This window comes from Nipponia nippon, unplaced genomic scaffold (genome assembly GCF_047370975.1).
Source record: "Nipponia nippon isolate SJK-2023a ecotype South Korea unplaced genomic scaffold, ASM4737097v1 scaffold_7, whole genome shotgun sequence".
NCBI lineage: Eukaryota > Metazoa > Chordata > Aves > Pelecaniformes > Threskiornithidae > Nipponia > Nipponia nippon.
Genome location: NW_028262391.1, coordinates 5525317 through 5669495, shown reverse-complemented (window position 1 = coordinate 5669495; position 144179 = coordinate 5525317). Strand labels below are relative to the sequence as shown.

Sequence of the window (144179 nt, the reverse complement as noted above, 5' to 3'; positions counted from 1 at the left end):
TTTAGAAGAGTTTGCCATTATACAGAGAAGGCTCTGCCTGTGAAGTACCACCAGATACCAGAAATACCTGGACTGGTACATTCGGTTTAGACTGCCCTATTTCCTACAGCTACACAGCATACACCCAACTTTCAGTGAGTATGTGCTACAATTAAGTCAGTCCTTTTGCCCAACCCCCAGGACAAGCCAGATACACAATGTTTTTGGAACCACATCTAGTGACTTTCTAAAGCACCACCAGAAGAGTTACGCAACAGCCCCGTCTAGCAAGCAAGCACCGCGCTGGGAACCACAAGACTGCTGCCTTGGCCAGCTCAGCGGCTGAACTTGTGCATTACTTTCATTAAGCTGGTGCTCTTTCCACTGCCACCCTTTGCTCTGCAGCACCGGGAACTCTCTGCATATGGATTTGCTGCTCGCATCTGCTGATATATATGATGTGTTTTATTATAGAGCTAGTAAATGAAATTGGATGTGTCAGAGCTGGCCCCCTCTGTAGAAGTCAGTTTGGTCAGTAAGTTAGAAAGAGGTTAGTGTGCATTCAGGTTAAAAATTAACAGCGTGGTATACTGGCCGGTTCTTTGTGAAGCTGGTATTTTCACCTGGAGCATATATGCCAAGGTCCAAGACTAAAGTCTCCTTAGCTCATGTGGTGGTTTGCAACATGACCAAATGTTCGAGAACATTACAAACCTGCTTAATGTTATTGCCTTTTAACGCACCAACATTTGAATAGACACTGCCGGTGTAGAAATGAGCAGGTTATGATCTTTACCAACATAGCTCACATTTCAAAATCTTGATCTTGCAGTGACAAATGTATTAACCAGTTGATGACACATCTCTAACTGATGAGTACTTCAGCTAAATGTCCTGCTTTGGTTTTCAAGAGTCTCATACTACAGAGGGCATGGCATGTTATAGGGACTGCTAGAAAGCTGCACTAAAGGGCAGCAAAAACCATTGAGGTCAGATCCTTGCATAGCTTCTGATACAGCCTCTCTCATTTAGCTGACTGGAAATAATGGAGCAAGAAAAGCAGGATTTCTGCCATATGTTGCACAGTTCTTGAAGCAAGGATTATATGTCATGGTTTATGTGTATATCAAGGGTTTTAGACGAGCAATGAAATCAAACTCCATTTTCCCAACAGCACTATGGCTTCAACATCTTTCTTAGCAAGGCAGTGGAAAACAATATGCTATTGTTTTGACATTTTGTATTTGGGTAAAACTGTGAGAGAAGCCAATACCTTGAAAGGCTAAAGGAGAAGGATGATCTTTCCTACACCTTTACGGTTCCACTTGTGCTCCCGGTTAAAAGCCTTGTCTCACTTGCATCCAGTGCCACAGTGCTAAAACTCAGCATCCCCATGACAACCAGTAAATGGTTTGATTTTCTGCCCACTGTCAGTCAGCAAGAAGATAACAGTAGATCCTGTGTTTGAGCTAATTACCTAGGGGAAAGCAGAAACTGTGATGAAATATAGTCTTGCTATATACGTCTTCATTACAATAATCTCATACATATGTGCTCTGAACTTACACAACACTAAAATCTGAAATGCAAATCACAGAGCAGTTGGCATCGATTTTTATTTCTTTCCCCCCTTTTCAATTCATTAAAAAGATTTCTGATCCCACGCTATTAGAGCTCCTGGGAAGACAGCTGAACCACTCCTTCAGGTGAAGCAGGGCATCAGCACAAATACAGCCACACGCCACTTACAGTCTGGGACACACGTCTAACAGAAGCTGTTTGGTGGTTAGGTGGATCTTCCTTATTTCTCTTGGATGACCAGCACCTTGAGTAATGAATCACCAGCCCCTGGAAAATGAAATTCAAGGAGACTGAGAAGACAGCAGCTGCATTTAGAATTCATCGGTAAGATCAGATTTACAAGTTAGGAGAAAGTTCATTTAAAATCCACCGTGATTGTTTCTTTTCTGTGCTTTGGTCAGTGGACACGAACTTGCTCAAAGACGACAAACTCCTACTATCGTTCGCTGTAAACTTACATCAGAGTCATGTCTGATCACCTTACTTCAGTCCAAAGTCAAGAAGTCATCTTGCAATGCATCAGAAAGGGCCATTTCTAATTGTACTATCACAGTTATAGCCCTATTTTCGTAAAATAAAACTGTGTCAGGCACTTGATACTTAATAAGCATCATAACGATTCTTCTACATGTCAGCTCATGACTGAGCCACTGCTTGTGTAAGATGCTTCATGCTTGCTCAGTGTTATTTTCATCTCACAAGTAAAACACACGGCATCGTCCATTGCAAAAGTAACTCAGGAATTTTTCCTGGAAGTAAATCCATAATACCTTCCAAATTCTTGTCACAAAAGTTTCTCACTATTTCTCTGAACTTTTAAAAGACAAGACCCTGTACTTCTTCATAATGCAATCCAAACCTAAAAAGAGATCCTGGTTCTCGCAGCCAGTGCGTACAACTAAGCTGGAGAAACCTTATACCATAAACTAATCGTAACGCTTAAGGCCATAAATATAATACTAATCTATTCTAGCAACAACTGGTCAAAACTATCAGAAATATTTTCTTGTATATTTGTAAAAAAAATTTCCTCGAAGCGAGGCAGCGTGAAGCTACCCTTTGGAAGGTCTTATTTAATTACTTAAACCTATTTGAGAAGCAATATACTTCATACTTACCACATTACAAAGACTGCTTCTGCCCTTAAAAACATCTCAAGCAGTGCAAATAAACTCTGATTATAAGCAAATTTCCTTTTAACATGAAATTTGGTATTTTCTTACACATTTTAAGTTCTCTGCCTATTATTGAAGGATACTGAGAGGGTAGAGGTTGCTCAGAAAGGAAGAGGAAGAGGAAAAAAGAAGAGAGATTCTCTCATATATTAAGAAAATATGCACTTTCTCAAAAATATGCTGGAAAAGTTAAAGGGGAAAAAACAGATCATGGGAGCTACCATGACTCACCACAAATCACTAATTTCAAAAGGTTTTATACATACATGCATATATATATACGTAATGCTTTATGAGCAACTAGCAGAATCAAGAGCATTGAACAGTACAATCACACAAACATGAAAGGACAAAAATGTAACAACAAAAAAAAAATTTAAAAAAAATTCCAAGGCCACTACAGTGAGAAGCAACTTGCCAGAGTTAACAGGATAACAGGAATAAGAGGAAAACCAGGGGAAAATGTTGGTTCATTAGAGAGAGAGTAAGACTTTAGCAATACCAAGAAGGCCGAAGTGTTCAATGCATTATTTAATTAGTCTTATTAAAGATGTCAAGGAGGTGGTTACCACCAATGGCAGAAGGGTAAGAGCTCTCCCTGGAATAGGTCAGATCATAATTGGACAAGACGGATGTTTTCAGAGTCTGAGCAGTGAACCTGAAAAATCTCAACAATTCTCATTGAGGAATCATGGAAAAAAGCACAAGAGCAGGAAACTGGAAAAGGCAATTGTTTTCCCTGTCTGCTAGAAGAGGGAGAAAAGAGGTGAGAAAAGAAAAGCATGACAGCATTACTTCCATCCCAGAATAAAAATAATCAGGAATAATATAATCATATTAGTGGTAAGCAGCCAAGGGTAAGACGAGCAGAGCTGTGGCCATCACTCACTCATCAAGAACAAAGCATATCTCATTTCCTTGCACAGCAACATAACAGAAAGCAGCAGTTAATTTCGTGTGTCTTCATTTTAGGTAGGCATTCTCCTAATTAGTTGTCCAGATGAAACTATTATAGGAGAGAAGCAAAGCAGGTGGATAGTCGTCGTGATTTACTACTGAAGTGGGAGGGCGTGCTACGTCACGGTGTGTCAGCAGGTGGGCAGGAGGTCTGACGCCCTTCGGCAACTGCATTTACCGTCTGGATGATGGAAAGGATCTGGTGACGCAGATCTGGGAGGTACTACCTGCCAGTGGAGACAGAATTAGAAATCACAATAATTTTAGCTGTTATTCTTTTACAAAACCCAGAAGTTAAGGATATATTTACGTATCTGCAGGACTTGTGAGGCGTTAGAACTGGTAAGGCTTCCCCTGCAATTCCAGTCCAGTGCTGGAGAGAGGTCCAGAAAAGCTACAGATCAAGGAGAGCAACAGGGCATAGCTACGTGATTATTTTAGCATAGAGGGAGCTGAGGAAAGATGAGATCACAATCTCCAGCTACCTGAAGGCTGTTGCACTGTGAGAAGGGAATAATCTGTTGTCCGTGACGATGGCAGGACAGGCAAGCATCAGGGACCTCAAACTGCAGGAAGAAAAATCTAGTTAGACGTTAGAAAAAGCTTTTTAAAAGTTGGTGGTTTTGTTTTTTCCCCAGGAGAACGTAGGTCTAGAATTAATTATTTGAGGAATTAATGAAGACTCCATCACCAGAAGTTTTTAATATATTAGGACAACTTTTAATGGCACAGGGCTGCCCTCTGAGACCCCACTTCTCTGTGCCCAGCGTCCGGCAGGCAGAGGCTTATGATCAACTCATCCAAGGTAATTTAGACAAGGAGTGTGAGAGAGGAGTTCATATCTAGTGATAAAGAAATGGGGAAAAAAAATTAAAAAGATAAATTAAAAGAACTGACATCCAGAAATGTAAGCTCTGTTGCTGACTATGTCACGATTGTCAGATAAAAGACACAACAGACCCAGAAACCGTGGTTGTACCCCAATACGAGAGAAAGTCAGAAAGGTGGGGAAATTGGTTTAGGACTGGACAGTTATGGTTACAGCTCCAGACAACTTCTAGAAACTAAAGTTTCATTATTGCTCTTGCGAGATTTGATTACCAAAGCAGTCAAATTCAGGATTTACTTGACCTAACAAGCATTTCATAGCAAAGCCAGCAGACCGGTTACTTCTGTGAAGGCTCACCTATTCAAGCGTACCCATGGCCAGCGTGGGAGCAGTTCAGGACATGATCACTTGGGATGGCGAAGGTAGCATTGAATTTAGCATGAATTCTACGCCTCGCTTCCTAGCTTTTGCAAAGACCAGCTTTCTGGAGGAGAGGCTATAAGAGGTTTTTTCCCCCCTTTTAAACAGTTTCAAATAGGTATTTTTATTAATACACTATTGGTAATTGCAAACAATTTTCAGCGTACAGCTGCATAGTTAAATCTTGCCTTTTAAACCAGGCAGCGAGTATCCTAAGTGAATAACTCAGTTTTCGCAATACATGCCGGTGGAAACTGAGCACGTTGCCCAGCTTTGGCCGACCCTCTGCACGTGGTGGCACTGTTCCAGTGTGATAAGAAATGAACTTTTAGATAATACAATTCTGTATCTATCAACGGGTGATATTGAACACGCCAAACTCAATAGATGTACTTACTGGAAGACAGATGCTGCTCATTTCAAGAAAATCAGCCTCTAAAATTGAATGAGTAGAAGACTAAATAGCAGAGCGGAAAATAAACCACAAGGCAGGGGATACCAAAGGCCTATACACCAGTAAGTGAAGATGTACATTTACAGCCCAGAAAATGCAAGTTTCACAGGTACCTGCCCTAGATGGACTTATCATCTTCATATCCAAGCCCAGCTCCAGATACTAAAAAGCAAAACTAGCTTTAGTAACAAAAACCACAAGCCACAGGGCAAGAAATTAGGTTTAAATCTAGACATTAACTACTCTAAATATCCGAGGGAAATAAATCTGTAATCTAGATCACATCCATTTATAGATGCGAGACAGATTTGCCCTGTGGAAGAGGCTGATTCATCTAAATAGACTACCAGACTTGTATTTTAAGCTTTTCTGAGATGATTCTGTTCTCCTTCACATGGTTATTACTTTATTACAAGCTTTCTTGAAGAAATGTTTAATTTCAGAAAAATGAACTAAAAATGCAACATTTCTTGTCAAATCTATGATGCTCATTGCAGCCAGAACTAGCTGTTGTATTTAAGCATCTATTCCCAAATCACCACACAGCAACATCTTGTTTCTCTCAGTCTCTCCAGCACTTATGTGAAATGCTCTATGCAGAAATAAGAGAGAGATTGATAACTGGTACACAGCAAGAAAAAGTATTTCTAACAACCAGTAACCACCATTTTTTCCCAACTTCAAATAGGGAATATTTCAAATTTTAAATTTAGGCTTAATTTCACAAGGAAATACTCTTGATAGAAAGCCCAGACTATTCGAGCAGTAGGTGTTCCCATTTGGCAAGGGCAAGATGTTTTCCATGAGCTTTGTATACAGCGATATTTTAGAATCCTGAAGTAAAAAGTACCCTTTCTCCCATTCAACAGATATCAACTTCTCCATTACTCCTGTTTCAAGCCTGACAAATATGTAGTAAGAGGGCTGAAGATGTGTATAGTCTGAAGAGATTGAGATGAAGAACCATCAGTCAGCCCAGCACTGACGCGGGTCGCCGAGGCAAGGGCTGCCCAGCGCCGCCGCATCGGGATAGCCTTCTCGGCAGCGTTTTGTGTCACAAATTACTGTCTGTGTTTGGGTATTTAACTTTTCAGTGGTACATCAGAACAAATTGATCACCCAAATTCAGGCATACATCTAACTTTTGAATACCGCTACCAAAAAAGTCTTTATAGATGTTTTTGTCCCCAAAATAAAAGCATCCAGCGATGCCGCTGTCTTAAGGGAATTAGTCATCCTTTCCTTTTGAGTCTGTTTGTGGCTCACAGAGCCTTCAATTTCAACAACTAAACTGAAAGCATACCTACCTTGAAAACAGTGTCCCTCTTGCTAAGTAACACTTTATTAATAACAAAATTAATTTTATACTTAATATTCTAAATCCCTTTGAAATCTTAAACAGAAAACATAGAGGAATTGGTCCATTGCCCAGGGATCTTCTGCTACTGCTGCAGTAAATGCATACGTATTTTTAGAGCATTAGAGCAATGAGGGAAGAACCCTCAGTCAGTTATAAATGGGAGAGTATTTGCACTGGCAAAATACAACAGTCATAGCTGAAAACCAGGCAGGATACCAGTGCTAAAGACTCTGCTTTTTCTGTAACTTCTTCAGCCGTTGTACGGCGTTAGCCTTACCTACCATAGCTGAAAATCATTCCCTTCAGTAGCCCACTTACCTCAACATCAAGACCAAGTCCTGTATCTCCTTATCTGCTCAAACACTGGCTTAGTTCATATACGTGTTCCTATAAGGTCTCGCAGAAGGTTGCTGTTACCTCTGGCTCTAAGCCTGCACCACTTTTTCTGTTACGGCATGATGCGCCTGTACTGAGCTAGAGACAAACAACTTTCCACTTACATGCTGGCAAGGGACATTTTGGTTCAGCTTCCCAAGAGAGGACAAAACTCTCAAATACCAATCTTGCCTTTAGAGCCTGGTCCAAATCCAAAGTACACTTGAAGATGATAGATTTCAAGTGCACCAGAAGCTATTTGGGAAAGACAATTCAGCCTACAATTTACCAGCATAAGCTCCAATGATTTTAAAAGCTGTTTTAGCACTGAGCGATGGCTGACAAAAGAATTGTAAAGGGATAATTGCTAACCATCCAGGCTCCTATGAAAAGATTGCATTAGTGCCCCCATTAATGAAACAGCAAAGTAATTTCTTGTAAACAGGGTTTAAAATAATCTTAACTTCTCTTAAAGCTTTAGGAGACACGTTGAAGAAACACTTGTTTCTTTAACCTGAAAACACTTTGTCCAGAGGGAGAGGATTCCGAGTTGTGCTTTCAGACAGGTGGCCACAGAGAGACGGCTTTCACAGCAAACTCCGTCACTGGCTGCTTTGCTTTGCTTTTCTTTTTTAATCAGATTGTAGCACTGCTGCCACGCTATAAACATTCATTTGCACCAAAGAAAGCGATGAAAAAAGTCACGATACCCCGTATCAGAACACAATATGCTCTAAGGTTTGCATCTCAAGCAGTAGATAAAAGATGCTGTTTGGGCTGAGCTCTAGAAAATGTGATCAGAGGCGTTCCCCTGTATAGCAACCATGGCTCTTCATTGAGATGCAGGTAGTGCTTCGATACCAAAGACTGCAGTGCATCATTAAAGTACTATGAAGACAAACAACACTCACGCTGCATACCAAGTGGTATTACGTTTAACTGAATCATTTTAGTATGAATACATCCAGGTCTGCCACTGTGAGCCACTTGTGTAAAACGTGCCGGCAGAAATGGATCTGCACTAATTATATTTCATGCATATTTCAGAATTCACCTCAGGGATACGGAAAGGTGGCAATAAAGAGGAATTTTATAACCAAGTTCATTTGCAATTGGCAGCCACATGAAGCCTAGCTTTCCTCAGAGATAACCCTAGAACGTCTCAGATTAGGAGTTTTATTTCTATTATGGTTGTTTTGCTGAAGCACAGGACACATGAAGATTTTGTATCTCTCTGAAACACCGAACCTTTATCAGAAAATAAACTGCTTTCAAATATGAAAGGCTGGAGGACTTCGGCTAGTGGGCCGGTGCCACTACAATCCCGGAGAAGCAGACTATCCCTATTCCTCTCCAGGGAGCGTCACAGAACCTCACAGTTAGGCTCCATCAGTATGAGAGCATTTCCTATCCAAAGTAAAGGGTTGTTTCTTTTCATCTCTCTGAACTTTCCGAAATCTCTTCCAAGGACACACTTTCAAGCTTTTTCTCAGGGAAATGCAGAAAGGTCGATTTGGCTTTTTCCTTTACCTGCTTCAAGACTGAATTGCACAGGACACAACTCACAGCTTTCCCGTTGCCTCTGACCCTTCAACTACTCTCCTGCTCCATTTCCCCTATCATCAGTTCATTATTAAATGAGATAAAGGGGCATCTCTGAGCTTCATTAAAATAGAGAGAAGAATGGGATTTCAGATCTCTGGGAACAAGCCAGCAATCTTCTGGATGCGCAGCTGATGCTGAATGCCCCAGATCCTCAACACCTGTGAACATAATAGAGAAATCACCAATTATCTCCAGTTTTTGCTTCCGAATGGGATTCGGAAATGAATAGCTCACACTGCAGTAGGTCTGCCTTGCTTATTATTTTCTTATTTACCACTTAACACATTTTGGTTTTCTTTATGAAGAGTTGTCAACCACCATTTTCTATTAATATTTGTTTTGTATCAATAGCCAGGGCCCCGTTGTACTATTATTCATTGCGTGAATACACAATATAGTCCAGTGATATCCCGTTCCTACTCCAGCACGTTAAATTTTGTGGCTTTCACGTTCCTTTACAGAAGATTTTAGATTTGTTCGGAGCTGCGGAGAGGTTTGTGACTTGCGACACACGCGGTTGTGAGGTAGGGCAGTGGGGACACCTGGAAGAAAAAACCCAGTGCACAGGCACCTGCAACTGCAAGGGAATCGGCTCGAAGATCCCCGTTAGACCTTCCAGTCATCTATTCTTAAGACACAGTCTTTGTCTAGACAGGCTTATGTACTGCATGTTCAAAGGAGGGAGGAAAAAAAGCAAACAGGTGATTTATCCAAGGTCACAAAGTAGATAATAGGGCACAGTTTGCCATCAGTCCTGTTTCTGATCTGAATACAATGTCTCAGCTAATGAATCACGCTCATTTTCTTTTTCACAGTCCCTGCCTGTCTCATTTGATGTGTCTGCATTGAAACGTATTTGTTTTATAATCAGGCAAATGAGAGGAAGCAAAGCCATGACGTCTCACATCTCTTGCTCTCGCACACAGAAAGAAATGAGAGTTATCAGAGAAGAGTTGAAACATCAGCATTGGCAGACCTATATTTTGCAAGGGTCTCCAAAGACCTGGAAATATTATACGTGAGCTCTGCAGCCAATAAGGCCAGTTAGGAAGCGCTACGGTAAAAATCTCCTGTGGAATCGTGCAGGGGCTGATGCAAGAGGCTAGCGGCTTAGACAGAAATATCATGGTCTGTTGTGCACATAAATGAATAGGCAATTTCTAAACCAATATTTACTTGGTGTGTTGTAAAGGGCTTTTAATAAGTCTATGGCAGTAACTGCTACAGATCATAGGAAATTGCCCATTCTGCAGGGACGATGGGGGGTCCGTTCTTTGTAGCATTCCTGAAAACGTACAGCTGCAAGATGTCAATAATAAACACAGACAAGTCATCGGTATGCAGGCTCCTTCAAAGAGGGTTCGCCATGCATTTGCCCTGGATCCCTGTCTGCAAGAGGCCATCCAGACGAGGCAGAGATTTTACTTAATGAACTATCCCATTTCTCAAAAAAATGAGTGGATGACATGCTTGATATATTATCTTAAAATCTAAAGATTTATCATAGTGGTAATCATACTTAAGGGTTTTTCTTTTAATTCCATCTTCAACTCCCTGAAATTTCACCAAACTTATTTTCCAAACTGCATCTTCTCTTGCAAGCTGATTTGTCTTTTGAAATCACAGCCACCATTTAATGGATTCAATAATTCACTCTGATGGGCAATATGCATACAGGTAAAAGAAATATTGGTACAATCCACAATCATAGCCACCCTAATAAATCATGGTAAATTAGTAGAGAATCAATTTTAAAAATTTTAGCGTAACAATTCAGATGAGTTGAAAGTAGAAAGCAAGAGGATAAACTCCTTGGGCAATACTGAAACACATAGCTGTAAATGAGACTCTCTCTCCACACCAGCATGAGTCTATTAATAACACTGGTTGCACTTGAAATAAAGGCATTTAATGAAGAACTATATGCAACTATGAAAAAAAAAAAATCAATAAATTGATCCATACAGAACTAGGCACATAATTAAGCAAGATATTAAACTTCACCTGCAGGCTGATACCCAGGCCATCAACAAAGCTCTCCACATTATGATGAACTGCATGTGGCCTGAATAAGTCCCAGAGATGCTGGATCCTGCAAGGTCCCAAGCCCTTATGCTTCAATTCAAGACTGCTCACATGCTTAAGTGTGTTTCTGGAGACCTGCCAGGGTTCTGAGCATATATTAGATGTCTCTAGAGAGAGCAAGGACATCTACCTGACAACGTGCTGGATAACGTACGTTTAATCCTGTGAGCTATTCAGTGGCCTCAGCCCTTACGGGCTCAAAGTTGTAGATCCTCTGCCAAGAGGATCAATGGATGGACCAAGAAAGGACTCCACTGTGGTGAAACGCACTGCACTGTTAGGTAGGATATATAGCTTACGTAGTTGGGATCCATACAGAAAGAGTGAATGACTGTGAACCACTACTTCTAAACCATTGCCATTTCTTCCTAAACACAGTTCTGAAGCGATTTCTCATAAATGACCTCAATTTTGTCCATGCTGCTAGGCTACTTATTCTTCACTCAGCAAAGCAAAACTGGTATCCAGTATTTACAATATACACTAATTATTTTTCCACAAATACACAGTTACTCTGCAGTATGATGACAGAATCAAAGTGCATAACTACCTGAGAAATCCCCATGTTGTTTTTTCTAGTTAAAACCCAAATGCATTTTTAATTTTTGCTCTGCAGTCCGTAGGGAAAGACAAATGAGGAGGTTTAAAAGCCTGAGTGTTGCTCGAGGACTCGAATCTGCAAGGTTGTAAGTGGCATTTATGAGAAGTTGTGTTTCACAAGCTCGGTAATTTGCAGTTTGTTACAAAGACATAAACTCGTTTCTGACTAAATTGTATTGTAAGTCATGCTCCTCAGAGAACATCTGACTAAAAGGTGATGTTAAAGTAATTTCCATAACATCAAACTATGCGACAAATTAAAAACTTCATAGAGGAGAAAACTGGGGAAAAGGAGCAGGCTGAGATGGAACAGATTTCTTTATGGTAGTGCTCAAAAGGGGAAAACTCAGCTATTGCTCTGCAAACTGCAATGCTGAATCTGTTTTTAAAATCACAGCATTTGATTTTCAGCTGTCTGACAGTGACTGACTTCGTTCTTAGAAATCATTTTTCAGCAGCATCCAGATACTCAGCAAACATTCTCCAAGGAGCAGGCTCCTGGCAGGTACACAGCAGCATGGCCTCTGTGGTTTGGGAGTTTCATTGCACAGGGACCTGGCCCCCGAAGTTATCTTATAATAAGCAAAGGAAAACCAATCCTGACATCCTAAGCAAAGGATTGAATCCGCTTGTAAGCCGGCAATCATAACTGCTCACTGCAATAATGTGACATTCTGAGGGGAAAGATCATTTGATCATGAAAAAAAAAAAATTTGCAGCCTTCCTCTTAAGAAGAACTAGCTGATCTTTCAAACAAGGAAACTAGAGCAGTGAAGAAAATAACTTGTACCTGCCAAAGAAAGGCCTAACTTGAGGAGGGGGAAAAAAAGAAAAGGTTCTGTCAACCTTGAAATTTCAAATGAGGACACATATCAAGGTAGTTGCACCAACTGCAGCATGGAGATCCCATCTTATTAACAATCCCTGTCTGGCAGGTCTTTGTGTTTTCGTATCACTGCTGTGGCTATTTTCCTTAATGAGACAGAAGGGGGTTTTCTTATGAGAGACTGAAAGACCAAAATGTGTACAGCTTGGGTATGTGACAAATAAGGGGGGTGACGAAGTGTGAGAGTCATTGAAGGCAGCCAACGTAAATAGAAAAAACTGTTTAGTGTAGTACAATGATTATAAATGTGAGGAATGGTTTGCAGCTAGGATGAGAGTAATTTATCCTGAATATTAGAAAAAGCTCTAACAGTGAGACTGAACTCATGTTCTGGGCTGTCAAGGGAATGGACTAAATGACATGAGAGGGTTTTTTCCTCCTGTAATTTCCATCATCTTATGATTCAGTGACATATTTCCTTCCTACCTTTGCATTTCATTCAGGTCATGCATAGGTACAGTGCTAGAACAAACCTCCTCAGCCAGTGGGTGGAAACCTGTGATCCTCCAAGCAATATGTTAGAAAGTCTTTCCAGAAATTTAATAATCTCTCACTCGAATGCAATAATGCCAAGTGGATATTTTCTTGTTGTGTGATAGTTTGTATTTTCTTCTTACAGTTCCCACTGGACAGCTGTACTAAAACTAGCTGCCCTAATGATAATTGCATACCTAAATCATTCAAGGCCAGTTTATATATGTTCTTGTGCCAGTACTGCCCTTTCACCTGACTAAATTTTTTCCACCCCATTTATTACCCTAAAATATATATGAATGCCATCACCACCTCAGCCTAGAAAGGCTTACCAAAAAACTCTAGGTTTACAAAAAAACAAACTCTGTCTGCAACAGATTATGATGAGAAGTATGAGGAGTCTGCCTTCTCATTTACTCAATGAAATAGTTTTCATTTTAAGCTGAATTAAAAATTATAGAATTTTTATCAAAATATAATTATGACATTATGTTTAAAGTGCTAATGAGTGTCTAAACATTAGTATCTCCAAATGTTAGAATGACTTCATGCTGACCATAAGCTTTATATCAAAGCTCGTACGTAGCAGTGCTCCTGTACAAGCACTCCAGCACAGTCTGTACCAAGAAAAGTTCTTGCTGGAATTTGGGTTACAGAAGCAAACCTGTTTACTTGCAAAAACAACAGCTATAGAAGAGCCACCACAAAGAAAAAATAATGCATTCAATAACTTACATATCCCTCTAACAAAACAGATTATGCAGAAACTTCCATGAATCGGTTACTGGTTATTGTTGCTACCAACTGGTAGTAGCATGTCCGATTGCTACAGGCATCTGCCCTAATCTCTTCTCAGTTGACCCCTTTCATCCTGGAAGCTCTAAAAGGGCAAGAAAATAACCACGGTATGTCTTCTGTTGCTCACAAATCTATAGTTGTATTTACCAAGGAGCCAAACAAGCTTTATTCGGAGCTGTATCCATGCCACCAGTTCTTAAAGGTCCCAAAATATCTTGATCCTTATCATCTTTAAAATAACCCATCTGTAGTTTTTAATTATCAGCACCAAACACATTCAAATAATCATTCTTGTCAGCCTTGTCTTTAAATAGAGAGCGCTAAAGTTGACACAAAAGCATTCAGACGCAGAAGACCAGTCCTGATCTCACCATAAATACTGAAAGGCTGTGCCAACATGCAATAATGATGCAGTAAGATCACTATTTGAAAAAGAATAAGAAGCACAGAAATATTTTGAACTTTAGACAGAATTGATAGTTCTGGAGACTTCCCTGACATTCAGGGAAGAGTGTATTCCACTGTAAGGGATGAAGCATATATGCGACCACTTGTTATAATCTACAACCATGACAAGAGTGAATTTCATACATTCCGTTTAGCTCACAAAAAGGTAATCCCAATACTTTTCAGTTCCCTGGGGAATATACGGTGGTATTGCCTTCTCTGTGGGCCAGCCACTCAGCTGAAAATCCAAAAGGTGTAAATGAATTCCAGTTCTAATGAGGGTTTGTTTCTTTTTCTGAGCTTTGGACATCTGCGACCACAAGCTTATTTCAGATGATCTATTGAATAGCTGTCGGATGGTAACGATTTTTGGTTGCTGGGCTCAAACTGATCTGGTGAAATTGGCTGGAAGGTTCTGTATCTTATTAGTAATCTCCTAAGCAATTACCCTACAGCACACATTTTACCTCGATTTCTTCAGTTGTCCTTTACTAGCAAGAAGTATGTACTTACTTTGAGCAGAGGGTAAGGGGAAGGGAGTGGAGAATGAAGTTAGGAATACAATCCCATCTCTTCATGACAAATTCCTGTCCATAACAGTCAATGCTGACTCTTTCATTTTTATGTTAAATAAAAATATGAGAAATAAATTGAAATTCAGCTTCATAATACTCGTGTAGAAAAATCACAACTAATTCTTGTATCAATTCTATTAATATTCTTATTGCTATTTCTGCTAGTCTGTATTTTACATTATCATGATAGACTAGACTGCAAATGATATATTTGAAGAATAGCTTATTTCACTCATGAGAATGAGGAACTCAGCTTTATGAAATGTAAATATACCCTGATTTTCTAAGGTGCTAAGCAATCCACACTAAATGCTTTGCCAGCGGGACAGTAAGAAGGCAGAAAAACTCACATTGTGTCTTGATGGCTGAAACCTGAAGTCAAAAGAAAACAAAATCATTTTTCTCATCATGATGTATAAAAAGTCTTGAAGCCAAATCATGAGTTTTCTTCTACTAGAAATATTTTAATTCAGACTTTAAAAAAAAAATCAATGCCTAAAAATTAAATTTCTAAATGTAACTTTTTTAAAAAGGGTAAAACTTTCTTTTGCAAGTGTTGAGCTAAGTAATCTTGATTTTTTTTTTTTTAATATTCCCCCCATATACACACTTTTATTTTCTAGTTAAGTACAAACTTTGATCCATTTTTACAGCTAGTTTCAATCAGTCCAAAGTGGCACTTTTTATTCCAAAAGGATTTTGTGGCCAAAGAGGCTCACTTAGCTTTACACAAGAATGGAGCTTCAGTACATCCATTCAATGTATCACCACACACGCCAGGTCACAACCCCCTCCCAGGCAAGCTACAATTTATAAGACCTTTATAAAATGATAAAGGGAATTGCCATTGCCTTACACCCCTGTAGTACCTCATATACACATACGCAATGAGTTTACACTATCCAGGTGCTTCAGCGTTTATGCCAATAGAACCACCAGCACTATCTCTAGCTGGCTGCAGCCAAATTATTCACTTAGGAAGTAAAAAAAACCCAAACATCCCCCCTACCACACACATGCACACCAAAAATAAATAAAACAGAAACTACAGTATTCGAGGAAGGGGAGAAGTGAATTCCTGGCCCGAACCAGTAACCAGCAAGAGCATGGGATGGGTACAGCGCAAATATTTGTGTGGAAAGCAGTCACTCAATAGCTTTTAACCCTCTTCCCTTAGGTATAGATAAGCCTCGGGTATTTATAGACTTTATCCAATTTCCTGTCCCCAGACTCTCCCGCTCAGTTATACAATGTCTTCCAAGAACTCAGATTCCACTTAAGGCCATTTAGGTTCTTTTTCCTTAGAAGGTGTTCAGAAGAACACACAACTTCTTCCTCAAATAAGGAGGAAACCCCACTTTTAGTAGCTAACACAACTGTAAGCATCATACAGTCATACTAATTCAATCGTACGATCATATCAGCTTCTAGATGAAACAATTCTCTTTTGATCTATCCCAAACATTTAAGTAGAGATTCATAATCTCTCTTCTGACCTTGATTAGATTTTGAACAAGCCAAACCCTTAATCTCTCTTCACAAAAAGCTTCATCAATTCCCTTGATCTTCTTAACTGCACTCCCCTGGTTCCGTTTCCATTCAAGGCAATCTTTCTGAACAGAGGTAGCCAGAACCATACATGCACTTTTTCAAGTCATCTTACCACTGTCCATTATAATTATAAAATACTTCCCTGACTCTAAAAGTGTTGGGGATGCTTCACCTACTCTATTTCAGGAGAATAAGCATGGGATGCTTTCTCATGGCTCTCACACTGGTAACCACAATCGTTCTTCAATCAAGATATACCCCTATGCTCTGCATGTAACCAATCTGCCTAGACGCACTGAGACATGAAAAAAAGTCTGCCTCTTTTCCAGCATGGGACTCTCAAAATGGCATCTTCAGGTCTACCGCTGGTCAGGCTGCCGAGAAGCATTACTCTGTAGTCAAGAGAAAAAAATAGTAATTGTTAGTTACTACATGCATACTACATCAAGAAAGTATTAGGGCAATGATTTCCCAAGATATGCACCACAGTTTCATTTTTTGTTTTCAATAGACACAGTATTTAAGCCTTGATTAGGCAAAACCGAACAACTTGGCATATTGTAAGCACATATTTAACCACAAAGACAGTATGTGCCAAAACATCTTCAGAGCTGAGTCCGTAAGTCTAACCTACAAGGGTGCTTAATGTAAAAAACATTTTCTTGTATCCCTTCTGACACCACCATCTTCCTCTCACTTTCCTCCTTCTCCATTCCATACTACTTTGGTCAACTTGCCTCAATTACAAAATGAAATTTTAAAATGAAATTTTTAAAGGAATTTGTACAGCAGAATTGCTGCCATCTCCTGCGAATAGCCTCTGAAGCAAAAGGTTAGATGTATTGTTTTAACACAGCCCATTTGCCCTGCTCTCCACTGTTTTCACCCTGGTATCAGCATGTGTAACCTAATCCTAGCCAAGGATTAGGAAAAGGTAGAGTGTATGAGCACACTACGGCTTGAAGTCAAAGGTCAGTCTGTTCCCCCCCCCGAACCTTACATCAAGGGATTTTTAAATTATCATTATTATTTTTATTAAATGTGATACTGCAAGTTAGATTACTTTTGCATGATTTTTCTGTGACATTCTGTCCTAACAGTCTTTATCACTGAAGTTTTTCCCCTTACAGAGGCAGGTTGGTCTATAAAAACATGACATAATTCAATGGTTTGGACAAAAGAAACCTGGTTTCTACTTACATTATGCCAGTGATCTTTGGCAGAACTCTTTCCTTTCCTATTCTGTGAGTCATACTGTTTTGAACTCCAAGCTCTTTCACCCCTAATTTATCTTGTATCTCTGCACAAAATGAAGCATAACAAGACCCCACTCTGTATTCAGTATTACAATACAATAAATAATGCTGTATTGCTGGAATAAGTTTGAAATAGAGATCACCTAGGAATAATTTTTCATAAAGATTAAGAACTCCTACTGTATTGTTAAAATAGAAAAGATGTCTAAACAGGATGCCTAAAGAAGACATTTTGTTGAAAAAATGAAAAAAGATGAAGCTCAGAAATTCTATCTATCACATAAATAAAACCTATTTAAACATATAGGGAGAGTGGGTAAGACCCTCTTTTCAGTTCCCATTCCTCTCTCTGGCAAAAGGGAGCTAGCATATTACACAGCAGCCGCAGAAGCCTTGCATCTGGGATAAAGCAGACATCTCGGCCAGCATTGTCTTGGAGGAAGATGTGTGTTAGGGTACTTACTGATGCCGCCTCTTGAAGCCGGGAGAGGGAAGGCACGCGGGCAGTAGCAACAGGTGGCTGCAAGATGTCCAAATCACGTCACAGCCCACAGAGCGGCACAGAGCTGCAGGGAACCGTAGATCAGTTCCACCTGGCACCTCCGCAGGTTCTGCAGTGAGGGATGAGCAATTTAAGATACCTTAGCATTCTCCCACTCTGGGAAGAAAACATGCAGTAGACATTTTAATGAGATAGTAAAGATTTTCCTCTTCCACACAACCATTTTCTACAAATTATGACTATTCTCCCCCAGTATTTGCTTCTCTGATTTTCTTCTGGCAATATAATCCATGCAGAAAATTATCTGAGCTCTTTAGCTGAAAGATACTGACTTATTTATTCTACCTCAATTTAAAATATTTAGAGGATACCATCTAGCTTTTGAATGTTCCCGTACTGTAAGTGATTTGCCTTTGCTCACATTAAAATGTTTCTCATTCTAAAAACTATGCAGCACTCTAAAATGTGACAGACTCATTGGCTTGCAAATCTTTCCTTTATGCTTGGGAAATTTTATTATTATTACAGTAATGTAGCTGAGATCAGGGCCGCATTGTCTGTACTCCTTAAATAATGAACAGGGAACTGAGGCAGGGAGAAATTAAGCACGTTGATCGAGGTCAGACAAAGGTTAGGATCACTGGAACTACAGCCACCGTTTGAGACAAGGCCACTCTTGTTCTCTGCCAGTCTTTGTGCTGCGGTGTCAAAACTGCGCTGAAACTAGAGACAAAACAACTGATCCACCACTTTTAAGAAAAAGGGACCACTTATGCCAGCCATACAGCAGAAATATGAGAAAAATGAGACTAATGCATGCACGAGTCTAGTATAAACTAGATAGGCATGGTCCCACATCCCTGTTCTCCCAGGCTCTGTCCCAGCTATTACTTTATCATGCCAGACCAGGTATGAATTCAGGCTGCCCACTAGGTCAAACAGATGCTGGCTGGCAATTCACAGCAGACACTTCCAGTTGTGTCACGTGCAACATCATAAGATCTGACTTTGTTCATTTAAAATGGGAAATAAATCCTGCCACAGATTTGCTGGCAGTGTCAAGAAAAAAAAGGTTTGATTTTGTCATTGAGAAGAATGGGGACTAGTTATTCAGGTTTATTTTTATTTTTGAAGGGCCACGCTGATGGCAATTCTGACTTGGATATTGAATACCGTAGCACAAAGGAGGGAATTTTCACAATAAGCAAACTGGCCCTCTAACAACAGCGGTCCATGGAAAAAGAAAACTGAATCCTCTCTGCACCTGCAAATGATACTGGATGTGATTTTCCTTTTCGAGTTACCTATTGAGTGAAGTTCTACACATTGGGAAAAAAACTGATATACTTTGGATACATAGTTACATAGTGTTTGCAGAACAAAGATATAGCTTTATTAACTACAGGCATACCAACGCTATGTTTAAGCTAGGAAGCAATCGTTGTGAGGCTGTGAAGCAGCAACAGCAGGAGTTACAGTCATGCTAAAGCCAGTGCAGATTTCCCTACGCACCAACACTTTCCTACAGAAACAGGCTTCCAACTCTGCCGCGTCTGGAAATCTTTTAACACTGACAAAAGCAGCTCTCAGGAATAATGTTCCAGTGTCACACTTTTTTTTTTTTTTTTAAGGAAAATTTCAATCCTTATTTTAATACTTAATTATGGAATTTCAAACATTGTCTTTCTAGTTTTCAAGTTCCATTCCCAATAGCATGAATTCTTAAGACAGAGAATTTTAGGCGTATCATCTGTGAGAGATGTAGATTGTGTGTTGGATTTCTGAACTTTAATAGCTCAGGGATGAAATTCATACAAAATTCTCTCTTTGGTCTCTATTGCTAATTCAGCAACAAAAAATATGAGATATGCAGCAGCTTTTACAGCTCCTTTGCTTCATGGGAAGGAGAGATCATTTCAGCAAAGCAGAGAGAGTCTTGCTTGCAGACATCCTAAATTTAACCACCCAAAACGTGTACAATACTCGCACATTAAACTATGCTAATACAGTATAGCCTACAATGTGTACACTGCATACCACGTATGTGTATGCTCTACCAACATTACAGTAAAAAGCAATTAGAAGACAAGCAATGCCACCCCAACAACCAGTATGCGTATACAGTATATGTAACCAAAAAATTTTATCCAGCTTCTACTGTGATGAATAGCCACATGTTCATGAATTTAGATGGAAACACCTTTAGACATTATCTAAAGGTATAACTAACTTGAAGTCATAATCCCCTGAACTCCCCCCCAGAAATCCCCACAAGACTAGCACTCACCACTTTGGCTAATTTTCAGAGGTCAGGAAAACAAATGTAAAGGCCAAGTTTTTCATTCATTTTTACCACATTGTTCTCCTCCAAATAGCTTTTCGGAAATATAGAAGTGATGAGAAGTTTTGCCTGCAAGGCATATAAGTAGCAGAAGGGACAGGTTTTGAATTAGCTTTTAAGAAGTCAGAAAACCCACAAAACTGCCAACTCCTAAAATTTAGTTCCAGGTACTTGATTCAGAGAGACCAACTATCTAGAGATGAACAGAAGCAACAGCTGGACCATTCCCCTAGTAAAATCCATTTATTTTAGGCATTTTTGATGATGAACTTTTCCACTTGTTCCTAAAGTTAGGCTCAAAGGACAGTGACTAATGGCTTGGAGAAGAACTGAAATTGGAGCTTGCCGTCTGAACACACAAAATGAAGCCCAATGACTGCTGCTATGAAAATAAATGGCAGTGTGTAAGTGTACCTTGTACAAATGAACTCCATCCATTTTAAGAAGCCTCAAAGGCTACAGGAGCAGAAGAGTCTGGAAACAAATAAAAAGTCTGTGCTGAAAGTTATGCCCCCAAGCTCAGGCTGTTGCCTTGCACAGAACCAAGTGGGCCTCCCAAGTGGGCTCTCTACTCTACCTGCCCTCAACCCTAGACCCAGAGACCACAGGTGCTTGCTCCAAACCCAAGAGCTACCCTGAGAGACACATTTGTGGCCTGCAGAAAGAATGATTTTGTACCAAAGTTATTGAATAAGCAGTCAGGAAGGTTTGCACCCGATTCTTCTTACATTTTAGAATTGCAATATATGTAATGTGGAGGAAGATGTGGTAGCTACTCATTGACTGTTTCAAGAATTGGGTAAACCAAGCAACATCAGCTCAGGCTGGGGAGGGGGCCGTTGGTTTCCTCCTCCAGCGAAGGCAGCATGAGAACACCGAGCAAGTCCCACGGGGCTCAGCGTCCTTGCAGATGAAGCACTGGTACAAGGTTACACATCACACTTGACACCTCAGTAAATGAGAATTGGCCAAATGGCATGTTTGATCTCTAATTATTCTAGCGTGTCAGCCTTGCTGTTTAATTTGTGTCTAGCAGACATGATTACAACAGGTTTTTTTGCACCTCAGCTGTATTTTTCTTATGCATTACTCTGCTAATGCAAGTTGCTTCCGTATATTGGCAGAGAATTACAGAGGCATTATTGCATGTTCATGAGAAAAAGCTCCAAATAGAAAGAGGTCAACAGGTTGAACTTCACTTACTTCGGCATCATCAGCGGTTGTTATTGCTTGTATTTCATGATATAAAGGTCTCCTCTTATGCTGGAAGGAAAAAAACAAACCCATACTTAGCTTTTGTGTCTTGGTAATGCGGACATTTGTTTTCTCTTTGAAAAGAACTTCTCAGTTCTCATTCAGGTATTTCTGATAGGAAATACCGACTTGCACAAGGTTTTACTGTTAAATGTTTGTGTTTTTGATATTTAAAACCATGTAAAAAACATGAGTAAAACAGCTCCAATTATATTTTCCTTTGCCCCTTAAACTTCATAATTCTTGTCAAATAGACACAGATAGGATTTTCCCCCCCACTATCTGCAGCCACCGAGGCTCTTTGTGAGGCTTCAGAGGAACCTGCGTTAAATTTGACTTTGACAAGACTCTGATCAGCAGCACAGTTCCCTAAATCCTAGCGTTAGGATAACTGATCACAATTTGTCTACAGCTGTAGTGTCGCACGCATAGGAATTGTACTTAGGTACAGCTATTGCAGAGACTGTCTAGATTCAGAGGAAGCTTACAACTAGGATCGAGTTTTGCTTCCTAACCTTCGTAGGCAATATTTATTATCCTTACTGCATTACATCCCTGATAGGAATTTCTGATCTCCCATTCCAAACCACTTAAGAAAATTCTGTTTGTCACTCATTAAGCAGATGTAGAAAATCGCACAAAATTATTAATACCACATGGCTATGCAAACATGTGAAAAATGGTTAGCACATTTTCCTTGCTAAGCAAGGCAAAATCCTTCCAATTAACATTTAAATTAGAAAATTCACTTACCATGAAAGTGTCCTGCATTTTCTTAAAGGTTATAACTCAGTCTGCTTTCAAATTCCACTACAGCATTTTTCACTGTGGCTCTATCGGAGATTAGATACCCAGCAGCAAAAAGGGAGTTTAAGTAAATTATACCTGTAGCTCATACTTGATTCTCTTTATTTTAAGATTTCAGGCACTCCGGCTCTATTTTACCCATCACTTGTCCTCGGAGACTAACGCAGCTTTGGGGAAAACAGCAGTTACCTACTGTGAAAAGACTAATAGTCACAATTATGAAATAATAAAATGTCAAAGACATGCCTAATTTAGATATAAGGTTTAAACTTTTTAGTTTAGTGAAATACTACAAAATATTCTCTGAAATTGTTATATCCATCAGGTACAATGACCCCTTTGACTACAATACCAAATGCAAATTCACAACCGTTTATACAGCAGATGTGAGTGTGCATTAGAAATCAGCAACTGAAAACCTATTTTGCTTACCTTGTCACCAATAATGTGTTACTTAGTGCTGTAATTCCATTGCCTCCTTCAATACACTTAGTAAGTAGGAACACTTTTGTCTCTAAGGTAAAAAGAGCTTACCATCCACAACAACGCTCAGTCTTTTGCTTCCCTTCCCCTTGGTGCTCCCAAGTGCACAGTCCCTGACAGCCCCTACAAAAACAACTGAACTCCATGGCCTTTTTTGGTTACTTGTTAAAAAAGGAAGCACCTATGAATCTTTAGTAGCAAGAAACAAATTCCAAAGCAACAGCAATAGCAAAGTCTAACCGAAGACAAACTTTTAACTAATCTTTACCCAACAATGCACATTTTCTGGAACAGTAGACTCCTAAATTGCAACTTCTCACTGCATATGCTGCCAGGTAAAGTCTTACTCATCTTAACACAGTTTGACCTGTGATAAGAAGCACTGCATCGTGGCAGAAAAGGGAAAGATTAAATCCTTTATGCTATAATTATATACTCTGTTAGCGTCCAGGTATCGTTATCACAGTCCAAGCTTTTTATGATGAGCGCAATGCAGGCACAAACAATTCTCACACCTCAAATGTTGCCAAGCTGCACTCCTCATCCTTACAATGGCCATTAAAAAAGCCACGTACTTGCACAGATCTTGCAAAAATAGTTGTGAGGATGATATGCAATATATGCTAAATTAGAGAAAAGAGAATCACACACGATCCCCTAGGAATCAGTCCTGGTGTAAATGCCTAATGAAGAACTTTTCTCCCCCACACTACACGAGTCCTTGGCATGACAGCGTGCTGCCGACAGACCCCGCGGCATCGTGTGCTGCTTCCCGAGCTGTTCCAGCAGCCACATCTGAGCGACGGCCAAGGGGGAAAAGGCACAAATTAAGAAGTTATGGAGAAGATGCTTACGCCATCCAGCAAGACAACTGCTATGCGTTGTACCTAGTCAGAAGCATTTTGCATCATCTCAGAAATCAAGCACCATGTCTACAAAATCACAACCAAGCTGTGAGGCAGGAAAGAGGGACAGAGAAGCTAAGGGACATCGCCTCCGCGGAAATCTCTAGATGAGCCAAACCCTCCTCCTCCACCTTGGAGACACCATCTCCAATGAATTTTGTTGCAAAATTCAAGTTTGTGTTACAAGCACAAGCTGAAAATTGTTATCTTGGCCTCAAAGGAGCAAATTTAGCATTGCCGATACCTGTACTCTTTTTAGAGAGGACCAAAAACTTGGGACTGTGCGTCTTTAAAAAGTGAAGCCCAAGATGGTATACAGTTCATCCCAAGACTAGGTGAAGAGGGGAAAAAGAGAACAATGGGTTGGGGACAAGGTTAGTGAATTCTTCATCATAAACTAAATTTATGCAGCATATTAAACTTCGGTATTTGAAGGTGGTTTTTTTCTTTCAGACTGTTCTAAAATGACATCTAACAAGAGGAATGAGGACAAAGAAGCTGGCTTTAAAATAGAACTTGACAGATTCATGACCAATGTTATATAGTACTTTTTAACTTCTGCAACAGGAAGCCAAACTAGATGATCCAGGAGCATCTTTTCAGTCCTACTTTTTAGCACTAAGGCTGCTGCTAGGAAGCGGTTCTGTTCCTGAAGCACGTTTCCTACTGGTCTCTTGAAAGCAACATCTGCCCAGAAGAGTACGAAGAAAACCAAAACAGTGGGGTGAAAAATGACAAAGTGAACAAAGGCACTGAATCATTATGCAAAGCCAGAAGAGTTCCTGCAGCTCACAGGTAGAAACTGTGACTGAGCATGCCAAAGCAATATTCTCAAGCACAACAGCCAGTGCCTACTCCAAAGGTAAGTGATAATCATTGCTGCGCCAAGTGTGGTTGTTAGTATCTCACACGTAACTTACATTTATTTTATCTCCCCCTCAAAATGGAATAATCTAAAACTTAGATTTGTGGCAAGCTTGTCTAGATAACCTTCTTTTCATTCCCCAGCCAATTCAGAGAAGCATACACAGTCTTTTTGTAAAATAAAGAGATCGGATAACACCTGCAGAATAAACTAAGGCATGTCTTCCCTTGACACACAGTGAAGGATCCGAGAAGAACATTAAGAAGGAACACTTCAGTTGCAATCTAGATAAGATTATATGAAAAGATAACGCTTAATCAAGACTGATACTATCTCATCTTACTGTCTGGATAAATAGATGTTCCGACACCAGAACAGCATGAAATTTCATACTTACCACTTTATGTCAACTCAAGATAAAGCTTATATTGAGGTGGGCATCTGGCACATCTTAACAGTCTTTTAAACAAAACTTTTTATCAGTATTAAAGCAAGAAGCTTCTAACCAGAAATAAGTCAATCTAAGCTTTTCTTCATTTCTTTATAGGCTGAGAAAGATCAAAGCAAGTGATTAAGACATTTCTTTGCTTCATTAACAAATATACAAAGTTTTATTTTCTTTATTAGATTGGTTTTCTGTATGTTAACATTATCATATTCATTATAACCCACATTCACAGCAGAAATTTTCTAATAGCATTTCACAACACTAACTGCTGTATTAGAAATCCTTAAGAAAAAAAACTTATCTTTAGCTACTCAGGTAACTTGAATAATAAAGTGCAAAACCACAATAAAATTTGACAGACATATGCCCCAGCGCATACTCAGTGGGAAATAAAGTTTGTAAGACCACTAGATATGGATTCACTGCACACAATAGAAGAGCGTGACCCGAAGACATCAGTTTTCAAGTTTTCCCATTACCAGACATTGATTACAATGAATAATTTTCCATTACTTTTAAGGGTAACAAAAAGAAATCACAATAAGGTTACAAATAAAACAAAACATATTGGCCAGACTACCTGAAGCTTAGCCCTATACTTGGTACCTTTTACCCAATAAAGGCTTTAGGAAGAACTGATGAACAGGAACAGTTCATTTCTTGATAGCCTCTTTGATTTTAACTTCGATGAATCAATTAGCAGGGTATAACACAGCATCTCGCTTGGGACCCAAGTGATAATTTTTTTTTAATTACACCTGCAGACATAAACATGAGGTAAACATTCAATTAATAAGGATTGCCAACACTAGCCTCTGTCCCTCTCAAGTCAAGAAGAGAGAAAAATCTCAGGATTTTATTGGAATTAAGTCCAATTCACAAAGTATAACACAAGCTTTCATGTCTCTCCTTACAGTCACCGGTGCAGTCTCCCCAGTACGAAACACTCTTTTCAAGACAAATGAAGTATCAGAAACTCTGGGTGCCTTTCCCTTTCTTCTACCTAACTAATTTTCATTAAGTCCTTTAGTGCTACGACGTAAGTTAACACCATCTGCAAGAAAGACTACTCAATCTTTATACTTACAGAATTCAAAATTAAATATTACTCCAAATGAGTCGGGCTGCCTCCCTTGTAACTGCTAACGTTGCTTCTCTTCTACCACTTTCCAAGAAATGATAGTTTAGCACGCCAAGCTTTAATAAATAACAAAAAGTTTTAACTATAAATTGTACATGCATCCTTTTGTCATGTTACTAAGCTCGATTTGCTAGTAAACACACCACACCACTGTCAAAACAAAACAGCCTGAACAGCAAGCTTTAAGGACCATGTCCCATTTATAGCTTTATGTAACCAGGAAATTCACAACGTACATTCCCAAGAACTCGTTTTTACATAATACTCTCCTTCACATTGTTGTATTTCACTACAGTCAGTGCTTTCATCAAGGAAACATTTCCATGCACAGATATACGGCAGAACATCCAGAGCTATTTTGGAGGGCTGCAGATATCATTTTCTCCTTTTAGATCATTTCAGCAGATAACCAAATTCAAAGACCCAGCTGCTGAACTCTGGATAAGGCACTTGCCCCAGATGAGCAATACGGCACCAGGCCAGTGTGCAAGAAAAGTCTGGCTGTACCTTTTCTTCATCGTTTATACCTAAACAAGGAATAGTTTTGTAGCAATTGCGCTCTTTCAGTCTGAAGTGATCTTTCTGCAACAGCCTGTGCAGCTTCATAAACTGCTTCGTGTTCTTTCCTAAACTTACTAGTTATGGCCATGTAAATATTTTGAAGACTTTCAGAAGTTTATTCTGTAACAATTCTATTTCAAAATAAACTCAAGGTGCACTTCAAAGGGGCATGCAAGATATTCATTAGAACTTGTGAAATATTACCACGAAATCACAATGATAAAATCTGAATCTGTCCATCAGCAGTTCTTAACCATCTACATAGACAAGTCTGGTTTCCAATCGAGGTCTCACATGATTTCAGTCCCTGAAAAAAAAGTTGCCTTATGGCATGCATAGTATAGACATCACTAGTGCTACCTGGAAGAGTTCTATCTTCTCTCCTCCTCCCTCCCAAAAGGGTACCAATATAAAACCCAGTTATCTTAATATTTTAACTTCACCTTTTGCTGCATAGTCGGCTGCATATATTTAAAGTAATTCTCCACTCAAAACCTCAGAATAGTCTAGGAGTAAAAACCTGTTAACTCACCAGCAACAGAACATTAAGAAAGAAGTGGGATTCAGTTTCTATCAAAAACAAAAGCACACCTCGCTTCTGGGGTTCTTTATTATCTTCCCAAAGACATTTAAATAGAATTATTCTAGTATTATGGTCTAGTATTAGGTCACAGCCAAAAATTTCAGCTTTAAGAAAAAACCCTAATTTTATACTGATTTGAACTGCCAGTAGCTTAAAGCACCCAAATAATTTTAATTTTTCTATTTAATGAATGTTCTGTAGTTCTAGAAAGATGAGTTATGCATTGTTGTTCACATACAAAAAGACAGTCTAACAGATGTAAACTATTTATTGAATATTTGCCACCAATATTGTTAAATACATATTCTTGCAGTTTTCGCTTTCAAGTTAAAATGTCAGAAACAGAACACCAAATATTTACAATTCTTATAAGGAATGTTACATAATGACACATTAAGGCGTAAATTCTTTTGGCTTATAATTCTGAAAAGAATGATAATAGCAAAAAGTGATGCAAAATCTTCATTGTGAGATTATGATTAAGCTACAATGTTTTACAAAAATATGGTGTAAGATGGCAATAATCCCATTCGAAATCCTGCATTAGGCCCCTCAAGAGGGGCTGATAATTTATACAGTCAAAACTTTAAAATTTACATATAAAGGTACCCTATCCACCATTGAAAAGTACAACTCTCAACATATACAGTTTTCAGGCCACAGTTTTGAAGGTCTGGAGTATCAAGTTGGTTTGATGAATTAGTCGGTTGGCACTTATGAACACATTTATTGCCCTGTTAAAAGAGAAAGATATTGCTTCAGGCATTTTTAGAACCATGTCATTCAATAAATACAGCGTTAAGTTTGGGCAACTAAATATATTGGCATCTAGGCTCTGCAAATTGGAAGCGTATTGATGTTTTACCATATTGTGATCTACCTGAAGCTTACCGCTGGCAAACAGATAAACTTATTTGCATAGCTAATCCTAGACAGACTGTTTATTGGCAGGAACTTGAGACTTCGGCTCTCAATCATCACTGACATCTCAATCATTTAGTTCTGGGGTTTTAGCTATACTGAGGAAAAGAGTGGAACAGATGATCATTAAATGCCTCTTCTTTTCAGAGTTGAATATTTCATCCCCTAGTAATTTCAGAATTTGCAACTCTTTCCTCAAGAAATACTAAGCATGTACGCATGTGGAAGCGACACAGTATTTTAGTTACCTTTTTGTTAAGAAAGAGGTGTGGGGTCACTGAGTTTTTCAGCTCCGTAATGACACCTGTTAGCATGACTTTCATTTAGTGCTGTTCCTTTCTGGTAAGAGCAGGGTATCTTATTCAACATGCAGTTCAGATTTAAATTACTTCAGATTCCACAAGGATATGAAATACAAGCCTTACCTAGGACTTCTTGCAATACTGATAATACCCAACACACTTAGAGCTTATGCCCATAATACACAGCACAGCATTCACTTCACGTAAGGCTAAACAAAGCTGGTCTCTTTCAGTATGGTTGGGGTAGGGTACATGCACAGCACATCCAACCCTTTCCCCATTTGTTCAAACATTTTTCTTATCAGCTGAGACTGTTTAGATCTAGTTCATGTGAAGACTTATCTATACATCTGTTCAATAATCATAAAGCTATATTTCTCATGTCTATATTTCTCATATTGGTATCATAACCAAATTTAGGCCCAATTTCAAAAGGAGCAGGGAAAAAAAAAAGAATGCTTTGATAGGAGCAAGGTAGCATGCACAGCTGGTCTCAAAATTTGTCTCTCCTTTAGTAATGCACCATCCCCTGGGTGCTCTTAGTCTTTGCCAAGCTCAACAAGACCATACATGAAAGTTAGTTCTCATCTTTAAAACAGTAGCACACAGAACACTTTGGCACTGTCAAAATCTGAGGGGGATACACTCGCCATCCAAAAGAGTCACTACAGTGAAATATACAAGAATAGTGGCTTCAAAAGCCAAGGTGAAGACCTAAAAAAAGCCTCAGTTTGAAGGCTAAAATGTTCAAATATAAAAAAATTAATCAGCTGAGTAATTCCAAATACTGTGAAGGACTATAAGGAGCTATAAAGAAAGGACAATAAAAATGTAAATCAAAGAAAACACTGCATAGATCTTTAGTGTTTGCAAATGATATTTCAAATACGTAGATTACTTTTTCCAATAAAGCATTCATAATTTTTTTTGTCACTGAAAAAAAAACACACAAGGCCATGAAATTTAATTTCACATATTCAAATTTAAAGCTAATACTGCCCATGGGTGTTGTATGGTGCCACATTTAACAGGCTTCCCTTTCCTGAAAGGCATTACAAAAGGAATAACAGTATTTTAAAGCAGCCATGATGGTCTGAGGACACAGGTGAGAAAAAAAAAAAGAATCCTGAAGAAGGTAGCTTATGCCCAAAAGCTTATTTTCCCCTGTTAGTCAACAAGACCTTTCATTACGTAAAATATTAGTACAAAGACATACTTACTTTCCATCTTTAAAATAGGTTTTCAGAGTATCACTGAAACTTTTGGAGTATTTTACAAACTCTTTCTTTTGGTGCTCAAGTGCCTAAGAAACAAAAACACCAGGAGCAGAGTCTTAGTTCACATATTGTTGGGTACAGTCAGAATCTTGATGTTAAACTGAGAAGAAAATTGGCTAACATTACATAGGTACAGGAATTTTGATTTTTTTTTTTAGACGACGTGCAGAGAAATCGCCCTCTTCCTATAAAACTGCTAAGACCTACCACACAACAATATTGTTGTTAAAGTATTATGTCATTCACCAGTTAAGCTCTCCTATTCATCCTTTAATCAAAATGATATGCTTCCTCTTATATTATTAAAAAAATATTATATAAAAAGAGTTATTGCACGTACCCGCCGATTCTGGTATTGGTATTTCTTGAAGACATTATTTACTGTGTCAAGAAGTTCCTTTATTGCACTTGCGATGTCCCTATTTGCAAATAAAAGATAGTTGTAATAACCTCAAGCTATCCTGTTTAAATGTGGGAATTTAATCTGCTTCTAGTAGTCAAATACTTCTTAAAACAGTCTCTACAGAATAACTGTCAGACAGGATGCAGAAAGACCAAATGCAAAGAGCTAGACCAGTGACACGGGAATTCAAACTAGGAATCAGCAAGTTAAGTTCAATCTAGTAACATGGGGCTGTCATTAAAAATCCTCAACCCTGCTCATTTATAAGCACGGATCAGGCTCCTTTTCAATGGGAACAGTGTTGCTAGCATCCCCTACAACATTTGAACATTCAGATTTAAATAAAAAGTTTGACCCCTCAATCTTAAAAAAAAAAGAAACATAACACAGTACTTACTTGATTGTCTGAAGAAACCTCACTCTGTCATTGATCTCATCAGGAATCTTACTAAGAATCTGTTTAAGTGCTCGTGCCTTTTCATTAAGATCTTGGAATTCCGGTTCTGGTCTTTCAATCATATACTCTAATAAGAAGAACATGTTCAAAAATACCATTAGTTTTTCCTCAGGTCTCTAGTGACAGCTAAAAACACTACTTCACAAAAAGCAGCAGTATTGCCATGTTACATTTGATGGTGAACATCACAAAAATAGCCATGACCAGAAAACTGCAGTGACTACACTCTGCATCAATAGAAACACAGTGCAACGATAATCTTTATTATTGCAAGTTGAAAAAAGAGCCCATCTTACTTTATTTAAGCAAGACACTGAAGACACTACACTAATCAAATGCAGTATTAAAATAACTTAAAGCCTACTGTATGCTCCCCTTCTCTGACAGTATAACTACTGCTTTTAATCTGAAGCAGAGAAAAGGAGGGTATTATACTCCATATATGCTTTTTTCTGCTTGTTAGCATTGCAAAAGGTGAAATATGCACCCACATAAACAGAGTTCTAAACATTCTTTTTCTTTCTTTCTCTTATTAGTTGAGCATGTTTTTTAGGGAGATTTAATTTCTCCAAGCGGTATTGAGAAAACACAAGTATTCTTCTACCATGCTGAAAAAATACATTAAGAAACAAATAACCTCTTCTGAAAATAGGTATAGAGAAATGCATGTTCCTAGTTAACAGTGTAATTAAAAATACACTTATTCAACATAAGCTAAGCTATTACCTTCTACATCATCAGCTGCCATACGCAGAAGAGACTCTGTGAAGTTCACATCCACACTTTTTTTCTCCAGAATTTTCATAATGATGTCCTGTGTAAGACCTGGATTTTCTTTTTCAGCCTGTATGGGAAACAACATTTTTATTCTTACATATGTAAGACCTGAATATTGCAAGCACAAAGGCAGATTTTCATGTAACTTGCTTCACATACTGCAGGGCTCTGCTAGAAACTTTAAAAGTCTAATGGCTTTAAACTAGCAGATTAAATTGAAAATCATTCTTCCACTACAACAGCCATTTTTCTCGGACTACAACAGTGATTTTGTATAAACAACTTTTCCAATAAGCCTTTCCACTCATTTCAATTTGAATAAGAAAGTTTTTCATTAAATTCTGTATTCTGTTACATTTCCATAAACACAAAGCTTTGAGACAAAGATATTGTATCCATTGGAATTTAATTCACTCAAACACAGGTGCTACTCCCCCATCCTCCACATGACATTTTATAGATGTGCCTCTTATGAATCACATCATATGCTCAAGCATCATCTTGGAATTGCTTTTTCAGAAAAAAAAACAACTTTTGATTGATGACATATCTAAATAAAGTTAAGCTAGACTAATATTGGAGGTATTCACACTACCTGTGCTGCTACCAAAGAATTATGCTGTGTTGAATAAGAATGAGAGCGCGTGTTTTTTTTTTTAGCTAGCACTACTATTTCCACCAATATCTTGGTTTTTACATTATTTGCATTCGGCTTAGCTCCTTACCACCAGTCAGAAAAACATTTAACACATACGAGCTCTAGTTGAAACTTAAGACTGTCTAGGTACACTTACATTTAAGTGTAGGAACAGGGCAGTATTACTTAGTTGCATAGCTCACACGTTAAGATATGTCATGTCTAGAATTATTTTTGTTTAAAGAATTCAAAAAGATTACCACTTCAATAAAGCAGTATAAAAGTAATATCTGTATTTTCATTCTTTAGGAATGTAATAGAAAAGTTAGAAGAATCTTTTTTCCACTTACTGCTGGATGCAAATACAAGCATTGACCTTATCCTCATCCACAAAAAAAATCCCATTGCCATTCACTTCGTAAACCATTTTCAAAGTGTGCTACATGCCTGTTTCTCATAAGCACGTATTCTACATAGTCTTGTTACATTTAGACTAAGTTTATACCTTATTACCTTCACTGACTGATTCCTCATTTAAGCTTTTGTACTACACAGACAAGATTCTGCTTGTTTAAAATTGCTCTATATGCTTGTATCATTCAGACTTCTACTCATAACATTTGCAGACATTTCAAACTTACAGTCCATGCAATTGTCCACTTTATTTTTAGACTACTGGATCAAGGATGCAGTCTTCAAACAGAAAGACACAAGGAAACAAGACAGCTGACATTTTAGCTTCATCATATATGGTTTACCTTTTAAACAATCATTCTTCAATACAAGTTACTTCTCACCTTAATAAAAGCTGCTCTCAGTGTCTGAGCTGCAGATAGATTTACTCTTTCTAGCTGCAATAAAAGTTTAGAATTATTAGCAATTCTAATGTTATCAGAACAAAACAAGTCAAGTACTCATGCCTTGCCTTAAACAGCATAATGAAAAAGGGAACTGACAGAAGCATTCAAATTACTGGTCTCATTTGAGGGAGAGATACTATAAAGTTTAATCCCAAAGGAAAGACTACCCCCAAAATAAAAAACATGAAAATCAAACATGTCACTGGACATATTTTGCATTTATCCAGCCTACAGCAGAAGTCTGACAGAAGCTTTTGAGAACATCTTGACCATCTCTGATACTCGCAGAAAAACAAATATCCTATGAAATTATAGCCATTAGCAGTAAAATTAAAATGTACCAAGCTGTTCACAGGTACATGCTCAACTGTACGTTACTTCCTGCCACTGAATGCCAGACCTAGCATTTTGGTGAAAATTCACTGTAAAAGGCAAGAAAAAAGATCAGGGCAAAGACAACTAGTAATCTTTGATGAGCACGAAATTGTATTCATGGAAAAAAGGGTAAAACAATACACAGAAAGAATATTGTGTTAGACAAAGCTTCCCCAATTAAGACGAGCAACCTGTTACTGTGATCGTGTTTCCCCAATGTAAAGGGGATTACTACATTCTAAAGCAAAATGTAGCTTACCTCATTAAAGACAGGGTACATAACAGCATAGAGAGGCATGGAAACCATAGAAGTGGTCTCTGCTTCATTCTTCATCTCTTCCATTGTCATCCTCATTCAAAGACCCACTTCTTAAGGAAAACACTATAGAAGCAAAAACCTCCTCATTCACTGAAATGTTTCTTCTTTTTCCTCGTTGTGCAAGAAGTCTTGAAGAACTTGAAGAATATGTTGTCCTTGAGTTGTGCAAGGGAACAAAAATAAACAAAAACCAAACACAATTATGAATGCTCATGACTGACACGTTCTAAAAATGAAAAAGGCACAGAACAACATTATTTTCTTACTGCCTAGAAACTAGGAATTACTTATGACATGAGTTGAGTAAATATGCAATGACTACTTCATGTAACTTCAAAATCCTAATTGAAATCTATTAAGTGAACAGATATTTTAAAGAGTAAGGTACTATGTTTTACTTCAAGCTTTCATGGAATGAATTTTCCTGAAAGAAGTGGTTTTATTTGATATGTATTACAAAAGTCTTGCCACCACTCGTAAGCAGCAGCAAAAGATTCCTGACAACTCACATATATATAAAAAGCTTGAAAAGCATTACATACATGCTGTAAACCCAAAACCCATACAGATGCATTATGACAATTAACATTAAGACTATCTATAAATACTCCATGTTTTTGCATATGTATCAAGCTGTGATTCTGCTGGAGACCAGTGCCTACTTTCTACCCATTTGAATTCCAAACACTACATCTAAAACTCTTAAGTCATGTTTCCACTCAGGGTGTGTCAAAAGCTATGTTAACTCAATGGAAAATTATTGTTCCAGTAACTGAACCTAGGTTTTGGGAGTTCTCCACCCAGTCCAGCTCATCATAGCCAGAGTGATCATTGCTTAGACCCTGAAATTATGCAGAAAAGAAAAAGGGTCATCCTACAGTTCATAAAAAGTCTTTGTTACAGCCTGCTATATTTTCTGTTCGTAAGATTATTTTAAAATATTTTATATAACATAATGGAGTTTAAAGACCTAAAGTCCAAGTTAGGAATAAAGACACACAGAAAGAGATTAACAGTTTTCATTTTTAGATTTGCTTGGAGTATTTAATGCACGAGAGGAGGCTTTTTCCTCCCTACAAGCTTCAGACATCAGGCATTTTTATGTTCATGTACCGATTTTATTGATATTTTAGTAAGAAGTGAAAAAAGTGAAATTTTTAAGAGAAGCTACTATAGTAATCAATATCACTTCCCAAGAATTTGAACAGGTTAAAAAATGCCAAGATATTTCTTCAAGCTATAGTCCTCGTTACGCTCTGCACTGGCTAAAAATCTTCAAGCTGTTTAAGTAGAAGAACAGATATTCTTTTTTGCCTGGGGCAGGTATATAGTAGTTTAGCTATAATTATACAAGTGAAATTTGTTATTGATTACAGTAAGCGCAGAGAAGAACTTGGATGACTACAAGTATCATGCATGTCTCATCTGAGCATGTGATTAGGCAGTATGAATATACCCAAAAGTGAGAAAACAAGTGAAGAACTGGTCACACTATAGAAACAGCTGACAGTTAAAACATGATTTGAAGAAAAATTAAACATGAATATAGTAACAAGCAACAACTCTTTATACAAATCTTCTGACATGGACTACTTATTACAAAATCTCATCTTTGTTTCTCTTACTTTTCCAACCCTTCAACGTGACATACATGAGCAGATTCCTATAGCCACAGAATAGGATTACTGAGACTTTAAAAAGGGGTCTGTATAAGTGAGGTATGTCCATATGAATGGAACTGCAAAAATCAGGACTCTCACATTTTTATCACCTACCCATAGATATTTTACAGCTGTCAAGAACATGGAAGAATGCAACTGAATATTCATCATTCCTCAAAAAGTTGAATATCTTTAAGAACTTGTTTCAGAGTTACATAAATTCATGCAAGGTCTACCCACGTGGAGGGGAAGGAACTTGTCTGAACAAGTTTTCACTCACAACTGCAAGTACAAGCTGTCCCATTTCTTATACATGCATGTTCCCTGCACTAAAGACTCTGGCATGTAAAGGGCAGAGTGAATGGAGAGCTGTTTCACTGTTAAATTCTGCGTTTCTGGAAGTTCAGTAAAAATATATACTCATGCAAGATACTACACTAACAAGCACCACTGAAGACAGCATTCGCAGACTAATTCACTGGAAGTTTTTATCTAGAGTACTGTATTCTCAACAGAGTAGGTCTTTAAAACAGTTAAATCAGGTCATTGAACACTGGTCTAGTCTACCCAAAAGATTTTTGATCATCGGAGGAAGGGCAAAAAAGGACAAAGTAACCATTAGATATAATTACTTTGTTTTTATGGGCTAGCAGTATCCACAAAGAAAAGGAAATACTAACTGAAATGATGGATTTTTATGATGATGAAAACCTATTACACTGTGGACTACCATGAAGACCTCATTTTCTCCTGAAGAGCCATAAGCTATTGTTACTAATCCATTGTACACTTAAACCCCCCATATAAAAACAATTATACACCATCCATTACCTCTTTACCAGACACTGACACTCTTCAAGCAAAATACAAAACCTTGGATTTATATTAGCACAAAGGATACAAGTGTTGCAACTGAAGACAAGACGTAGATTTACATATACACGCACACAAGAAATACATAAGAACATCAAATACTTTTGTTGCCAACTTATGAAAAGACATATATTCAATATATCCCACTGGTTGTTCATTATTCCAGAAACCTTACCATTTTCCAGAAGATACAACACAAGGCAGTATCATGCTGTCATGCAAGGATCCGACTGCTAACATTGCCACACAATTTGTCTTTGCAGCTAGGGATCAATTTCTTCACATCTTTCAGATATAACTTAGATGCACTGCAGTCTTTGCTAGTGTTAAATAGCAGGGATAAAAATCTTCACCAAAAAAACCCCATTTATTTGCGTTAAAGAAAGATAGTTTGTCATAGCTACACTAAACCACATACAAATATCTTTGAAGGTCTCAATCCTGATTATGGACCAAATCCCCATGAAAACTGAAGTTTACGCTCTATTATTTAGATAAATTATTAGAAAGTCCACTAGCCTTCAACGTGGCCTGACTAAAGCCAAAGTTTAATGAACATCATCATGCAGCAACTAGGAGCTTTTGGTATTTCTTTTGGTATGTGATCAAAATCAGCCATCTGCATAGCTGCCAAGCTTTATGGCAACAGTGTCTTCTAAAAACTTAACTTCAGTTCATTCCAATCCCAAAAGTGTGTTTTATTTGAGATGAGTCTACCCTAGTTCCACCTGCCAACTCTTTTTTTTACACTCTCAAAAAAATGGAATAAGATTCCATGAGGTGGTGATTTATTAGAACAGCACAATGCAGTTGCACAGTTCGGAAAATCCTGGCAAATTGCTCTAAGATGCAAAAAAGGTGTTACTTAGCTGGCAAACTTGTTAATTGGTCTGAGGGGGAAGACAAGGAGAAGATAATAGGATATGCTGTCTGGAATAGACAGACTGCCAAATATTAATCCGCATCCAAGCCTGATCTTTTTTGTTACCGTGATCCCACAGATTCAAGTCTGTATATGTGTAATTAGAAGTCATGCTTCACACTACATCATCAGATGAAATCAACCATCAGTAGAGAACATACAGAACAATATAGGGAATTTAGAGAATCTAAATTTGAGAACTATGCTAGGATGCCAGCTAATACAATTCTGCTGCTCAGTCTTAAATCATCGAATACATCAAGCTGTATTCCAGGAGATAGAATAGTATAGCCTATTCGGTATTAGCATGGAGTATTACTTCCGTTGTTAGTACAAATCTTACCTTCTAACCTTTAAGTTCTAGCATTAAAATATTATCCCAGCTATTTAGCAAGCACTGAGAGATGTGGCACATTTTAGATGAGGAACAAATTTGGAAAGATTCTTTGGTAGACCTATTCCCCCATATCCATCCAATGACATTTTAAATCATTAAACTGAACTTTATGAGAAAAAACCCTACATTAAGATAAACTTCCTGTAAGCCAAAAAGGGTAAATAGCAAAAAACACCACACTTCCCAAAATGTACAGCTACTGTTATCAGTATCTACAGTGATAATTTGCTTTCTCTCATCTGTGTCATTTACTGACAGACTTTTGATTATGCACTAAAATCAAGTAGCAGAACTGCAGAGCTACTTAATAAGAACAGAACCATCACGGAGTGCAATAATCCTCCTTAAACCCATATCTGCTCATGGGCAGAGTGAAAACAAGCAAGGTATCCATGAAAGAAAGGTGTTTGTTTAACACTACCTTTTGAAACAGTGAAAGAGTGAGAAGAGAGCAGAGTCTCATGATTACAACTTTTAAAGAGTTTTAAAACAACAGAAACATTAGGTATCAGTGGGCAGGATTTCAATCTTCAGTTATGTCACCAGTAAATCTACCTATACACTGATGTTGTCTCTGTTCCCTTCTCCAGGCTCCATCTACCTTAGATCTGGAAAACTTTAAGCACCTAGACATTAATAATCTTTTTCAGCAAAGTACTAAAGAGGAACAAGGCCTGAGGCAGTGATCTACCAGAATGATTATTTCAATGGTTGGCTTCTAGCAAAAATTACAGCTCTATTCCTGCTACAGAAGGCTGTCCTTACTGCCAAGAAGTTCTGCTTCACTTTCTGCAGTGAGGATTTAAGAGGACATTTTACCTTTAACCTGATCCAAGACCAGGTTACCAGAGTTACCAGAAAAACTAATTTAAATTCAGGCAAAAAGAGTGGGGGAAGGGAAATAGCAGGAATTCTATCCTGAATTCAGAGGCAAAGAGCTTGGCTCCTATTTGTAAGACCAATGTGCATGGGAGGAGGGAGTCTAGGTAATTTACTAATTACAGTTGCAAATTTTACAGAATAAAAAAAAACCTGCAGAGTATGCTCTTTTAACTATATGCATATTCCACGCATAGCTTGGTAACTAAGTTTCCCTTATTAATGGTCACTCAAAAGAAATTAAAAAAACCCACACTCCTTTTCCATGTCAGATGGTAACTTACCTGCTAGCTCTATATTTCAATTATAGACTGTAATTATTTCCCATTGTATAGCTTAGACTGTATGGTTACAACGCTTAAATGCTTTGTGCTTCAGATACAGAACTATTTTCCTTCTTTTTAAAACTGAGGTGACTTCCTGGCAGTATGGTTGAATTCATTGGAATTGGCATACAGAGCAACTGCTACGAAAACAATCTGTGTGTTTTAAAATCAGTTAAAGATAAGAAGAATCTTAAAAAAAGATATTCCACTGTACTAATTCCATATTCTATTAACTCTAACACCTAGCAGTTTCACTGATGAGTTAACAAAAGGAACGTCACCAGAAAACAGCATTGAAGTTTTAGAAGTATCTTTAAATGCCTCTCACTAGAATAGAGATAAGCAGTTTTCAAACATCCACACACACATGTAATAGCCACTTACAGTTGAGTTCACTTTGACAAAGCATAACCACTTATGCATTTGATTATTGGAAGAGCAATTCGTATGACTAATTCAGAAATCACACAAGCTCACAAGTCTGTTTTGAGAATCATATCAAGTTAAAAAAAAACAAAAAACAAAAAACAACAAACAAACCAAAATCCAAGCCCATTCTACAGTCAGGCTTACAAATAGTTCATATTCTTTTGCAATCCTAAACTTCAAAATGGAAGTGATTTAGTCCTAATGCACCCAGCTTTTGTGTCTGCCTACCACATAAGAAACTATAGCCTCCTGGACTGTGCCCCAATTTCACTAGTTAGCAACATTAAAATTATTATACAGTATAACTGAAAAAGGTCACGGTTCTTAGCATATATAATCACAACAACAGATCCTGCCTCTCTTTGTTTTTGGGAATGTGAAAGTAAAACTATTAGTCTAGCAACCACTGACAAGTAAGACAGTTTCAAACCTACAAATACATTCCCACAAGTAAACAAATACCGGAGGGCAATTAGTTCCTCTGATAACAGGAACAGCACAAACCTGGCCCAGGGTTTCAGCCGTCTACCTGTGCCCCGGTATGTGTAAGCTACAGGAAGGGAACCAACCAAACTCACCAGTTAAGGGAGCAGCTTAATGGGACGCCCAAGCACTGAACGTCTCCCCGGACTGCTCAGTTACTGCGAGGAGCACAGCCCGGGCTATCTGCTGTCCCTCGCCCCCAGGTTCGCGGGGAAGGAGCCCAGATGCCTTTTTCTCTCCCCTACCTGAGGAGGCACTGACCGCGCCGCCGGCGCCAGCGGCAGCCACTTGACACAGCTCCGCTCCGGCGTTAGGACGGGCTAAAAATACTGCACATCCGGGCCTACGCCCGCCAGGCCCGGGCGGCCCGCGGCCGCCCTCCCGGGGCTCGCCAGCCAGCGCGGGGCGGCCCGGGCCGAGGGGCCTCAAGGCGGGCAGCTCCCCCGGCCGCTCCCCTCACCCCGAATCGGGGAGGGCCCCAACCCAGCCGCGGCGGCGGGGAGCGGAGGGCTGAGGGAAGGACAGGGAGAAGGACAGGCCCTCGCCCCGCCGCACCCCCGCCTCGAGGCGGGAGGAAACGGGTCACCCGCCCGCCAGGGCCGGACTCCTCTTCCCCCGGGGAAGGGGCACCCTCCGCCTTCCCCGCACGGCGAGGCCCGAGGCCGCGCTCACCTGCGGCGCGAGCTACCGGCGACCCCCACCGCTCCGTCCTCCCCCCGCCGCCCCTGGGCCAGGCCCCGATGCTGGGAAGAGTTTTACGCTTCTGAGGCGGCACAGCCCCGAAGGGCGAGCCAGGCCCTGCGCGCACACTACCGGACCCCCCACCCCACTCCACCCTCCAACCGCGCTCGCTTCGCCGCGGGCGCAGGCCGAGGAGAGGAGGGGAGGGGAGGACAGCAGCGCGGCGCAGCACCTCACCTCCCCCCGACCCGCCGAGCCCTCGCAGCTCTCAAGTGGGCTTCGCCGCCCCGCCGGAAGCGCCTGCGAGGAGGAAGCGTCCGCCGCTGTTACCACACACCAGGCGTTGTCCGGAACTAACCGGCAGCCGCGCGGGCCGCCGGGGTTTGTAGTCCGCCACCGGCGACTACGAGCCCCACAATGCCACGCGGCGCGGGGCGGAGATGGGCGGGGAGAAGGAGGAGGGAGCGTCCAATCGGAGCGCGGGGCTGGCGGGGGGGGCGGAGCCTCCGCGGGGCGGGGCGGGGCGGTGAGACTACCCAGGCGTTGGCGGCGGTGGGAGCACAGCCGCGGCGGAGCGCGGAGCGGCGGTTGCGGCAGCAGGAGCACGAGCACGAGTACTGGGGTGGTGAGTGCGCTCGTCCCTTCGCTGCTGGCGGTGCCGGGGGTGCCTGTGCTGGGCGGCGGCTCCGGTTTATCTCTTAAATTGAGCGAAGCTTTTCTATTGTTTCGTTCCGGCACGCGTCTCCGGGCGGCGGTAGCGGCTGAGCGGAGGAGCGCCTGTCTGCGCGGGGGCCGCCGGCACGAGCGGCGGCACGCCCCGGGCTCGCGCGGCGCGGGAAGGCGCCTCGGCGGCGTTCCGTTAGCGCCTGAGGGGAGGGAGGGGAGGCTGCGCCCGCCGTGCCGCCCGCTGCGGCGGGGAGAGGAGGCGTTTGGGAGTGGAGGGGCTTCCCCGCCGGTAGGAGAACTTCGGAGGTGAGGGGAAAAAAAAAAAAAGCAACCAAGCCCCGGCCTCCCGCAGGTGTTCAGCCACCCTTTGTCTCTCCGCCTGCCGGCAGCGGCGGGGAGGGGACCGCTCCCGCCTCCGAGGAGCCGAGGCGTCCTCAGCCCCGCTCACCCGCGGCTGCGCTTCAGCACCAGCACTCCGTTCTCAAGTTATAGCGGGGTAAGTGCTGCAGCAATAGTTCTTAAAAACCCGTCCGTGCCGAAGAAGGTGATGTCGTGAGGGTCTGTGTGGCTTTTCTGGTCGCTACCCACCCGGAGCTGTGCTTCTGGAAGCTGTTTTGGAGGGGCTTCTCTCGCGTACGGCACACTTGTTCTGTCAGCTGCTTCAGTGCCCTGCAGGCTGTACGTGTATGCGGAGCATTTTGTCTTTTGGCTATTAAAAAAATTAAGTAAACTTGTGTATTATTTGTCCAGGTAATTGCGTTATCGGAAAGCTTTAAGATTTGAAGTTTTAAATGATATTTAAAATTACTCAATTGTTGAAGTGCTAACTCACTTTTGCATTTGTATCCGTGTTTCTGATGCATCAGTATTAAAACTTGCTTTTTTAAAAAAATACCCTTCAGTATTACCTAATGTTAATAAGGCACATGAGCTCCAATGCGAGTGTGTGAATGAACAGCTAAAGTATTAAACTTGCCAGACATTGGCTGTAACTTCTTGCAGCAGTGAGATGGCAGAGTGGGAAGCCTTTGGTGTCTGCCTGTGGGGACAGATCGCGTGCACGTATCGGTGTATGTTACCGGTCCCCACTGCCTTCGTGTAGGTGAGCAAGAGCACTAGAGGGGAAAAAAAGGGGAAAAAGAAAAAAAAGGCACCTGGATTGTTATACTTTATTATGTGTACTGCATTTTCTCCTCCCCACACCACCTTGTTTTGCTTTAATCAGATCTATGTATGATCTCTCATGTATGAAATATTCCACACATCTTGGTATTAAAGGGCTACTTAAAACTTGCATACTGTGTATGAATTGTGTATTATTATTAACCTGCTATCTTTGATTCCTCAATTCTTGTCTCATCATTTTTGATGTGATCATTACTTTAGTCTGATGGAAAATGATGCTATTCTGCTTAGGTGAGAGATGTTTACCAAAATGTCATAGCATAGATTGAGCAAAGCTGCAGTCCTGCCAGTACTAACTTAAAATAGAATGTGCTATCCCCCTCTTCAATTTTGTGATACTCTTCCAGATTCTGTCTTTTTTTTAAGAAGTGAGGTCTTGGACCAGATTCATACTTTCCTATTTTTATGTCCACTGTATTTTTCAGGATTGTTGTGGTTTGGTTGAGTGTGATGAGGAAAAACTGTCAAGGAGGTGAGGGAGGGAGGAGGAATGGTTGTTGGCTTTTTCTTTAAGGTATGGATTGCCTACAGAATTACATAGGGCAACTTAAGAGGTAATGCAAGGTGAAGGCTTGTTAAGTTTACTGTTAAATGCAGTCGTGAATTCCAAAACTTATCTTCACAAGACTGTCCGTCTTATGCGTTCGCATTCTCAAGTTGAGTTTGAGATTGAGTTTGCGTTTTTAAGTTTGCTTTGACTTTGTCTCCCCATCCACCGTTTTCAGTGAATGATTTGTTGACACGTATGTGAAAGTATTCATGCAGTAGTCACTCATCTACTTTCATATTCATTGTTGAAACCACACAATATCTTGTGTGTCTGTTGGCCTACTGAACACCTTAGCTACAGCGCTGCTGGCTCAAGGTGATTCCAAAACTGGCCTGGGATTAATGCATCTCTGAGCTGCAAAGTGACTGGTGTGGTGTTTTTCTGTGCTCGTTCTTAAGACTTGGGTCTCTTGCTACCTCCTTTCGTATGGAAGAATGTGTATATGTTCATACATAGTCTAGCAGGGTTCTAGGAGCACGTGTCTGTGAACGCTACATCGTTGTGATAACTCTTGAAATTTATTCTGTAGATGTAAATGTCATGTTTATGTGTAGTTTAATTCAACTTCTAATCTTATGTATCACAAAATGTAGCAGTGGAGAGGAGTTAGTGCTGGTAGGAAATTTTTCTCAAAATATCAAATTTATTTTTCAGTTGCTCGTCAGCCAGGAAGACATATTTTTGGCATGGCTGAATACCTTTTAAAATAATTTCAGACAATCCATGTTCCATGTAGGCAATATGTCATTCTGTCTTTATAAAACACAGGCTGAATATGAATTAATATAGGGTACATCTGTCCTATACTCAGTCTTTAGGCTGTCTTCATCTTCATTACGCTGTGTGTTCAAAATAATGTTAAAAATTGGTGTGTAAACATGGCTTTAAAAATTAATGCCTGATTTTCTTTAAGTACACTTGCATATGTCTCATATGCTCAGTATGTCTGGTTACATGTCAGTATAATGGGCAGATGATAGGGAAAGACATTTATATAGTCAACTGTGATTAGTAATAACTTTGTATTTTTTCCTTAAATAGGTGAAAGGCCAGAGTAGTTAAATTTGGAAATATCTTTTAAAATTTTGGTGTTTAGTTAGTGTCTTTTGAGCACTGTTAGTCTTGTGAACTGGATGACAAGAGGTTAGCAGAACCTGGGGTGGAAATAACGTAACATGCATTCCTGCAGGAGGAAAGGAAATACTTTCTGAATCTTGAATGATTGACTTGACAGAACAACACTTTTTTTTTTTTTTTTAAATTTCTTTGTAAAATTGTGCTGGAGATAATGAAGCTATCCACTTCAAGACAAACGAACACACAAAAAAATCCCACAAGTAAATAATAAGGGTAAAGTTTTGGACTTATTTTCCTGCTGTACTTGGTATTTAAAGCAGTACAAAGTGTCAGGGATGTAAGTAAACTGCATCAATCACATTAGGGATATATATTTTTTATAGTGTAAATAGCTTAGTACAGTCATTAGAAAGATGTTTTGTGTTGGAGAAGGTCTATAACAACGCAGTACTCTGAGATTTCAAGTAGGATGAATGCCTGTGTGAAATCTCTTCAATTTCCTGAATTCACTGAAAGAATGCCATGTCATCTTTTTTCATTTTCGCTCACCAAAATTCTATTTCTAAAAAGGTAATTACATATTCTGCTAAACATAAATGTACATTAGATAATCTGTGCATCTGGCTAATAAGTGAAGCTACACTACATTGCATTATTTTAAACCGAAAAGCTTCAGTTTCTTTTTTTTCCTATTAGTCTTGTACACATGCATGCATTCTGCTTCTTGTTGATCCCTCAGCCCAGCCAAAATCGGAGGTATGTGTTGGAAGTCATCTGGCGACTCTGCATTTAAAAGCAGCGAACCCTCCTTGTAGTGTGGTCACTGCCTGGCTCCACTTGGCTGTGCAACAGTAGTGCTCTTTTCTGCCTGTTTGTGTTTTGAGTAGTTCTGAATAGCCTCTCGTTTGGTGGCCTTAATAAAGCATGTATGATAAAGAATTATTCTTGTGTGGCGTGATTAAAATATCGACTGCAAGGTCATGTTCTGCTTTGTTTAATATACTTCAAAGCTAATGATTATGAAAACTGCAGACTGTGGCTAATGTGATAAAAGCTGCATGAGTTACCCGCATCCTTTTTGGTCTTTTAGAATCACTGCAAAGCAGCTGTTGCTATGAGGGAAGAGAGAAAATTTCTTATTGATACAAGCTAATGAGTTAAATATGTGTCTGGCTTTTGGGTTAAACAAGATTTGACCTCCTGTGTTGTAAAGGGGTTTTGGTTTAGTTGAGTGTTTAAATATTATGATAATTCTTGAGAAATATTTTTTCAGACCTTGAGACTATTCTGTCAGGAAGAATCAATAATGACAAGTAATATTCCATCTAGAAGAAGGAAGTTAAATCATGTGGTTGTATTCAGTTTTAACCAAATAGCTAGCCTATTAATCGGAAGACATCTTTCCACTTATTTATGTACTTCAGCCCTGCAGTCTTTCACCATGATCATTACATCTAAATGAATAATTGCTCAATAAAGTAAACTATTTCTAATCTGCTGTGTATGCCTGACAATTTTAAACCCATGATGACTTGATGGGGCTAATGGACAATTGGCTGCTTCTGGAAAGATCAATTCTGTCAGAATTGAAACTGAAACTGTACCATGCCTGCAGTGGGATTCTTAAATATACAAAACCAAGCACTTTTTAGCTAGGAATGATCTCTCCAAACCTCTAAAGAACTTCAGTTCCTGTGCTCTTCTATATTTGCCTATTTTATCATCTGTGTTTCTGTATGCGCAGTGGGTTTGGGAAACTTCCTCATCTGAGAAGAGAGAACTATCGTTTCCTTTCTAACTTGTTTGAACAGCATATTTAAGGCTTTGTTTTGCTTTTGGAATTCTGACTGAATTCTGAGAATTTTGCTCAGACACCACAGGAAAGCAAACGCTCTAATTACCTTTGCAATAAGATAATATGCCCAAAGACTTGCTCACTAGCTGCGTTTTGCATCCGCTGCTTTTTAAACAGCGATGCCATTCCAGCCCTTCATTCTCCTCTACAAGTTTGGAGTCAGCTGGCGAACTTGGACGTCTACTTTTCAACACGATTTTTTTAAACTGACCTTGACGTGTCAAGTTAATGTTAGGAGCCTGAGTACTTTGCCAAAGACAGCCCGTCTGAACTCCTCACGATCACTTAGCCACTGGAGATTGCCTCCTTCCTTGACAGTATAGCAAAAAGTCTTTTCAGTAACTGTTTCTATGTCTGAGGTAACATTCGCTGCCCCAGTTTTTCCCATACATCTCAGTTATGTAAGTTGTAGTTAGAAAGAAAATAGGTTTAAACATTTAAGACATCTTTTTTAATTGGTACACTAAAACTGCCCTTTTCAAATGCTTTTCTTTCCACATTTAAATTAAAGCAGTTCTTGGAGCATTTAATGATTGTGTACTTCAGACCGCAATTTAGGTTCACTGAAGCAACTCATGTTTTCTTTCTTGGATAGCTTTTTTTCAAAAGAAAGCATTTGCTCTAGTTTCTAAACTATTTAAAGCTATTAATCAAAACCTAAGACAACATGAACAGCTTACTGTAATATCAGGTCTTCAACTTGAGATCCTATTGGAAAGGAAAGATGCCTAGGTCCCTACCCAAATTGCTGGAAGTATATGTAAAGCCCGTAGGTGAACGATGACCTTTTCATCTGCAAAGAGAAATATGAGAAGTGGGAGGAAGAAGAGAGGGAAGCCAGGTTATTTTTACTGTAAATATGTCAGTTTATCGACTTGTTAATTTCGGATTTATTCAAAAAAGCAGGAGGAGGAAACAGTAATGTCTGCCAAAAACAAAGTAATTAGTGGGAGTTGAAAGATGTCTAATGATTCTTACAAGTACTATAGAGGAATAAACTAGTCTCTTATTAAAGTGGATATGGACTTTTAAAACACTGTAGTAATTCTATTTTGTCTTTAAAAGCATGTGCACTTACATATGGTGAATAAAAACCTCTTTATTAAAGTAACATTGTTTATTCACAGTAATGTTACAGGCAGCAGGTGTTTTTTTATTAAAAAAAAAAAAGTAAAAAAACCAAAGCTGACTCCACACTTCTAAAATACAGGTTCAGATAATATTTGATAAAGCTGATGTTTGAGTTGAAGATGACAGAAGAGACTTTTAGTTTAATGCTTAATGTGCCTGCTACACCTCTGTGGTCTAGTGTGAAAAATAAGATCTTGTTTTATAACTGCATGCACTATGAACCATCTTTTTTTCCTTGTGAGTAGTCCAGTCACGGAATTAATGAACATATCTGTTCTCCCAGTTCTCTCTATCCAAAGAAACTACTAGTGGAGGTCTGCAAATTGAGGAGCTGGGAAGAAGAGGACAGCAGTGTCTGAGAATCTCTTAAGAGAAGTAAGGCAAGGTGTTGAAAAGAACAACCATCTAGCTTTTACTATGTAAACGTAAGGGATGCAGAGCTGAACCCTTTTAATTCAACACTGTTTTGATCTTTGGTTGCTATGATCTCATTTTCATCCTGCAGTAATGTTGACGTAAGTGTCACAGGATAGGGATTATGTGCTGTCCATAACTGATAGTAGTGAAAGTCTGGAAGGCGTGTTTTGCCTTTACCTTAGGTCATTCCTCTGCATCAGAATTGGGCCTTCTCTCTTCATCTGCTTGCCCGTTTTATCAGTCTCCCTCCATGCCCAGGCCTGTAGGGATCTCTCTCTGCACGCTCTAGCATTTCCTCTGCTATGCCCATGGTGCTCTCTGCTCCTGCAGTGTGTGCATACAAATCTTTGCTTCTTTTAATCTCCAGGGGGCATTGCCCACCTCCTTACTTCTGCCATCTGAAAATGCTGCTGCAAGGAAGCCGAACTGTGAGGAGTACTAGCTGTGGCTTTCTTTTTCGAGTAAGCAGGAGTAGTTTTATTACTGCCAGTTTGAGCAGAAAATAACAGTGGTCTGTGAAATATCCCACCCCCATGTGAACTTGTTCAAATGTGTTGGTTTTTTTAAAGATTTTTTTTTTTTAAGCCAGAGACAAGAGAATGGCTGATGAATAACTTCTTCCCATGTTTCCCCCTGCCCCTCATCTGACGAACTCAGGTGTGTAAAGAGCATCTCTAAATACCTATGGGGAATTCAGCAAGACATGAGGTAACATTCTTAGTAGAAGGATGATGCCTGCTAGGACTAAGCAGCCTGAAACAATGTTTGTGGTACTTTGTAGCTGTGGGTGTTCTTGTTCTTCCTGGGCACAGGTTCTGAAGTCTCACGTGCTGTGCATGCCTGAACTCAGTTCCTCAATTTACTGTCGCCTGTGCAGTTGCTGCATGCTGCAGCCATGCTTGTTCTCAGTTCCCTGTAGGAGAGTGCCTTTGATTAGTCCTCCCCAGCATCTCTGAGGCATAGAAAATGTCGTGGTAGCACAAAAACCCATGTGGATTTTAGAGCTTTTGGAGTCTCCACTTGCACAGAAGCTACTTGGCGTCATCTGTAGCTGGCAGTTTCCATCTGCTCTTCCTACCCTGCATGTGTTGAAATACTAAAGAAAACAGATATTAGATCTACGAGGAGATACTGAGAAAAACAAATATCAGAAAAACAAGCAAGCAGAAATGTCTAATTACGGGGGATATGGAGCTGCAGGGTGTATAGAGAAGATATCCATGAAAGTGAGTAAGAAACAAATTGACTGTAAGTAGATTTATTTTGAGGGGATGATATGCATGAAGCAAAAAAAAAATGCCATTGGTAATTTTTCATATACGAGTGTGAGGGAGGAAAATGCACATACAATATCAAAACACAGTGCACTTGTGAATTTGACATAACGGATACCAGGTCTTCATATATGAAGTGACAGCAAAATACCCTTTAGCCTCAAGAGGACAAGCTTCCATTCAGTCACAATGAAGATAAACTCTTGAAGTGATGGAAGCATATTGCTCAAGAACACCACTAGCCTATCTTGTATTTGGAAGGAGAGGAAAGCAGCATAGATTCAGATCTGCATATAAGAATTGTTACAAGGAGCTAGGTCTAATAGCGTGTCATCTCTTTACCTGTAGTGAAAGCCTTTTGGAGGCAGATGTATGATATGTGTTCCCACTCTTTGTCATTCCAGGATTGGTAGAGACTAATGGAATTAATATTCACCATCCTTTCCTAATCCTTATCTATGTAACTATCCTATCTTTGAGTTATTACTTAATTCCTTAAGAATTGTAGGGCTTTAGAAGAATCCCAGAAATATTGCTGAAGCAGCAAAAGAGCAAGGACAAAATTAAATTTTTGCTTTCAAAGGCTCTAGGATTGTCCTGGGAGCTCAGAGAAGGTAACACCAATGGGTAGGATAGTTCTAAAGGAAGAAGGAAAAAAAATTTGGGTTTAGATCCTTTGGTAGCGGCAAGTCATTTAATCTATACTTAACCTGCGTTTCTCCAATATAAAATGAAAACAGACTCTTTCTACTCATATAATAAAATCCAGTAATGAGTGTGAGGCATCTGGGTATTAGTTCGTTAAAAGGTAAATGTCTATTTGAACGTGATGAATGCTTTTAACAACCTTAATGTATTGTATATAAGCCGTGTAAGCAACTAGGTGGTCGTATATAATTCATCGGGCACGGTGGTCTCTGCTGTCCTAGAGCAGCTTGGTATAGATTTTTAGAGAGATTAGATCATTCATATTACTTTAAGGATAAGTGGTAACATTTATCATAGACTTCTGATTTTTATTTTTTAAATCTTTCAATACAGTGATCGAATAACACTTTGAAAGCTAACAATTGCAAATCCTAGACATTGTTTGAATTGTAGAGGTGTTTTGCACTGTCCTGACCAAAGTAACAAATCTCATCAATAGACTTACACAACACATAAATGTTATGTACGTTCAAGGAGGCCGTTAGAATACAGCGTTCATTTAGAAAATATTTGACATAATAACGTATCATTCACTCATAGAAAAATTCAGTGTTGAGTTGAATTTCAGTCAAGGCTGTGAAAATACTTAATATGCTTTTGAAACAAGAAATTGTGCTGAAGTCTTGCAAGGTTGTGCATATGACAGGAAACAGCGTATTAACATGAAATTTCCGTCTTTTTTCGTGTTTAAATGGAGTAGATCTGAAGTCAGTTCATTCAACAAAACAGCAATTGGGAACTACTTTACAGAGCTCACTTGAAGCAATGTGCTCTTGCTAGTTCACTCTAAATATGGATTATGGAGCTTCCTGAAGATTTTTTCGTATTTAAATTACCACTAGTTTTATTTTCTTACATTTTACCTGGTTGACTAGAGAAATAAAATTTTTCTGACTGTCTTCTGGCTTATACAAAATATACTTAATTAAGACATACTATACTTTCTCCCCAGAGTCAAAGTATAATGTTCAGCTGGCCGACTTGCATGAATAATCCATCACCGTGAATCATTAATTTAGAAGACAAGCTATGGTAATTGATGTCTTTATGCAAGCTATGGAAATGCTTAGGGAAATCACTTATTTTTCTTGTCGGTACATTTTTTAATTTGTTTTAGAATATTTCCAGGCCTGAGTAGTATTGGGCTGTAGCCTCTGAAACAGATTCACCTGAAATTAACTGCATTTGTGGGAATGTGATCTTTTTCTTGTTTTTGAGTAAAAATCTGAATATTTTCATTCTGAAAAAAATCTGAATGTGATCTTGTTTTTGAGTGAAAATCTGAATATTTTCATTCTGAAAAATTATTAAAATCATAAGACTTCAGGCTCATTTTGTGTGCATATACTGGATGAACCCCTGTTTCAGTTTTGGAAGGTTCTAGTAAAAAGGCCTGGCATAGATATATTAGCAGTAGCCTTTGTGACAAAAGTGTCTTTCAAAAGTCATGACATTATTATATCTGGTGATGGAAACGGGGATTGCAAGCACTAATACATACTGTGTAAGTTGGTATTTAGACCTTCCTATATTCTGATATGTTGGAAGTGATTACCTGATGAGTTGATAGCATGTTTCTGTATCAAACTAAGCATATCAAAGGCTGGTGATATGTGTAGTGTGTTGGAAGACTTACACTTGAAGATAATTTAGCACACAATTCATAAAGTTTGCTTATATGCTAAATTATGCTGTAGCCATCATGTCTGTATGGCAAGAAAAGTTACCAATTTTCTTTCCTTTGTAGGAATTGCTTCACTTTCACTCATAATTGAAATATTAGGGTTTGCTAGTCTACAGGGATACATACCAATTTGTGATTATTTTGTCTGTCTTCAAAACAAGAAAGATGCAGCTAGGTCAGTATTTGGATGGAAGCCGACAGATTGGTGGTATTTCAGTAGCAGTTCAGAAGCAGAATATCAATAACCTGTAACAAAGGCATCAGGTTGCTGAGGTAAAAACACCAAGCGGCAATGGTTTTTGTATTATTACAGATCCAGGTAGTTTAGCATTTGTTCTTTTATTGCTGGTCTCTTATATTTGAGAATAAAATGTCTGTTCTATCTCTAAATTCCTCCTGTATCAGCACCAAAGATGTTTGTCTTTAGTTTGAGTCTTTCAACTTTGTACATTGTATTGCAGTTGCAGAAGGGTTACGTACTCCTCAAATAGGCTTTACATTTTTTATTAAATAAGAAGAATTTTATGAACCTATGAAAGGTTTTTAATGCGTGCACGCAGATTTCATATATGTAAAATATGATAGAATTAGTCTTTCAATTTACTTTAATGGGTCTTGGACTGTAAGTACATAGTACTGTGATGTTTTCTATTCCATAGAGGAAACTTCATAAATACTTCTCGTGTGTTCGGTAACTGACCATTTCTACATATAGTCTTTAAGGTGTAACAATTCTGAAAACAAGCAGGCATACTTTTTTTTGTGGTGTTTTTTTGGTTTGTTTGGTTTTTTTTACCCTGGAATATTTACCTCCCATTTAGGCACCAAAATAGATGCTTGTTATCTCATGTGCTTGGCTCCTCCTGTTTATTCTCAGCTGAGCCCTTGTGTGCTACACTCTCAGAAATGCAGCCCTGAATTTGGACATTATATATAGGAACAAATGAGAACATATTCACAATAAACTGGCATTTGAGCTAAATTCAAGTAGGCTTTGCCATTTTTGTTCAATTTCATAAGGTATAGAGAAGTATCATATTGCTGATAGCTTCAGTTATTGAAAAATGTTAATGAAAACTTCTATAAAGTGAGATAAATCATGTTTATTAATGCTTCCTGTGGACATACAGTGACTTGGCCCTGGGATGTTAAAGGCATAATTGGGTTGTGTAATTAACTATTTTCCCCTCTATGGATTGAGTGGCTATGCACACAAAACTTTCTGAGTAGCTCCTAAATATTTTTGTAATATCAGTTCAAGTCAAGGGAAAAAATTTGTAATTTTTCACACCTTTTAAATAAAAGCAAAGACGCACAGTGAACAGAACTTGGTTCCTAATGGGGTTTATATGCCAGCCATAAAACTCACAAAACAGTGACTACTTCTGTGTTTCCATACCTGACGCAGAACAGAGATTTGAACCTTACTTGCCTGCTTTGCCAAAGAATTCCAAAATCTTTGAACCAAAAGAGTTTTTGAGCTGAACCTTTCTTGATTTTCCCTTTACAGTTGTTTCATTTTGCAGAGAACGTAGATTGGGAGTAGGTTGATGTAGTCTTTTTCTCTTGCTTTCCCTCTCATGCATCTTCCACATGCAATCACTACTCGTCAGGTAGATAAAAGTCCTTTTCAGCACTGTCTTTCAGTGTTTGATGTACACAGTGTTATGATTCTTAAAATGGGGCCATAGAACGTATATGGGTGGGGATGTACATGTGTATGTATAGATGTATGTATACGTATCTTTTTCAGAACATGGAAGATGGAGAAAACGTATGCTGTATGTGAGGAACTTCGAAACTCACTCCTCTAGTTCATCAGCTTTCCCAAGTACAGTCAACTGTCTCTTGACTCCTGACGTGCTTGTCTAACCTTCTTAAAGGGATCTAGTGGAGATGGGTAGATCTAGAGACCTCCCCAGGCAACCGATTCCAGAGCTTCATTGTCTTTGCCAGAAAAATGCTATCGCTGAAGTCCAGCCTGACATCATGTTACTACAGTTTGAGTGGGCTCGTGTCCCATCCACTAGGCGCACAGAATCAAATAGTATTTTAATTCCTTTTTTTTTCCTTCTCCCTCCATGATTGATATCAAAGATACAGACTGGAATAAAACATCCCAAACTGGCCAAATATGAGCTTTTAAATCCACATTGCTTTCATACTTGGCTACCTCAACTGGCATCATCATCAGTCCAATTAAAAAATAAGCGCCTGCCTTAAAGAATTCATAGCTAGACTGGCATCACAGTCAAGCTTAGGAGAAGATTACTTAGACATATAAAGTACTTCTGGTTTTTGAAAGGCACTGCTTGAGAATATAAGCTTTTATTTCACAGTAACCAGCTGGACCCCTTTGACAATTCATTAGCAATATCATAAACTGAATACACAGAGACATCCACAGTTTGATCAGGACACCACAGGGAAAAATTTCTAGTATGCATTCCTGGATAAAGTAATCTCAGCAGTTGTTAGAGGGAGTGGTGAGTTGCCAATGTCAACTAGCAGGTTGCAGTTCCCTTCCTGAAACAATTCAGCAAAAAGACAGTGGAGAAACCTATGAAAATCTGAACAACTTGAGGACTTTGAGGTAGTTAGTGCTCTAATTTTGTCATGTCATGGTCTGACTCTTTCTGTATAAACAGGTTAAACTAGCAGAACCTTTAAAACAATTACAAGGAAATGTTTGTTTAATAAAGCCACAGTAAAGATTTTTTTTCCTAATGCAGACTCACTGAATGGGAGTGTAAGCAGTGTTGGAGGTTAGGGATCAGCTGTGGCTGTTCAGGCTTGTAATTACAGCTGTGGTAAGTGTGTTTTCAAGTCTTGCTGTACTGAGAGTTTTCTTAATCCTTTTGTTGCCCCTCCTAGCACATTGTAGCAATTCCTGAAACCCCGTGAATCATGGGAAAACAAATGTTAGGCTATTAATTTCTGGCTATAAAGAGCCATAAATTTCAGTCTTACCTAGGCAAGTGCGTGGTCACGTTTGACATCATCATTACTGTATTTAGTAGCCACAGTAAGCATGCAAATATTACAACTCTCTATGCAGTGAAGACTGGATTGTTTAAAGTCTAGATTTTTAACTTAGCGTTGGGGAAAAAATGTGTAGTGGACTTTTATTCCATTATTATTAATAGGCTCGGTTACTGCAGACTTTGGGAGCTAGAAAAGACAATGTGTCCTGTTTAAGGTTTGATGTTTGCTGCAATTGGCTTCCCTGTATTTTTATGAAAACAAGCACGAAGCTGATGTCTCAGCTGATTACCGTTTGCTCTGTAAGCTGTGCAGAAATCCATGCCATTGAATGGCAAAGAGGATTGGACACTTGATACAGTTGATCTACTTTCACCTGTACACCAGCAGTTTACTGCTTAAAACAACAAATCTTTGATCATTGTTCTTCACTTAGAGCCTTTATCTTCTGCCTTAGATGACTTTGAACAAAGAAGAAATAAACTTTAAAAGAACTCTAGGTGGATAATTTCATACTGTAAGTAATATTACCCCTTTAAATTCTACCACCATGCCTGCTTTTCTCCCTCTAAGAGGTGGGCTAGCCGTAATTTTAAAGAGTATCTCATGTATCACAGTAATAAACTTCATCTGATGATGAGACAGAGGTGGCTGAGATATACAGGCTAGTTTCCACAAGGTGTACAGTTGATCTCTGTGTGCTTCAAGGATTAACAGGTTCTTTGTGTGGTTAGAGATGAGCTTTTGCCCATTTACACATTGGGGTGTATTTGGATCCAGTAGAATAACTGTTCTGTGGTGAATAACTAAAACAATGTGCATGCTTTGGGCAACGCTTTGCATACAGCTGCACCGACTCCAGGAGGTCTGTATGAGGCAACGCATTCTGGTTAGTTGTTGGCCAGAGAGTTTGCTGCTGAGATATATTGATTGAAAATTAAAATATCTTTTCTGCTGTGGCTGTGTTAATGGAACTGGTTGGCACAAGCTGGGTCTAAATTCCTTGCTTTGAGGTACAGCTGTCTACCTTACCTATTTAAAACTTAATTTAGACATAACAATCAGATAACTTGTGGAGAGCTTGAAAATTGGGATCTTATACACAGGCACAAGAATTCAGGTTAGCCTATTTAGTTTTCAAAGCCACGCTAATTAAAAAGATTAACCTAATTTCTAATAAGTGTGCATATTACTCACGTAAAATATTAGACGCGCGTGCATCATAGCATATAATACAAGAAATGGGAGTAGTATTACAGTCTCTCTAACGAAAGGTAGAATTGATATTAACTTGCCATAGGAAATCCTAGAGGAAACACCTAAGACTTGCTGGAAAACAGGTAGTCTATTTTTGGGAGGGGGAGAAAATGAGGTTTCAACCCTTATTTTTCATTCTGGATGTTGGAAATGACTTGATTACTTTCTGTAAGGTACTGGAGTTTTCGAATTATAAAAACCCATTTAAATGTCTTTAAAACAAAACAAAACAAAAACCAAAACAACAGCAACAAAAGAAACCCCAAACATTGTCTGTAAAACATACCATGAATGCGTTTCTGTAGCCACAGGGAGATTGTATAGAAGTGAGCCAGTGAACAACAGAAGTGGACTGTTTCTTTAGTGCTTCATGATTGCTCTTGTTCATGTGAATTGCTTTAGCATTTAGAATCAGATCTAACATGATACAAACTTCTCTGTGTGGGAGAATAAGCAAGATTAAGACAAATTCAGCTCCCTGCATGTGTTGTTTAAATGGCTCATCATCAAGAGGATACTTGGAACAGCATCAGTTCTCATAAACACAAACCAATGAGGCTTGAACAGTGATCCTCAGAAGTGCGCTTCAGGGCCAGATTCCACCTTCCAGGCGCAGCTTGAATACTGAACTCTAAACTGAGCTGGTTTGTCCATGGTGAGCCAAGAGGGATATATCAACAGCTATAGGTCTCCGAGGCCAGGGTAAACAAAACTACTAGAACAAAAATGGGAATATTTTCTTCTCCTCCCCCCCCCCCCCCCCCCCAAGTAAAATGAGTCTTGTTTTTTGCCTCTGACTGAAGAAGCTATATTTCTTTGCTTGCTGCATATCTTCTGTTGTGGGTAAGATACCTGCACAGCAGGGATTGGTTTTTTCCCCTCTGTCTTTCTGTTTCCAGCTTTCCCATTTATCCCTTGAAACTGCTGCTGTTCCAAATATTCTCTCTGTACAATTGCAGTAACACATGCAGGGTGCTGAATTTGCTTCTTGTCTTCATGCCCTGCCAGCTCACCCAGTTTGAACAGTTTGAGGCTACTACTGTTTCCTTTTTTTTTTTCCTTCAGCTGGTAAGTTCATGGATGCTTATGAAGAAGCAAGAGGGAGGAAGGACTTGAATGTAGAGAGAAAAAAATGAGGATTTTAGTGGCGATTCTGTCCACTATGCCACGCTAGCTGGTTTTTCCTCCTGTCCTGATACTACGTGAGTCGATCAGTTGCCTGTATCGGTGTCTGTAAGCAGGCAGATGCCCTTTTTTCTTTTTTCATGGAGATGAGAGACAAATGAAAATATTCGAAAATATATGAAAACTACTAGCAGAGCAGATAGCAATGATGCTGAAGCCTAAGAGGCAAGAATTGGGATTGGCCTTAGGGCAGGAGGAAGGAGAAGTTTAATTTTCTTCTTCATGTGGTCTTTCCATGCTTCTCACTCCTTTGGGAAGATCAGTGATCAGCATCCTTCACACCAAAAAGTAATTCTTATTGTATGCCTTGTTTGGAGTTTTCCACTGTGTGAAATAGAGAGTGAAAAATCCTGCTACTAGCTGCATTTTGCATCCAGATTATTCTGTAGTTTTTAGAAAAAGAGTCTTTGTTTTGCAACAGATGTTATGCTGTTATCTTAGATAAATATTTGAAGTGGTGAAGCTTACATAGTAGTGCTACATTTTTCTCTGTGTTACTGATTCTGATGAAATGTACTTGTTCATTGACTCCATTTTGCTGGTTCAGAAGTAAACACCCTCTGAGTGACTCTTCTTTCTTGTCCTTTTGCCTCTGAAGTTTTTGTGCAAGACCAGCTTTGCAGACTGTTTTCATTTTGATTTTTGTATCAGCTGTGGCTCTGTTGGTCAGGCTCAGCACACTTGCCAAAACAGCTCTTTCAACTGGTTTTAAAAACAGTCTTTCACAGGTCCTGTCCAGCTTCAGCTGCTGTGCCAGGACAGCTCTATTAGCTGGATGGTAATGGCCTGGCCACCTCTGCCAGCACAGTCCCCTGGCTGGCTCCAGAGCAGCTGCCAGCAGGGAAGGTGCCAGGGCTGCCGGGTGGCTGGGGGAGCTCTGCTGGCATGCTGCTGTGCTCCGGAGTTCGCGTGGGCCAGCCTGCAATACCGGTCTGTTGCTGGCTGTCAGGACTGCGGCTGTCATGACAGTCTGTCTGATAGATGCAGTTGCTTCTGAGAGTAATTGTAGCTGGCTGGAAGCTCACCAGTGGCTGTGGCGGTCTTGCATCTTCTGTACAGAAATGGACTGTGAAGCTGAGAAGCGTTAGAGAAACAATGTCTGTGCATTATAAATAACTATCCTTGTAATGATGAATTGCCATTTGTAATTAATCAGGGTATAATATCAACTTTTAATGTTAGGGTTAATTGTTATTTTTTTCCTAAAGCAATCTGTATATCTTATTACTGTACTGTAAGAAACTAATTCTGATCGAAGTAGCGTTAACATGAGTGAGTAATAACTCTCCTGGCAGTAGTGACACTACCTAAATGTAAATGGAGCCCACTGTTGATTGCAAGTCTGAAGCCTATATTGTTTTGTACGAAAGCAAGCGGGTTTGTATGTCGCACTTGCATTCAGTTTATGAAGTGATAGATTCCTTTTCTGAAATCCTAATACATTTTAATTAACTTTCTTCATCTTCTTGACATAGTTCTATCCATAGCCTGATCTTTTTTCTTCTGAAGGAAGCTGAACAATGTATTGAAGAATTTAGCTTCTGCTTTGAACTTTTGAAACACTGTTTCACAGCTAACGTATACCTTGTCTATTTAGTTATTTGGGGATGACTTAAAGACTGTCATTCTTCATTGTGTTTTGTTAAAGACATTTAAAGATTTTCCTCAGTTGGCTGGTAGGCTTTTGAAATGCATTCAGCAAGTCTCTTCCAAAGAGACACAATTTTAAGGTACTTTTGATGCAGTATTCCTTATTCCTACGAATCATTGAATAGTGAAGGGCTCCTGTTCTGTTGTTGTTTATCCCTAAGCAGTTGTGTCCTTCAGTCCGCCAGCTTTTGAAGGTTTACAGTTGGCTGTGAGAGTTTGTATAATGCCAGGCAAAGTATATAGTCTAATGTAATATACCTCAAGTGACTTTATACATAAATACGGAGTATTCCAAACATTGTATTCCAAACTCAGTTGCTGTAAATGCTTTCACAAAATGTATTATTGATATTTTTTGGTTCTGCTGAAACTGTAATATCATAATGCATTACAGCAGTGTCTGTGACATAAGTGACAGCTTTCATCACTTATAAAACTACGCTCCAGTACATGCAGTAACATCGCCTTTAGACTTAAACTGCAATGATTGCATCTGGCAGTTGCATATGGTGAAACTTAGCTACTGCCCTTTTAATTAAATTATAGTTGGAAGCTTGCTTCTGGGAGCTTGCTGATCAACTGAATTTCACCGTAGAATAACAGAAATGTGACTTATTTTAAGTAAGGGAATTTGCAGTACATGCAAGAGCAAGCAAGAAGTTATTCTTGTATCTAAAATAACTGATTGCAGTGTGCCATTTCTGCTGCTTCTGATAGAAAATGACTACTACAGAATCAGATCACACCCTTCCTCTCCCTTCCTTTCCCAAACCACCCTAAGGAAACCTGAGGAAGGAAAAATAATGCTACTGCCTCGTTTGAGGTATCTTCCCTAGATGGTTGCACTGTGAGTGGAGTACTATGTTGGCTTTTTTGTTCTGTATTGGGTTTGTGTGGCAAGGTTTAGGTGACGGGGGGGAGGGGGCTACAGGGGTGGCTTTTGTGAGAAGCTGCCAGAAGCTTCCCCCGTGTCCAACAGGGCCAGTGCCAGCTGCCTCCAAGGCCAAGCCCATCATCAACGTTGGTAGCGCCTCTGGGATAACATATTTAAGAAGGGGGGAAAAAAACCAGTGCACTGCAGCCAGAGAGAGGAGTGAGACTCTGTGAGAGGAACAGCCCTGCAGACACCAAGGTTGGGGAAGAAGGAGGGGGAGGAGGTGCTCCAGGCGCCAGAGCAGAGATTCCCCTGCAGCCCCTGGGGAAGACCATGGTGAGGCAGGCTGTGCCCCTGCAGCCCATGGAGGTCCACGGTGGAGCAGATCTCCACCTGCAGTCTGTGGAGGACCCCACGCCGGAGCAGGAGGATGCCCGAAGGAGGCTGTGAGAAGCCCGCACTGGAGCAGGCCCCTGGCAGGACCTGTGGCCCCGTGGAGAGAGGAGCCCAGGCTGGAGCAGGTTTGGCAGGGCTTGTGACCCCACAGGGGACCCACACTGGAGCAGTCTGTTTCTGAAGGGCTGCGCCTGTGGAAGGGACCCACGCTGGAGCAGTTTGTGAAGCACTGCAGCCCGTGGGAAGGACTCACGACGGAGAAGTTTGGACTGTCTGCCCTGTGAGGGACTCCACGCTGGAGGAAGTGTGAGGAGTCCAGAGGAGGAAAGAGTGGCAGAGACAACGTGTGATGAACTGACCCCAACCCCCATTCCCCGTCCCCCTGTGCCGCTTGGTGGGGAGGAGGTAGAGAAGTCGGGAGTGAAGTTAAGCCTGGGAGGAAGGGAGGGGTGGGGGGAAGTTGTTTCAAGATTTGGTTTTATTTCTCATTCTTTACTCTGATTTGATTGGCAATAAATTAAGCTAACGTCCCCAAGTCGAGTCTGTTTTACCCATGATGGTAATTGGTGAGTGGTCTCTCTCTGTCCTTATCTCGACCCACGAGCCTTTTGTTATAATTTCTCTCCCCTGTGCAGTTGAGGAGAGGGGAGTGATAGAGCGGCTTTGGTGGGCACCTGGAATCCAGCCGGGGTCAACCCACCAAATTTTTTTTCTTTTGAATGCATATTCAAAAGAAAAAAAAAAAATCCAAAAATTGATCTTGTCAAAATTGGTTCTTGAGAGCCTCTGACTAAGACCAACTTCACCTCCTGTGCCTAGGCATTGTCCTTCTTTCCATAATAAAATCAGTCCTAAGAGGAGGTTCCCACTGCTGGGCTCTCAGGTCTAAGGTAAGGCAACTTTGAAGCACTTATATGGACCTTGCTCTTTGTGTCTCGCTCTGTTCTTGTGGGAAATCCAGCCGTTTCACTTCTGAATAGAAGATGTCCCAAATTTTAAATTTGCTGCAAGGTGTAAAACAAAGAAGTTGAGATCCAGTCACTGTTTTGATGGTATATTAATTTTTAATTTGTTAGTCAAATAGTATACAGAGAAAGCTGTCTGATATCAAAACAAGTGTAAGTGATGCTTCTCAGATAAAACACACTGATTCTTTCAGCCAGTTCTACTCTTGTCAATAATGAATCGAGTTTGATGTCTTCACCACAAGACCAATGTGCATGGGAGTGACCTCATTCAGAGTGGTGTACAGGACTGACAACCCTCACTGAAACATAAATATAATATATGTAAAAAAATTCAATCTGTGCCTGATTAAGCTGCTTCTATGGGGCTTGACAGGTAGACACCCCCCCTTTTGATCTGTTGAAAGCAGATCCAACGTCATATTTCAGTCTCTAGCCTTGAAGCTCTCCTCAGTCAGGCTTTGTTGACTTTCTCAGAAGGGCTATGTGTACACCCCCATTCTGAGCCTTTAGAATCCCCAGATTCTCTAATACTTCAAATTTTCCCCTTCACAGAGCTTGTTTGTTTTGTGTTTTCTTATTTATAGCTTTTACTTTCTGGGGCACATTGTAGCTGTCACAAATAAAAGCATTCTGCCAAACAATTTCTAAATTTTTTTTTCTTCTAGACAGAGGAAACAAATAGAGGAATTGTATATGGATCCTCACAATTGCAGACCTTATAGTAGTAGTTTTTGAAATAAGACCACCTTTTCTTAATTGTCTAGACATGGATTTAGATGTTTGCTTTAGGCTATTCAAATTTAAGTACTTTGGACATGGCTTCTCAGCATCTCTTTTTATTTTTTAATTGGAGCTGAGGGATTATGCTTGAGGAAGCTCAATTAAGACAACTTTGGCTTGCATAATTGCCTCAGCAGGTTAGTGACACAGTGCCAAGCTCCATGAAAGTTTAAAAACATTTGGGATTTAATGGTAGAAATTGTCAATATGAAAGTTTTCAGTGTACTGTTTTCCTATCAGGTTTTCTAGAAGCTGCTGGTGTTATAGGGTCATTTAAAAAAACAGAAATAAAGAATCCTGAGGGGCATGCCTTGCTGTGTGTTGGAGAGCAAGGTTTTAGTATGGTCCAAACACTTCTTACAAAATGATTCTTCTTTGTCTTAGTTACTGTATACTAGAGGTTTAAATACCCGAGTATTTGATATATTGTTATTGTGCTGCTTTGTGATGAAATTAACCTGAAGGTTTCCTGCTGCAGAAGGCAGTGACTCTGTAATTGACAGATGGTGATGAAATCCCATAACTTTATTACTAATGTTTGTGCAGATTGAAATATGGATGTATTTGCACAGATTCAAACAAGCTTAATGATTCTAGATGTCTCTGTAGAATCTCTGTTTGACAAGGTCATATGCTCACATAAGCTAAGGATAAACGTTTTTTAGGGATAAACATTTTTTGCAACACAGAAAATGTAAATACATACCCTAATATGAAGGAGTTGACTTGCTGGCTGAATGTAGCACGTCATAGCTAGCATTTATGTGCCTGCCTGGTATCAAGAGGCATGTATAATTTCACATGGTTGTCACTGCTTCCAATAACCAAACTGCTTCTAATATCCAAAGTACTTTGTACATACATTCATGTACTGCTTGCACTGTCCACGACAGCTGTAACTTAAAACATTTTATGGACATCTAGTTATTCTCCCATTTCCTTGGGTATATTCTTCTGGCTCTAAGCAATAATACCTCATGAATTGCATATCTGTTGCTCAGAGCATTGGTACTTTCATTTACCTCCTATCACCTTCAGGCGGGCTCTCCTGTATCTCAGCTCCACGTGTGAGCATGCCCTAGTGGATTGTGTGAGTAGACCCTTATAGCAGTTGGTAGGACGTAGGTTTCCTATTTTGATGTTTGATTACAGAGGTTAGCCTTTGCACTGCTGTCCCCTGTATACCTGCCTGCTTTCACTTGTTATGTAAAAGAAATTATTTTTCAGGTTAAGTCAACTCAGGTTATAGCCTTGTTTCACAGCATACTGTCTGTCAGTCCCTGTGCTGGAGGGAGAGAGCAGCTCAATGAATGGGAGGAAAAGGCCAATGAACAAAGTAAGCAGCTGACGGGAGGAAGTGCCACATTACTTGTGTGGGATCTTCTAGAGGTAAAACCACAACGTTCCAGGTGTCAGAACAGTAACGCTAGCTGGAGGTGCAATTTTTGCCCAATCTAAATAAATAAAAATCTGAAAGGTTGGATTCCTGGACAAAGCAGAAAGGATTGCAAAACGATTCTTACATTGTTCTGCAGTACAAACTGATGGAGTGGATTTGTAAGAATCTTGAGATTTGCGGTAGCAGCCACGTTCCCCCGTTGTTGCAGGGCAGCATGCCCGAGGCAAGCCTAAACCAGTCCCTAAACCTTCCTTGCCACTGTGTACCTCCTTTGCACATCCTTCAGGGTAGCCATGACAACCACCGCCTGGTCCTGGTGAGCGGCTAATGATCTTGTTAGCTGCTCAGCGCATCTCCTCTGCTCAACTGGTGTTCACTGGGTTCTTCTTGGAGGGAGAGTTGTGTTCATTTTCCAGATCGTTCTTACTAGTTATGCAGGCCCTCCCTCTTTGATATTGTATAGTTTGATAAGATTGCCAACAAGAAATCATCTAGAGTAAAGGTGCCTGTGGCAATGATCATGTTTACTAACTGGCAAAGCAGTAGTGGCTGGATTTCACCAAACTTGTCTATCCTTTCATAATTAATCTGTCACAAACATGATACAATTGTGGTTGGGTTTGAGGGGAAGGAGGAGGCGCCCAGCTCCTACCTAGATAGATAGACAGTGGTTTTTTTTCCCTCTGACCAGCAGGGCTTGCTCCCTAAGTAAATTCATCTCTCGCTTTATAGAATTGTTCTGCCAGACTTCTGTCTGTTCCTGCAGATGCTCTTTACAGGAGAGAATGTAATCAATCTTGTTACCTCACTTGCTTTTCTCCCCAAGCTTTTCTTTTATACACTGATCAGAAGGAATCAGCAGTTTTTCTTGTTTGTGCTTCCCACACCTTTGGTGTTTAGCTTGCATGTAGCCAAGAGTAATGTTTAAGGCAACTAATCTTAGTTTAGTCTCTGTGTGCTGAGGAACTAAGGCAATATATCACAGTTTCATTTTGTAGATTTTTTTTAAAGCCATAAATCAGTTTCTTTATAAAACCCACAGTCTGTAAAGGTGTAAAAGACAAGGAAATTATAACCCCTTTTTTCAACCTCTCTGGCACGCACAAGGTACTAGAATTCAATCAGTAATTGAATTTTTGGCACTTTGCTACATTGAGTCCAATTCTTATTGTTTCAAAAGTCATGGTACTTCATGTCCGTGAACTCGGTTTGAGTTTGTTGATATGATATCTCTCAAGATATCTTGGCTTACCGAGGATGCTTGCCCCTTTTGCATTTTTCTGAAAGCATATGTAATCAACTGAATAGTTCAGAGTTTGTGGGTGTGAGGGGGCGATGTTGTTCTACTTCCTCTTAGTCATTCCAGCCTTATGCTTGGGGGAAGGCAAGAGCTATAGTTAATCAGTCCTGTATTCTAGCCTGTGAATCTTTTTCTTCAAACATTATTAAAACTGGTGTTCCTTCTGTCTGTGTACAGGAGTACATCTGTGCTGGCCACAGGGCAAAGAACAGGAGTGCAGCCTGTATGCTGAGCTGATTGTGACCTGTTGTGGAAATGTGGTAGGCTGAATTTTGGGACTGATGAAATCTTTACAGAAGGTGTTTGAAATTTTGAATGCAAAGGTTTCCCAGGAATGGAACTAGCTGTGACCTTAGTGCAAGTAACTACTGAACGACATATCTGGAATCTCTTTTTTATTATTTTAAGCAACATGTGAGGGAAGTGACAAAAAATAAGAAAAATCAGAAAGAGGAGTGCCTTCATTTAAGATGGCTCCAAGAAACTTAAACCTTGTACATAAGTGTCCAAAAGTGAAAGAAGCCTCCAGACAGAACAGGCATGCCTCTGTATTCAGAGCAGAAACAAGAGAAGAATCAGGTAGGAACATCAAACTGAGTGGCGGTGGTGTTCAAGTAAAGAAGTATATGTATGTTAGGGAAGCCCATTTACATTGAAGTTGTGGTAAAAGTCACCAAATAACACCTGCACAGGTACAACTGTGCAATAATCCCATCTGGAGGTACAGGTGTTCGTCAGGTTTTTGAAGCGATACTGCATTGTTTAGTGTTCTGTTGCTGCTTTTTTTGTTGTAAGCAAGAGCAAAACTAATACTCTGACAAACCTCTGTAGCTAGCGATGGTTTGTGATACACAGTTTGTTTTCGAGAGGAGGCTATTGCAAGGAGAATATTTGTCTATTTGCATTGATTCTTTGATTGCCTGGTGGGAGAGAGTGGTGTTCATGCATCAATTAAGATAAAATAAAACAAAACATAGATTCTGTCTGAGACTGGCCCTCAAATGAGAAATTCATATCTTTGGTCTTAACATCTGTGTGATTGAGGAGTGAAAGTAATTTTAACAGCTTTTTTTATTCATATAGGTAGCCAATAAATGCAAAATGCATGCCATAGCATTTGAAACAGATGGTTCTTGATTTTTAAACATTGTTCAATGTGGACTTTGACTCCTTTTCAGCTGATGCAGTATTATTTAACTAGATTTCATTGATGCAGAACAGCAATGACAGATTGTACTGCTGATGACTCTGAGGAAGAGTCTAAAAAGACTGACTAAAAAGTTTGATGATACTCATGGGAATTGTTTAACGTCCTGGACATACATTACATAATGTTCAGCTTCATTTCCTTCACTTTAAGTATGTTTGTGAATAGGGTACAGTCAATTTAAAAAATGCTCTCCGTACTGCTGCAGAAACAAAACGGAGTGCCCTCGACTCTTACTGAAGAGAGATGCTGAGAACATGCTGCACCATAATAAGTGCTCAGCTGTTCATTGGATCAAGACCTGCTGCATGATGAGGCATGAGGAAGCATAAAACCAAAAGTAATATAGCCTAAAGTAAGGCAGAATCAGAGAAGCAGTAACTGTTATGACTAGCATGATAATTAAGAGCTGGATTCCCAGTTGTCAGTAGAACAGTGAATGCTTGTGCCAGAAGTGCAAGAAGAACTGAAGAATTTGCCCCAGACATCTCAGATTAGACCAATAAGATGAGACCATTGTCACGTTGGCTGGCAAGGCTTGATCAGATGTCTGTTCTGTTTTACAGCCTTCTCCCCACTGACCATCTCCCACAGATCTTCAGTTTGCTTTAAAACATCTGCCCTTACGTTGTACTCTTAGTCATACATTGTGGGAAAGTTATATTTTCACAAATATCTTGAGAGCACTGCCAGCAGAAGAGCTGGTCGCATCCCCTGCCTGTACCTGGGTGCTCATTCCCACCTCCCTGGCTCTATTCCTTTTCCCTGGATGTGTGTATAGGGAACTTCACTGTGAACTCTATTAGAAAACCTCTCTAGACCAAAAGCGATGTGGAAAGGGAAGCGGGGGGAATCTAAATTGTTTGGCTTTAGTTCGTTCCTACTGGGAAACTTAATTCTGTACAGCTTAACCTCCTGCATTGCCATCAATGGGATTTAAGCATGTGTTTAAAAACCAGGTTTAGGTTTGGTACTTTGTTTTATAAGAGCATTTCAGTATAAATATTTGTCCCCATCTATGTACTTAGTCTATTTTCTGTCCAACTAAATAATTAAAAATATTATATCTTGATTATTTCACATGAGGAGCTTTTCAGGAGTGGTAGGAAGAAAGATGACTGATTTGTGTGTGTGTGTATATATATATATTTTTTTAGCATTGTCTGATACCAAATATTTTATTAGCATTCAAATAGTCTAACCTACATGTTAAGCACTTCATTAAGATGTATAAATTTCCCCTCTTCCTTCCCCCTGCAATTACTTAAGCCTGTCTGGCAATAGCACATATGACAAAGACCAGTGATGGAGTGCTGAACAGCTGCCTCTGCAACTAAAAGGCTGGGGAAATTTCCTTTTTTAAAATTGAAGATTATCTTACGTCTGTTGTAACCTTGTCAGGTCTCAAAGTGAGCTTAAACAGTTCTTGATGTGGAGGTGGGGAAAGCTTAGCTATCTGTATAATTGCATCCACATTGAGCAACAGAGCTTGTGTGCTTAGATGAGGATGTGAGATTCCCCAAATTTGCAGGACAGTTTAAAAGCCACGGTGACACTTTGGGTTCATCCTCAACAAAAGAAAGATGAGTTTCTGCTTATCTATCTTTTTGAGTACTCTTTTTGGCACTGCTATAGACCTCCTGCTTGACGTAAGTTTCTAAGCCTTTCTTGCCTTGTACAAGACGAGAGATTTAATACCTGGGCTCAGTCCATCACAGTAATGTGCTGAATGAAGTCTTATGTTATGTAACATTAGGAGAGATGCGTGCTCTTGTTTTTTTAAAATAAAGAAATCTAGAATGCCCAGAATCATAAAGAAAACAGAAATCCAGTTATTTTCTATAACAGAAACCTTAATATTCTGAAGTCAATAATTAATAAATGGACAGGCTAAAAAAAAATTAACTGCTATTAAGAAAAGCAGTTATTGGGGAAGTTGGTGATATGTTGATAATGTTTTGGGCAATAAAAAGACTGTCTCAGCCTTTATGAAATGAATAGCCTAGGCTATTCACCTAGGAAGGCTCAGACTGAAGTATTTTCCATTGGGCGGCAGCGAAGTGCTGCATAGTTTTATAAGTGTACTGAAATATGTAGTCATCAAGTAATAAGCACAATATGAAGCTGGTGCTTTAGGCTTATGTGACTTATTCTGTGCCATTCTTAAATAGAATAAGAGCCTTCGGTGGAGATTTTTGATAGCTTGCTAGGAGTCGGAGAAAGATTGATCAGGTAGTCCGGAGAGATGAAGTGATGCCAGCATAGAGGAGGGCGTATTAGAAATTGAGAAAAGGGGCTATTTCACACATATAAGGAAGCAATCATGAGAAAGGAGATGTGGGTCAGGGGAGAAATAAGGTTCTAGCTACTGTGTCGCACTAACGGCCTGTCCTTTTCCCCTGAAGCATGTATGATTGCTGCACCAGTTCATCTATTTAATTTTCTTAGTGAAAAAACAAACAAAAGGCTGATCTGTGGCTAGGGGACAGGAAGAATCTGAACTAGTGACTGCGTCAGTTGCTGCCAAGGCACGTATGTGTACCCTGTTGCTTTTTAGATTTTCTCAGCTATAAAATGTGAGTAATAATGCTAAATTATGTATCATTCAGTGTTGTGCGAGTTAATTAGATAATGCTGCGTAGTCCTTTGAAGATGAAATGCATAATATAAATGTTGTATAAAGCTTACTAAGGGTCTCTGTGTCAGGTATATAGAAACCCATGGTAACTGCAGACACAGGAGAGCTGGGAAGCATAAGGCAGAGGCACTTGGGCTGGCTGCATGCAAATTGCCTTCAGTCGAGCAGCACAATAGCACATTCACAGAAATTTGTCCCATGCTGACAAGCCCTGCAGACGGGCACAACAACATGTAAACACTTCTGGACTAAAGCTTTTAGTCTTGTACTGTCTAACCTACTGCTTCAGGAATCCTTGCTTCGTTATGCGTGAGAGATACTGTAAATGGCAAAGAGAAGGAACTGAAATGCAAGCTCTGTTGGCTTGGTATTTTTGACCCAAGACACTTGGCAGTAGTGGGTCATACACCAAGGCAGCATGAAGTTTAAAGGAAAAATGGAAGGATGGAGACATATGTACGCTGCTCCAGGTGCTGGAATTTTAATACCAGTAGTTGTGTGATGAGCTAGACTGGGATAGAGAGAGAGAACTGTTGCTTACTGAAGCAGTTTAGCAAAGCTTGGAGGGTGGATTAGTGCTAACTGTTTTTTCTATTTAGTTTACTTTCTTGTTTCCCCTATTAGATCTTTCTCACTGGTGTACACAATAACTTTATCCTCTAAACATCTCTCAGCAGGTGTTGTCTCTTAGCTAGCATAACTACCGAACTTCACCATTATTTACTAACAAAAGGGATTTCATTTGGTAACTAAGGCATGATTTATTTTTCTTTCAAAGAATTTTTGGCCGTGTGCCATGGATTTTGCAACTGAGCAACATCGTGGTACATTTCATTTGTCACCGGTGTCAGCAAGCTCTCTTACAGTGCTTGAAATAGTTTTACCAGTTTGGGGCTTTGAGTGACTTAGATGAATAAATTGCATCTTACTGGAAGGTCAAACGAAAGAAATGTGGATTTGTAGGTCTCCTTGGTGAGAAAGTACAGAAATACATACTAATTCCAGATCAGCATTGTTTATCAACAACAGCAGCAAAATTAAAAAGTAAAAGTAGGAAAGGCGTTGCTATGTCTTTGAGGTCTTTTTCTGGAGAAGCTGCGTTTTGTTAACCTATTGCTGAAAGATTGCAAAAGCATAAAGTCATATGATGAAGTAGGTTATATTTTTTGAAAATAGATCATTACTTCAGTTTGAATAGTATACGTATTAGTTTATCCTCCAGATAACTGAATTGTGCATTGAACTTCATAACTAGTTTTTTTTTTTTTCCCATACAGATTTGAGACTAAAAGTTTACTATTCTTTTGTTCTCATGAGCTGAATCTTTTCTTACTTAAGCGAGGTTATCTTATTTTCTCTAAAATTTTCTTGCAGATCTTAGAATCTCAAGCCATGTATTTCCTTGGACTGCTGTCTTTGCTTGTTTGGCAAAGCAAAGCCTTCAAGACAAATTTTCCTGATGAAACCATTGCTGAGCTTTCTGTGAATATTTACAATCAGCTGCGAGCTGCAAGAGAAGATGAGAATATTCTTTTCTCTCCTCTGAGCATTGCAATAGCCATGGGAATGGTAGAGCTTGGAGCCCATGGAACCACTTTGAAAGAAATTCGACATTCCTTGGGTTTTGACAGCTTAAAAAATGGTAAGGCCTTTTAGTCATGTTTTACTATGGGGCTTTTTGTCTTAGAAACAGATGGCGATGCCTGAACAATGATAGAAGTGGCCTGGTCGTGTCCGTGGGTTATTAATCAGTAGGCTTCTTGGCATCCTGTTTGATGGCCTGAGCTTGCTGAAGCATGCTTCAGTGGACTCTGCATAAGCTGGGAGATGCTAACATACAATCCTGGCTTCGACACCTGAATCTTAAGCAATTGCAATTAACTGTTGATCTTGGTTTCTGTCTGCAAAATAAGCATGTCTTTGCCTCTAGAGTTTTAAGAAGATTTTTAGGAACATTCTTTTTAGGAATTATAATGAAACGTAAAAAGGAAAGCAGTAGTTTTAGCAATATTGCTTATAAGAACGTATGAAAATCTAGTATTTTAACTAGAAATATCTCTTACTTTGACACAACTCGTTTGGTTCTTGTAGGTAGCACCTGTAGCTTCTTTACCCTAATTCTATGTCACTAATGTTCTGTCTGCATTGCATAATGTCACATACAGATATTTTAGGAAATATAAGCATCTTGGCTGTTTTGGCATGATATGCCACATGTTCCCATCAGTCTTTTTGAGAAACAGGATTCATTTCTTTAGCAGAGAACAATACTGCCACACCGTCCTGTTTGTAGTATGGGATGAGCTAAGTCATGCACCTGGATGTAGTGCTGTGCTGTGGTGTGCGAACACACTCGGTTAGTGCAAGCAACTGTAATATGACTGCAAATGGAGGGGACGAGTGAATGGCAAAAAATGACTGTGAAGAGGCAATTTCTATGAATTTTGATGTCTAAGTAATTGGTTTGAAACCTGAATGAAATTTCTTATTCGTATAATGTACTGGACTTTAAGTCTTCGGTGAAAGGATCGTGGGGAGGAATTTCTGAATACAGTGTTCAAGATGTGCTCAGCAGTACCGCTGCACAGATAATGCCTCTCTGTGGAGACTGCAGCACATATTTAATTCCACAGTTTGTCTCTAAAACATTGAGAAATTATCCCTTAGCTATAATTGAAGAAGTTATGCAGTTGATTTGAGCTGGGCCATTCACTGTTCTTTCATATGAGTGGCATTCAGTGAAAGAACTCCAATGATTACTGCTTGGAATATATCATGGCATTCAATTTTTAAGTTATTTAAAAAAAAAAAAAATTAGAAGCTTCAGCTTCAGGTAGACAGTGCAACAGTACAACCTTCCTATCTTAAAGCAGACTACTTTAATCCTACTCAGGATTACTCATTACCCAAGCAAATGATTCTGTACTACCCCATGCGGGATCCTGGGAAATTCTAGACCTGTTTTTTGCAGAGAGAAGTCTATGGGGAAGTCCTTAGCTTCAAAACTTGAAGTTCATTTTTCCGTAAACAACTGGCTTTTAGGATGTAACAAAAATTCTGTTAAGGATTTGTGATGGCAAGACATAAAAGTGTGACTTGTAAGAATAATTATTTTTAATTACTCTTTCAGTGTTGGAAGGATTATCATTGATAGCTTTGTGATGGGATCCAAATGTCTCGTTAATTACGCTAATTATAGGTAGCAGAAAAATAAGCTCTAAATAATATGTTCTGCCTTGTAGATTGTTCTTTCAGATCTGAAGGCGTGTGTAGGTTTAGAAACAAGTTTATTTAAAAAAAAAAAACTTTTTTTTTTCTGCATAAGCTGCCTTTGTGAATTCCCAGCAGAAAAAAGCATGGAATAACTTTGTTTTCTGAAACACTGAATCTGTTTTTCTTTCCTCAGGTGAAGAGTTTGCCTTCTTGAAGGAACTTTCTGATATGGCAACTACTGAAGAAAGTCATTATGTTCTGAATATTGCTAACTCTCTGTATGTGCAGAATGGATTTCATATCAGTGACAAATTTCTGCAGTTGGTGAAAAAATACTTTAAAGCTGAAGTAGAGAATATAGATTTCAGCCAAAGTGCAGCTGTAGCTACCCACATCAATAAGTGGGTGGAGAATCATACAAATAGTAAGTCCACGTGATTCTTTTATGTACTTCCTGCAGTAAGTGTTTGAGTTTCCAAAGTTATACAATGTTGTTGAATCGTTGCCTTGGCTTTTATCTGTTCTGTTTGAGACTAAAGTATCTCTTCCCATGAAAAGAATTCTAGTATCAGCTCTTTGTGAAATTATATTTTTTTTTCCTGTGCAGGGATGATCTGTCTTAAGTAATATTAGCCACTGCTAATCATATAGTAGTTATCTGTCTGAATATTTTTTTTCCCGTCTTACTATCTTCAAGTACCTCCATTGAACGAGAATGTTTTAATGGTAGGCATTTTAAAACTGATTTTGGCATTAAATTACCAAAAAAAATAGATAAGTACTATTGCTAACTGCAGAAAAGTTGTCTACAAAGGGGTTATTGGCCTATGCTTTGGATGTGTGGAGTATCACTAGTTCTCTGAGGAACTCAGTTACAAGGTACTGAGAAAGAGAATACTAAGGAATACAAAAAATAATTTTGAACCACAAAATCAGACCCTGTATTTTAATCTTTTCCAATGTGAGGAAGCTAGACAGAGTGTTGAGAGAGTAGTTGATTTTAGGAAGACTGTCAACAGAGTTTCACAACAAAAATTTGCAGCAGGGGAGTAAGCACAAAATTACCCGTGTAAATATGCATATTCAGATCTGCATGATGCAGTGCTTGCTTCGCTTGCGGAATCCCAAATATGTAACATTTTGTGAATACATATGGAGTCTCAAGGTATGGGAGTGTCCCCCATTGTATGGATCAAAACATAATCTCATTCTAGTTCATCTGGTACACTCTGGAGGTCGGTATTTTAAGAGGGATCTGGCTCTAACATCGGTCGTACCATTGTAAATTTGAAGGTATCGGAACCCCCTGTAAGGAATTAACGCATCACCATGTAGTCTGAGCATTTAAGAATCCATAACGCTTTATGGAAACGTATGGCACCAAAGTGGAAAAACATTATGTTGTTATTCCATTTTGGCAATGGTCTGTTTTTTTCTGAGGGAAAATGGCAGCTATTATAGTCATAATAAATTCTGCCCTTTATCTCAAGCTGCAGAAATAGAGGGAATGTAAGTGATGCAGCAGATTGCAGGGTGTTTTCAGAGAAACGTGGTGTCTGCCTGAAGGAAAAGTAAAATCCTCTTTTAGAAAGAACAAGTTCTCCTGCTTAATACCTGCCACATGTGCTGACCGAGCTCATAACCATTGCCCTGGAAGGAGCTGTGCAGAGCTAACAAAGGCAGCTTGTGGGTCTCTCAGCATTAGGTTGCGATAGTAACAGTCCCTCAGCTTGGTCTCTGACCGCTAGATCTCATTCTCTCCTGCCTGCCAGCTCTGACAGAGGAGGCTCATTTTCTCATTAGGAAAGGGGTACAAGGCAGGCAGGTTTCCAGTTCCAGCATGTTAAGCATGATGGGAGGCTCGGAGCAGAAAACATAGCTGTCAAATGTTTCTCTGGCCAGAAAAATTCTTAACATACATTAGTGTATTAACAAGATGTGGCTGAAAAATGTAAGGGAATGTGATCTACCAAATAGAAATGGAAAAACTGGAAGTGTATTCCTCCTTAATTTTTCCTTTTTTTTCCAACCAGGGAGAGTGAGTAGGGCAGTATGGGTCACATCTCATTTCTAAGAATGTTCTAGATAAAATGAAGTACAAACAGCAACCCAGAAGAAATACTGCCCTATGATACACAAATTTCACACCAGTTAGTCGGTGTCATATGCTCCAGAAAGCAGAATTAATCTGTATTTTAAACCATGGATTAAGAAGTAATAATCAGACTGAGGAATGTGTTTATTTTAACACCTTGCATTGCGATGTCAGTTAAAAATAGAAGTGAGCAAGAAAGCTATCTGAAGTAGGCTGTAATTCGTCAAGAATAGTGACAAATCTGGTCAGTGCACCAAATTTAACAAACTCAGAATTATTTTGCTGAAAAGCAAGCCATTTAAGATGAGCTAAAGCAGGTAACAGACTGTTTTCTGATGCAAATGACTTATTGAGGAGTAGGAGCAAAGCAGCTGCCATGCTCAGCTGACATACCTCCCATGAATAGAGCAGATGCTAGATGTTTTTTTCTCTTTTGCTTTTCAAGAGCTAATGTCAGTGGAACAAATGCTAGGAATTTATGGGGTTTTTTATGATTAGTCCTTATTTTGACGTCTATTGGACATTACTTGATTAGAAACTGAATGCTTCCTTCAAAATTGGCTCAGGTGAAGTTCCAATGGGTATACTTGCACGCTTTAAATTAAACACCCATTTAAGTGCTTCTCTGGATTGGAGCCAAAGTTTGTAGAAGCTCTGACCTTAAGAGGGTAGTGCTGAACTGTGTTGTAACACCAGTGTAAACATTCCTCATGTGACCCCTTTTCCACTTGGTTTCACTGTGGGGTATATTTAAGTAGTGATCAAGCAACAGTTGACTAACATGTACTCACTGGAAGGGTTTATGCACCTAGAGTGTGATTTAGGTTTACAAAACACTGGCAGTTTAATTTGAGATTTAATGGAACATCTGAATTGGAAATTACATGTTAGCACAGTTTTTTATTTTCTTGCATTTTTCAAGCTGTCTTAAGCTTTGGTTTAATGCTCAATTTGACATGCAGACTGACAGTTGGTTTTCTTCATAGATATGATCAAAGATTTTGTGTCTTCAAGAGATTTTGGTGCTCTAACTCATTTGGCTCTCATCAACGCAATTTACTTTAAAGGCAATTGGAAATCACAGTTCAGACCTGAAAATACAAGAACTTTTTCTTTCACTAAAGATGATGAAAGTGAAGTGCAGATTCCAATGATGTACCAGCAGGGAGAGTTTTACTATGGTGAGTTGGAGCTTTAGCAATTTTTAAAGCTAATGTCTTCCCTTAATAGGTTTGTTGCAATAATGCTCATTTGTATTGTCTGTTCTTTCCTCTACAATTCTAAATGTGGTGTTTGCCCAATGAAGGGACTCTGATTTTTATGTCTTCTCCTAATGTGTGTGCTTGTGTATTATAACAAGATAGCAACACTTACAATGACCTCTTTCTTGGTTGCTTTTTTAGGTCCATGTTTGGTGCCACACGGTGGATTTCACATTACATCTAACCTCTTGACAATTTTTGAGCTAGTCCTGCTTCTCACTAAAATATTTTTCTTGTGCTGTGCTAAATATTAAAATGAATAATGTTTGCTTAGAAGGGTAAAATAGGTTTTGACTTGAGCTTGAACTCCAAGTGGGTTCTACAGCGTTGTCCTGGTTTCAGCTGGGATAGAGTTAATTTTCTCCCTAGTAGCTGGCATAGTGCTGTGTTTTGGATTTAGGATGAGAATAATGTTGATAACACCCTGATGTTTTAGTTGTTGCTAAGTAGTGCTTACACCAGTCAAGGACTTTTCAGCTTCTTGTGCTCTGCCAGGTGCACAAGCAGCTGGGAGGGGGCACAGCCAGGACAGCTGACCCAGGCTGGCCAAAGGGCTATTCCATACCGTGTGGTGTCATGCCCAGTATAGAAACTGGGGGGAGTTGGCCAGGGGGCATCGATTGCTGCTTGGGGGTGGGCTGGGCATCAGTCAGTGGGTGGTGAGCAATTGCATCGTGCATCACTTGTTTTGTATATTCTTTTATCATTGTTATTATTTTCTCTTCCTCTGTTGTCTTTTTAAACTGTCTTTCTCTCAACCCACAGGCTTTACTTTTTTTTTTTTCCCCCCTGATTTCCCTCATCCCGCTGCAGGGGGAAAGGTGAGCGAGTGGCTGTGTAGTGCTTAGTTGCTGAGTGGGGTTAAACCACAAGTGTCATTGGCAGTATTTCACTCAGTCTTGTCATTGACAAATTCTCTCTCCTGAATAAAAAACCCTCTGCCTATTTCCATGAAAGTCTTGGCAGCCTTAACAACTTTTAGACTTCTCTCTGTCTAACCAATGGAAGTTAGGTAATAAGTTTAGAAGTATAATTATCTACAAACTGTGTGATTGCATAAGCTTGTTTTCTTTAAGAAAGCAGATGTAAGCCTCAAATCCTGTGATGAAGAAACTAATATAAATTTTATACAGAACAGAATCAAGAGGGTCATTTTTGTCTCCAGTGTGTAATAAATATGGCCTAGTATTAACTTTCTATTTTTCCCCTATCTCCAGTAAAAAAAAAAAAAAAAAGAAAAGAAAATATTTCTAATAGTTGCTTTTGTTATTGTTTTTCTTTCGTAGGAGAGTTCAGTGATGGCTCCAATGAAGCAGGTGGTATCTATCAAGTTCTGGAAATACCATATGAGGGAGATGAAATTAGTATGATGATCGTTCTTTCCAGACAGGAAGTTCCACTGGTCACGTTGGAACCACTGGTCAAAGCCTCGTTGATTAATGAATGGGCTAATTCTGTAAAGAAGCAAAAAGTGGAAGTCTATTTACCAAGGTGAGAATATGCTCCTATGTCAATAGAAGGGGAAAGATTGCATTCAAATTGATTGGAGTAGCAGAGTAGGTAAAACTTGAACATCTTGATCAAGTCTGCAGTTATGTAGCACCCACGTGAAGGTTGCTTTGACAAGAAAGCCCAGGGGGTGTGCAGTGCAGAATGATGGTTGTTTGAGCAACAGATGAGCACTACATTTGCATCCTTCATTCATAAGCTCCAGAAAGGAGAATTTCATCATCAGGAATATATCTACTCTGATGTTCAGAGTATTGCAGAACTCGTTATGGATAAGTTCCATTTAGACAGGAGCCATAGAAATATTGCAAGTCTGAATTAACAAAATGTTTCATTAGCTTTCCAATTAGATTTCTATGTGCTGCTAATTTAAACAGTTCTAATGGTGTGTTTCTGCGTAGATACAAGTGGTTGAGTGTTGAGAGGTAATTCCAGTCAACTTGTGTCTTCTGTCTTTTTTTCTTAGTTGTAGTAAGTGCTGGTTTCTTTTTCCTTAGAGGAGCAATAGAATAACGAGATGTTACTACCAGAAGGGATGAAACTTCTGTCAGTTCATTTGTAGACATAAGTTGTGTGTTCTCAGTGGCATATTTGCTCACATAGAACACTTAGTTATCTTTCCTAGAATTCTATTTCATCTACCTTCAAATATTTTTCATACTTGCCCTACACTTGACTTAGAAATAGAGTTGTTTACTACTAAATGTCACTAATAACGTATAGTTGGATCATGACGTCCTTCAAGTGATTCATAATGGTTTCATTGAAGTGTTTATATAACAATTTGGCACAAGTTTGACGTGGATCACTTCTACTTATTCAACTTTTGTGGCACTGTGCAGCGGGTACATGGCAGCAGAAAAAATAAACTATAGTGAATCCTTTTCATCGTTAAAATAGTTCTTTGTTTTCAGGTGACTTGGAGATTTGAGTTTGTTATATTTCACATGTAAAGAGCAGGGCAATAATCCCTGCAGTTTATTGGCTTCCTTTCCAAGCAAAGACCACTTTCAAGAAGCTAACTGCAGCGGAGCACAATAAAACAAGGCTAGCTAGGATAAATTAGGTTGAGATGGACTGGTGCTGTCAGTGTGCCCTGATTCCAACTCAAGATCGAATTCCACTTCTCTTTAAAGCTGTTATGCTTGGAGTCAGAGTGGCAAGGGAACAGCAGCATTTTGGGGCTATTTTTCCCTGCCCCCTAGTAAGAGTTCCTTTCTTTTTTAAGTAGCGTTTCCTTTGAAGAAGCAGGGAGAGCAGCAAAGAGCTGCATTGCAGGTTTTATACAAACTGAACGTGCTGTACACCATTTCTGTGATTTTTTGTTTGTTTTTCTCTTGGAGCTTCAGGTCCCAGAAGCTTTAGTGTTAACACTCCACTAAGATGCAGGGGAGGGGTGTTTCTCCAAGGCTCTTTCTCCTGCTGGCTTGGGCAAACCTTACCTAGATGTTAATGAGAAGTAAAATATGAGGATTCTTCCATCCCTTAAGCTTTTCTTTTATAACTGGAGCATTTCACAGCCTGTGCATCAGGTGCTGAAGTTGGACATCTTCTCTCAAACAATTTCTAGACTGCGAGATCCACAACAGAAGTCTCTCTCCATTGATTGTATAGGGAATCTGTGAAAACTAGCTTCCAAATTTAAGAAGCATAGGCATCTAAAGGTAAATACACAAATGTAATTGAAATCATATTAATTATGTTTATGACTTGAATTATGTTTATAGAGGTAGTTTTGGGTTTTGTTTGCTTTTAACCAAAAGCAGAGACTCCAGGATTCTCTGTAGCCAGGTTCTCAGATGTGAGTTTGAGGTTTAGGTTTTGTGTGGTCATGTAATGTCCTTATTTATTCCATCCTCAGGCTAGTTGTCATTCTTGTCGCTCGTATCTAAGAACCTCAAAGAACTTGGTAAACACAGAATAGAATCATAGAATCATTTAGGTTGGAAAAGATCATCAAGTCCAACCATTAACCCAGCACTGCCAAGTCCACCACTAAACCATGTCCCTAAGCACCACATCCACATGTCTTTTGAATACCTTCAGGGATGGGGACTCAACCACTTCCCTGGGCAGCCTGTGCCAATGCTTGACCACCCTTTCAGTGAAGAAGTTTTTCCTAATATCCAACCTAAACCTCTCCTGGCTCAGCTTGAGGCCGTTTCCTCTCGTCCTATCACTTGTTACTGGGGAGAAGAGATCGACCCCCACCTCGCTACAGCCTCCTTTCAGGTAGCTGTAGAGAGCAATAAGGTCTCCCCTCAGCCTCCTCTTCTCCAGACTAAACAACCCCAGCTCCCTCAGCCGCTCCTCATAAGACTTGTGCTCCAGACCCTTCACCAGCTTTGTTGCTCTTCTCTGGCCACGCTCCAGCACCTCGATGTCCTTCTTGTAGTGAGGGGCCCAAAACTGAACACAGTACTCGAGGTGCGGCCTCACCAGTGCCGAGTACAGGAGCACTATCACCTCCCTGGTCCTGCTGGCCACGCTATTCCTGATACAAGCCAGGATGCTATTGGCCTTCTTGGCCACCTGGGCACACTGCTGGCTCATATTCAGCCGGCTGTTGACCAGCACCCCCAGATCCTTTTCCACTGGGCAGCTGTCCAGCCACCCTTCCCCAACATTTGTGAATTAAGGCTATACAAAGGCAAACCAGGTACAACCAGGTGCCGATTACCTTCAGTATTTTCAGATTAGAAAAGATAACTATCATGAGCTTGAAATTCCATATAGTAATACTGCAGTTTCCTTATAAAGGTTTCAAAGATTAATTGCTTGCTCCCAAGGTGTTAGATATGCATTAGGGATTCAGAGGTGATCTGCAGGATTTTATCAATGCTCTAAATAAACATTTCATAAATATTTTATGCTCTGACTCAGAAAGGCATGTTATGAAATGTGGCCTGCAGACTCTGTCCACTGAGCAATTGAAAGCAGCAGTGGAATAGAATTAAATTTTTATATCCTGAAAGATGCTATCCAATTATAAAATGAACATTTTTTTAAACTTATACATTTGTAATAGGACCTGAATGACTAGCCAAAGCAGAGTTAATCACAACTTCCCAATTTCTGTCTGCATTATCTGTGTGCAAATGAAATTGTGTATTATTCCTCTTAATAGCAAAGGAGACATTTGTACAGAACTGCTAAATTATACTTTCTCATTTTCATTTTCAACTCATTGTTTCCAGTTTAACCCAGACTAAAGTGATCAACATTTTAATTCACTTTTTGCATAGGAGTGAAACAGACCATGAATCTAATTTACAAAGCTGTCTGTAACAGATTATTTGAAGAGCATAGGAGGGACTAGTACCTAATAACAGTACTACAGCCTGCAGATCTTCTCTTAAGGATTGTTCCAGTATGCCCAGCTCTCTATAATGACCACCTTGGCTTTTTGTACATTTAAAATATCTTAAAAATACCTTAGACTGTGTTGAAATGATAAGTTTCTTTAGCTGAAGGTTGTTTTCTCTCAAAAAAAATGAAACCCACAACCAAAAAACACCCCCAAACAAAAAAAAACCCGGGCAATCCCTTTTTTTTTTTCCTCTATTTTTAACATGTTCTCTTGACTCCCCTTTTCACGAGGAATAGGCCAGTGCTGATAGTTCTTGAGGTGCAGTCACGGAAGAGGCATAAAGCTGTCCCACTGAAATACACACTTAGCCAACTTCTGCAGCCCATGTTTAGCCCTGGACAGAAGGACCTTGCCAGAGAAAGAACCGTAACCTGCCTTGCTTCACCAGGTCAGAGCAGCAGTATGGGTTTTTTGGAGGTTTTTTTGCTGTTAGTGGGGTTTTTTGTTGCTTGCTTGTTTGTTTTCAGGCTATTAAATCATGCAGGCTAGTTCTAGCACCTCAGGACAACATAGCTGAAATTCCAACTGAAATGCTGGAATTTATATCAGCTGGCAGCTTTGTATGGTAGGCTGCTTGCTAGGTTAAAATAGTGATTCAGGTCCTGAGGACATGTCCTCAAGAAGAATATTGTTGATCTCAAGCAATGGAGCCATTCCTTTGTTTGCTTTCTGTTCTGCGGAATGTAATGTATTAGAACCAAGCTGAAAACCTGGAATTTCTTGCTTCTGCTTGTTCAGAACTCTTAGCAGTTCTGGAAATTATAGCCTTTGGGATGAATCACACTAGGCTCTAGTTCACTTCAGTTGTATAACTAGGAAGTGTACCCTAATCCTTGATTCTGTGGATCCTGAGTGTCTAAGGACTTCACGAAAAATTCAGCATTTGAGAAGGTTTGGATAGCATCATACAAGATGAAACCATCTTTTTTTCTGTCTTGAAAGTCTGTAAAATAGAAGAAAGATGGCTTGATACGGCATGATAAAGTTAATGCTCTATCCAAAACTTAAAGGTTCAGATACATAATTAAGGAGACTGTCAATGACATAAATGCATCGTTTTAATCTAATGCTTGTTTAAGTTCTAAATGTCATGAAAATATCATTCTCTGCTAAACTCTCCAGAGAACTGTTTGTTAGTTTCTCAATCTAATCTTCCTAAGCGTCTCATTCTGTTCTTCATTTTATGTGGGAGAGATCCAAAGACTGTGGAAATCAAAGGAAGTATTTTTGTCTAGCTATTTGGACTGCATTTTACATGTAGGAAGCAGAGAGACTTTACAAATGAACATTGTAAAAATAAGTATAAAACTAACTTCCTTCTTCACTTCTCCTTGACTTTGGCTAACAGCTGATAGGCAGAGTCTCTGTCCCTTCTTAATATCTCTCTGCTCAGTGCTTTCTAAGGTGGTATGTAGAAGCATATGTCCATGAACGTATGTGTTGGTGAACCTTCTAGAACTGCTTAAGTACAGAAGCTCTCCTCTTGACTCAACAGGACCAGTGTTTCTGATTCTGTTCTGGTCCTATGGTGAAAATACCTCATCTTTTCTTCAGTGTCTGAGCTTTCTCAGACTGCCCTTTGTGGTTTTTAATGCTCCCAGTTGCAACTATTCCATGACTTCTGATACTGAAGTATTGAAATTGGTTTTTTGATAGTATTTTTAGCATCAGAAGCACCTAAAAGATTGTGGAAAAAAATATGACCATCTGGTTCATTATATGTGACAAACACTGCAAATAACCATGTGTCAGGGCTAGTATCATGCAGCTCGGCATTTCCAAAGTCTGGAGGTACAGCAAATGCCTGGCTTGGGAAATGAGATTGAATGTCTCTTCTGTGTTCTAGGTTGTCAGCTTTGATTTTGAATACCTACATCACTGTCTATAAGGAACGCAAAAGAAATCCAAATACGACTGGAGGATAATTCATACTGAATGTTTACGTCGATTTGCATAGCTTGAAATTATATTTCGAAGTGTAAAGCAGCCCTGTTATTTTTCAAAAGAGGCTAGTTCTGATGTCAGCTAAAATATTTGAAGTATCATTAATAATAGCTTATCTGTAACTCTCGCTGCTCTTCAGAGCATGTGAGAAAGGAGGGGAGATGCTATTGTGAATAGTGGTTCAGAGTGGGTTTTTACCAAATGACAAAACTAAAAGGGGAGAAGGGAAGTAATTGGCTTTATTTTCATAAGGGGATAGTTTGGTATTTATACAGGTGATGTGATATTTTTGGTCTACTTTTTTTGTCATAAAAAGCAGGAACTCACTCTTACAGATATTGTAGAGACCTTCTCTCATCCACCTGTTCAGCATTTGCCTTTCCAGAGGTTTCAGTCAGGCGTATAGCCTCTATCCAGTAATTAAGTGACTGCTACTATTGTTCATGGAGGTATTCTTTAGCAATATAACAAATCAATTTGTCTGCATTTTCTTTTTTCAGATGCATAATCAGTTGGGGCTTTACAGATTTTGGGTTTGTTGGGGGTTTTTTGTTTTGTTTTTCCCCCAAAAATATCTCCCAAACTGCTTTCTTTCTGGGTCACAATTCATCGCTTAGCAGATAAGTGTGTTTTCTGTCTAGTGGTCCAGAGACTTAAGCCCACCTGATTTCAATTTATATCTTGTAGTGATTCTCTGCAGTTGGCAAAAATGCCTTTTTGCAGTTATTTTTCTTATTTGTGACCTCAAGTTTTGCTTTTCTTGCAGACTTTTCTTGCTAGTGTCCTATCCTGATACTCTTTACCAGTGTGATATTGCTACTTAATAGCTAAATTATCTTGAAAGCTTGATACATTTAATACTAATTGTGGCAAAATAAAAGCCAGAAAAGGGAAAAGTACACCACTCTGAAATTTTTAGAAAATGCATTTTAACATTGATTTGCCTTTTCTGCATGTTTGTAAGGTATGTACAGTTAGACGTGTTTTTTCAAAATGTTATAGTATAGTTTTAATATAGAAGGAAATATTTCTGGATTTATTCAATGTGCACAGACTCTGTACTGTGTAACACTAGTTAACTCTGGCATCAGGAATCAAGTCTTAATTCATCTTTCTTAGGGTTTTTACTGAAGTGTCTAAAATTGATCTGGACTTACATTACAAGTGTGTAGTGAGAGTAAAACTAGTTGTTAGTAAGCCTGTAAGCCAATGGGAAATTTGACTGAATGAGCAACTTGCAGGTTTGTCCTTCAGCTTAAAGCTAAAATTGTGCAGGTCTTGTGAGCTCCCTGCCTGTACTTTTTGACCAGTGTGAGAGTCCACAGCTTTCTAAGAGGAAAGCGAGTGATGATTCCTCTTGAAGAAGAAAGCTAACAGGACACATTTCCCTTTCCTGCAATCCTATTAGCTGTTTTCAGGTCATCTCATCTGTGTACCTACATCTTGTTCATTAAGATAATGCCATCTTTTTTTTTTTTTTTTTTAAAATGCTGCCACGCTGACTGATGCAGAATGTGCCAGAACACCATAAGCTTCCTCCAGTACATAAAGCTTTGATGGTCTCTTTTGATTCTTTTGAGAACTGCCAAAACAATAAAATCACAAGAATCAGTTCTTGTGTTTTTATTCCAGGCATATCCTGGAATTAATCTGGACTTGCGGTACCACCAGTGATTTATCGATCCTGAACTATCTCCAGATCTTATTTTAACTTGCATAAAATGCTTCTCTGGGTAATGACTACTATCTATTCCATCACAGATTTTTGGCTTCTTATGGCATTTCTAAGTTCATTATGAATGTAGATTGTGTATTGGATTTTTCTCATTCTGTGTAAATGTTGTAAGTGAGGAAGATCCACTTGACTGTTACCCAGTTGTCTTTTGATATCCAGATTATTCTTCTTCAAGCTGCCAAGGCTTGTACGTGCTGAGGTATCGTACATCTCAGCTTTTCATCAGCTGCACTCTGCTCAGAGTTCTGGCCTATATTTTCTTCTGAAAATAACATGTTCCTCCATGTAGTCAAGGAAGTTTAGTCCTGAAAAAGAATTATTACAAGAAATTGCACAGAAGCACATTTATTTTATTTTTGGTTCTAGAACAGGTAAGACCCTTCACTAAGGACTGCAGTGTAATTGCAGAGTTGTTTCTGCCTGAATGGCTTGCTGGAGAAACTGTAACACCACCTTATGGACTATGTATTTTGTGTTGTACAGTTATAACCATTACTGTCAGCATAATTTAAATCACTGATAATTTGTTTGGCCATTCTACAGAGAACCCATAACTCACCCGTAACAAACATTTATAATTAGTCTCTTGTGTTTGTCTGTAGACTTCTGGTATTTTCTGGTTGGAGCTGCTACTCTTATTATTATTCTGACATATTTATTTGTTTCTCCAGCTGTCCAGTCCGTTTCTGGCCATACCTAAAGGACTTGAGTCTTTTTTGTCTCACTGACACCAGGCATAACTTTTATAATGTTTGAAAAGGAGTCTTTGTAAATGGAACAAGCTTTTCCCCAAAATCTTGCCCTTAGGATTAATCTCAATTTGTCCTTCCAGCATAGTAACATAGCCTAGGACATGGCTGTGCAAGCTAACCCCGAAATCCTGCCAGCTTGTACTCACATGTGCAATTGCGCTAGCAACTATTAGTTTTCCCTGTTCTTTACTCACAATCAAAGCCCAATTAAAATTTTGCCACCAGAGTAGTTAGAGGTTGAGTCAGAGGTCTTTTATATTCGTGTTCATAACTGCTGCTCTTTGCTTATACTGTCTCAATAAAAATGGAGTGTCTTTCTTAACTTCCTACTCCTTCTTTGCCAACAGCTGTCTATAAAATTTTGCTGTCCTTTGCCTTATTTGATATTCTGTTCTAGTATGTGTACAATTAAATTCAGTTTTTATAGTAAACCTTTTGTATAAAAAGTAAGCATTTACATTAGCTACTGCATCATTTCGCACTGAGGTTTTATGGTCAGGGACTGTACATTCCATTAGCATATTTTTGATTGCTTCTGCATTAAAAAAAAAATCCACCTGTGGAAGTAAACTAATTTGTATGCATTTTTGTAGAAGGTGCCGCTATGCTATATTACCAGTGCTGAATGTCCTACTTTACATTATTTACCTTGGTGGTGCAATTGTCATTACCTAGAAACCATAACCTTCTAATAACTAATAAGCGCTGCTTCTGTTCTGGGCTTTTTGTAATTTTCTATTGCGTTTTCCAGGTTCACAGTAGAACAGGGAATTGATCTGAAAGATGTCTGGAGAGGTCTCGGAATTACAGAGCTGTTCAGCAGTAGTGCTGACCTCACTGCCATGTCCGGTAAGAGGTTCTTGTGTTGTCTCTCCACATATCCGAGGAAGTACTAAAATCACCTAAAGATAACCAACAAGCTCTTCAAAGTGGCTTTATGGGGGAGGGGGGGGAAACTTGCTAGCAATTTTTTGATCCTTTGGGATTTTTGCATAATGTAAGAGTGTGCTCACTGTAGGAGCAGTTGGGGCAGGGGAGAAATCCATCAGGGTATGTGTGTGGGGTGGGGAATTTTTGAGCTGGGAAAGTGCACTCTGAGTATTCAGAATTGGATCTCATTAGAAACGTGGGGAAAGTGTAATACTATGCAAGAGGCAGATCCACATTAGAGCAATATATGGCTTCAGTGCCTTGATGGCAAATGGGATTTGCACAACAAGGGAGTTGTCATCTTTTATCTCCGGAGGCTATTTGTTCACAGCATTAAGAGCATTAAGCTGTTGCACAATTAGTCATCTCCCCAGATACCTGCTGTATAGAAGCAGCACAGGAAAGGAGTTCTGAGATAAAAGCAATTTAGTCACATATGCTGCTTGCCAATTTCAATACATTGTCAACACTTCATTTTCAGAAGTTGAAATATCCAATACATTTAGAAATTCAGGTGGAAATGAGATATTTATGTTTTTATTACCTCCTAAATGGTATTGAAGTGGCACAAAAGGTAGTCGAGTCATCTTTGTCTGAGAAGTTGTTTCATTTTTGCCGAACAGAAATAGCCCCACAAGCAGTGTATTTAGCATGGTCTGTCTAGACCTGAATTTTGGCAAATCCAGGTGTTCCCTATCTAGAAGCATGTGCCAGCGTGAGATTGTTGTCATTGTTGTAACTTATGCTTATATACTGCTCCCTGTGTGTGTTTCTGCTCTATGGGTTACTGCCTAATCAGCCAGATGGACCCTTAGCTGATGGGAAATACCTGTTCTTGATTGTCTGTCTCTGGAAGCAATCACACTTATGTGGCTTATTCAAAATAGTGGTAATGAATGTCAACCTTCCTCTAAAATTTACAGCAGAAATGTTCGCAATTTTCATATCCTGTTCACTTTTGCTAGGTTTGAAATGTTGTCTATACTATACCATGTAGCTTATTCCACTGTTTTGCCACTTTCACTCTTCCAGTGAAATTGTGGGAAAAGTTGGAGTTAGGCAACATGAAAAGAATTTGAATAAATGAAAAGTCCTCCTTTTAAAAAAATAGCATTTTTCTGAAGAAAAACCACCTTCAATTTCTCTGCCACCCCAAAAGAAAAGTAAGCTTTCCAGTAATTTCTGGTCTATGTATAGAAAAATATATACTTGAGGAAAAGTACTAAGGAGAATGGAAAATACACAGGGGAGATTGAACCACAAAGGCAGTGCTTGGCTCTTATTTCATTTCATGGAAAATTCACCTATGTATCAGGGACTAATTCTGTAGTCGAGAGGTTAGCAGAAAGATTGTTAGCAGAAAGAAAACACTTGCTTGTGTTTTAAGCCCTGTGACTAATGACTTGTTTAAAGTTTTATATTTTTGACAATTGTACTGTACAAAATCAAAATACCATGTTTTGCGTGGCTGAATTAACTCCTCTGTCGTTTAAAGATTAACTTCTTTATTAAGTAATGTAGAGCAGTGTATAGAGAGAATTCTTGCATTTTACTGTAACATCCTAGCTTATCACTTAAAAGGACGTGTGCCACCAGGTGATGAAGAGGTCATTCATAAATTAAGAAAATGTTTTTGAAGTAATGTCTTTAATGAAAACCCCACTGCTGATGCTATGGAGATGAAATTTTAAGTCATTAAAATACAGAATATGTTTCCTATTTCTAATTTTCACAATGTAGAATGGGGAGGGAGGAGGAAGGGGAAAAAGGTCATGAAGAACAATGTTGAAAGCTTGCTTTTGCAAATACCTGAATAGTATGTCAGGTAACAGGTTGAAGCCAGAAGTTTACATACATCTCAGTGTCAGCCCTCTGGAAGATTTGGCACTTCATGAAACCTTAAATGCAGCTATTTGAACAAAATGTTTGTCTGGACCCTTTAATTTAGGAAGATACAAATCAGAAAAGAAAATCTAAGGAGATTTTTTGAGAAATTCTGTTGCATTTAAAAATACTCTCCTCCCCCTCTCCTGTTGCTCTGCCTTTGGATTATTGTCAAGGAAAGCCTTCTGCAATTTCAACAACAGCCCTAATCCTGTAATCAGATCCAGGCACAGATTGTTGAGTTCAGTGAAATTCTGTGTGGGCTTAGTGGATATAAATCAAATTGCAGGATTACAGACTTATTTTTCAATATTTAGAATTTTTTGCTTTTTGCACTCAATCTGAAAAATGGAAATAGACAAGTCTGCTTTACCTTCCATGATGTCGGGATTGTGAACAACCAAAGAGAAAGTATTAATCCGGATGCACATTTTAAATGTTACTCTCTTGCAGAAATTAAGTTCTTTGTAAATTAACACAGGTGAGTAGCAGGACATTCCTATTTGGCTGTCTAGCTGCATGTATTCTGACTCGGCAAAAGACTGACAGGTTTTACTTGCATCTCTGATTCCATCAGGTATTCAAAATAATCTTGAAACAACTTCTGGTATTTGGGATTTTATAATTTATACAGCATGTAAACTTGCTACTTGAGTATTTTGACACCACTTAGGACTTACCCTTGAACTAATTTCAATACTAGAATTCTCCTTCCTTTTCAAATGATTATGATATTTCTTACTGTTGTATAATGCCTTAAATGGCAACTGCTTTTAACCTCAAGGTGACCTGCATTTCAGTAAGCAGTGAAGTAATCTTGATGACTTACTTTCACAATATAAAGTAGTTAGAAGAGCACCAGTCCAGTAAATAGTTCTTCGAAGTCTTGACTGACGTAGGTATAATTTTTCTGGGACAATCTAAGCTAGAAAAGCCAATAAACCTGCATGCTTTTTTAAAATGAGACTTGCGGAGCAACCAGTTGGCAGCTATGAGTAGGAGTTTGCAAGCATATGGAGTGTAATGACAAATGAAATGTGATGCTAACGGAGTCATGTACATTAGAAGTAAGCCTCAGATTACTCCCACACATTAATGGATATCTAGGCTAGGGTCCTGCAGAAAGCTTAAACTTTGATACCAGATCTCCATGGGACTTTTCTGAGATGCTAACGATCAAATCGTGTTGGTTCCTGTGAAAATTCAGATTCAAAGAAACTACTAGAGAAGAATGACATGATAGTAGATATTCAGGTAAGTCCCACCTTGTCCACAGCAAAAGCCATAAAGAAAAGATGTATAATAATGACAGGATATGTATGATATTGAACTATTGCAGTCAGTGATTTGACAGTCATAAAACAGAGCAAAGAGAAGAATGCCTGAACACTAGGTGAAAACATTACGCTTCCATATGAAAATAGATGCATTCACTTCAGGAAGAGATGAATGAGAAGGATGTGATAGTGGCAATATAAAGAGAAGAGTCTAGAGAAAGTAAACTGGGATGTGGAATTGCTCTTTTCACCATCCAAGGACAAAGATATCCAATGAAGTGAAAGGGAACAAATTGAAACCAAATAGAAAGTACTTCTCTTATGGAAAACTTAACCACAGAGATCTTTGCTGGGTGTTCCTTGAAGTCATGAGATTGGTAGGATTAAAAAAAAAATTGCTTCAGAGCAATCAAAACTATCTATGTTGCATTGAATAAAATCATTCTATATATTCTGTGGATTAGAAACTTGCTGTAGGGTATAAGGCACACGCTGGGTGAGAGGATCTTTTTCTGTTGTAAGTTGTGCTGTAGTTTTCATCTGTAAGACTTACTATATCTTGTTCTGAAGCAACAATAATACTATAGCTAGAGCAGCGAGCTAGACTAATTGGACATGCTGGTCTCATCTGCAGTGCACTTCTTGTATTCCTGTCAACTTAACAAAAAATTGTTGCTTCTTTTTTTTAATGCTCAGATCCTGAATATGTTTACAAGTAGGCCTACTATTATACCTGATGGTAAATGTTAGCAGTGTTCATGCTGTGTCTGCATTAGGGTCTATAAGCTCATCGGATGGAGACCAGTGTTCTGAGGTGCTAAGTGTTCTGACCAGAAATATACCTCGGTGTACCATAAGCAACACCACAGCATGCAAAACAAAGCATGGAGGATGAAAATACGGGGTATTGCTGTGAATATTGCAGGTCACAGGAGCAGGCTTAAGTGCTGTAATAATAAAATCCGTGATTAAAATATGTGATTCAGCTAAGTGGGCATTTCTTTGTCTGTTATTAAACCTAAAAATTTATTTGGGTTTAAGATGAAGGAAACCCAAACCAGCATTTTCCTATAAAGGCTGCCAAGTTATTGCTTTCTTTTGGTATTTTCCGTATAGCTCAAATGCTCAACAGAGGTTTGAAATAGTCTCAAGTGAGGATAGCAAAATACAGCTGTCTGAAAGGTAAAATTTGGAGAACTGACCAATAAACTTATCATGAATCCTGTTAACTGACATGTTTGCAAAGGCAGCACACACATCACGTGAGACATGCGCAACAGGAATGACTGATGTGCATGGATCTGTCACCCTTAGTTGACAGATGCCTTAGGTATCTATCCATTATCACCTATGTAAATGTTCTTGCACATCCAGTGTTTGTTCTAAAACATTTTTGGAGACCTTGAGTCTTAGCAGGTGCATAATGGAACGGAAGCTTTGGGGGGTGACCATTTAGCACTCGATTGTAGTATTTTGTTAGCTTGTGATTTATTTTTTTGCAGGTAACGCTTGAGGCTTAAAGGTGATGTTGGTGTTGGAATGCAACCACATCGTGTTTTCTGGTGGCCTTTCTGTTAACAGTTAAGGAGGCAAAAGCTGTGAGAAATTGAGCTTAGTGTTCGAGATAAGTAGGTGCTGCATGTCCGATATTTTAAAGTAACACCGTGGAAACTTCAGCCTAGCTTTCAAGCTAGCATTACTGAAGGCTTGGAACTGAAGCCTAGAACTAGTACAAAAGTTAGCAATCTAGTGTATGTTTTACTACATACAATCCCAAAGGGAATGATTTGGGGCTTTTGTTGGTGAGATTTAAGTTAAGCAGCTGAACCTGGAGGTTTACTTCAGTTCTGGGTGTATGTAGCAGTAATGAGATCTGCCTGGGGAGAGGCATTTTAAACTGCTGTCTCTTGTGGTTTTGGCTTGCATTAGTATTAGAACTAGTGGCTGTCGTTGTGACAGCTAAAATAAATGGGTAACAATTAGATCAATAGTCCCAAGCTGTCCCTCCCTAGTCAGCCTTCTGCTAGAGTTTTGGTGTTGAACATTTTGTGAAGCATCAGAAATGCAAAATGGTATAGCTGTCTCACTGGGGTGGTTAGATTAGATTTTCATGGTCGTGTATCTCCCTGTTGAGAAAGCTTTTATTCCCTTCTTAACTGCCAGTTGTGCTCTGTCAGTACTGTGGATTTTATGCAGGTACACTAAATGTATATCTAATCCTTGTTATGTCTTTCTGATGAAACTTGGTCAAAGGGATTAAATGGTGTTGCATGTCTTCCTTCCTGCAAGGTGCTGAGTATTCCAGTAGGTCTGATCATTTAGCCGCTGAAGAAAAGTAATGAAACATCCACTGACTTAAGCAGGAGCAGGCTTGGACTGAAATTAGAATACTGACAAAGAAGGATGGAAAACAAACAAGACTGCAAAAAATAAGTTCCATGGTGGTTTTTGCAATAAGTATTTGTCTTCAGCTTCTTTTAAATATAATGACAAGAAGAAAGGAAATACCCAGTTTTCCTGGAGGAATTCTATATTGTACCTAATGCAGAAATAAAATTCTTTATGTATAAGTATTTGCCATATAGTGTCATAATCCTTTTTCCCAACAGTTGCATTTAAAATCTTGTGTTCAAGGATTGTCTTTTACTCTGTCTAGTGTACTGGTGCTCTACCAGTGCCAAGCTATTTTAACATCCATAGTGTAGGAGAGCACTACAAATTGAAGTGAGGTAAATGGTGCTGTTAAAGGTATTGGTAGAAGGTATTTTAATGCAACTCCTATGCACAAAGCTCTTACCCTTCCCTGCTTGGTGTAAAGGTGGAGTTTAGTGTTGGGGTTTTTGGCAGTGTTTGGGTTTTTTTAAATACTTCAGTCTTACTCTTGAGCCACCTGAAGAATGTTTACTTTTCCTCTCCAGATAACAAAGAACTTTACCTTGCAAAAGCGTTTCACAAGGCATTTCTAGAAGTTAATGAGGAAGGATCAGAAGCTGCTGCTGCCTCAGGTACCTGACTGAAAAGCAGAACTGAATCAAATGTCTGGTTATTCTGTGTTAATTAATTTTTTAAAACTGACTTGCTGTACAGCCAGGAAAGCTAAATAGCATGTAGCATGAAGACACAGCATAGCAAATATATGGCTTTTCAGAAGAGAATTCTGCAAATGAAAAATGTTAGCATTGTTTTAACATGGTGTGTTTCACACAGAATTTTGAGCATCCTGTGGAAAACCTTTTCTTCCTTATTTTGCTTCTGATTGTCAGGAGGGTACAGACTGCAATTTATATTTTCTTTATGGAACTTAAGCATTCGTAATTTTTGATCTGCCAATTGAGATGGTCAGAGGCATTTGATCCAGAACACTTAGAAGGAGTTGAGAATTGTTGCAGTTATGTTTTAATAAGCTCATATACAGAGATGCAAGATGGGAAGCACTAAATGCAAAAACATAGCGGGCTCCTATTAGTGCTAGGAGGCCAGGTGGTTGGTGTTCTTGGTTATCCCATGCTTCTCCTGAAAATAAGTTACATTAGTTGCCAGTATGTATCATTAGGTGATTTCTAATTGCCTCTACTTGTACCAGTCTTTCAGGCAAGGAAGAATGACTTCCCTGGTCATGAATATCAGTAACTGGGTTGAATTGTAACATTAATATGGACAGAGATTACTGGCACGCATGAGTCTTTATTAACAGTGGAGTGAAAATGTAAAAGTAAATTAAACACTAGGAAATAATCGTAATGTCCTGGAGAAATCCATGCATCTCCAAATAAAAATAGCAAAGAGCCAAATTCTCCCTGATTCCCAGTTAATTTTACTTTCAACCTCTGCATTATTTAAAGACGCAAGCTAAAAGCTGCAAGATCAGCCCATGTAGTTGTTGCATATTCCATAGTTATTAAGGGTTACCTTTTACTTATCAACTGCAGGCTTGGAGCTGTTTAAAACAGGTCAGCAGTGCTGTCTAACGTAATGCATTTTCTTCCTACAAGTGAGCAGGAGTCATAACTCCTCTTAAGGTTCTGGATCTTAAAACTTAAGCTGCTCCCTCGGCCTGGGAAGTTGTGCTAGTCTCCATTGTTAATCATTCTTAAAGCCTAAATCAGCATGCAATTACTCGGTAGGTCGTCTTCATTTTCAGTTAGATTTTTTTCATGCTATTTCTTGGTGATGCTTAGTGGTGAGAGCATGGGACTTCAGTGTCTGCTCATGAGCTTCACAAGTATCTCTCATGAAGAGCAGGAGAGTGTGCAGTGATATTTAACAAGTTGCCTGTGTTCTTTTTCCTTTAGGAATGATTGCCATTAGCAGAATGGCAGTGCTGTATCCTCAAGTTATAGTTGATCATCCCTTTTTCTTTTTGGTCAGAAACAGAAGAACAGGTGAGAATATTGCAGACTCTTCCACATTTTTCACAGTACATCATCAAGTGTACAAAAGAAAATTGCATATTTTCATCAAGGAACTGGCCTTGTATTATGAGTCTTCCTTAATTTGTCTTAAAATACCTAATATTGAACGACTGACCTTTTCTATGTCCCCTTAATGTTTCTCCAAGTAAGACACCACAATCTGACATAATCCTGAAAAATATTCACAATTATGTGATTAAAAACCCCGGGGAAGAAAAACTCGCCATTTTTCTTCAGAGAACACAGTGTTACTGCCCTGAATATCCATAATCATTGTATTCCGTAAGAGCTTGGCTGTAGTAAGACCAGTGAGATATGTTCCCGGTACCAAATTATTTGCATAATGGACAGATATTACAGCTATGAATAATTCTCTTGTGCTCTTGAAGTGTTCTGTGGCAGGCAAGGGATGAGAACAGCTGTTGTAGACACATAATTAGGCAAAAATGTATCTGGAGGAAGGTATTTGCCCTTTTCCCTAATCCATATACAAAAATCTCCCCAAAAAGAAAAGTTTAAATCAAAACAGAGTAAAGCTTGGTATCCTTGGGGCAGTTCTCAATGTTGCATGGGCCTTGATGTTGCATGTAGAAAGAGGAATTGCCAACAACTATAGTTAAAGCCTGAAAGTTTGTTACTAATCTAGAAATCTAAGGTTAGAAACCTTTTGAAAAAAAAATCTGTGATGATGACCCATATTCTCAAGAATACCCTCAGTGCTCATGATTGATTACTGTGTTTGAACAGGTTAGATAGAAATGTATAAAATGGGAAAGATGTCAATGGTGATTAAATAGTGTAGGGGAGCAGTATTCATATAGGGAATTCCTTGTTGCGGGTTGCATGCTCTAATGTGGAGTAAATCTACGAACTCAAAGTATCTATCTATTAATAATTAACTGATTGGTGTGGCAGCTTCTGGGGCTCACTTTTAACTCTGTGAGGAACATTGTCTGGCACCTCAGGCCTGTGAGGGTCAGAAACGATCATGAAGGTTATTCTGATTAGGTGTTCACACTTCAGTTAAGGTTAGCTGCCACCTTTGGAGCCCCCCAGCCTAGAAACCAGTACTGCGTCATAACCACTTGACATGAGTGGCAGTACTTCATGGGCCTTCTTCAGAACCATTGAAACGAAAGTGAACCTTTGTGTTGATTTCTGGTGGGTTTTCAATCAAGCCTTCAGAATAAGCAGGGGGCACTGAAATGCAGAGGATTTCACTGTTCTTCTCTGTACTGTGTCAGTTCTGAATACAAAGAGGTCCTCTTTGCTAGGGCTGTTGATCCATTGCCTTTCATGGCTACCAAGTTGTCCAAGACACATGTTCCTATAAAAATTGTGCACCACATGCTCTAGAACTTATTATCAGTATTCATCATCTTATAACCTCAACTTTTCCATTCAGTTCTGACATCTTTCCTTCCCTGCCTCCCTTCCCACTTTTTCCACAGGTACTGTGTTATTCATGGGAAGGGTAATGCACCCTGAAGCAATGAATACAAGTGGTCATGACTTTGAAGAGCTTTAACTGCCACCAGTTACCAAAAAGAGGAGATAAGCACATAAAGGTTGAAGTTAATATATTTAAGGTTTGCTGTGTTTTCCCCCAAGATATTGTTTAAAACGCTTTCAGATCTAACTGTGTGCAAGTCAGTTTCCAGAGGAAAGCTTACAGTATTAAAATAATGATTCTGTTTCTGTCATTGTGATTGCCGTGTCCTTAAAATAAAATTGTGTACATGTCAACAACTGTTTCTTGTTCTAGTGAATTGTAAAGCAAAAAACCTTGCAAATCCATTATTCGTCATTCTTTTTAAAGTACAAAGACTGACTTGATCAATGAGACAGGAGCGGAATGTGTGCAGCTCTGAATAACGCAAATGGCAAACCTTGATGATAATTTATAGAGTTGAAGAACCACATCTGGACAATGTGATCTTTTCCTGTTCCTGTAAAAGTAGTAAACAGACTGCGATACGCTGTCTCATCAAAGTTAATGGAACAAATTAAGCCTAGTGGATTTTATTCTATAACTGCGGTAGACCTTGTGTGAACTCTCCCACATGTGATTCTAAAGTGTTGCTTTTATGAATGCTCCTGCATGCGACTCTGCAATTCACCTTCCGTAACTGTTGATGCCGATAAAATTTGATCGCATGAATATTTGAGACTAGTCAGTGTAGAATAGCTATGTATGTGACTAAAGTAAAATAGTTGAATGGTAATGTCATTCATGTGGACATATTTTTCTCCCCCAAAGTAGTTGTTCTACTTTAACCTAAGCCTTGCAGTATCTCACTTCAATGATCTAGAATGATCTTTCTCAAAGTAAAAAAACCCCAACCCTTAATTTTAAGTGTCTATAAATGTTCTATTCATAAATAAATGTCTAAAGGAACAACATAATCCTTTTTATTCCCTAGCTTTTTATTGAGAATAAAGTGACAGAGAGAAGAATGACACATACCACAAGTAAATATTATCAGGGGAATTAGTTGCTGTTTCCATTTGCAAGAGGAGGAGAAGTAGCAGTTGTCACCAGAGAAGCATATAATTATTTCTTCCCTCATTGTGCAAAATATAAAAAAGAACAGAAGTTATTAAAAAGGTAAGAGGGAATAGGAGAAGAGAAGGGAAGGAGCTCTCTTGAAGCAGATAATAAATACAAACTTCTGGATAATAGATGGGTTTCTTCTCAGTCAATAGGAGTTTTGTCTTTTGAATTCTATGGGAACAAATGCGTATTGGCAGCACTTTAGTTTTAGTTATAGGCTTCTCTGGCATACATTCACTTCAAAACAGCATAGACATTGCTCACAAAGGTATTCGTGCAAGGAGAACTTCCAAAACTTGACACATTGTTCACTTTTTTTTTTTATCCTGCTGGTGCAAATCATGCAGTCCAAACTGCAAAGTGATGGATGTTCTCTGTGGAGGCTGGTTATGGTCCCTCGGAGAAAGAGCATTTGAACATTTCTAGCCCTGTCTCCTTGAATTGTTTAGTTCTGTTGCACAGAAGAAAAATGGAGCTCCTTAGTGTGTTGCTGTTGCTTATTACCCTTAGTGTATTCTAGCCTGGACTTGGTGAGACAGTTTCTGTATTCAAATTTGGACAAAAATTGTAATTTTAGTTCTGTATAGATAAAAATGTTATGCTTGGGAGAGAAAAAACGGTAGTGCTTCTAAGAAGGAGCAGGGGCTAATTTTTCCAAGATCTAGAACTAGCCTCACTGCAGGTAAAACCAGGTCCTTTGACATGGAGTTACACAAGGGCTGGTTCTTCATGTTGAAATGATTCCATGAACATCACCTAATGTCTGTAAAAGTGACCCATATGCTAAAGATCTCTTGTGGTTTTAATCTTATGGGAGCCTGATTTTTAAGCTAATATATTTTTTTCAGGCTAATTTTTGAGGTGTTCACTCTGATTTGGAAAGACGTGCGAAAGCAGTTGACAACCCTCAATCATGTTTATCTTCAGTCCATCAAAAGTTTTTCCTGACCACTTTTGTGTTTTCTTTGCATTAGTTCCTTGCAGCATAGATGCTTCTTACCCAGGGAAGGACTGAAGATAGATTTGAACTAAAGCTATGGAATTATGGAAGGACAGCTGCCAGTCAGAAGTATTTATAGAGGATATCAGGCAAGTGCACAGACTTCCCTAGCAGTTGGACTGAGCATAGGTATAAATGGAATGATGCAGAATCGCATATTCCAAATGTGATTCTGAGAATTGCCTAAACAGGTACATAGGAAAACCAGCAGAAAGAGAAATGCAAACACTAGTTATTTCACGTGGTACTCTCCTAGCCCTTACAGATGCAAAATAGCCATTTCATGTGTCTTGAAAATTGAGAATTATCTGGTTTTCAACAACATGAATGGATTTATTATGTAATTATGCAAAGGTGTTAGTTGTAGACTGCAATGAGAAGAGCTCTCAAACAATACTGTTTTTCAGTAGTGATAATATTTTAATTATTGTTACCAATTTATCGAGGTATATGAATACTATTCCATTGTGGCTTTTAATCTAGATTTTGTATAATGTTCCTTTCAAAGATGCTATTGCTTTTTTGAGACAAAACTAGCAAAATAATTGTCTTTTTTGTTTCGATTTTTTTTTTTTTTGGTAAGGGGAATTTGTCAATAGTGGCGCATATGTGAGTTTAGGTGTGTAGTTTTTAAAAAAAAAATAAATTGTATTTTGTGTTGGAGGCTATATCAGAAAATAAATTACTGAAACTTCTATAGTTGTGCTGTGTAAGTGACCCATGATGTGACACTGTCTACCGAGATCCTTCTGTGATGCAGATGGAGTTTAAGCATGCGATGCAGTTGCCTAATGCTATCATCTTCTCTCTTTCTTGCATACATCTACTGGAGTCCGGGTGGAAGTGCTTTTCAGAGCTGCAGCTGGAAAGAGTACTTGCCCTATGAATCCTTTTAGTAGCGGTGCTACCACTGGAGACTGACTTAACTAATACGATCCCACTTGTACATGCCCTTGTACCAAACAGTTTTTCTAGAGTAGTACTACATTCAAACAAAGATTTGTCGTGTTGTATGAATTGGAATGTTTTTGTTGCTGTTCCAAGCACTAATCTTCACTATCCTTCCATAAGCCTTGATGATGGCAAAGTAAACTGTTGTGTCAGTTTCTGTGAATCAAGTACATGATATCCCTCAAACAAATAAGATCTTAGTGTTATACCAGAAACAAACAAAAAAAAATTAGTCAAAGCTTTTGTGGCTAATTTTTATTTTTCAATGATGGACAAAAGAAGAAACCACAAGATGTCACTCTATTCTAAGAAGCTGAGAAGTACTTTCCCATTGACAGTAATCCTATGGGAGTGTTGGAAAGCTGAATATCCTGAATGGGACTCAAGTATATGTAGGTCTTGGTAAAATCAATGAGAGTTGCTTGAGTTTGAGAGCATAATTAGACCCAGGTGCCTGAGATTAATAATCAGGGGCAGGGGGAACAAACACCCAAAAAAACCTGCTTTGTGTTACAAGTTTTTCTCTGATTCTTGATAACAGCTTGCTGGATTAAGTTCATTGCTCATAGGGGAGTTTGTGTTCAGTTCATAGCCTGCATGATTGCATTGTGTACTTGGTGTGGGTGAAATAAAAAGGTTGTTCTTTCAACCCATCTCCATGAACAGCAGTAGAGCTGTACTGTGGTTACTTCAGAGTGTCAGTGCTGCAATAGGAGACACATTTTTCTTGACTACAAAAGAGAAATAACTAGGGTTGAAGTCATTGATATTCTGGCCCTATTATTCTGATGTTGTTCTCTTTCACTTACCTCTTTTATTTCCCCCCTCCCTTGCTGCCTTACATACAGTCACGAGAATTTCTGCGTGAGCAGATTCCCAGCGTGTTCTCCCCTTGTACAGTGAGGTTACACCACTGCCGGGCATTCTACTCTCTTACTGGAGAGAAGGCAATATTTTTCCTATGAGGGTTTTCTAAAAAAGATGACAAGGCATACTCCAAAAGCAGTATTTACAAGCTGATTCTTGAGTTGTTTCTGTCCCTTTTAATGGGCAATCTTTGCTTTTGTCCCTACAGTGGAAAATGGAAATACATGGATTAAAGAGAGATGGATGGTTTACCCCCAAAACCCAGTGCCAGGGAGGAGGAAAACAGTACCTTAGTAACTCAGATAATACCAGCAAGAAGTGAGTTCACTTCCCCTGTGAGCTACTTTGCATCTGCTGACACAGTTGATGAGAAATTGTAGATTAATTTAGCTTGTAAAACTGCCTGCAGTCCCCAAGGATTTTCCATCAAGCTGCAGTGGTTACAGAGGTCCAGACAGAATGAAGAGTCTGACTGCTTACTGGGGACCTTTGTTAATTGGTTCAGTAGCTTGTCTTTCGCTTCCAGCTGGCATTGGTTAAGGGCTATAAAACAGAGTTACACATGAGAAACCATTCACGATACACAAACATAGTTGGTACTGTGAAACTCATGAACACTACATATGTTACCTCCAACGACCAGGGCTTCTCCAGTGACATTCTCTTTATATAGTATTGCTCTTAGAACATCAACATGAATGTTTTTGATTTCACAGCAGTAATTAGAAGCCCGAGTCATGGACCAATTTCTCTAGGCATTAGGCAAACAGAATAAGGTAGACAAAAGTCATGTAATAAAATGCGGTTTAAATCGTAGTTTATAGACAAAAGCACAGTGCAATAGTCAAGGCTGTAAGGCTAGTGAAGGATATCAGACTTAGTCGCAGTCACTCTGGCAGGCAGGTAACCAGAGAAAGGTGGTGAAAATAAATGTATTATCCAAACAAGAGGTGAGTCTCAGCTCCACTCGCTATTTTAGAAATTGTTCAGACTTTTTCAATGCAGCCTCCAAACTCCATTAATGGCTGTGCCTGGAAGTCAGGCAGCTAAGCATTCTCAGATAGGCGCAACTCCAAACAAGCACAGTAAAGCTCAAAACGTTGGCAGCTGTTCCTGAAAAGCAGAGTATGCAAAAGTCTTCACGGCACTTTCCACTTTCAACTGTGATCAAATAGTCTGAAAGTTTTTTTTCTTAATGATGTGTTTGCAGCACTGTGTTCTGGAAACTAATCTGGCAGGTAGTGGTAGTAAAATTCTAGGTCTACTAGGACCTGGCTGAGGAAAAAGATTGAAATTGTTCCTGCAGCTGGGGAATTTAGCCTGTTGCCTGAGGTTTTATCTTTTCAGCCACACTGAATCACAATATGAATGATGTTTCAGATATGACCCATGCTTTACTGATAAGTTACTTTACTATCTAGCTCTCATAAGCACACATCTTCTCTTCCCTATGGAAAAGTCAACTTTTGGACAAACCGAGGGAAGAATTCCTACAGAAAAAATGATTCTGTATTTGTGTCGAAGTGCTTTTAAGTAAGGAAGAAAAAGAACTTACAGAGGAAATCTGGATTGTGTCTAAATCATGTCTTTTGTGCTCTCATTAAGGGATTGGAATTGGCCATGGAAAAATCCTGTTTTTTCTTTAAGAGCAATTTGTTTAGATGGGCTTCAACCATTCCTTCAAGTATTCTAATGCTACCAAAAGAGTTTAGACCCAATCATAGTTAAACATTTTTACTCTATTTACATGCATTTGTTAAGAGTCATGTTTTAAACCCAAGCAACTTGCAGTGCTGGAATGCTTACAAGCAGTAACTGTGTGGTAGCATTGCCTGAACAGAATGAAAGAAATATGTCAAAACATGCTAAGAAATAAAAAACATAAAGTCCATCTTGTAAGGATCATGGTCTGGGCAATGCCAAATCTCACACTGGTGAGATACAAACCAAGAGCCCGATACAGAAAGTCTATTTATTTGAGGCTTTTGTCATTGTCAATATACTTTTTAAATGGCGTATTTCTAAAGATAACAGCTAGAAAGCTGGCATAGTTTGACACAGAAATTAATAACATTTCACAAGTTTATTACAAGAGAAATACTAGTCTTAAAATTCATCAGCTCTCCTGGGAAACATTCTCTTTGGGTCAGGCTGCAGCTTGGAATTACCAGCGTGTAGTGGCAGTCTGTAAAACTCTCCTGCCAATTCTGAACAAAGGATATGTCTTCATCAGCTGAGCTGCTATTAAAACCCTCAGTGAAACTCACAGAGAGGTAAAAAAGGCCAATTCTAATGTTGCTGCTGCCTGTTTTACATATGTGTTTCCATTTATTTTTCCTCTACAGAATTTTCTCCTTGGTCTAAACAAAAAGAGAATCAGAGACAATGTGTTACAGTTTATAAGTTCACTTCAGATTGGTTTTGGACAGAAATTATTTGCGGATTGTCACAATATTTCAGTGCTAGTTTTACTGCTGCAGTTTCATAGGGAGCAAGTTGAACAGGCTAACCTTGAATACTTTTAATTCATTTATTTTCCAGTATCGTTCCAAGTTTAATGTGTATGCATCTATGGAACAAAGTGAGGAAGTGATCTCTTGATTACTGACCTTCTGAATCGTGACACATGTGGGAGAGAGAGCTTGGAACCATGAGTAAAATAGCTTGCCTTGTATTGAGCACTTATAAAAGCCGAGGATGTTACCACTTCTTCCTCTTCGCTATGATGATTACAAGGTAGGCATAAGCCATCCTAAGGAAGAAAGTGCAGTTACCTCTGAGCAGAAATTAGGGAATGTCTAGTTCCATAATCTTAAATGTTTAAATCAAGCAATCACGTAGTGTCCAAAACACCCATAGCAAAGAGCATCATCAGAAAAAGCTAAATCTAATCAGAGTCATCTGGAGCCTGTTCCAAATCCCTTTGTAGTCCATAAAAAAAAAAAAAAGATTGCTATTAGTCTCAGTCAGTTTTGGACCATGTGCAATTTCTTTCAGGCTATGCTCTGACGCATGAGTACAAAGAACTGGGTGGGAGCTGACATACCTATGAGTTTGTGTGATTAGTAAGAACTCAGTTTTTGCCCACTTCGCAAAAATGACTTCAGGCCACTTACCTGAAAATATGAAATGGACTTCTAATCACAGTGTTTCTACAAAAAAAAAAAAAAAAAAAAGTCAAGACTATAAGCATGCAAGATGTCCCTCACAGCATCCTTCTGGACAAGTTGTCCAGCTGTGGGATGAGCGGGTTCATGGTGTGCTGGGTGAAGAACTGGCTGAAGGGCAGGACTCAAAGGGTCTCAAATGGGGCTACATCTGGCTGGTGACCAGTCACCAGTAATGCTCCTCAGGGCTCAATTCTAGGGCCAGTCCTGTTCAATGTATTTATCAACAATCTGGATGCAAGAGTTGAATGCATCATTAGCAAGTTTGCTGATGATACCAAACTGCGAGGTGCTGTTGACTCTCTTGAGGGACAAGAGGCCTTGCAGAGTGATCTAGACAGATTGGAGCATTGGGCTGTGATTAATGGGATGAAATTTAACAAGTTGAAATGCCGGATTCTGCCCCTAGGATGGAGTAATGCCAGGCACAAGTATAAATTGGGAGAGGAGCGGCTGGAGAGCAGCCCTGCAGAAAGGGATTGGGGGGTGATGGTCGACAGCAGGCTCAATAGGAGCCAAGAGTGTGCCCTGGCAGCCACAAGGTCAAACCGCATCCTGGGACGCATCAAACACGCCATAACCGGCAGGTCAAAAGAGGTGATTATCCCGCTGTATTCAGCGTTGGTGCAGCCTCACCTTGAATACTGTGTGCAGCTCTGGGCCCCACAGTTGAAGAAGGATGTTAAGGTCCTTGAATGCATGAAGAGGAGGGCAACAAAACTGGTAAAGGGCTGGAAGGCATGTCCTATGAGGAGCAGCTAAGAACTTGGTTTGTCTAGTTTGGGGAAAAGGAGTCTGAGGGGCAACTTCATTGCTGTCTACAGCTTCCTGAGGAGGGGAAGTGGAGAGGGAGGTGCTGTTCTCTTCTCCCTGGTATCCAGTGACAGGACACATGGGAGTGGTTCAACGCTGCACCAGGGAAGGTTTAGACTGGACATTAGGAAGCATTTCTTTGCCGAGAGGGTGGTCAAACACTGGAACAGGCTTCCTAGAGAGGTGATCGATGCCCCAAGCCTGTCAGTGTTTAAGAGGCATTTGGACAATGCCCTTAATAACATGCTTCAACTTGATCAGCCCTGAATTGGTCAGGCAGTTGGACTAGATGATTGTTGTGGGTCCCTTCCAACTGAAATAGTCTGTTCTATTCTATTCTATTCTATTCTAAGATGTAGAATCTATAAAGGTGTATTTCATGTATGTTCACATGTGCATGCACTCCATTAAATGTGGACATACTATAAGAATCACAAATACTGTTGCTATTTTACTATTATAATAAGCAAGCAAAACCTAACCTAAGTATCTTTGCATGAAACCATAAGATAATGCAGTACAAAATGACCGAACCACTCTGTACCTCTTGGTTTAGAGGCTGGAGGATTTTCACTTGGTGCAGGATACCTGTAATGGAATAAAAAGGTTACTTGCCCCTTTCCCTTTTTCAGTAACTGTTTAGGGAGCCTAGCTTGGCGAGGTTCCTGTCTTTAGGTCCCTGAAGTTAAATGAGATGAGTTCAGGCCTCTTGAGGCTGTTGGCAACATATTCCTCTGCCTACAACCATTGCACAGAGAATTCACAAGGTAAATATAAGACAGATGAAGGCAGAGAATCCTAGGGAAATAAAGGGAGATCAGTGTTTAACACGATGGGCAGTGGCAAAGCTCACCAGCCACGCAGCCACTGTCAACAGAAAGGGCCCTGAAGAGGAGCCAAGACCCCCATTTGAGGAGCTGGCAGAACTCATTCCCTTATATGCTGCCTCTGTATTACTTTGCATGTATTTTCTAGATACGGCAACTTGTTAGTACATTTATTGGCAGTGCTCTAAGAAGTATCTTCGAGACAAGTTAATTCAGGCTCTCTTATCCTTGATAACACCTGCTTAAAATATGCTTCCTTCTATGAATGACAAGAGTACAGCGATTATATTATGATAGGTCCATGACAAGTGACTTCCAAAAAGCAACATAGAAGGCTATTTTTCAGAAGGGCCATCAGCCATCTGGCAGCCCATTTCCCACCCTTCATTGTAAGCATGATAACCTGAACAGTATTCAAGAAAAAGGCAGATTGAAGTCTTTGCTGTTTCCACAGAAAACGCATCCTGACGACTCCATAAACAAAGGTTTTCAAGTAGAAAACATGTTTTACATTTATCTCTCTCATGCTGTAAAGCCCTGCTTATTGTTTACGTTTTCTGTGCAAAGCTTTTTTTTTAAATGAAGCCTGGAGATTATGCATTTTGCAGGTGTGTTCACATTCAGCACAAACATATGGAAGACACAATCTCCCAATAAACTAAAGGGTATCTGTGATAGCGTTGTTCTTTTGTGTGTCATGCCATTGTAAGTATGGCAATAATGCTGCTGGGTACGTACGCTGCTGTAACGCTCTCCAAACCTGTACAGACACAGCAGTTAGGACTCAGTTTTCCCCAATGTGATAGAGGAGTATAAAATCACGGTCTTTGCTCCTGTCCTCCGTCTCAGAACTTATCTAGAACCTTGCAGGTTAAAATTTTGCTTCACATGGGGCAAGGCTATTGTGTAGGAAAATGCTGTTTTACCTGCCTGTCAGCTAAGATCTGAGAGCTGAAGAGAGATGGTGGCTCTGCCTCTGCTGTGATGCTGGTAGTCCTTTTGGCCTCCCCTTGGCTCCTGTGCCTGTGATCACCAAAGAGAGGACCTGACTAGCGTGTGATACAGTCTAGTGGTTTGCGTGCCTGCATTTCCTTCCCATGGAGGGGAAGATGCAGAGGGATGGTGAGTTGACTCACACGGTTTTGCTCCAATATACAGCTGGAGCACTGCAGGGCACACACTGGACTAAAACTCTGATCCACCTATTTGACTGTAGCCCAAGTGACTCATTCTACAGAAAATAACATTGCCAGACAGAGAAAGTAACCCTCATGCTGAGTGACCAACAAGTACAGTTGGTCTAATGCCCTTGGGGCAAGGAAGGAAGAATCTTGCTAGTTTGTCACTGGGTTAAGGTGCCCGCCCTTTTAAACTCTCATGATGTCTTTCTGAGGCTGAAAATGGGAACAATGCGATGTTGTAAATTGCTGATCATAAACCAAGATGGAGACTGATGTGCAGCTACCCAGTGTGTCCCAAGCTACTGTCCAAATCACTGACTCACCTTGTTGGGCCAAAGTGTCAATGGATTTATGTGGAAGAAAATCCAGTGAACCATCAAAGCATTTAAAAACAAGCCAACAAATATGAAGCATTTGGGAGCAGCAGCTGATGTTCCCTCAGAGATGTAACACATGATTTCTATAATCATAAAAATATATTTGATTTCGTTTATTTAAACCAGCCTGTGTTTTGCTGTGAGCATTAATCATCTGGTGTCACACAATAGCACACTGAATGTCACACATTGAATCACATCTCCTGTGACACTGTTATGAATATTTTGGATGTACTCCACAGCTGTAGAAAGAAGTACTTCATGCCTTGCTAGCTATAGAGCAAACACACTCTGGCAGCTTCGTTTTGTATTCAGTAGCTCTACAAAACAGCAAAGGCAGCATGCAAAATGAGGAGGAATACTACTGAAGCTCAGCTGCTGATCTTTCACAATTCAACTGCAAAAACTATGAGGTCTGAAAAAGCACATTAAAGTACAAGTATCAATGGAAATATTAAACTACCTTAATCAAGAGAATTACATCTGTTCAGTTAGTTTTTTAATAAGATTTGTTTGCCTGAAGAGGCAACAGCAACACATAATGTTTCCCACCGAAGACAGGGCCCCCTTCTTCACCCGGTACGAGACAAGGAGGAAAGAAAATTCCTATTTCCCAACTGCTGGAATACAGAATGGAGCTGGCAGAGCAAGACAAAGTGGAGCAGCTGAAAGATGGGTTTAGTTTATGTTTGAGACTAGTTCAGGGGCCTGGCAGGTCTGTGACTGGAGAATACAGTGACATAAAGAAGTTTAACAGCACCTTCATAACCCCCCTTTAGGCCAGCAGTGGACTTTGAAGTCCAAAGATCAGGATGGATCTGAATAGTATGTTTTTTAATCTTTCTTTTTTTTTTTTTTCTTAAAGAAAAGCTGCCGCTTATATCACCTCATCTCTGTTAAAGCAAAATGTAAGGTGGTGGGGGGGAACGAACCTATGAAAAAAAATCTAGATTTGTCTTCAGAGGGGATTTTGGATGAAAACAGCTAAAGCAGAGAGAGGTACTGGATGAAGTCATTCTATTTCAAGCCAATGGATTGCCTTTACTGGACCCTGGTTGAAACTAATCCATTGGCAGGAAAGACTAATGCATATTGATGGTGCGCTCCCCTTATCAGTGATTACAAACACGTGCTCTGGGAAGTCCCGCCAACAGATTTGGTGTCCTACAGTACCAGAACTTGGGTGGAAAGACAGTGTTGTGTAGAGTCAGGGGAAGGTGCATCATCCAGCTGGAGATACTTCAAGGTCCTCTTGAGTTTTGAATCTATGTGAGTCAAGAATGCCTTCTCTACTGAAGTCAGTAGACTTGATTTAAAATAGGTATTTATATCTGTGCCTTGTGAATGCAAAATGCTGGTTACTCAGGAATTCCCCATTTGCTGAGGCCAGCACTCACACCTCTGTAGCAGCAGGTACAGATACTTAGCTGAGGGTCAAAGCAATGGAAAATCAGTCCCAAGAATGCTTAAATACCCTCAGTACTGCTGAAAGAAGAACGGCATGTAGCCCTCAGGACACACATACTGTGATACAGCAAATGCGGTCTCTGACTTTGACCAGAAAACATGTTTTCATTACATTTAATTTCTTTTGGCAGGACGTGCCAGTTCCTAGCTGTAAATACAGGAATTGTGGACAGCTACAGTGCGTCTGTCTCCTTCCTGTAAAAGAAGCACTGGAGAGAAACAAGGCTGTTTCTCCTTTCTTGTAACACAAGGCTGCCATTTTTTCAAACTGAAAGCAAGTGGGAGCAAATTATTTGGATTTCCTGACAAAAGCTGCATGAACAAACACCTTTAATAAAAATAGATGGTTTTCCTCATAATGCTTCTCTCTTCCCCATGATCATAGGAGGCCCTGCTTTCTGTTTTCAGCTAGAGAACATCTTTATTATCCTTGCAGACAGCGAATAACAAGACATTCACTTGAACTACATTTTTTTTGGGCAATAAGACTCGGGGAAAAAATAGGGATAAAAAATCAGAGATGTCAGGAACAAGTTCTGCCTGTAAATACACGTTCGTAGTTCTCAGTTCCTTCTGCGGTTGCAATGGGGGCAGGTGTCTGAATTTTAACCTACCAAATTATGTTTGTCATTCAACTGTATTGCTTTTGCGTGCTTTCCTGTTCTTTCACTCCTTTCTTAGCGTAGGTAGAGCTGGGTAGTATTTTACCATCTTGGCCCAGCAATGGAGTAACAGCAACCAGAAATGCAGTTAAGTAAAACATATTGTATCATTGAAACAAAAGTAAGAACGGACAGATCTTTGAAAGAGAGTAGATATGTTTTAAAGCACATTTGTACTGAAATTCAGTGGTCTTCCACGAAATTATCATCTGTATAAGAATACTTATGCTCTGTTCGCCTGCCTGTCTTTGCACATTAGTTTTGTATATGTACGCATGTGTGTGTAAACATCCATACATACACACGCAAATACATATACATGTACAAATAAGCATGTCTGTAAATATGCATGTAAAACAGGTTTGCTGTGCAGGTGGAGTTTGGTATATTGTGTGTGCATGCACACAACTAAACACATTTCAGTACATGAATGAAACAAATGTACATGTGAGGCAGGAAGGTACTGGGGAGAAAGGGAGGGAAAGGTGCAAAGTATTTGAGACAAAAGGAAAGGCTGGCCAGTATAAAAAATTTGAGAACTGCTGGTATTGATAATGGCAGACTGAATGACTCAAATGTATTATGAGTAGTTTTCCCATTCCATGCTTAAAGAGATTATGCCTATTTATCTTAAATATCTAACATATGACAACTTCGTAAAGCCAGTTTAATAAAGGAGTGCTCTAGTGACTCCTAAGTATTCCCATATTTGCAAGATCTGAGTTTCAGAAAGGCAGGGTTTCAATGGATGAAGTGAAACAATTTTTTTCAATATAACTCAGGTAACCAATTCTCCACAAAAAAGGAAACATAACTCTTTAGCAGTTGGCAGCAGTTGCACAAATAAATACAACAATTTATGGAAATATGGTGGCACCTGCAACGATGAAAGCTAGACAGGAGAATAACCAGAGATACTGCTTCAGATGACACGGTGTAAAAGGAAGGTTACGAGACTGCAACAGGAAATTGTTTATCAAAATGAATTTAGAATGATTTTCATATGATTAAAATTACCTGATGAAACTTATGTTCAATAAATTAGGAAGTACTTAATGAATGTTGTATTCCATCGGGAATTAGTAACAATTATCATATGAAAAGATGAAACATGAGATTCATAATAAAGATGTGGATGGAGGCAAATGAGACTGCCCTCATATCAGAGTTTTCATCTCTGGGTGGCTTCATCAAATGTCTGATCTTGTTTGTTTTGGCAGTTTTGGATAAGATGTTTCAAATTTTGGAAATTAGACAGAAACGGCGTTTGGACAAGTTAAGACTGACAGAAAGCTCATTAAAATGGATGGCAGTTTGCCTATCAATTTCAAGGAGCTCTAAACCGTGACCTCTGTAAAAGAATGCTTGGTTCAATCTCTTGTGAAAAATCTGGCAGATATCTGGCAGATAACTTTGGGTTTTTTTCTGTATGCACATACAAGTTTGATTCTGCTCCAGTTGAATTCAATGGCATTACTCTTAAGGGCTAAAAGGTTAAACATAAGCTTATGTGCATCTGTGGATTAGGGATGCAATAATTTCGTTCAATATAAAAAGCCATGTTTTAAGGTGAAAGGGGAAATATATCTCATCTCAGTGAGACATGTAATGGGAGAAATCATTATTGCACTTCGATCAACAGGAGTGCCGCATGCCACCGACTTCACTTGGGGTACGGTTTTGTTTTCTCTTTCATGCACCCACAGATAAGTTGCCAAGTGCAAGAGAAGGCAAGGTATGTGCATTATTTTTTGAAAAGAAACTTTTGAGAAAAAAGATCTCAAAATATTACTTATACATTATCTTTCTTTAGTGTCAGAAAAAGGCTACTTCATCCAGAAATTGTTGACCTACATTTTATTAGAAAAGTCAGATTTGGTACTGAAATAAGTCTTTCCTAAACCAAATAAAAATGCCATTCTTCATTCCATAAACATCTCTTTTTATGGCTTGATCCAAAGACTGTAAAATCGTGGAAAGACTCAATCTTCAGTGCCAGATATTGTCATTATGACTTGCAAGCCCATTGTTTTTCCAGAATAGAGGACCAAGTTTCAGTACTTGTTGCTTGGTTACAGCCCCTTCAACCCTCTTGGAACTCATGGGTTTATAACACCTTAGAAAACCAGACATATACAGTTTTCACATCAATTATTTATACAGCTAGTTGTTGATTCCTTTTTGTCTGGTAACCCTGGCAAAATGTTTCACTAACTCTGCTCTTCTTCTATCCAAGACTTTATTCTGCTGTACTTGGCTTTTCCCTGTGAATGCTCTCCAAGTCCTACCAGTGGGAGTCAAATAATTTACTGGAATCCTGAATGGGCAGGACAAAACGAAATCTGTTGCCTGGGTAACTCAGCAAAATAACCAGTTAGTTTGTGCAAGTGTGCCTGCTTATCTACTGAAGCACAGATGAGCATATATGCGTTTAATATTGTGTTCCTTTTCTAGTGCTTCCTATGAGTATCCAAGCAGATTATACTAATGAAATATTCAAAGAAATTCTCTCTCTCTAACTGAGTCATCCAACATGAATGCCATGGATTCCTGTATACAGTCAAACCAGGTAAGATCAATATAGAAATTAACTTTCTGCTGTTTCTATAATGTCGTTAAGGTTTTAGATCTGATTTTACTAGTGGCATCAACCTAATGGTTTGATATCAGTAAGTATCAAGCTAACAGTAAGTAAAGAAAGAATTTTAGATAAAGAACATGAAATTACATCAGCAAACTGATTTTTTACGAGCTGTCGTATCCCCGAATCAGAAAAATGTTATAACAGAGAAGTGTCATTTAAGTATTCTTTAACGATGATTAACATAATGTCAGATCAGAAAAACCCAGCCATTTAAATGCATAGACTTTAAAGCTGGATTGTTCATCTAGTCTGATCTTAACAAATTCAGTCTCTCTGAATCCTGTATGAATGCTGACCCTATTCACATTAACTGAATTTTTGCTGTTGACTACCACAGCACCAGGACTTCATGGTCTGAGCATTTCAGTTATTTCTGTATAAAAGGGGGAGGGATAATATTATTTCCTTTCTCCTACTCTTTGTCTTTCTGCTCTGTTCAATTAGACTACAAACTCTCTGGAGCAAACTCTATTTTACTGGCTTTCTATGGTGCCCAGAACAACAGGGCCTCTTGTGGCCTACAGCAGTCATAATAATTTGAATTGTTTCCGTCATTAATCAGATCGCAGGATGAGATGTATTCTGCTCGGTTCATCCATATTTCAGGAGTGCACCAGCTGTATCTCTAGGACATGCAGGGAAGCATCCAGTTGGTCAAATGTAGATGGGAGAGACACGTGGTTGAGACTGATGCCCGCTCTGTATTTGCCCTGCTGAGCCATTTCAAAGACAAAATTACTGGTCAAAATTGGATAAAGTGGGAAAAACTATTTCTTTCTTTCAGGGATGGGACATAGTGCTGAATTTCTTGGCAGAAGCACATTTTTATGGGCAGGTTGTAAAGATCTGAAAAATAGTGTTTAGAATGGGAAGGCCAACACCATCTTAAATATGTCATTTCAGTGAAATAGCACGTAGGTAATTTTTCATATGCTTTATGAGGAATGCATTTGCCATAAAAGATCTGAAGCCCATTAGGCTGTGATGTGGACCAATACCTTTCATTTTATATATAGAGGAAAAATGGTAAGTAGAAAGGCCCCAAATTACAGTCTTGTTTAAATTAGAAATAAATGTTATTTTATTTTCTCAGCAGATAGAGGAAAGATATGCTCAAGTGACCTGATGCAACTCTTAATACCCTGTCCTCTGCCCACCCTGTAACAAACTCAGTTCGTACCACTTAAGGTTTTAGTGAAACCTGTATGGAATGACTGCTTTGTTAAATTTCAGATAATGATCTGACAATTCAATGTTTGGAACACAAATACCTTTGGATAGGAGCTGAAATTTTCTGGTAAACATTATGCTCCTGTACTTTACTGGCACAGTGAAGTTTGCCCAGAGAATTTCAAAGAGAATGTTTTGGAGACTTCAGTCACTGTTGGGAAAAGCACATACCTCTCTACACAGAAAGATTTTATAATGATCAGCCTTTATAATGACCAAGAAGAAGAGAAAAGAGAAATCTGAAGGAAAGGGAGGATAAGAAATAATTTTTCTGTGAAAAAATTGAAAGGTAGGAAATCTGAACTGTAGAGGTTTGTGATTATATGGTATTTCCAGTCAAATATCACTGGGCAGAGGGTTTTCCTGTGTACTTTTTTCCACATTGATCTTAATCTATTTATCCCCTCTTCTTTCAGTATGGAGCCTAGGAGCTCAAGTGAAGAAGGAACTGTGCCTGTAATGTGGGCGATGCAGATCGATAGGGCATGATTGACGGCTCTATTATAACCTTACACAGCACAGCACTGAAACTTGGTTCCCGTAACTACTGGTAGAGCTTAAAAGCCATCTGTAAACTTCAGCAGGGACTAGCCAATGCCTGTAACAATATTGGGCTGCTGCAATTCCGTCAGTGGCACGCTGCCAGAATCTACACTTTGTCTGAGTGAACCAAACGAACATTATATCAAGCACATTTTGAAGTGAATAGCTTCATTAAATGTAAAATGTAATACAAAAATAGACACAAAACTGACCTGTCGGTTCCCACCAAGGGAAGAGTCTCTTGTTTTCATTCTCAGATGCAAACTCGAAGAAGGAAGCCTGGAAGATTGTTTATAAAATGGCTGAGCACATTCAAATGAGGCAAGGACATTCAACAGAGTGAAGAGATGCTCGTGGAGAACTTTCATGAACATTAAACAAAATATGAGACTCTTTAAGTATCTATTTTCTTTTCATGCAAAGTTCTTGGATAAATTAATAAGGCATTTAACAGCCATTAATGAAGCAGGGGATCTTTTAAGCAAAGAAAAGATAAACTTCAAGTGGGCAAAACTGTGAAAGCAATTCATAAAAGCGAAGTCGCTGGAGTGAGCGCACCAGAGATTCACCTGGATGATCACGTATCTTGCTACAGTTATCACCAACCTATCTTTAGCCACGTTCTGGGAAGACAGTTCATTGATACCAGCTAGGTCGGCACAGGAATTTGTTTGATGTGCTTAAGAGATTGGTAACAATAGCTCCTAACGTGACTGCGTTGCGAGGTGACAGTGTTTCCTTGGAGACAGTGAATCCATACGGCCCCAGCCAGCATCCTTGCAGGTTACCTCCCCTCAGAGGATGTAGAACTACCTCTCGGTCCAGGGGCAAAGATGGGAAGATAAGCTTTGACTGTAGACAAATAGCCTTATGCAAGATGTGAGGATTTTATGCAACAACAAGACATGTCTGAAAGGTAGGAGGGTGAAAGAGGAGAAGTAACTGTAGTCATTGCACAGCTGGCTTGACACGCTTTAACAAAGATAATGTTACAGGATTGAGTATCTTTTTAATATGTACCAACCTGTATTGCTGATGGAGATTGTTGTGCAGTGGAAACAGGAAGAAAAATGGTTTTTTTCTTGGTGTCATTGGCTGATTACTGAAAGACAAAAGGTGTCTCAACAAAAAATGTATAATTTGTTGTAAAAATGTGTGAAAGGCACATTGATGGAGATGTGGAATTTGTATTGTTGCAAGTTAGATCCATGAAGAGATGCATGGAGTGTTAGTTAATATGCTGGGAATGTATAATTATGGTGATAAGACCTAATTATGTTAATTATGTCTTTTGGGGGGGCAATTTTATGATGCATAAAGCAAGATAATTGATGGTACAGCTAACAGCAAGAATGCACTGTTACCATAACTTACAGGTGTGTTTGTCACTAAATTATGCTCAAAACAACTGCTTCAAAATGTTGCATAATGTCTCATAAAACTCCTATAAAAAGTAATTGAAAGGTAATAGAGCATGGAAACACAATGTCCAAGTCCTCTACTATTCTAAGTTCAGAGAGTCCTCATAATAAATGTTTGCAAACAAGCAACAGCTGCTACATAACAGTAAATTGTGTGCATTTTGAACAAAGCACAGCCTGAATTCTGAGTCTGCTGTCTTTTAAATACCTATACAAATTGTGTTTGTAAGTTAACCCCGCAGTTCATTTATGTTGATCAGCTTTGGCATGGGCAATTGACTGAGACAACATAAATAACTGGGTGTTTGTATCACACAAGCAAACAGCTATTTGTGCAAGTGGCTTGGACAGATCCATAACCAGCGCTCTTAGAGCCTGTGCAAGATCAGCAGCTCTGACCTAGATATAAGAACTCTTCACTTTGGGAGGATGTATCGCCCTTTTCTTAGTTTTGGGGTTTTTTTTTCTTTTTTTTTCTTATTCTAAGATGATCTTAAAATACATTAGATTTGGTTCCTTTAGAAAGGTCCATGTTTTTCACTTCCATAGTAGCAGGACTGAAAGAGCTTGGAGCACTTTGCTGTTAAATAGCAATCTGACCAGACTTCCACTGGGATCAGCCACGTGGGGCCTTTCCATCGTATATGCTCTGTGATCTGGTGGGATGTGAAGCTGTAGCAAGCACCATAGGAATTCTGACTCTGAATATGTGAAGAGGCAGTATAAATAGCCCTACTACTTACTCCCAAGTCTTTTATCAAGGACATTTCAGATCTACAGGGAAAGCAGCCATGGTTCAGTGAAAGCTAAGCCTACTCGAGGCTGCTGAGTCATGAAAAGTAGCTGGGGATAAGACTATTAGAAGTTAGACCGGACCCCAAAACTACTCAAAACACTGGGATTTGTCCCAGCCTTTCAGATCCCAGTTGCAAGAGTTTGCTTATAATCTTCTTTATCTTTACTCCTCTTCCACTGAGCTTTCCATTTGCCATTTTCCATGAGGCAAAGCTGAACCTGTGCTGTAGAGTTTAAAATGTTTGTTTATCAAGGCTGCCAGTTACACCAGGAGAAAGGAGTCTTTTGACTGACAGTCTTTTCTTAACAGCCAAATATCTAAAATACTACACAGAAGGAATGTTTTTCACTCAGAATATCTTTCACTGGTATAGTTTCAGAAGTGGCTTAGGTATAGCTCTTCAAAGTCTTTCATGGGCTTTTAATATATTCTGCCCTTAAACTCAGCTGGACTCAAATGTACTTGCGCTGCAGCTGGAAAATTTACAGCATTTTGTTGCCTATGAAAATGTTGCCAAGATGTCAGTGGGAGGAGAAGCAGACCCATTTCATGAACACACAACTGACACTGACATCTTGCTAATGTGTGACTTTTAACAGTGAACTCTATAGGAGTGCATGATTTTCCAAGATATCTCATAAATCATCTTTTGAAAAATGCGGTAGCTGTTCTGTACTCATTCCTTCCAGTTTACAAAATATTTCAGCCACTTAGTTCTCCACTGGGACTTCCACTGAGGAAAAAGCATAAAATATATTGGTTTAGTCATGAGTACTTTCACTTACCAGTACTTTCACAGTCCATGCTACCTCTATTCAGCTCATATGCAGCACTCTAGATTTCAAGGGGCTAGCAAAGAATTGTTTTGTACAATTTGTTTGTTTGTTTAATTATTTAGATGAAATGGCTAATACATTTCAATGATGCTACATGGAACAGAATGATTTCCCTGAGCTTTTTTTAAGTGATCAGAAGTCCTGCTATTTCAAAGCACCCTTTAGGCACTTAAAGTGGGATCCTCCTCATCAAACTTCAGATGCCTTGAAGCTGTGTCCACTCTCAGGAAAGCCTGTGGACTCATCATGTGGACAGTGTGGACTGTAGTTCACTCCAGCTGAAAATAATAGGCATCGAGGCTGGGTTGAGTAAGTGGGTATCTGGCCATACCCACTTGTCTCCACTGACTGTCGAGGGAGCCAAGAAAATTTGCTAAGCCTGGCTTTGCAGGCTGGCAACTCCAGCTAGGTGGGAGAAATCATACTTTAACCAGATGGAGGTTTTAGATGTTTAATGTTGACTTGAGTATTCTGAAATTTTGTACATGGATTTGACATGAGTGGTAAAGCTATAGCCATGATACAAACAACCAGACTGAGGGCCAGCCTCAGAAATTAGAAGTTGCTCACACGCAAGATTTTTCCCCTTAACATTTTAAGTTTTCTTTCCAATCCTCTTTTATAGGATTCTTAAAATATAATATCCAGTATCTCTGCTTAAAAGACATCGTAGATACTGCCCCCCCTCCAAGAAGAGAGAGAATGGAGGAATGCTATTGCCACAGAGGGTTTCCATTAGTGAAATTAATTCCTCTCTCATAAGAATTTAGGTCTATGATTTATGATAACCACCAACTTCTCACTGCAGGCAAAGCGAGAGGAAATGACTCAGCCTGGACAGACATCATGAATCTAATTTTTTTTCCCCTAATGCTTGACATAATCTAGTGTGCTGCTCCCAGAGGTGTCATTGGAGATTCATATCCAGCCAAAGGGCCTCACAATCAAGGCAGAAATTTTGTTACTTTCATGTATTGTGTGATCTGTAATTGTTTGGAATTGCATCCTGCCTCATTCATTGCCGTTTCTTTTGCATCAATTTTGCAGCAAAATAGTAAGGAAAACAAAGCAAGGGAAAGAAAAGCAATGTTGCGCTTGCTCCTTCAGAAAAATCTTCTGTGACATAATGTTAGGGTCCAGCTGGTGCTTGTTAAACTCAGGCAGTTTTGAGATGAAAAATGCTTCCTTCTGTCACTCTTTCCAATAGAAATCTCACTACCCACCTGACTGGAGTAGTCTTATCTATCCCATATTGATTCTGGAACTTCATGTTTTATTTTCCATCACCGATACGGAATTTTGTGAGTGGGCTTCTGCCAAAGATCACAATAGATACCATGTTAAATGATTCAGCTAAAATGTTTTACCCCACATTTCAAGGGACTAGGAGTGTATATTCATGCCTCGGCAGAGGAGGCAGTATCTAGCTGAGAGGCAGGTAGGTTTTCAAAAGTCTTGCAGTTATAATAGTCATTTGAATACAACCTAACAAATTGCTTCCAAAACTGAGAAGAATAATAGATCTTTTTCTTAAATATAAAAGAATTTATACATATTTCTCTGGTACGACCTCATTTAACATACAAGGAAGCAGAAGCAAAACAAATCCCAAGATAGGGCTAAGCAGTACTTTATTTTTGGTTTTGGTTTTTTTTTTATATTGACCAAATGTAAATCCTCTTTTCACAGGGTTGCTGTGTGTGTGAATGCCTGCTGATCTGCAGCAGCACACACACATGAAAATCGTCTGTTTGCCTCAAGATGACCTCTAAAAATGCCTAAGTAAATTGCTGTTATTTTCAGAAATGCTGAGCTTGCTCAGCTTCCTTTAAGTCACCTATGGTTTATTCTGGCTGGTTTGATCCTATTAAAAAAAAAAGCATAAAGCATGAAGGGAGGAATAGTTCCGTATGTCAGTACTGTTCTGTGCAGTCTGGATGCACTCTCAGGCAAAAGCCAGGAAAGATGTAATATTGGGTTTTGATGATGTTTAAAAAAGGCAAACCAATCTTAGTAAGGTCAACAGAATACGTCTCTTCATTATTATTTGCCAATAATCTGTAATTATAAGTTTTAACTGATGTTGTATTTAGCTTGTCTGTTACACTCAATATGAAACTTTCATTACCATCCTCACTAGAGCATTTTAAAACTGCATTTTTATTCTCCATTTCTGCTCCTGACTATAATTGTTTTAATGACGCTTACTGACAGCTGATACTTTCTGGCAAGCTCTCGCAGAGCTTGTCCAGTAAAAGTCAAATTATAGTGCTGTATGCACACACTTACTAAGTTAAATTTTTTTTTTTTTAAGTATTCCATGGCAAATTTCTAAATTGCAGCTGCCAGTCTGCAAATTATTCAATCTCTCTGGAGAAATTGCATCAGTTGGGGTATATGAAATGTACTTTCAAATGTGTTCTTAGGCAATGAACTAGCAAAGCACAGAAGCACATGACTTCAAGACTCTATTGAACGAAGCTCAACTTTTCTTTGGAGCCTCGATATTCTACTAAAACATACTCAAGGGATTAAAATAAACAGTTGAGGTATCTTTTCATACAACCTGGATCCATAAAAGCAGGGGTATACAGGATAAAATGGGGCATATCATGCTATTGAACAAGTTCAGTTCTTAATTTTCTCCAAGATGGAGTTTTTCTAACAAATTGCCAGTAAGATCCTCTTTCTAATGTTTGGACATATCTGTGAAAGCCTCGTATGCGTAAGTGAACAGTACTTAGGTGAGAGGTCCCATTAAGGGACTGGAAGGGATTGCCCTACCTATGGTTTGACCTTGGGATCATGTGGCTATTGTCTGGTGGTAAGTCCTACCCCTTACTACTCTGTATTTTCTGCTATTATAAAATACTTTGCATTTCTCTGAACAGAATCGATTACTTGTTTAACATCTCCTCTCTAGTTCCTCAGGTCTGACTACAAGCAAGCAAAAATTCTGTAAATCCTATTCATCCTGCTGCTCCATCCTAAGCAATACACACACTATTCCACCGGTTTTATCACAAAACAGAGGATTCATCAGGCAGAACTGTGATTCTGGGCTACCTTCCCCAGTAAGTGTCTGGCTATACCAGTCTGATTACAAATTTATAGAAGAGAGACACTGACAAAGAGTAACGAAGGCTGAAATCTCTTCCTCAGCTTTGAAGCTGATTATGGTTTGCCTCCTTTTATCTTCCAAAGCTAGATCAGACGATTATAAATAAGATTATATGATGAGGTGCCAGCAGTGGCAGGGGATTTGACTCAGTGGCCCAGGAAGCCTTTGAGCCCTATGCACAGAACTGGATGCAATGGTCAAGTATATAATAAATCCTGAAGAGGCTGTATACATATGCTATAAAATGTCATAATCAGGAGTGCTATGAAAGGTAACAATACAGACATTCTGTGAGAATATCTCTCTCCAATATCTGAGCCAATTCGTAGAAGTAAACCAGAAGGGGCTGTGGTAAACTACACCTAAACTGTGAATCCCCACAGCATTTAGCAGCTTCTGGATGTGTGTATAGCTCAGCTCTGACTGGAGGGGATGAGTCAGAGGTGCATGCTCCATCTCTCCTCCACCCCCAACTCCACCATCGTGGTTTCCAGTGAAAGAAATGCTGGAATTTTGAGCAAAGAGCCAAGCTGCATTGCACTGAGAGGTTCCCCCACTGTAGGCAATCATGGTGTTTCTGTTGGGCATGACACAAATCACACCTACTCCATACGCTACAGGCAGAGTTAGTTAGAGACTTTGTTCCTTGCTCCCTTCTGGGAGACCGATGCCCTGGAAATTATAGAACATGTTTTAATGGAAAAGCAAAATGGGCAGAAACCTCATATTCTCAACTGCACCAGCAGATTTTCTGTATTTAGATTTAGTGCTTCAGTTGCATTCAGGATATATTGTATGTAAGCTTGTCCAGAAATGTGTTTACATGCATACGCATACACAAATGCATGCCTTTATATCCTCACTTCCATAGATCATTTTGCTATTCACCAGGTGGTATTAAGGCAGAGGACATTGTAAACATGTATGAATATTATTTCTACTGGAATAAGGCCAGAAATATGAGAAAACACAATGCCAGAAACTGAAAAACCTTAACTGAGTCTTTCGTATCTTTTTTTTGCTTTTTCATATCTTTTTTTTGCTTTTTTTAAGCTTCCTTCTGATTATTTCAAGTATCTCAACTGGTGTGACATAGAAGAACATGATGTTCGAGGAAATCAGCTTCATTGTCCCCGAGTGAGGGAAGGTAAAGACCAAAAAGACATATTCACATTGAAGCCTTAACTCTATTTACTCAAACAGTATGTCCTTAAATGGTATGAGCTTAAATCATAGAGTTTGCCATTGTTTTGAAAAGCGGCAGGATTTCATCCCATATTGTACATGTTTACTTTTTTTAATCACTAGGAAAATACCCTTTGTAATTTTGAAAATGGGAAACAAAAGCCAGAACTGTAATTTGAAAATTTTTAGTATTAATGTGGTATTGATTACTTCTCTCAAAAGTTCATTAACATTTAAACATTGTGCAGAATGCAATAGCAATATGCCAAACAAGAAGATGAGAGTGAAATCCAGTTGCATACAGCGGCACATATATATTATTTTAAAACTGAATTGGCCCATTGCAATTTAGAGATGCACTCAGGAATGAGGAATGGAAGGCGGATTTTAAAATCCAGTGTTTGCTTGTTTGGGGCTAAACAGCAGAAAAATTCCACACTGTCCTTGCTTTAGTTAGGAATTTGAAGATGTGCATAGCTTTGAGCATTTCGGTAGACCCATTGACTTTAAGTCTTCAGCATGTGTCGTTCTTAATACAAATGAGGTTTTGAGTATGGCTATTAATCCCAGTTGCAGTTGTTGTCAGTGGACTGGAAGTTACAAACATACCCCTTGCTCAGGACAATTAAAGGATAAGTACATAACTGCTATATAAACTCATAGCATGTGAAAGAGTACATAGAAACAGTATTTTAGAACTCAGATGCTTATGCTCAACCATTTAGAAAAAGCTTTTATTCTGAGCTATAGAAGGAATGTCATTTACTAACCATGTACCAAATCATCATGACCTTAGATTGCTTGCTGAATTATGAGCCCAGGAATGGTAGAAAAATCTTCGCATTAATTTACATCTTAGAGGCCTGGAAACGCACCTGTAATATTATATATATTTCTTTATTTCGGATATCTTCCCAGCCATATATATAATCTTTCAGCAAGTAACTAAGTGCCAGTTCCATATCACATCCACTATTGAAAATCTTTTTTTCTGACCAGGGCCCTCAGAAGAAGAGCTATTTTTCAGAGGAGAAGAACATACTTTGAAAAAAAGAAAACAAGTAACTGACACAGAGAAGCGTCAGAGGAAACTGCAAGAGAACTGGGAAAACTGTGCTGTAAATCTTTCTTATTAACTCTTTGTACTGTAGTAGTAAATAAGCCAAATAATAATGTGCCAGCCACTCCTTGCAGCTAGCAGTTTTAAAGGTCAGACTGGCACCATGACATTGTAAACCAGAAGGTTTTTGCAAGCCAGGGGAAGCACTGGAATATATTGTAATTTGGGTTCTGACCCTGTGCAAAGACTAAACTCCTGTGTTGTGATAGGGCTTCATTTGTTCAACTAGTGACGTTCTTTGCCTGCTTAGTGCCTGATGGTAAATGAACAGTTAGAGAATGGAGTAGTTTAATTTCAGCTCTTTCAGTCTCTCCTCATACCAGCCTGAGCAGTTCTTTTGGCTGGAGGTACTACATTGCTGCTGGTTCTGACCAGCAGTAACTTATAACCTCCCTAAAATCAGGTAGTAACTTTTAACACTGAGATCCAGTGCGATGCATCATGCCTCTGCCAATGCATCAACACTGGGGAATACTGATATCTGGCGACTGCACAGCACTTTTTTTTTCCAGATGAATTTAGAGGCCAAACCAATAAGCTACAATCCCTTAGTCCTGCTTTCTCTGCCCAGAGTGCACACACAGGCATGCCCACTCAAGAGGCAGGAGGGGCTGGACAGTAAGATTCACATGCTTCAGAGATGGTTTCTTTCTTCTTTACTTTTGAGGAATTATGCAGTGCATCACTATGATTCTAAGGTGAATTTGGCAGTTGGCAACACAAATTGGTATAAGAGCAGCATAATAAAACAGATTCACCTTTTAACTAATTCTGACATTGAAAAGATTTAATGATATAGTTACTAAAAAGCAAGAAAAAAAAAGTAAGTGATTTCTCTTATTTTTCCCTTCCCAGGAGCTGAACCTTTCATTTCAGGACCTGGGTGATCTTTACCAGATGGAAAACTTCAAAAGGATTCTCCAAAGACTAATTCGGGTGGAAAAACTTTGGTTGGTGGACAATTCTTTGACAGACCTAAGTGCCATAAGGTTGCCAAGGTAGACAAAACGTCCTGTTTCTATTTTTATGCAATATCATAGAAATCAAAACTATTATTTACCTAAGTAATAGCTGGAGCAGACTCCTGAGAACTGCCAAAATATGATATTTTGAGGGGTATTATATTGAGAATCCGTCAGTATATTGCTATTCTGAGTTCATGTCATTCCCAAGTTGAAAATACCCAGTAAAGAGGTCAGGTGATGTCTCCTTTATTCCTGGTGGATAATTCCTGAGTCTCATCAAGTTCAGTGATATTTTTGCATAAAAGGGAAAGTTGTTGAAAGATGAAGGAATCTATATGAAGAGATGGTGGAACATAACCCAAGCAGAGAGGCCAGGTGTGACCATGACAACTATATTTTTTCAATCCATCTGTTGTTTCTCTGTTGTTGTATGTCTAGTTATATGGAAAGCTGTAATACTGAAAGCAAGAATAATGATGTATCCATTGTACAATATAAAGAAAGCTGAAAGTATGAAGTGTAGGGATCTGATCTTGCAGTCCATGTCTAGGCAAAAATAACACAAATGTAAAACTAGTGTGAAAGCAAGTCTCAAGGAATCAAATTCTTGTATCTCTCATTGGAAGCCCTAAGTTGCCATGACTTCGACTACCTGAAGAGTCATCCCTGTGTTGGCTTACAGGTACATAACATCAACGATGTGATCAGTGATGTCATATGCTTTATGCTTTACAGATGCAGAGAACTAAATGTCAATAAAAACCACTTTACATCCTTCAAACAGCTGCCAAAGATACCTCAGATTCAGCACTTATCACTCGCTGAAAATAACATCATGACACTAAGTGGAATATCAGACTTCAGGCATACTCCACTTGAATCCCTTATACTCAAGAGGAATCCCTGTGAGTTTCAAGAAAGATACAGACAACTGTAAGTCTTGCCATCTAGTAGCCAACAAAAGTTGAACAATACAAAGAAATGATTGTGAGAGAGTTCAAAAGGGATAGGATCTCAAATACAACAAGCTCTCCCAAGCAATCTTTTTTATTTTCCCATAGTGTCAACTATCATAAATGCTCCAGGAACATGGGCTGGTGAGCCAGTATCTGAGAATAGCCACAAATATTCAGAAACTGCCTAGGAGGCTTTGTAATCACATGACTAGCAGTTCTTGAACTGAACTAAGTCCATGGATCAAGTTTAGAGACAATGACCAGGGCAGATAAATTAGATTCCCTTTTATTAATAGAAACTTCCTATTACTCAAACTCTCTTCAGTCTCATTGCATCCCTCGTGTATTCTGAAAGGAGTCTAAATTGCATTACATGTCAAGAGATGGAATCAGAAGGATGTATTGCAAGATGGGAGCTAAAGCAAGAGAAAACTAAGTTACCTTCATTAGATTTTTCTGGATTCTCTCCTCTCTCCGTGGCAGCACTGTGGAAGTTGCACTGCCTTGAACTCCCTGCTCAGTGTAGGTATATGTCACAGGCAGCACAGTATAGTGTAGACTTAACAGAGCTGCCTCGGACACTGGAAAGGAAAATTCAAATCCGAGATAGAGTAGAGAATTCAGGGGCAGATAATTTATTCTAAGTCTCATGCGTATTTTGACACTCACACCCCTATTCCATTCTTCCCTAGTTGCTTTGACTCCAAAACCCTGTTGCCAGGAAAAAAATTGCACACAGGTCAGAAAGGGGAACGCAGCGTGTTCCTTCTGAGCTCTTCAGAAATCTGCACAATTGCATGTTTTTCCCCACTACAGACACGGAGTCATGTCAGCCATCTACACAAGGCATTGATGATATTTTTGAGATAAACCTTACAGCATGTGTCTAAGAAGTCTTCTCTTCCTGGGAGGGGAAAAAAAAAAGAGAAGCTTAACAAAAAATGTTTAATGAAAACCTTTCTGAGTTTCCAGTAGGCTTTTTCCTTCAGTCTAGTACGCATCCCTTTGACAGTGTGATGGTGATGCTTGTGCTTTCTAAAGGTAAATAGATAGGCAGATATCAAAGTGGAAGTTAAAAGTAAATTTAAAATAAAGGATTTTACATTTTATTTGCATTTCAAAAGGTTCAGAAGAAGAAAAGCTGAAAAGCACTTTTTAACAATTACCAATTCTGTTTCTGCTCCCAATCCTACCAGTTCTTAAGGCAATTAAATATAGATAACTCTGGTATTACTTTCACTGCCAGTGCTGGAAGACAGACTGAATCATTTTCAAGCATAGATAAAGCCCTGAGTTACATGCCGAGATTGAGCACTGGAGTCCACACTCACCTCAAAAGGCGGAGGAGCAAATACCATAGTGTGTGGGTTAACACCCTGTGTGATGCTTATGGAGGGGGCTACGGCTCCATCAAACTCCTCTGAAGAAGAAAACAGCAGTCTTCATGACCGAGGTTAGAGATACTGATGAGCTGTTTAAAAGGGACAGTATATTAGGAGGTAGAGCCATTCGTTTCATTTTGGCATCGTGCCCACGAAACGGGGACTTCTTTTCTTTGGGAGAAACAGAAGTGCAAAAAGCTTTGCAGAGAGCCTGGTTTCTCTGTCACAGGAAGATAAAAGTTGAGTTGCACTTCTTGCAGTCTGAATCTTTGCTTTTCAGCAGTCTAGGAAATTCAGTCTAGGTTAACACTCTGTCCTCTCTTTTGCATTAGACAGCTGGTTTGGTTCTACTCTATTAAAAATGTAGACACTAGTAGTGCTTTACTGAGTCTAGGATATAAAACTTGTGCAACAGAGTGAAGCCTGAAAATTTTTCATTAGCTCTTTATCAAATAATTTCTGCAACAAATGACAAATCAACATTTCCAACAACACAAATCTATTTTGGATATGTTTGAATCCACTCTTTGTTTTTTATCAGTGTCTATTTTGTTCTCAAGATTTCCCAAGATTATTTATCTCAATTTCTATTTTTCTTTTGTCTCTCTTTAAGTGTATTCTCCAGTTTGCCAAACCTGAAAATGCTGGATGGTATCCCAAAACTGCCAGAGGACTGTTCACCCCCAGATATCAGGGTTTTTTTCAAAATGTGTACTATACTCTAGCACTGTGTTTTTGTGGGATCACAGCTGTGCTAGAACCACATCACTTAAAAGATACAATAAATCCTGTGTATGGAAGTGACTATTTTTTTTTTATCAAAGAGACTGAAGCAGAAATATAATATTTTGAATGCATTTGTGATACCACAGACTTCAAGTAAGTATGGATAAATGGTATGTAAATAAGACATAATGTGTATACTGAGTGTCATGATTTTGGTGTATTAAAAATATTGGGTGTCTTTCTTGTCTAGAAACTTTATGTAGACAGCAACTTGCAATTATTGACTCCCACTGCATTTACTTAAAACATGTCCAAGTTCAGACCACATGTTCATTGTGGGAAATGGTACAGGGATTAACATCCAGGCTGCGAAGAAAAGGATGAAAAAAAAAAACCAAAACAACTGAATAAAAGAACAAGCTACGCATTTTCCTTCTTTATGACCCACCAATGTCCAAGTGCTCTTTAATGCGCTTTATAGATGGGAAAGGCAGAGCCACCCCAATCATTTTGATCCTTAGAAATAAAAAAATAATGCAAAAAGTCCTTGCTTGGGAGTTTGGTATAGCTAGAGAGCACTGGGGAGGTAAATCATGAAAAAGGAAAGAAGTCTTGACTCATTGCTGGCATTGTTTAGGAATGTCTTCTTGCTTAATAGAGGTTCCTCAAGCCAAAGCCACAATGAGGAAAAGAGCTGTGGAAACTGAAAAGGGATTTGTAAGGGCTCTCCAGGATATCTGAATGCAATTATCTTTGAGAGGTATCTGTCCTTGTCTTTGATTCATTTGCTGTTCAATTTCAGCTTTTTTTTCCAGGCAGCTCATGCTGGCACGCAAATAGCTGTGCCACTAATGGTTCAGGAAAAGAATGACGGAGTCCTGGAAAATGAAGACAATTAACAGAATTGCCTAATTCCAGAGACAGTCAATAAATTCTCTGCTGTGTATTGGCTGCAGGCGCGGTTTGTTTCAGTTACACGGGGAGGAGTAATGACTGCTCAGCCCTGTAGAGCTCTGCAGTGCAATGACTTATCATCAGAAAGGTCACAGAAGCTCTGTATAATGTCTGTATTCAGTCCGGGCAAGAGAAATGACCAGCTTGAAAAGTTTCCAGGCTCTCCCTCAAGACTGCCCTTACCTTCCCACAGCCTAGCAGTTGGTCAAAACATTGCATGAACTGGATCACAAGATTTTGAATGTACAACTGTATCTAGCTCTAAGTATTTTCTGCAGCTGTGAAAGGAAAAAGACAATGGCTCACTGCAAAGAGGTGTCAGGTTGAGGGCTCACAAGCAGGAAATATTCTTGCAGTTCATAGAAGCAGGCCAGTTCCTTCCCAGTGTTTACATGCTCACGGGGTTTGATAACTAGATCCAGTCAGTGTAGTCCACCCCAGCAATGGGAACAGACCACGCTATGACAAACCCCTCCATAAACGTGCTACAGACTCGAGACGGTATTGTTCAACAATACATGGCAACAAGCTTTTTTTTTACAAATTCAGAGAGAGATTATGTGGTTAACACAGAAACAACAACACAACAAGAGCTTTGAAACAGGAAAAGCAGAACATTGTGTGCTCTACAGCATGGCAAACCAGTCCAGAGGAACAGGAATCTTTCACGCGGGGAGAATTAGAACCAAAAACCTGAAAGCTTTCTGAGGCTAGTAGTCTACCTCAGATCTAGAACTTAATCCAGATATAGTATAATACAGTAATCAACATAAAAACCCCACTGTTGTGTTTGGGAATGGAAAGGGTAAAAACAAAGGTTGAAACATATTCTTCTCAACTGAGGATGTATGTGAGAAAACACCATCTCCTCAGAAGCAAGGCAGGGAGCTAAAGCAGAGAGGAAGCAGAGCCTGAAGGAGCACCTTTACTGACCCAGCCAGAGACAGCCAGCAGCGAGTAGCTGAATACTGAATACTGGCTGCTGTGAGGCTGTGCGTCTGGAGACGGGAACGGGAAACAGGCTTTTCCCAAGGTATCAGACACTACGGAGCATTCAAATCAGCGATGTTCAAATCCCAGCAAAAAGCACTTGAGGACTAAGCTCTCATCCCAGAATTCAGCATTAGAAAGCAAGAGTAGGATGGGAAATTGCTCCAGTCCCGTGGGTAGACATTTCAGTTACAAGCTCCTAGTGAAGCTACCACCCACTTCTTGCGCATGTAATTAGGAGCTGGTCGAGTCTCTCCTGGGAACACGCTCAGGGGCTTTGCTCTTTAGACCTGAGTCCTGGGTCAGTCACAAGAAAGAGGCACAGGCAGTGATTTATTCTTTCCGCACAGGAAGTTGGTTCTACTCTCATAAATTTTCCTTTCATTATTTTAATGCTCTGGCTGTGGAATCCCAGAGAAATATGAGGTAGTATCTGGGGAGCCTTGCTGATTTTATTTAAAGTGCATCCAGGAGCAAGAATGTACTGGTAATGTTTGAGTCACTTTGCTGCAATGAGCTTTAAACGAGATGTTCGCTATCAGCAATGTCACATGGGAAACTGGGAAAAAAAGAGCAATTAGGTTCCAGCTGGTTGACTGGACAACAGCCATAAGACCAAGGAAGCACACTGGATACATTTCAACGTTACCGGTCAACGAGAAACCCCAGCAGCAGGAACCTTTTGAAACTGGACTCAAGTTCATGCCAAACTAGGGATAAATTAATATACATTTTGGGTTCTAAATTAGATTATTACTATCTAACTTTCTTTTCCTGCCAAACTTACAGTCAGCTTCACTCAAGAAAAAATGGGCCTGCAGCAAATTACTCCTGAGTTTTACTCCCTTGCTTTTCCACAGTTATGTTATGGAGTGGTCTAATCTAAACCTAGTCTATGATTTCAAGAAAACCTGGAAGGAAAGGAACAAAAGTAGAGCCTTTATTTTTCTAGAGCTTTTGAGATTTCATCTGTTGTGATTGCACTCTGAAATCTAAAATAATAGCTGTGAGCTCAGTATCAAAATATCATGAAATCAATTTCCAATTATTAACAAAGATTCTTTCAAACCTGACATTTCATGAAAATTTAGCAAAGTTTTCCCAAAGTCTTGGCTAACATCATGGGACAGGTCCAGGGCTGATAGAGCTCAGAACTGAGTTCCCAAGTCTCATTTTAACTGTCTCTTCATTTCTCATTATGTCTAATTCTCTCAATACAAAATAAAAAGTGAGCAATATCAAATCAAAAGACAGATTCCTTAACTGAACAGAAAGAAAACAAGAGTTTTCATTTAATCCATTTATGATGATTCCAGGAATTCCAGAGCAGGGTTTAAAAAGTCTGTAAGTATTACAGTACATGGGTCATGGAAGCAAGCAAAGTTGTAACAGAAAAGAAATCATCAACTACTGGTGAGCATTTCCGAGAAGACCGTTTGCTCATATTCCCATTAACCTTGTAGAACATGAAGCACAAACACCCTATGTTCATATTGGTCCAAATTATTTAAATCGCTCGGGAAATAAAGACTTGGAGCCAATATCCTTCTCCAGGACCGTGCTTTGCAGCACCAGTGTTAGATGTGAATACAGTGAAGAGGAAAGCAGTGGCTTTCCTTGCAAAAGGAGACCTTGCAAAAATGTCTTCTTTTAGTTCCTTACACTGAGCTTCAGAGGCTGAGAGGGTGCATCAGAGGGAAATCAGAGCCGATCAGTTAAGCCTGTAATTCATCATCATCACAAATATTAATGCAAATGGCTCAAGCCCAAATTTATACACCTGTATGGAGTAAATAACTTGTCAGTGACTCCCTAGAGTTTAGCCTGCCAGTGCTGGAGCACGGAACGGTTATAAGGACATCACAAGTGACTTCCTGAGGTCCTTGTCAACTCTCAGGTCACTGTATCTGTAAGAAATTTGCCTGGCACACGCTTTGAAATATGCTGTGGGAAAGGATCTGGGTGACCTGGTAGGTCATGGTGCTTGCTGCATTGGCATAAACTGTGAAACCGCTGGCACAGAGGGCTGTGCTAGGACAGTTTGCTGGCCTCTCGCTGCTGAAGACAGCCTAGCTCTTCCTCCATGGACCAACTTGCACATTCCTGTGGCCAGAAAGGGTATTTGCCTGCCGTGGCTTCTGTTCGTGGTATTTGTGTATTTAGTGATGCCAGGACAGCGGTGCCCTCAGTGCTTGCTTATTCCCCCACCAAACACAAGTCACTAGCAAAGTCCTTCTGCGTGAAATTCAACAGCAAAACTGGCAGTGAGTTCAAAGCTGCAGAAGCACAGCTTTATTCTTCTGTGGAGAAGGAAGGAAGGAAGGAAACTACTCACAAATCAGGGATCAGGTTCCCAAAAAGGGCACTATGAGGCTGTTAACCTTTGAGAAGCAGAACACTCTCCCCTTTCCCTGGAGAACCTCTTTTTGAAGATCAGAGTATATTCGTTTGTTTTACCGTTTCCTTCCTGACTGATTAAAATCAAATGCCTTCTGGTCTATGTAAGGCAGCTTTCGATCACTGCCAGTTAAGTTTTGCTGTTCAATAAAGAACCTTCACCATTTCTGATGATTTCCTTGCTGTTAACACTAAAAGAAAAAATGAATTTAGTGAATATACTGGCTGATATTTTGATCTATTTGGATACATGTATGAGACATGCCGAGGCACATTGGCAGGAAGCATGGGGGGAAATAAGCTATTAAGATGTCCCAGAGCATTCATTTTTCATTTGTAATCTATCATCCAAGATACATTTGCTTTGGAATTGCTACAAGGTACCATGGTACATTATGTAATTGAAAGCACTGAAGATAAGGAAAGAAGGCCATTGACAACATATGCTTTGGATAAAAGCAGCTATAAAAATAAATGTAATGACCGTAACAGGGACAAGCATGGACAGTAACAAATTGGGAATGACCAGAAAGTTCATGAATAGGCAAGCTACAGGAAACGGTGCAGTCAGCCTTGGGGAGTGAAATCCAAGCCAATTTTTTTTTTCTTTTTCATACTGATAATTTTATTTTTACTATGTGTTAACATAATATATTACCCATTCCTACCCTACATACAGTCTGTTTTCTTTCTAATAGATTGCTATAATTACTCTTTACAACCTGAGCACTGAACCAATTTAAGGATGCTCCTATTAAGAGGCATGGATGATGAACTCAGATGTTTCTTTGATGCAATTTTAATTTTCTGTGTAAAATGTACAAAGTTCCATTTTTCTGAACTCAAGGGAAATCAAACAAGAGACTGCATCTGTGCTCAGGGCTCCAAGCCCTTTTTCAGTCAGCATTTAGCTCTCACCTTTTCTCAGCATTACGCATCTTTGAGCTTTACTCTCCTAGGTTTCATCTTGCTTCTTTTTTCTGTGTTAGCTCAGGCACACTCTTGTGGCTGCAAAGACCTTCACCATGTTGGGCTAATGCTTCCCATAAGCCTGAAACCCTCGCCCAGGGTGCCTCCGGTCGCTCAGGCTGCCGCAAGCCTTTCATCGCCTCCCAGACCTAGCTGTTCTCTCCTAGCTCGTGTCTCTGGTCCTGCCCTGCAGCTTCTCCCGGTTCCACCTTCAGGTCCACCACTGCATTTGGTATGTTTGGTATCATGTAGGCAAAACGGAATTGTTGGTGGAGCAAGAAGTTCTGTGGGTTTAAATAAATCAGTCAAACAACATGCAATCTCTATGAGCTATCCCTATTTATTTTTAAAAGACAGAATTCTTTGTGAGGGCAGATATCTAAATCAGGGTACGTTATAGAGGAATGTGTTCGGCTTGGAGGACATTTAAAATCGGCAGTGCCTAAAAGACAAAGAATAAGGAGCTTAGACTTGCTGCATTTCTTCACTGCTTAATGTTTTACCACTGGTTCTAACTTGCAGTATTGGCAGTCTGGTTTCCTCTGCTATTTTTTTTTTTTATTGTCTTCTTTTAAACATTACAACAAATACAACTATAAAATCACAGCTGAACATCAAAAGGGTAGATGTACGCCTGTAGAGAAAATGGAATCTAATGTTAATTCTACAGAGGGAAGTGCTCAAAGTGCTTATCATGTCCCATGCCACAAAGATTAGATAAAAATGTCCCAAGTTTTTTACTGTGACAGTATCACACTCAAGCACTCCGAACCAAAAACCTCACAGTAACAGAGTGCCTCATTATTATATTTGGTGCCTAATATTTGTCAGCTTGAAGGTGCTAGAATAAGTCCAGGACAAATTTCTCTGCAGATATAGTCCCATTTATTCTAGTCGGGTTTATTTACACCACAGACGTCTGCCAGTTATTGAAAAGGCCATAATTAAGTCTGCCCTAAATCTGCCTCTCAGTTCTGGATCTTCACATCCCGATTCAGCACGACACCTGGATGCCTGAAGTAGTTCAGGTGCTGGATGCAGGATAACGTTAGCACAGCGCGCATGAGCTCGGGCAGGGCCACAAGGCAGCAGTTTGTGTGATGAAAGATGTCTGAGTTCGAGCATAATTGTGTGGCACTGCACAGCACTGTCTAGGGGATATAACAGCATGTACAGGTCGCTATATCCTTGCCATAACGAGTAATTCAAGAGAAGAAAAAGGAACTGCTTTTTTTAACCAACGCTGCTGGAAACTCAATATAAATTATTACAAGTCCAAGCCTGCGCTACTGTGAAGCAGTGCTAGTCCTCCAAGACCAGACATTTGGGGACTGCAGCCCCAAGGAGGGAGACAGGCCAGTGCAGAGGCAGGTTTTGTGCCTGGGGAGCCTGACCGGGAGAGGGTGTGTGCTGGAGCGAAACGGGCTGGGCTGCGGGCATACACCGGAGGGCAGATGACCAAGGACTGCGCAGCCCGGGAAGAGAGGACCGAGCCTGGGCAAGGGCTGGAAATGCGGTGTTACAACAAAGCTCAAGAGGCACATTTCAGCAGGAGCTTTACCAGGTAATGCCTCGGTGGTCTAGAAGATGTATTGTGGTGCCTTCGTTGTGACTGATGCCGTGCTCAGCGCAGTTATCTTCAAGTTTAGAACTATAAACATGGCTGGAAAGGTAATGTCTTCTGTTGTACGTACCAGAGGAAAAAGTCCAGGTGAGTAATAAAAGCCCCAGATATCCCAAACATCTGCATTCACAGCAAAATATAATGTGACATAGTAAGTGTGTGTGTGTATTTAATGTCAAGCGACTTGACAGTAGGAGCAACGAGACAGGGCAGTTCATAATGCAAGAGAAGGACCAGGGACTGGGGGAGGTGGGGTGGTTTGGTTGCTAAATGTATGCGAATAGCCATCTCTGAAAGAAACTAGGTATTTTTAAAAATAGCTACAGTGAAAGGTATTACATGACAAGATTAGGAGAAAACAAAAATCTTGGTTTCTGTTTCTAATTATAAACATCTGTGTATAAATGAAAGCCATTTCTCCCTCTATAAGCATATCTCCTCCACGTGCCCGATTCCTCTGAAGGGCAGGAATCCAGTGTCGATGCTGTAAAGCCCATCATTAAGTGAGCTGGACTCCTGATGTGCTCATATCCAGTTGCTACTGGTCTTCTGTTACTCCCTCTCCTCCTTCCCCCGCCTGTAAATTAAAAAATATGCTGCCCTCCAGGCCTTGGGCCCATGCAGCTCTCTCCAGATATAAGGCAGCCCTCCTAACGTGGGAAGGGTGTTTGTTAGGCTCTCTGGGAAGCTGAGGACAGAGGTCAACAGTCTCCTACCAAGCAGAGTGGGTGATGGGCATATAAATAAAGCCCAGATAAGAAGCATAGCCAGCTACAGCCAGAGAACATCTGTGGGCTCTGCCCAACAAGGTAAAACTTGGTGAGCTGGACTGTGGAGCCTCCAAAGAAAGAGGAGATGAAGGGCTAGGATGTGCATGGAGTGGCCGGGAAGGGGGCGATCACTGAGATTGAATTTGTTTTGTTTAAGTGCTTGCCCCACAGGACTTACTGTGATTTGCCCCTCCAGCCTCGGCAAATTTGCTGAAGCCTCAGTTCTTCCTAACGGGCTGAGGACAGCTAGCGACCTACGAATGGAAACAAATAAGGAGACAACATGGTGCTAGACAAGGTAAGCTAATTATTACACACCTTTTCATAGACCAGAAAGCTTGGGTTATTAATTACTGAATGTGAGTTTGCTGGAGAAAAGCAGCTGGTAAACAAGTTTCTTGAAAGACTATATATTGCTGAAGGTTAACACTCTCCTTGCATTTATCTACTTCGCAAGAGTACTGTCTGCTTTCCAACATGGGACAGCATGCCAAGACACCCTCTTTGGCTACTGCGCTGTAAGTTACGGGTGCATTTCATGCTATGCAAGTGCCACGTCTTTTGTTCTGTCTGCCGCAACTTTAAATCTTTCAGAAGGAGGCTGCTGCTGTGTTCCCATTCGGTCTCTGTTCCTTTTTGTTTCTAAATACAAACTGACTTTAGAGTGAGTGATTTCTGTGCTTGGGAAGTACGCTGTGGTAAAGAGGTATATTTGTGAAGCCATCTACCGGAGGGGAGTCCATGCCTCCTGGGAATAACTAATGGAAATTCTTGTGCTGATGATGTATGGTACCCGAAGGTCTTCTTTCAAAGCGCTGCGAGGACTGGAGTTCCCTTAGGACTGGTCTGAATTCATCCTTCCTTCTCCCACCTTCTTGTGTTGTTTTAATTAAGTTGTAATTCATCTCTTTCTTTAAAACAAATTGTTTTTCTAATTTACTTGGAGACGCATCCTTTAATTTAAGATACGGCTATACGGATGGTATGCTATTTGCAGTAGAGCCGAGGTGCAATCTTTCAAAGAAAATGAACAGGGTTTCTCAGATATGCTTAGCTCTTGTCCTTTTGTAGAGGTAGGTGAAGGGCAAGTCTGCCTGTCACCAGCCGGTACGCGTTCATTCCTGAAGCATGGGGCTTTGTAACTCCCTTAGTACTAATTTTAGCTACTCACTATAGAATCTCCTTTTATTCATTTCAGTGTATAACCCTGTTTTAACAAAGCACATTGATTGGAAGAGAAGATAGTCACAGAATCAGTGGCTTATCCATTAGATAGATATCTGTATGAGCACTGAAAACTGTCACAGCAATTAATATTGTCTGAGCTGAAATAATACGACCTGAACTATCCAACAATAAGAACTGCAGAGAGCAGAGCAGCCACCAAGCCCTGGCCAATAAACTGCAGTGCAACTGCCAAAAGTTAAAATTAATTAGAAAAATAAAAAAGTTTTTTTTTTCAGTGGAATGAGCTACAGCCAAAAGAAACACAGATTTCACAGAGAAACAGAGAACTTTTTACAGTAATAATCAGGTGCAATTTGCTGCTCTCTCTCTCATCCCTAAGCCATTCTGGGTCTCCCGGTTGTTGACTTTTTGCTAAAAGTGTAGCCTGTTGTGTCCAGCGTGCCTGAAGGAGCCTACCTGAGGTAGCTGGGCGTAGGCCTTGGGCTTAAAGGGCTTTTTTCCCTCTTTGTGCTATTGTGGAAATTATTCTTCAAGGCTTCCTGCAGGCCTCAAAGAATTCTGTTTCATAGGATGCCCACAGGAATAAAATCTCTTTATTATGCTACTTCTTAAAATTAACTAGATGTCCAGTTTAAAGGTCTCTCTTTAGACTCACAAGGTGCCATTTCTGTGCAGAGATATTGAGCTGCCAACAAATACTGCAGAGCTGAGCACATTCAGCTCCTCAAAGCACCCCAAGTATCTATCACAAACTCTTCCTGTTGTGCTTTGTTTAACCATTTCTTCCTAGAAAATTACGAAATTTAAGCTCCCCCCCCCTAATTTCCACTTCACATGAAGTCACATCAATATTTCCATTCCTCAGTTCGGGTATGTGTTAGCGAACAGCCCCTGTTGCTGCATGTTTGAACTCGTCCTGTAATCAAGCAGCTTTTTTCCTTGCCAAAGGCAGCTGGGTTTGATTGCCTGCCTCACAGGTGTAGCTTGTTGCTGGAATACATTGTAGTGGTCAGGAGAAGGCATCTCAGTGTTAGTGTTTGCGATAGGAAGGTTGCGATGAACGTTGTGTTGTAGGATAGTTCAGGTTGGAATGGACCCCTCTGGAGGACATCTGCTCCAGCCTCACCCAGGTAAGGGAAGATCCTGTACCCAAAAAGCTTCTTTGCCCAGCTTGGTAGCACAAACTGATGGGTCTTACAACCGTTCTAGAGTCAGTACCAGCTGTACCAGGGATGTCTGTTTTCATATAACCTCTGTATTAATGAGTGCTTTGGAAACAAACTGTACAGAGTGCAGCACTAAGCTGGGATTTGAAAGCAGTATTTAAGCAGTAATGTCAAAGTAATGATACACTCTATTTTGCTCGGAAATCGGTCGACAAGCTGAAAGGGACTTTAGGTATTTACCCAGCATTTTTCCTAGATGTAGTAATGTCCCGTATAGCTTTTTCATCCACTCAGCTGCCAGTGGGGATCAGGATGTTATATACAGGGAAAAATAGTTCTCATAGTCTGTTTTTGAGGGATTTTGTTGTTAAGTTTTTATTGTATAATGGAGAGTCCAGGATGCTTTAATATTATACAATGTCTTAGCTAATTCGGCCATCCATATTTCCTAATCCTTCGACAATGAAGCAAATATCTTTTCCTTTCTTGAGAGATACCAGAAATCCCACTTAAAACACAAAGCAAAGCTAAACAAAAAAAGAAATCTTTTAAAATTTAATTGAATGCAGTAACACCGAGAAGGCATTTCAAAGGCAGCGAAGCCTATATGGAAAGTTAACTCCAGCCAGCAACTGTTTTAAAGAACGGTTTTAAAGTACTTCCATGTTTTTCATGCTCTTTTCTTTGACCTTTAGTTCAAGGCCATCTGTGCTGAGCTGCTGACTTTTCTTGGTCCCTTGAGTGGCTGTTGAAGATAGGCTTCAGTATACATAATGAAGAACAAAACCTGTTGGAAGAGTACATTTTTAAACCTTCCCCCTTCCAGATAAAGTATGATAAAACTAATTTAGCCCTTGAAGGAATGAGTCTATTATCCCTTTGATAGCTAATTTAATTCCTGATAATTTATTGTGCTGTATGAGTTGGGAAAACAGATTCAAATGCCTTTTGGAGAGTAATAAGAAATCATTATCAGGGGGAAAAAAAAGCCACTATAGAAGAGGAAAATAGTTGAAAGATTAGGCAGAGAGAGATGGAAGTGCCTGCCTGGCATGGGTTGTGGAAGGAGGCGGCAGATCGAAGGGGGACCTGAAGCAAACGCAGTACCTGGGGAGAGGAGAAGGCAAAGGACTTGGCTTGAGGGAAAACACGTTCTGGTTGGAGGCTGGTTTGTCATCTCAAGGTTTCAGGAGTTCATGCTTTTTCACTGTCAGATAAAAAGACCCATTTTAATTTCCTTACGTGAAGAAGTAGGGGGCAATGGTTAAATCTGAGTCTGCTTTTTTCCGGAACCTCAGGGATTTATGTAATTTGTTTGATTTTATCTATTGTTCACATAGACCTTTATCTCTAGACGTGGCCACAAAGTGCTAATTTGTGTAGATCCCCCGCTGGATTTTATTGTTGAATCTGGAGGATGGCACTATGCTCCCTAAGCGAACAGCCAGCATCAAAACAAGCTATTTGTATGGTAATCCAAAAAGAGATAATTTATTGGCACCTGCTGGTTTCTGGCATACAAGGGTAGGCAAGTGTTCTGCCAGCAAGGTAAGGGAGCAGCAAAGCTACTCGTGTTTGCAGGACATCTTGCATATTAACGTGCATTTTCCCTCAAATTCAGCCATCCTACCAGTTCAGCGAGCACAGCGCAGTCACCAAAGTCCACGTCTCTGAACTGTGCATCTTTTCCTCTCGTAATGTATTTGGTAGCACCACAGTTGCTGCCAATCTTATTTGATGGCTGCCACGTGTTAATAATTTTTTGTGACATAAAACCGGCTAGCTAACACTGCATCTTTCTGCTTTGGTTAGGCCCTGGCCTGGGACGCAAATTTCAAGCCATGTGGGAGCCCGGGTCCTTTTTCAATCTGTAGCCTTGTTGCAGATTTTTCTGTTTGTTTTCAGGCAGGCTGCTTTCTCTCTGTGCCTCCTTCTTTAAAGTGGAGCGATAACATTATTAGTGAATAACTTGTTTGTTTGCAGTGTAAGGTTGTTAGGTAGAGAGCAGAACACGTAAAAATAAACCCCAAAATTTAGAGAGGTGTTTGCACAGCTCCGCTGGCTGATGCTACATTTGTGCCAGCATCCTCACTGCAGCTTTCGGTGGGGTCAGCCCTGTGAGGCTTGAGAAGGCTTTCTGCCATCTCACAGTGTTTTGGGGACCGGACCCCATATGGGCGTACCCCTGCCCCCGGCTAATGCTCCAGCCCGTGGTTCCTGGCTGAAGGACAGGGCTGCTTGTGCACCGGGGCAGCTGCGCTGGGAGAGGAGCCGCTGCCCGAAGGAGCGGGGCCGGGGGACGGAGGCTGTGGCAGCAGCAGCACCCGAGAAGCCGGTTCTTTCCAGAGGCGAAGCTGTCAGGACTGACGGGTTGTTAGACATTCGTTTTCACTTATGAGCCATGAAATAAAGCTCATCTCCCCGGCAATTTACTACTATGCAGTCCCATTGATTTTTATAGGAGTTGCCCAGTGTTTCATAGCAGAATGTAATTCTGTTTTTTTTTTTCTTGGACATTTCTGATCTGCCTATCGTTCACTTAATGGTTCAGTCAAGAGCCCGCTGAGCTTTTTATAGTATTTAAATGGGAGACATTAGCATAGCATGGATGCTTTAATGCACTTATGTATGAATCTTTCATATATTCTTATTGATCAGGTCCTTGTATAACAACAAAGTGCTGTCCTCCCCATTTACACAGACAGAAAACTGAAACACAGAAGGGAAACTAATCGCAAATGTCATGCGCAGGATTTAGCAACAAAGACGCAAACCCGCTTATTCCAAATGTAGCGTCCCAACTCCAGGATCATCCTTTTTCCTTTGAGAATGTTTTTTTGCTGCCGTTTGTAAATGTCGGAGTTTTTTTGTGCCCAGAAGGAGTCTTGTAGTCTCTGTCTCTCTTGGTTAGTTGTTATGCGCTGCTGTGTTTGGTTTGGTGAGGCTTAATCCTGCTCTGCACTGAGTCTTGATTTGCAATTAGAAGAGAACTGTTGCAAAGGAGCTAAATCAGGTTCTAGGGTTTAAAAGGCCCTAAAGGCAATTATTAATTTATGAGGGTGAACTGTTGGTAAGATTATGTGAGCATGCGGAGACAACTCTTGGGGTCATTAAAAAACAAGAACGGATTTATTGACGGATCAGATGTCAATAAGCTTCCCTTACAAGCGTGGACATTGTATCCTGTGAGGGAGTTAGAATGGGCAGGGAAGGTATCTGCTATTGCTAATACAATATTAAATAGAAATCCTCTCTACTTAATCCTCTTATTAGGTATTGTTTTACTTTGGCTGTTAGCGTGTTTTCTACCTGCTGGTAAGAGCAAGTAATGAAGTGAGCTGTCATTTTTTTGAGAACATAGTAAATGATTTGTATAAAAAGGGATGATATATCAATCAATTTGCATCAGTACGGTGCAAGAGATGATACTTGTACGGGCCCAAATCTTGTGAGGGATGGGGAAAATTTAGTAAAAGTTTACCATTTTCTGTCTCTGACAGTTAGATGTATGTCCTGTCTTGCAGAGGATGAATGCAGTTTGCTCGCTGGCAGCTAAGTTATGGGCCTGGTAATACAAAAAATGGAAGGCCTTTATCTCTCTATGAAATCAGAAGGAACTGAATAAACCGAGCCCCTCCTGGGAGGGCTGAAGCCTTGTTTCTCTGTGTTTTCCTTGCGTGCATTCACTGTGGTGAAATTTGTGGGTTTCGGAGGCAGAGAGGAGGGGCTGAGCTCTGTCGCGTTACACATCCCGCCGCTCGCAGCAGGCCTGCGGTGGTACGGCACTGTGGAGCTGGGTGGCTGTACGGATGGGGTGTCAGCTGGGGGCTGCGTGGTCAGTAAACGGACAGGGAGCCTCCGCAGGCTCCCCTGGCAATCTAAACGGGCAGCTGCTTTGGCTTCTGGGCACAACTGTCCCAAGAGAACAGCATCAGAAGGAAAAATACCACTTGATGAAGGCAAGGAAACAAAAACTTCTGAAAACTGGAACCTGACTCTCTACTTGAGATGAACGCTGCTTTCTACAAGAGGCATGTAGCAGCAAAATTCAGCTGCCTGTGAGCAGAGTAAGAGACAATGCAGGATGAGCAAATCGTGCATTTCTGTGCAAATGAGTATTTGGCTATAGAAAATGTTAATCACAAAAAGAATTAGCAATTTGTGAAATTGCAGTTGTTCTGTGTTCACATGAACCAACTGAGCAAGGCGTGGGATTGCCCTATAGAAAGAACAATGTTGATTTTTTTTCTTTTTTTCCCCCTGATGCTTAAAATACAGTCAACCCACAGTAGACCTTAATCCGTGCATCTGTGATGCTGTACCTGGTATGAAAAAATCCACATCTGTAGCACACCCAAGAGAACCAAGGAACTTTTCTAGAAAGCCAGGGCTCTTTGAAATATTCATGAATCTTTAGCAGTTTCCCAAGACACAGAGGAATTTCAAATAATCTCTTCTTTTTCCATATTACAACATTTAATAGTTTATGAGATATGAAACCTTTGCTATCCAACAAGATGAAAATGCCCCCTTCTTTCCTTCGCTCCGTACGACACTGATTATAATTCCTGTAATGCAGATGGCCCACTAACAATGTGGATTAGATATGTGCAGCTCAAATTTTCAGTTTAGGTTAATTTAATGGTGACGTTAAATTTAATTTGATGACATTAATTTAATGGTGACGTTATTTGCAAAGGGCTTAAATCCATGAGGCTCAATAAAGCAGTTTAGTGCGTTAGGGGAAGAGCTGAGGTAGCAGTGCCGCTCGTGCACATTTACGTGAAGAAGTGGAAACCCCGTCTTCCTAAGGACAACTGGTAAAGGCAGGAAACCTAAACAGTACAAATAAAACAGGGTAAGAAAGGAGAGGAAAACAGTGCTTTGTGTCACGTTTAAGTAGTGGTAGACCAACAGTTCTTGTGTTAACTGAAGCAATATGATACGAAGGTTTGTCTGGATGGGGGACGTAGCAATCACTAAGGTAAATTGTGACTTTAACAACATTTGCTGTGAGGACAAGCCCTAAGGGGAATGTCTGACAGCGTGGAACCGCCATGCAGAATAACCTGCTGAACTACTAATTACATTACAGTCAAAATCAATATGGAAAATCGAAGCAAGGCTAGAAGCTACGACATATTCTTTCCTCATACTTCCACTGAGTCACCTTGCTTTGTAACAGAACCACACCAAATAACCCACACGATCTCTTAGTTTTTAGATTTTTCGGGCTGGAAGAGCTGGATATGTCTCCTGGTAGAGTTTATGAACCTCTATACAAAAACACCAGTGTGAAATTCCTTTCTAAATAACTTTTCTATTGTTTTTAAACTGCAGAAGGGTATCGGGTTGTCCTGATTTTAAAGAAGCTTTCTCCAGAATAAATCTCAATGTCTTTTCAGGTATAACATGGTTTGTGACTTCACACATTTATCACTGTGAATTATAACACTTCTACAAAGACTTGCTTCAATTACAGCATTATTTTCAACAAATTTATTTTCAAACCTATCAAAATACTGGTCTTGAGATTGGAAACATCTCAACAGTTTTAGTTTTCACACCACATCCTCTAATTTTACAAGCAAATTGATCTGATAACATGGCCATCTGACATGTCAGTAAAACAAGAAGTGGAACCATTTCCATGCCTTCTAGAGCATTTGGAAGCCCAAGTTGTGTAAAGGGGCGCAGTTGTCTCTTCTGCGGCACATCACGTTACTGCTCTTCAGTGAAAGAGCCTGGTAGGACGTAGGTATTTGTAAAGGTCTAACTCGGATTGCAGGAGAAGGGCAGTAGCTGGAAACTCCGAACTGAGCTCATCTACCGGGGCCTTTTGCCAAAGGTTCAGGTAGATACAATTCAGCGCAAACTGTTTCTGAATGTAATGTATATTTCTGTATACCGGTATATTCTTTATACATACCTGTATAATTTCAAGGTAACACGAATTGCTCCATGGGCACCAGAGCCAATGATATCTGGTTTTATGTCCTTCACCCCTACACCTTTTCTGGCACAGTAGCCCTGGCTGCGCCTCCAGTTATTCCCCTTCTGCCCGCTCCCTCGGGTCCCTTCCGTGCCCCCTGGTTCCCAGTGGCGCTCGGGCCTGGTGGCTGGTGCTGGGTTAAGCTTGTCCTTGGTGGCTGATAAAACAACGGTCGTGTCCAATACTTGCCATGAGGTCACTCTTGAGCTTTCAAAGGTGGAGCTGCTGTGACAGGCATTTGCATATGTTCATTTCTAATACCTGTTGGTTATTCCTGCGGTGAAATAAAAAACTCCTTTCATCTTTCTTTAATGCCCATTTTCTGGCACAGGCGCTGGTTAGCTGAGACTTAAACACAGCAGTTTTCGCTGGCCCCGCTGCTGCTGTGAGCAGATCGTGCTGAGGCGTTCCCGGGTGGCTGGCGACAGCCCGCCTCCCGCTCGTGCCTGCACCAACTTTTAAATGAAGGCTCTGATCCCCTCTACGGCTTCCCAGAATACTGATTTTATTCTTGGGCATTGCAGTATAAAACTATGAGTAAAGCTAAATCCAGGTAGGATTTGTTTGAGTGTGAGGACACTTTAGTATTATAAACCATCTCAGCTTAACGTATAGGAGCCATCGCATTTCTCGCCTGTCACAATAAATGACCAGAAAATTGGCTCCCTGTAATGTGGGAGGGCTGTTCGCATTCAATCTGCGATATCTCCTGCACACGAACAGCTCAGGGCTTCTACAATCAGGAGTATCTTGCGCAGGGCTGACCTGGGTTATTCGCCACAATTACTACGTCGGAAGGGTACTTTGCAGCTCCTGCCAGGAAAGATGGAGCTCGTCTTTTCTATAGGTCAGGGAGAAACTGCAGGTCTTGCTATTTTTTTTGACACCAGTGGGATAATGCATCCCAAATAGTCTGTGAATTAATTTCATAATCTCATTTTTACACAACTCTGGCTATTTTGTTCTGATGAGCAGGTAACAGTATCACTTGTTCATTAATTAAGGATGCTGCCTTTTCCAAAATGCCGCCTAGGACTTTTTTTTTTTTTTTTCCCTTGACATAAGGCAGTGTATAAAATTCCCTGTGAAGTTTAACCTTTCATTAAAGCTCACCTCTCTTATCTACTTCAATTCATAGCTAAGGTCTTAATTGCGCCTCGTGGACAAATGTAAAATGGTCGGCTTTGCCATGAATGTGAGCTCTTTCAGGAGAGAAACTGCGCTAGCTTATTTGTGATGTGAACCAAAATCCTCGATAAGGAGAGGGATGTTTCCACTGGACGCTATGCAAATTCATGGTAAAAACCAGCAGCCTTTAGAGAGATACTAATGTAAACGCAGCCCCTCCGATTCGTTTGACTTCTGATGCATGAGATCCCCTAATCCCGCCTTCGTGGCGGCGGGTTATATGGGAGATATTTTTGTTCATTTGCGAAAAGAAAGGTTGTGGCACCACGTCTCTGGCCACCGGTGCCCTCGGCAGGAGGTACTGCTGGACCAGCCCTGCCCGTCTTCCAGCCTTTGAGCCCATCCTCTGCGTGAGGGCGGCACGCCGAATTGCATGAGCCTCCGGCGTAATGCTGAAGACTTGAGGAGTGCCTACAAACATTTCGGAAACGGTAACTCACTTATCACAACGCTTGTGGCCTGCTCGGCAGCTGGGCTCTGCCCTGTGGCACACCAACAGCTCAGCCCTGATCCTCAGCCGTGAATTTTTTCCTTACGCAGAAGTTTTTTCAGCAAGCACAAGGGTGTTGCCTTCTCCTTCTTGGAAAAGGACAAAGAAATCACAGAGCAGCTTGTTGCGTACCTCTGATCAGAAGTCAACATTTTGGTTTTTCTCTAGTATCAGCTGCAGGGAGATGCTCGTTTCTTCCTGCAGCCTGGAGCAGCAGAGCATCGTTCCTAAAAAGCACCTTCTTATAAAATGCGACCGGGGAATCACAAGGGCTCAGCGACCAAAGGGTGAAGAGAATGAGAAACCCAAAGCTGCGTATCCGGAGCACGACAAAACGTTGCGCTCGGTACACCCGACACATCATCAGCCTTCAAACAGCTCCTGCTTTAATAGTTCTTGCGGGTTCAAAGGCAAAATTCTTCATTATTTTCTCATCATCGTCACTTCTAAGGGGAATAAAACCCCAAATAACTTTGCCATCTCTCCTAAGAAAGTATTTTCAAATTTTTAGTAGAAGTTCAGCATATTAAAGGTACTTATCAGTTCCGTTACAGTCAGGGATGCAGCGACCAAAGAGGGACGCAGAACTGCCCGCGCTTTGCGCAGCGCGTGATGATCAAGTGCTTTGCCCGCAGAGCTGCAAAACTGAGCGTGCTCCTTGCTCGGGGTGACTGATGGCCGCTCTGGAGGCCCCTTCTCAAGCAGAGAAACAAGTGAACCGAGAGTTTAGGTGGCGGGGGAGAAATCTCACGTAGGCGCCAAGGGCTGAGCCGTTTCCTGCTGTAGTCAATCCCAGTCCTTTCCTCTTTACCTCAAAAGCTTTACCAGTGCCTGTGACTCGCATGTTTGTAGCAATCAAAGTCCCTTCAGTTCAATCAAGCGCCGACCGTGGCAGGCCGCTGGGCAGCAGGGATGGAACTGGCTGAATTATTCTGCAGGCAGCAATGGTTTCCCTCACAAAATAAAAGAACTGCTGGGGAGAAAGGAGCGTATTTCCCAGCCGTTCCAAGTATCTAGGTGGCACCTGGAGATGGACGAGTTAGCCCGGAGAGATACACAAGCAAGGCAGCGTTCATATGTTGGCATGATTGATTGGGAAGGGGACTCGTACCCAACTTGAAGGAGCAGAGCTGTTTGTGGGCATCCTGGGAAAGTCTGGAGGGGTATGAAAATCCTGGGAATCGTGGCCATTCATCACTGAAGGCAACTCTGTGAAAAGGACAGCTTTTCTGGCCAGTTCCCTCTGTGGCTTTGAGGGCACCACAAGAGTTTTCAAGGCAATTTGTGACACTGTCATCACGTACGTGGCTGACATACACGGCTCTTACAATGAAAAAATGGCCCGATAGTTTTGCCCCCTCTGAAATTTTGGTGGAGCATTAATTCATGCAGTTGAAATGTAGACAGGGAGCTAAGGAAACACATAGGCCCTAGCTGACATCAGGGGTGATGCAAAGGAAGGCCAGGAACTCGCACAAGCAAGGGCTGTGAGAATAAAATAGTGAGAGATCAGCCCCAGGGCAAAAGTCTGTTGCAAAATATTTTTTTGAACCGATAAAACCGTTCTGCTGTGTGGTCGAAAGCGCGCGGCAGGGACGGTTTCATATTGCTGACGGCGATCAGAAGGAACAGCGGGACTCTGGGGCCGAACTCGGCCCCCGTCCGGTCTCCCTTCTCAGGTTTTCTCTCGAAAACCTTTTCTAAACCACTTGCGCTGCCTTGCCTCTCTCTAAGACAGGGTTTAGCGCTTTTTTAAAATGGTTTGAGATCTGCAGATAGAAGCAGCTTTGAGAACCAACTATTTATGACAGCGCAGTGACCGTGTTTCGAGGAATCGCGGGTTAATGGTAACGACGTGCCTGTGAGTTTTCTGTTGTGCGTTTCCGCATGTAGGAACAAGCGGAGGCATTGCTAATCTTGTCAGCCGCATCCCTGACTGTAACAGAACTGATAAGTACCTTTAATATGCTGAACTTCTACTAAAAATTTGAAAATACTCTCTTAGGAGAGATGGCAAAGTTATTTGGGGTTTTATTCCCCTTAGAAGTGACGATGATGAGAAAATAATGAAGAATTTTGCCTTTGAACCCGCAAGAACTATTAAAGCAGGAGCTGTTTGAAGGCTGATGATGTGTCGGGTGTACCGAGCGCAACGTTTTGTCGTGCTCCGGATACGCAGCTTTGGGTTTCTCATTCTCTTCACCCTGCAAATATTTTGGCTGCGATAATATAAATTTATATCTCCTGCATGTAGCAGAGTAAGAAGTTCTGCGCACACAGTAAACACATTTTACGTGCTCAGACTTGAAAAGCTGCGTGAAGGTCGTTTTTAGCAACGACGGCTCTGTGGCTCCTTTGTCGTGAAAGCCTGCGGCAAAAGCGGATAAAACTTGTCAGAAACTAGTCTGTACGGCAATGACAAGCGTATCTCTCTGTTTCCTTCCTAATCACGGCGATTTTTCTAATGTTTGCTTTAAAGCAGAGCTTTCTAACTCACTTTTCGGCTTGGGTTGGATCAAGCCTTAAGTCAACGTGCTGGCGCTCAGTAGATCCTGGGCAGGCAGCGTGCTGCGTGCGTGCCCGTGCCGAGACGCGCCCCGGTGAAACCGCTTTCAGCCTGCAAGTGGTTTCAAACTCCCCGCTGCACGGGGAGCCGTTAAAGGCAACGGGGCAAGGAGCGGTCGTTTTACAATATTACGGCTCCACAACTCACGTCAGTATCTGGTCCGTCGGAGGATTTCCTGCCCTACAGAATGAATTCGGCTGGGTTTTATTTTTTGTGCTGTTATTATGTATTTTATGGCTAGAGCGTGCTGTTATGATCCTCTTGACTGACCTTTCCATTTATCGTAGGCAGCAGGACTTCTCTCGTGATGCCCAAGCTGTGGCTGAACTAGGAAGACTTTTAAAAAAGGTCTAGCAATCAAAAATTCATCACAGCCTTTAAAATAATTGCTGCACTGACTAATTAACTCCATTACTAAACATTTACACTGTATATTTCTGGCCTGAATTTTATTGTGGGATTTTCTTTTGGTTTTCACTGGGAGGCTGAGGATTCCTGTCTCACCAGTTGCCTGCTTCTGTGGGTGCTCCTAGCCCACCATCAAGTCACCCCAACCTTTCTTTCCTGAGCTGATTGTAGCATGAACTTTCTTTCTCCAAGCCGAGTTTCCCATCCCTCTCACCCCGTTCCCTGAATCGTCTCCAATACTCTGATGAGTGGATGCTAGACCTGGGCACGGTACGCCAATAGCTGTCTTGCTGCTGCCAAAGCCAGAAGTGATGTACGTTTTCCCCTTTGAATTTGTACTTTTGTTGCTGTGGGACTCTCGTTAGTCCTCTGCCACAGCGTCGTGCTGGGAGTCACGCTCTGCGAGCCGTAAAACCCAGAGCATTTCCTTCTGCCGTTCATCCTGTACGCCCACAAGGCTGGAGCTGTGGGCCACCTCGTTTATTTTTAGGTCACATAAACACATTAATTGCTTGATTTAGCAAAGCGTTCAGCATCCCCCGTATCCCAGAAGATATGGCAATGAGGACCAGCCGTGTGGGTCCCCCTTCCCACCAGCAGCTCATTTACCAAGTGGGACCACAGGGTCTGGCGCTAAGCGACGGTCAGAACCCTTTCGGGGTGCGCAGCCGCAGACCAGGCGGCGGCGCAAGGTCTCGCGCGGTTTGCCCTTAGCCTTTGCAAAAAAATATTGGAAGAACGGAGGGATTGAGGTTTGAGTCACGGCAGCCTGGGCTCCGAGCCGCTGGCGGGGAGCAAGGCTGGCCGGGGAGTCGTGGGAAAGCACCAGCGGTTGTGGCCAGAG

General features: G+C 40.0%; 3 protein-coding genes and 2 long non-coding RNA genes across 11 annotated transcripts in view; 2 read left to right on the top strand and 3 right to left on the bottom strand.

Annotated features, from left to right (window-relative positions):
• LOC148050771 (uncharacterized) overlaps positions 1-3878 on the bottom strand; it is an 8576-nt gene extending 4698 nt beyond the window's left edge. The window contains exons 1-3 of the long non-coding RNA XR_015700503.1: positions 3625-3878; positions 1729-1827; positions 1253-1456 (exon numbers count right to left, since the gene is read on the bottom strand). This is a non-coding gene — a long non-coding RNA (uncharacterized LOC148050771). The remainder of the gene's footprint in view (positions 1-1252; positions 1457-1728; positions 1828-3624) is intronic.
• Positions 3879-8587: 4709 nt separating this feature from the next.
• Positions 8588-23832, bottom strand: LOC148050770 (uncharacterized). Of its 2 annotated transcripts, XR_015700502.1 has the most exons (6): positions 22258-23832; positions 21454-21513; positions 20197-20319; positions 17871-18018; positions 14539-16543; positions 8588-8893 (listed from the first exon to the last, which is right to left on the bottom strand). It is a non-coding gene; the product is annotated as an uncharacterized LOC148050770 (long non-coding RNA). The 2 variants fall into 2 exon arrangements; XR_015700501.1 differs by lacking the exon at positions 8588-8893 and having other exon boundaries at positions 13408-16543.
• Positions 23833-27547: 3715 nt separating this feature from the next.
• Positions 27548-40655, bottom strand: PDCD10 (programmed cell death 10). Of its 3 annotated transcripts, XM_087739962.1 has the most exons (9): positions 40514-40655; positions 33566-33780; positions 32869-32922; positions 31384-31501; positions 30598-30724; positions 30138-30216; positions 29741-29823; positions 28467-28522; positions 27548-28031 (listed from the first exon to the last, which is right to left on the bottom strand). In XM_087739962.1, exons 2-8 carry the CDS (start codon positions 33659-33661, stop codon positions 28474-28476), a joined length of 606 nt encoding a protein of 201 aa, XP_087596088.1. In that variant the 5' UTR covers positions 33662-33780; positions 40514-40655; the 3' UTR covers positions 27548-28031; positions 28467-28473. The 3 variants fall into 3 exon arrangements, with proteins under 3 accessions (XP_087596088.1, XP_087596086.1, XP_087596087.1); XM_087739960.1 differs by lacking the exon at positions 28467-28522; XM_087739961.1 differs by lacking the exons at positions 28467-28522; positions 40514-40655 and adding an exon at positions 36335-36464.
• Positions 40656-40795: 140 nt separating this feature from the next.
• SERPINI1 (serpin family I member 1) lies at positions 40796-96091 on the top strand. 3 transcript variants are annotated; one of them, XM_087740578.1, is made up of 10 exons: positions 40796-40901; positions 41295-41438; positions 68834-69101; positions 70866-71096; positions 73754-73948; positions 75316-75520; positions 84091-84188; positions 90349-90435; positions 91723-91812; positions 93294-96091. In XM_087740578.1, exons 3-10 carry the CDS (start codon positions 68852-68854, stop codon positions 93368-93370), a joined length of 1233 nt encoding a protein of 410 aa, XP_087596704.1. In that variant the 5' UTR covers positions 40796-40901; positions 41295-41438; positions 68834-68851; the 3' UTR covers positions 93371-96091. The 3 variants fall into 3 exon arrangements, with proteins under 3 accessions (XP_087596704.1, XP_087596702.1, XP_087596703.1); XM_087740576.1 differs by lacking the exon at positions 41295-41438 and having other exon boundaries at positions 40805-40901; XM_087740577.1 differs by lacking the exons at positions 41295-41438; positions 90349-90435; positions 91723-91812; positions 93294-96091 and adding an exon at positions 89720-89847 and having other exon boundaries at positions 40805-40901.
• An 11969-nt stretch (positions 96092-108060) lies between these two features.
• On the top strand, positions 108061-122986 carry LOC104022007 (uncharacterized). 2 transcript variants are annotated; one of them, XM_087740214.1, is made up of 9 exons: positions 108061-108081; positions 108163-108277; positions 109999-111041; positions 116102-116252; positions 117353-117446; positions 118484-118602; positions 119460-119602; positions 120305-120502; positions 122521-122986. In XM_087740214.1, the coding sequence occupies exons 3-9, from the start codon at positions 111016-111018 to the stop codon at positions 122630-122632; spliced, it is 843 nt and encodes a 280-aa protein (XP_087596340.1). In that variant the 5' UTR covers positions 108061-108081; positions 108163-108277; positions 109999-111015; the 3' UTR covers positions 122633-122986. The 2 variants fall into 2 exon arrangements, with proteins under 2 accessions (XP_087596340.1, XP_009473938.2); XM_009475663.2 differs by lacking the exons at positions 108061-108081; positions 108163-108277; positions 109999-111041 and adding an exon at positions 114890-114960.
• Positions 122987-144179: the final 21193 nt, after the last annotated feature.

Bases quoted from the DNA above. Each gene is read 5' to 3' on its own strand.
- PDCD10 (XM_087739960.1), bottom strand. From the start codon at position 33,661: ATGAGGATGACAATGGAAGAGATGAAGAATGAAGCAGAGACCACTTCT. The intron at 32,923-33,565 runs GTAAGCTACATT...CTTTTATTGCAG, and splicing joins TGTACCCTGTCTTTAATGAG to CTAGAAAGAGTAAATCTATC. The intron at 31,502-32,868 runs GTGAGAAGTAAC...TTTCCCATACAG, and splicing joins TGAGAGCAGCTTTTATTAAG to GCTGAAAAAGAAAATCCAGG.
- SERPINI1 (XM_087740578.1), top strand. From the start codon at position 68,852: ATGTATTTCCTTGGACTGCTGTCTTTGCTTGTTTGGCAAAGCAAAGCC. The intron at 84,189-90,348 runs GTAAGAGGTTCT...TTTCCTCTCCAG, and splicing joins TGACCTCACTGCCATGTCCG to ATAACAAAGAACTTTACCTT. The intron at 91,813-93,293 runs GTGAGAATATTG...CTTTTTCCACAG, and splicing joins GGTCAGAAACAGAAGAACAG to GTACTGTGTTATTCATGGGA.
- LOC104022007 (XM_087740214.1), top strand. From the start codon at position 111,016: ATGCAACAACAAGACATGTCTGAAAG. The intron at 118,603-119,459 runs GTAAATCTTTCT...TTCCCTTCCCAG, and splicing joins AGAACTGGGAAAACTGTGCT to GAGCTGAACCTTTCATTTCA. The intron at 120,503-122,520 runs GTAAGTCTTGCC...TCTCTCTTTAAG, and splicing joins CAAGAAAGATACAGACAACT to TGTATTCTCCAGTTTGCCAA.